Below are 138,087 nucleotides of genomic sequence, written 5' to 3'. Positions count from 1 at the left end.
GCATGCACTCCGCACTTGCGAACCACGGCCATTGGTGCAAGGTGGTTTTCGGCTTTTTCTCTGGCTTCGCTGACGAAGGCAGAACGAAAGTCAATTCTGCATTGATTTCAGTGTGAAGTTGTCGTATCGACAGTAATCGGTGAAAACGTTCACGTTTTACGGTTGAGCCTAGTTACAAGAGACAGGGATCTAACAGATAATTGGAAATGAGACACTTGTTACTTGATTGGTTGGCCGCCTTATCTCTCCCATTAAGTGGACCTCATTTAACAGACTTCGGTATGGAAGACATTCGGTTAAAGAACAATTTATGTTTGAATTTTGATCAAGAACCTTGCATATAAGAGACATTTAGCCCGTTTATTCATTCACGTAATGAACTCACTCTCATAATGAACCCCCCCCCCCCAATACCCACTTTTGTCTTTGAGAATTTGCAATTTAATGGGAAAGCACTTGGCTTGTTGTACGAGCCCCATCGTCATCAGAAAGCCATGGCAGGCACACGTGGCAGAAATGTGGCCCGCAAATGACGTCATCGCCTCTCCTGGAGCAGTAGGCCATCTGTCATCGCTGCTGTCCAGGCAAGACAGGCAAACAACAGTCTTCCTCTCACTGCGGTTTATGACCCTCTGCCTGTACGAAACACAACGCAACACCGTGAGAAAGGAAGCTTATAGCCACAGCTGGTGTTAGAGGAGAGCAGCAAGTTTAAGGGCCTGCTCAGACTTGTTAGTTGCAGAGGTTGTGCGACTGTTTTGGTTGAAAAGTGACAGTCGCAAACGATCTGAAAGCAAGTCACAGGCCAGTCACTCGCTGCTCAATTTTCCAGCATTGCAACTGCGAGTCGCAAGCCGCTGAACCAATCGGAGAGAGAGCCAAGCTTTCGGCAACGACGTCGACCGCGGGCGCGCCGTGCAATGAACTGAGCTGCTCCCTGGTTGCCGTAGTCGTCGCTAAGCCTAAGCGTTTCGCATGTCGATGCCGCAGCTGACGGCACCTCGGAACTGGCTAGCGCCGTAATAAAGGTGCTATTCTCGTCACTGCTTTACTGTGAACCTCGTCTCATAATAAAATAACCTGGTCGATTTCCGCAACTCCTTCAGCAGCGGATCTAGCAGACGTCAGGTGAGCTGCACTGGGCAGCAGCAAAGAAGCTATGGGAAGAAATTTGCTTGTATCGCAATTATCACTTCTACCAAGCAACTCTGTACTGGCCAACGATACTAAAAAATTGTTCATTTCTGACATTCCTCTACTCCAGGACTTGGTATGAATGAGAACAAACAATATCTGCGCATTTTTCTGACGCCCCAATGGAAAAAACTTGCATGGCCCTTCGATGGCCCATCCCTGGCAGCCAACCAGGCCATCCATGGCCCAAGCTCGACAAACCAGCTCGGGCCGTGGTTGGGGATTGACATTGGCCTTGCATGAGCTGATCACTGCTTGCCGACGCCGGGCCATGCTTAGCCCTACGACGGCCTAACAATACATTGCCTTTTATACTAGATAGTACGCTAGAATGCAGGTGTACAAAAGACATGTAAAATAATCGCAGCCTAATTTGCATTTTCTGTAATTTAGACGATGAAAAGACCACAGCTTATCACAATGGAGTTGTTTGACCCAGTGAAGACATATTTGCTGGTGAAATCTGAATAGTAATCGCACTGCAACGAATACCAATGCCTAATGTCAAGCAGATGCATCACGCAGATCAAGCAATAGAAGCACTATACAAACGAGAAAAGGTGATGTAGCACCAATATGCGGAGTACACACATCCACAGAATGAAAAATTTTCCCCAGCTTATATATTCCAAATCTAAGACTCTGCTGTTGGAGCCAGTGGCTCTTGTATTATTTCATTCAGGTGAAATTCTGTGATGACACAAACATGAAATGCAAATGAGCGGACTACGTTGCAAATACCTTCTATTTGAAAAAACTTAATAGTTCACTCTGCTATCTTTGTTGCCAATATTATGCAAACGTAATGACACGATTTTCTTAGGCAGCACTGCTGTGCGACATGCACGTGTGACGAAGGTCATACTTTCGTATACATGAAAAATGTTCTGCCGGCTCTTAGATGTACGATCAGCGCATCTAGCGTTTTGACCACCGACTGTGCCCTAATTACGCAAAATTGTTCCAGTTTACCTAATTTAGTGATTGGTGACCCGGTGTCGGCCTGTGTTTGCTAGCCTACGCGTCGGCGGCTAACTATTGCAAGTCGTTTGCCAGCGGTCAGTTCTTCGCCTTTTGCCAATCGATCACTCCCGCCGCGGTGGCTCAGTGGTTAGGGCGCTCGGCTACTGATCCGGAGTTCCCGAGTTCGAACCCGACCGCGGCGGCTGCGTTTTAATGGAGGAAAAACGCTAAGGCGCCCGTTTGCTGTGCGATGCCAGTGCACGTTAAAGATCCCCAGGTGGTCGAAATAATTTCGGAGCCCTCCACTACGGCACCTCTTTCTTCTTTCACTCCCTCCTTTATCCCTTCCCTTACGGTTCAGGTGTCCGAGGATATATGAGACAGATACTGCGCCATTTCCTTTCCCCCAAAACCAATTATTATTGCAATTGCAACACAGCAATTGGCCAGCCGTGGCCCGAGCTAAGTCGGCGAAGCACGCCGGCTACCAGCTCGACGCCAGCTAGTTAACAACCATCGGCCATTGGCCAATTTCTCTTGGGCGGCGCCCGGCATACAGGCTGGCTGGCCGGCCATGAGAAGCGTGCCCCTGCATGCCGTCATAAAGCTTGTACGGCCACGGTGCACATCAAAACCGTCACGACATCCCTCTGGTCGTCGTAGTACACTGCAAATAGCACTTTCGACGATCGAGCTCGAGTGCAGCTACGAGACGCGGCCAAAGCAGACGAAACTCTCGAAAGCACGCGAACAACGTCACTCCCGAGAGTTCTCGCTTCAAGCGAGACTCTAACGAGAATGCGACCCGCAAGTCGCGCTCGCATGTGTGAACCATGGCCGGTCTCGAGGGGAGCGCGCGCTTCCCTCGAGACCGACCGTGTGCGAACAACTTATAACCTCTCGATACCTTTTCTTCTCTCTCAAAATTATTTGCTTCCTTATAAATCCTCAAAATTAAGTAATTCTACTCGCACCGCTTTGTTTCCCTGATTTCCAATTCGATTTCCTCATGCTCAATCAAATTAAGGATTTTCTTTTCACCCACAATCTTCTTAATTGATAAGCCGTTTGAGATTCGCTTGGATTACAACTTCCCTGTTTGGATCTGCACCAAACCCTGGCCAATCCCCCACCGTGGGTATGTGCCATCATCTTTCAGGCAACAACAACAACTAAAGCCCTTCAAGCTTCATTGAGGGGCGTTATGAATAACGGTGTTGTTGTAACAGAGAAGCTGGAAAATTTCCTGAGACGACAACCTAAATGCAATCGCATTAAAAGCGACGACGAAATCGAATTCAAAGACGCAACGCAACGGGAACGGCAGCTGCCCTTCAGAAGCACTCGCCACCTCCTCACCCCACCTCACTATCTGGCTGCCCCCACTCATTTATTGCCTCCTTCGGGCCACCTCCCCGCCTTGTCTCCACCATTTAAAAACTCCACCCACCGATCATTTAGAAAAATTATTTCGCGTGTGTGAAGCCTCACTAAAGCATTCATTGGAGTAAAAACATCAAAGTAATCACCGAGGGTATATCCAACTGCTATCACAGAGTCACAGCTCTCTGGCATCAGGTTTCATGATCATCCCGTCATTTTTATACAGGTTTATTTCTCAGCTTCTTTTCGGTGTTTTTTATGCGAGGCCCTCAATTGTATTAATTGTTATTGACATGCATAATCTCAGTTGTAGCAGCAGCTCTGTTTTTTTAGCCCTTTGTTCGTATGTCATGTGTAGTGGCGATTTTGCAGTGAATGACACTGGGCGGAGATAGCCATGATTGGCTCTGTCAACTGGCGTTCCTCATTCTCATGATGCATCTTTGATATTCACGTTTGGCTTTATCTTCCAAATCAAACATTCCGACGAGATGTAGCCTTGAGCTGAAGACTCGTAGTAATGAAAAGCAAGTCACGATGCTCATGTACTTGGAAGTACTTGCAAGTTAAAAGGCGCACTGCAGCTGTATATTCAGGCTTGACTGAGCCATATATTTAGGAATCTGGTTTATCTGGACCAGCTGAGGCTGTCCAGAGCTGCAAACTTGCTTGGAAAAATTAAGCACTTAAGTTATGCAGTGCACATCTGTGAACTAATAACTTGGCAACTTTTCATGCATTTGCTACCCCTTGGGGTTGCACCTGCCGATTTCAGAGAGAACTTTGTCATGGCGTTTTCAGATTTCATTTTTCTGGGGGTGAAGTTAAACTAGTGTATACTTCTGCCTTTTTTTTTACAAATTTATTTTCACTAGCAATGACGTCCTGAACACAGAAAGAGTGCAACAGCATGTCCATATGTGCCGATTATTTCGTTTCTGCACTTTTTTATGCTACTGTTGGCATCTATTCATGTACCGTGGGTGAACTGCATTGGAAAAGCACTCCTACCTGAGACAGATTAGGAGTTGGCTGCTTTTTTTTCTCTTTCATCTAAATTGCTTGTTCTGTGATAGAGGGGGTTTTCATGCAGGCCCAATGTAGCTGAGACAGGCGCGGAGTGCAGTCGCAGCTGTTGTTAAACACTTTATTTGCACATAGTTTTAAGGGGAAGGATGATGGGATCAGGCAGAAGGGAGCCCCGGAGACCTCCGCAGCCCACTTGCATGCCGCGACTTGGACGGCTGGATCTAAGCAGCGCGTAAGTGCCGCCATGCACTGTTCCATATTTTCAATGCTGCTGTGTCTTTTCTTTTAACAGATTTGAGCAACCCCACATCTTTAGCGGGAGGTTGGTTAGCTGAGAGCAGAATTTGCATGTACCCGTAATCCGTGTACTTATCTGGGTAAGAGTGCGAATAAATTGTGGGCTGTGGTACGTATACCTGTCTGTTAAAGTCGAGGTGTGTTCAATTGGGCTTCAGTTAGGGTTTTGTGGCCGGAGGGATATTGTTTGCGTGCGAGTTGGCAGGCCTGCGCAAGATCCTGGTGTGGGGTCAGCACGTCCTTCTGAAAGTTACTGCCGCCTCCGTCTTCTCCCTTTACCCGCTACGCTATAGCTCTCGGGCGGGGTGGGCTGAATCGTACTTATCTGGGTAAGAGTGCGAATAAATTGTGGGCTGTGGTACGTACACCTGTCTGTTAAAGTCGAGGTGTGTTCAATTGGGCTTCAGTTAGGGTTTTGTGGCCGGAGGGATATTGTTTGCGTGCGAGTTGGCAGGCCTGCGCAAGATCCTGGTGGGGGGTCAGCACGTCCTTCTGAAAGTTACTGCCGCCTCCGTCTTCTCCCTTTACCCGCTACGCTATAGCTCTCGGGCGGGGTGGGCTGAATCGTTGCCTGAGAGGGAGGAATAAGCGGGTGCCCAGATTATCCTGTGTGTGAAAGGACGAGGTCTCGGAGGATTCTGGCCGCGTTGGGTGTCGCGCGAGCACGGCGTAATTTTGAACGGCTCGTTTGGAGTACGAGATGACGGTAGCGGTTCGACGTAGGGTGAGGGCTAGGGCTATGTGGCCGCCTATTCCGCAGTCTCAGTATTAATGGTACACTGATATCGTTCCTCCGCTGAGAAGGACCTCCTGTGCATTCGTGAATGCTACCGCCATGACCCGCTTTACGGCGTGGTCGGCTGCGTCCGTGTACATCGCCCCAGGGTCTTTGTGGCAGCGTTCGTGTATGTGTTTGCAGAGGTCTTGGCGACGCGCTTCGTGGTATTCAGGGTGGATGTTCTCCGGCAAGGGAGGAGCCAGGAGCTTTTTTTCTAATTTACCTGGAGAGGCTTGTTTTGGGATGGGCTGCGCTCTCGCGATATTCCTATGGCAGCGATAATGCCCCGTCCCGTCGAATGTGCTGTTTAGACGAGTATATTGCGACTAGAGGTGGCCCTTGATAAGTTCTTCCACCGCGTTGTGGATGCCCAGAGCCATTATAGTTTCTCATTAGAGGTGCTCATGGGTCCTATAGAGCTGTCTTATATGCTCTTCTGGTAATTGTTTAATTTGTCGTGATCCATGGTGTAAGCCAGGTTTCATGTACGAGGCCACGAACATCAGTGTCCTGACCTGACTGTTTGGTGTGCCAAGCACTTAATTCTTTAGCTTAGCATTTTTCATCATACTGTTCAATTCTCGGGTTTGTAAGTGGGCTGTGGCTCCCAACTGAAATCCTGAATCCTTAATCCCCATCATTGGCCCCTTCTGAACTTATTCCTTCCTCAGACATTCTCTCATTCGTTTATCTCATCTCTTCTAGGCCCTGGTGCAACGGTAACCACGTTATCCCAAGTCATTTGATATGGTGGTATCTGTAGTATGTCTTGGTGAAGAAAGCTGTTACGGAGAAATTATTGAACAAAAAAAACAGCTGGTGGATAAAATAATATAGGACCGTGTCGATTATATGTAAGTGATGGCATATCAGTTTAAAGATCCACTGAGAGAGAAGAGGAGGAAGAGAGGACCTGCTGCCTGTTAATGCTTTAGATTTGTGTAGCCATGTGAGAGAATATTCGCGCCGACTCTGTGTCAGCGAAGACGGTTGCCCTGCATCCCAATGGAAGTGGCGAAGGGCACCTCGCTCGCGCTGCTGTTCCTGCTGCTACTGCAGGCCCATGGCTGGGAGAATACGCGTAAGCATAATGCCGGGATCGGCGTTTCCAGTCGATTTGTAGCGTGGCTGAGTCTTCCATGAAGCAGCTCTTGCAAGTAAACTCAAACGGGATAGGGCCAAATAGGGCTACCATTCGTTCGCCAAGTCTGCATGCAAATACACGGAATCAAATACGGGTACGCTTATAAACACGGTCTTCTGTCCAAGTAGGACCGCTTGTGGTCCTAATCAAAGCTACAGAGCATGCAAAGGGTGCAACCATGCTCAGCATTTCAGTTTTAGTGGATTTGTGCTCACTCGAATTTTGCTAACAAAAACTGGCCTGCTGTGCTGCGCTACGCGCTGATCTTGGCGAAAGCTGTTGCGTATATTGGGCTGCTACCCGCCTTTTGCTAATGGCGAAGGCCTAGAGCCACGGAGGAAACTACAGCAAAGTCTAAGGTCTACAGACTGTGGCAACCTGGGCTATCGCAACGGACGCACGGTCGCATGTTTGGCGCTGATCACATGACCCGATATGTTCTACGCTCTTAATATGATGGGCCGGTTTATGGATGGCGCTTGTGCGAACTATGCCAGTAATATTAAAAAAAAAAGGTTTCTATGATATAAATGTCTTTTATGTCACGGTGATAACAGTGGGGCGCGGACGTCACAAAACAGGCAATGAATCATGTTAGCTATATACTCCATCTCGGAAGTCGTTTCCAACGCTGTGGATGCTACGGTGATCTGAACCTATAAGAACAGCGCGCTGGTAAACGCCGTCATCGCGCAACTGGTGGCTCCATCCCTGGGAAGGAAAGAACACCACTGTCCAGCTGCTGCTCGCGGGAGGCTCAGCTATATATATATATATAATTATAATTGGTTTTTTGGGGAAAGGAAATGGCGCAGTATCTGTCTCATATATAGTTGGACACCTGCGCAGTATCTGTCTCATATATAGTTGGACACCTGAACCGCGCCGTAAGGGAAGGGATAAAGGAGGGAGTGAAAGAAGAAAGGAAGAAAGAGGTGCCGTAGTGGAGTGCTCCGGAATAATTTCGACCACCTGGGGATCTTTAACGTGCACTGACATCGCACAGCACACGGGCGCCTTAGCGTTTTTCCTCCATAAAAACGCAGCCGCCGCAAAACTCAAAATCGGAAATGATTTGAAATCGGAATCCCTTCTCTCAATTTTCTCGGTTTTGTTGCCAACCGAGAAGGGAGATACTGCACCTTTCCTTCCCTCGAAATCAATTTTAATCTCTACAGTCTCTCTCTATTCCTGTGATTAAGTCAGACACGCAATGCGCATACGCACGCTGGTTCATCGGGTCCGTTTGTAGTGTGCTGATAGTGCGCGGGGCCACGCGCTCCCGTGTTCCCGCTAATTGTAAGTGAGCGAGGTTGTATAAAGACGCCTCAACGTACTACGCTGTGACGTGACCGTGACGTGGCCGTCTCGTTCAGACCTGTTCGGGGACGTGTGCTGGACAAACGCGTCGAGCGTGCTGCAGCTTCAGCGCGGGGACTCGTCGTCGGCGGTGGTGGGGCTGCGTTACCCGCTGGAGACGGCCCACAACTGCAGCTTCGCCGTCACCAGCGACAGCGGCGCTCTAATCGTGGTCGTCAGGCTGCTCAACTTGCGCCGCGATCCCAACGGCACCTGCCTGGACCACGTCACGGTGGGCGTAGTTATCAGCTCTGCACGTATTGTTAAAGGGTACTGTATGTGGAAACAAAATGCTATATGTAAGCAAAAGCGAAAAAAATAGAGCTAAGTGAAGCACACGTGACAGAAGGAGAACCAGCTAGAACTTTACAACATCGCTTATGTAATTTGTTTACAGCGGAGTGAATTATGAATTTTAAAAAAAGCAACAACGCATGTGCACGAAGACTATAAACACAGAAAAAGAGATGAATTTCGCGCGGCAAACAAATTTTCTGACAGCTCAGGATGAGTTCTTGCTCATTATTTTGTGAAAAATTTCAATGCTCTTAAACACCTCATGTTACTGGCCATTAAACATCTCATGTACAGTGTCGTCCACTGTTAGTACGAACACGGTTCAGCGTAGCCGGGCTCCACGGAGCGCGTGCGCATCCGGCGCGGCCGCGCATCGAAGCGAAGCGACGCAGGCGCACAGGGGCCTGGAGGCAGTGCTTCGTGTAGCCTGGTATACAGCGCTGGAGCTCCTTGCAACGTGATCCCGCCTTGTAGCAGACGGCGTGAGCACTCCAGCGTAGTAGCAGACGACACGAAGCGCCGCCTCCAGGCCCCTTGTGCTCCTGCTTCGCTTCACGGCCTCGCTGAGCCATGTTCAGTGGAAGACCCTGTACTTGGCGTCCGAAGGGCGTGAAGTGTTCTTGCTACGGGTTCCCCACAAGGCTGCTTGTTCACTTGACTACGCAAAGCTTCAGCGAAGGTTTCCCGAAAACGCAAAAGTTGTAGATCTACCTATTCCATGCACGGTTGCTGACTATGGTACGGCCCCTGGGAGACCGGAGGTGCTCATCGCACAAAGTCCACAAGCAGATTGAGATTGAGAGACGGGGCCGTAGCGTTCTGGCGCGAAAGACTTAGAGGGAAGCGTTGAACATTCGTTCTGCTATGACTAACATCTTTTCCACTACTCTGTTTTTTATTTGCACCGCAAGTAAGCGCATAGCTTGTCGCTCAGTCATGCCTCTGGCGCATCCTTTGAGTGTCCGCTCAACGAATGCGATTGACGCCCCATGTCGCCGTGGTTGTGAGCAGACTCTTCTGTGTCGCAGTTGGAACAGGGTCCCGGCCACCCGCTGCTCTTCGAGGGGCCCCGGTGCTCCACCGTTAAGGGCGACACGATGCACGCCCTGGCACGCGGCGTGGTCCGCGTTCGCCTCCAGGTGACACCCCCTGTGGAGCGCATCTACACGGGCCTCAACATCGCCTTCACCACCTTTCTACAGGGCGAGTGCTGCAACCGCGTATACGCACTGCGTACACTCTAATCCAAAATTAACAGAGTAAAATGAGACTAATTGCACCAATTAGTCCATGCGACGAACGTGGAGCGGTTGACGTCCCTTTGTATGTGCTCTAAGAGGGAGTACGTATACGGTTGGCCTTTTGAGGGACTAATAGTTGTGGCAATGCAGTTACACCCAAAGGACTTAACCATGTGCAACTTTACTTTGTAACAATCATGGCCATCACCGTCACCAACAGACGCATAGAGCTTCTATAGGAATTCAAGACGGGGAACTGCGCTGCAGGGCAGGACGTTGGCGAACTAAAAGCATGACTTGCTAAGTCTGCAACTTGCCCTGCCTTCAGTTTTCATTCTTGTTGTCTTATAGACAATTTTCACGACCTAGAGGGGGCGCTGCCGTTGATCCAATATGGCAGCGCTACGGATGACCGCTCCCGGGATCAGCCTATATGTGTGGAATCGCGCTTGTTTGAAAATTTCACACACAAAAAAACTCGCGCTTATTTGTCGATGGAAACAACTTCACGAGAGTTAGCCTCTTTTCTCGAGGGCGTAAATGAATAAACGAGAAACAACGAAGAGATCACTGTCTGGCGTTTGAAATCTGCCGTCGTAAAGGGGGAGCGGGAGCGCACTTCGGGGGGTATTTAAAATCAATTACATCAACGATGAATTTTTTGCTTTGTGTGAAGGGAAAAACCAGGAGATCCGGGCGAGGCCTATAAATTGTCACTTTAGCATGCTGTTTCCACAAAGCAACCTAAAAATGATTGCTTATCACTTTTTCTTAGACTGGAGCTGCAGCAAATAAGTACATAGATTTTTTATTGTGTGTACAGGTGGAAAGCGAGACCAATAACGTTGCCTTCTTCCACGAGCTGTCTTCTCGGGAAAGTTAACGGCACTTTGTGCCGTAAGCTTTTTTTTTTGTGCAGTGGATGGAAGACATGTAATTTACGTAAGGCAGCTATGATACCATTATTTTCGTTCAATTTTATTCAAATCTTCCCGTCCGTCTGTCTCTCTGATTCCAGCGACAGAACGAGTGCATTGGGCTATCGAAGTGTGCAAAAATAACCAGAGTGATATTGAAAAGATATTACAGTATTAGTACACCCCTTCGTGTATAAAAAAGCACCACGTAACCACAGAAATATGCCGGCCAGTGGCACGGAGAAAGTTAATTGGTTTTTTGGGGGTAAAGGAAATGGCCCAGTACCTGTCTCATATATCGTTGGACACCTGAACCGCGCCGTAAGGGAAGGGATAAAGGAGGGAGTGAAAGAAGAAAGGAAGAAGAGGTGCCGTAGTGGAGGCGTCCGGAATAATTTCGATTACATGGGGATCTTTAACGTGCACTGACATCGCACAGCACACGGGCGCCTTAGCGTTTTTCCTCCATAAAAACGCAGCCGCCGCGGTCGGGTTCGAACCCGGGAACTCCGGATCAGTAGCCGAGCGCCCTAACCTCTGAGCCACCGCGGCGGGTACGGAGAAAGTGTCCCACAAAACTCAGCGCTCTTGAAGTATGCCCGTTAGTCGCGTGTGTTCGGCGATTATTAACATATAACGCCTAGAATTTATATAAGCGTGTCTTGCCCGGGCAAATCATCTTTTTTCAGATTCACAGTCAGGGTGCCTGGTACGAACTGGGCTGTCATAGTCTTGCGAGTGTTTCACTGCTGCGGGGTAACCTCCGGTTCGCGTGCTCTCTCTTATCAGAAAAATCTCTGGTACCAGAAAAATCACGCAGTGACTCTCAGCGGCTGTTCTATCTCTTTAGCTTGCAGACGTCTATGTAACAGCGCTCCTAATGTCTGAGTGCGCCAGCCGCCGCGGTGGCTCAGTGGTTAGGGCGCTCGACTACTGATCCGGAGTTCCCGGGTTCGAACCCGACCGCGGCGGCCGCGTTTCGATGTAGGCGAAACGCTAAGGCGCCTGTGTGCTGTGCGATGTGGGTGCACGTTAAAGATCCCCAGGTGGTCTAAGTTATTCCGGAGCACTCTACTACGGCACCGTTCTTCCTTTCTTCTTTCACTCCCTCCTTTATCCCTTCCCTTAGTGCGCTTCAGGTGTCGGCCGAGATGTGAGACAGATACTGCTCCATTTCCTTTTCCCCAAAACCAATTTATTTTGCAGCGAAGCGCTCAGGCAACGGAGCAAACCGCTCGTCGATCCTTCTGAGACATAGTGCGCGGCGTCGCCGCAGCTTGGCGTCGATGTGAAAATCGCCAACAATACAGTTCCGCGTAGATATGGTGCACTAACTAGCCCCTGAACGTGCGTTCTTGAGCTTCTAGAAAGCTGTGTATACAGCCGCTCCATGTTCACGTGCGGCGTAACGAACAGGTATCTCAATCTGTTGTAACATTTGCCCCACGCAGCTTAATCTCTGCGACGTTGCTGCAGCGTTTGTTTAATTGCATTGGTTTACTATTTTGTAACGCATTCATAAGCTGCGCTCGGAAATATAACCGCGAATTCTGCGCGAACAGTGGACTTTGCGGACGGCCTGCTCCATAATGCGTATTATGACTTCGTCCGATTTATCCGATTATCGCTTCACTGAGACATTGATTGATATGAAGCTAGCTGGTCCGTGTTGAAATTAAGCAGTAGTGATGAAATTGTCGGCAACGCTCTAGAAAGGATCGACGAGTCAGAGTCGTGCCTCGTCTATTAATATCTGCCCCTTGTCCGTATTATGTGGCTCCAGATGAGAGAGGTGCGTACTGTATCGCACATTCATGATTACTGCTGCCACGACCTTTGCCTTTCTCTACGAAAAGGAATCAAAAGCGTGTTGGTTCGACCATTAAGGACACGTGCAGAACGTTCGCGCCACTACTTGCTTCGTGCTTGGGCCACGCGCAACTCGGTATAATGCAGAGAACGATAGGGCGGTGCACAGGGAGCTTGCGAGGAGCGCTTCATGGAACGGTAAATTTTTGACCCATTTCCAGACACAGCGGCCCGTAAACTGCATGGCCGCTCTTTCAGCGGTGTACAGAAGCAGTGCCACCGCGCTCATGCGCGCGTGAACACTGCATCTACCACACAGCCTGCTCTTCGCATCAGGCCATTCGTTCAGGGTCGTTAGGCAGCTTTACTAGCCGTGAAACTCACCTAAAGATATATGGAGGAGCAGAATCGGCGACTGCGAGAGGCGTTAACAGTGCCTAGACGGCTGCATAGCTCTTCCATGAAAAGATCCCTGCTAATGTATAAATTTTGCTGTGTTAGGAGCGTCGTGATGAAAACGTTAGTTAAACAAAGTTATGCATCGAGTGGACGGTTATTCCGCACGTCTGTTGAGCATGTTCTACAGGACGTTAGCAAGCCGGTGACCTCTGAGGCCATGTATGTACGATTATATGGGCCCACCCCAGCCCGCGCTTGACGCCCTTATTACAGAATCAGGATTTCGCGCCGCCCTATTGAAATTACGCAATACCGCTCCCGGAGGCGATCAAAATACCAATGCAGCTATCGAAAGCTTGACGATGCTTCCATTTCTGACATAGTCAACTACTTTAACGAAAGCTGGGAGGCAGGCACTCTCCCTGCCTCGTGGAAGCATGGAAGAATCATATTTGTTCCAAAACCCCACAAGATTATCGCCCTAGAAAACATCCGCTCCATTTCTCTTACATCCTGTCTAGGCAAGGCCTTCGAGCACACAATTCTTGCTCGGCTAACAACGTACATGGAAGACAACCACCTTTTTCCCCACAGTATGCTCGGCGTTCGTGCGCATCTATCTGCGCAGTATGCCCTACTACAAATTACGCATGACGTGCTTGATGATAGCATCCCCCACCACATTAAACATATCCTGGCAGTTCACCTTACCAAGACATCTGACAAAATTCGACACGATGCCATCTAATGGGAACTGCAGGCTCTACCAGTATAGGCTCTAAAACCTACAACTATGCTCGCGCCTTTCTCTCGGGCCACGCTGCCTCCCTGCACACAGATCAGATTACCACATTCCTTTATACACTTGGAGAGCTCATAATCCCTCAAGGGGCGGTCCTTTCTCCCCATTTCTTTAACATTGCTCTCATCCGCCTAGCTCACAAACTGGCTCTAATCCCACACCTGAAGCATACCCTGCGCGCTGATGATATTACCACATGGATCACTCATGGCTCTGACGGGAAATTCTAGAAACTCTTCAGTTAGCAGCAGATACCATCTCCTCTCACGCGTCATCCATCGGGCTCTAATGTTCCCCTCTAAGTCCGCGCTCTTCCTAATTAGACCAAAATCTGGCGCTAACTCGCCCATCCAAATCGCTTTAAAAGGATCCCCTATCCCCATCACACCCGCCCTCCGCATCCTTGGCCTCCACTTGCAGGAACCTGGAAGAAAAGAACATACACTTAAAAGACACAAGGCCCCCACGCAATCCGTGTTGCACCTTCTAGGCCGAGTATCCTCCCTTAACAAGGGTTTAGAAGCGGACAACATAAAAGTAGTGCATGCATTTGCACTTAGCCGCATTCTATACGCAACCCCACATCTCAAATTGAACCGCACGGAAACCGAACGCGTGAACACCATGATCCGCCTTGCGACTAAGGCAGCCCTAAACCTACCTCGTAGCACTAGCACAGCCAAACTCCTTGCACTACGCATTCATAACGCCATTCAGGAACTAGTTGACGCGCACCTTCAGACACAGTACCTTAGACTTGCCACGAGCGCCACTGGCCGCCATATACTCTCCTCCCTTCGCACCAATATACCCGCTAACCAGTCAATCCTTATAGCCATCTCTCGACTCGTCCATACACATATAGTTGTGAAACCCCTTCCTCGAAGCGTCCATCCCAAATATCATATCCCTCGCTGGGTAGCTCGCGCTAATGCCCTCCATAAGTATTACGGGCAAGCCCACGATGCCATCTGCGTGGACGCCGCATGTACAACGCATGAAGCGGTAGCAGTTGGCTACGATCCAACCCTACCCCCGAACTCACCGTCTTCCCTCGGGCTCTACGGCTGAGGAGGCAGAGGGGGCCGCTATCGCCCTAGCCCTTGCACATTCGGACGCTCAATACATCTTCAGCAACTCTAAAACTTTGCCGGAGGCAAGATTCACACCCCTGCCTGACAACTGTTGAACACCTCTAACCAAAATTTACAACGCAGGGTGGGGCTCCAGCATGGGTGCCGGCTCACCCTGGAAACGAGGCTGCCGATAAATTGGCCCGAGGTTTGATTTGCCGGGCTCAGGACAGTCTCGATCCAGGATTCTCGAGGGAGCGACGCACACCTTTGCAGAGCTCACGTAAATACCCCGTTTGGACCGTCGGACTTACCCCCCCCCCCCCCTCCTCGACCCTCTCTTACGAACTCCCAACGGATCCTCTTCAGACGCCTCTAGACCTGCTCTCTGTCATCCCTTCAGCTTTTATCCCACTATTGTGGCATGCCCCCTGCATGCTCCCTATGCGGTGACCCTCACGCCACATTCTCCCACATCCTTTCCGGCTGCCCTGCTGACCCTCCCTCGCCGGGACAGCCCGGCACGCCATCTAGAGCTGAAATGACTGGGAGGTCCTGCGCACGTCTGCAGACCCAACATCGCAGCTTGCTGCGGTGACTCGGACTGCCGACGTCATGTCCCGACATGACCAACCTGATGCAGTGCGGGACCGCGCAGTGGCCCAGGGACCCAGTAGGGACTAAAACTCACTTGCAGAAAACAACTTTTTATTTCTGTCTGTCAGCCCTGTATGGCGCGAATCTCTCTTCAAAATTTTGAATAGACGACTTCGCCCCCTAATCGCAAAACGCCGGGCGCTGTAACTTTATGAGCGACGTATACGAAGTTCTATAATATTACGCAGAAATTTTGTGTCCAGTAGGAAAGTGTGTTCGTCCAACGTGCGGATAATGTGCGTTGTATACCCGCCTGTGCAGGCAACCACTGCGACTCGAGGGACATGTTCCGTTGCGCCAGTGGCGACGATGTCTGCATCCCTCGTCGGTGGACCTGCAACGGCATCAACAACTGCGGCGACGAAAGCGACGAGCCGAGGCACCTGAGCAGCGAGCCCTGCCGTCAGTATATAATAGTGGTTTTCGAGGAACGGAAATGGCGCAGTAACTGTCTAGCGTCTCGGTGAACACCCGAACCGCGCCGTAAAGGAAGGGAGGAAGGGGGAGCGAAAGAAAGAAGAGGGAAATATCTGCCGTACTGGAGGGCTCCGGAATAATTTTGACCACCTGAGGATTTTTAGCTTGCACTGACATCGCACAGCACACGGGCGCCTTTTGCGTTTCTAGGCGCTCGTGTGCTGTGCGATGTCAGTGCACGTACTATGGTACGAGAAAGGCTTTAATTGGTACCAGAGTATTACAGAGCGTCGAAATAATCGGCAAACTGCTCAATTCCAGTCGTTTTTTTCTACGCTGTGTCCCAAGAGGTACTTGTCACGGTGACTCTGGGGAGGGGTTATGGCCGAGGTTAAGCGGTGGGGGAGAAGTTAGAATTCTATATGTTCGGTCCACACGTTCAACTGTGCGCTGGCCCTGCCTGGGTGCAACAGGAGTCGATCCGGGAAGCATCTGGGGTCCCGTCGTGTTCACCACACTCCTGGTGGCGTTCTTGAGCGTCCTGCTGTACGTCGCCGTGCTCGACATCTGCATGGCTCGGGTGTCCTTCAGCACCACTAGCAGCAGCACCACCAGCAGCACGGACACGAGTGCCAGCAGCGACGCCACCAGCGGCGGCAGCGGTCCGGATCGGGCACTGTCACCTGTCGAGGACAACGACTGCGTCATCCTTCTTGGGAATGCGGAATTGGTGGCACGGGTGTGACGTCACAAGGTGCTGCCGGGTCGATGGTGGGCTGCTTGAACTGATGGACTGGAAAGGCTGCTGTTCGCTCATAACCCCAGACATCCGAATCTAGGATTTTCGTACCATTCACATTTAGTTGTTTTAGCTGGTGTTAGAATGGACTCGTTTAGTCCATGAATACGTTGAAATTCACACACACGACGACGGAGAACGAGACACTTTCCTGTTATTTTAACTTTGATAGTAAATGATTCATGGTCAAACTGCATGCGCCAAGACTGTGCGTCGTTGCGTCGAAGTCAAAGCCGGGATATTGGAGGCTTTGTGCACGCTTGTTTGTCATTTGGGAAAGGCGCCTCTGTTATATCACGTACCAAGTGCACATTACAACGGAATTCGTATCTCTTCCATATTAGGTGTCCTATCACACTGCTCCGAAGTTCTGCTGCCACAGATAGTGGCATTCACAACGTGCACGTTGCAAACCAAGTGAGCGATGTCTTGTACATGGCCGATGACGCCAGTGACGAATGTTTCATCGCCATACGCTAAGCACGGGGGTAAAACGTGGCGATGAGGTCGTGCTAGCCCTCTACACGGCGCCGTAGTAGTAGTTTATTTTTTTAAAAAGAAAAAAAAGTGAAGGAAAAAAATGTTGCCGGCCGCGGCAATTGGTGCTTAAGCACCGGAGCTGCATCCGGCGGAGGTGATAGGGATAGTATAGCGAGGAGAATTGTAGAGGGGAGCGTTAGCAAGAAAGGACAGGAGAGAGCTTTGCACACTTAGAAAATACAAAAGGCAATAAAGTTCGCGCCGCTCGCGCGGTAATGTCCAGGCTCTGTTCGAAAATAAGTGCGTGCGAGCGGCCACTGTGCACAATCATTTACAGAAAAGAAATAAACTGTATATACATAGCCGCGCGCAAGTAGTCATAGTGCCAGATAGTGCTGCCAGTAACTGTTGCGCAAAAGAAAAATGCAGAAAATGAACAGCTCGCTGCTTCAGCAAGCATTGAGATCTGTCTATAGAAAATATTGGAGCGCAGTTGTGCACCCTCACCTGAGCTCTGAGGGACTACAAATAATTCCTAGAATTCGCGTTTAAGTTATGCACATTGGCTTTCTGTTGAACGTGTGTGCGGGCATAACGTATGGTCAACGCTGACGAAAGTGTGCGCTGTGTATTTCAACCTTCGGGAACAGAGCACGTAGTAACTGCGTCACGTGCGCACTCGTCTCACCTTGAAGTTTTCCCGGCCGTGGTAGGCACTCGAAAAAAGGCGAACTGAGCTATAATAATATATTAATAACAAAAAACGAAACATCCTGCCGTCTGGGCTCCCGAGACAGTCATGTGTCTCGTCGTCGGCTTATCGGTCCTCCTTTGCGGTTCGTTCGCGCGGTTAATCACGGTTCGCCGCACAGCAACCGTGCGCGAAACGAGCCTCAGTCGCAGAGGGGAGTCTCAGGTCGGACAGTGCTCCGTGGTATGCATGCCCGTTCCGGGTATGTGCGCACAGGGTGGTTGCGGAGTCAGAGGCCGAAGGTCACGGACGCCGCGAGGCTTGACCTTTGCCCGACCGCAACGGGTCGAGCTGCGTGGCAAATTCCCGCGCTCTTTCAGAAGTTCGTAAATGTGGCAGTGTTTCACCGCCAACCGCAATTATCATGGCGTCCAGTGCAATGCCTCTGTTGCCAGCTGCTCTGTTCAATCCTTTTTTTTTTTGCCATACTTTTCTTTTTCGCGTAACTGTGTGAGGAGGGCGGATGCGGAGTTACTTTAGCAGAAAAGTCGCTCACGACTTGTTTGCTTTTACGCCGTTGTCGCTATGATTCGTGCGTGGAGGAAAGTCAGGGGAGCCTGAGGGGTCGTTAATAAAACGTTGCTTTCGTTCTGGCGTCTCCACACTCAAGGCTGACAGAGTAGTGAGAAACGTATATTTATTTTTTTCAGAGAGCTCAAGTTCTCTATGCGAATGTTCGCGGAAAACGCGTAGGTCTATAGTGTTGGTAGCCAGCGGCGAACACGCGCCTGGCACGGAGCCTCGCGAGCAACGGTGAAAGAAGACTTTACTTGGGTTTAGACCCTCAGTAGAGCTAACGGCTTCTTTACCGGCTCATGCGCCCTATGGTCTTTTTTTCCCTACTGTACGTGGTTGGAGCTTTCTTCTCCGAACAGTGGGAGCCTGACAGCGGTAAAAGCTTCGTGCACATCTTACGCATGAGAGACGCGAAACAAGGTGACGCTTTTTCCGTGCTGAATATGTTCCAGATATTACTTCTCCCCTTATCCTCTCTTCCTGTCCCCTCACCTCTTTCATTTAATTTCTCCATTCTGCCTGCTATCCTTTATTTCCGCTGCCCCAGCTCAGGTGCTTCAGTATCGATGGCAGATGCCGGGGCTAGCAAAAATCTTTTCCTTCCTTTTTACTATTATTTTTAATAAAACCACTACCACCACCACAAGAGTTATTAGCGCCCAAAAAAGTCGATGTCGTTAAAAAAAAACAAAGAAGTCTTATTTTGTTCACCAGAGTTAATTTTTGTTATTTAAAGGAAAAAACCGGGTAAAGTAGCACAAAGCAATAGTCACGGAATCACTGCGGCGGGTCGCTGTGGGATGATGACGACCCAATGTAACGGACCTAACCGTCGTAGCTCCTGACACGGGCCGGACGTGTACAAACCATCTTTAGCCAGTCATCGCCTTACGCACTACTACAACAGCGCTCCACCCACCTCGGCGGCGAATCTGCTTACTCCACCGCCTCGCTAACCCTCAGAAACTCTGGCTGAGCTCGTCAATGAGACCCTGTGTACTCCTGCGCGCGCCAGGATTGTTGAATAAAGGATGGTTTAGCATGTAGTAAATGTAACTTAGTAGGCAACATGCAGGAGGCGACAGAGGAGGAAGTGGATTCTGGTGAGTGATGCAATGCAGAGATCAGATTACCGATGCTGTGTTGGAGTAACAGCGGATACCAGGAGAAAAAAAAAGAAACGTAATGAGTGGCAGTATAGACGATCAGTTGGATGCATGAAGGAAAGAAAAAACTATTGCTGAAATAGGACGTCCGCGGCTGTTGCGATACACTGCCAATAGTTAGTTAGATGGAGAGACCTTTGTCCTGCAGTAGACGTGACTTCACTGACGGCGGTGATGCTGGCAATGAAAGGCGTTTACTTCTTCTCTACGTAGAAGCCTGGCCGACGCTATATCTGTCTTTAACACCTACCACCGCGTTCCATCAGGCGTACACGGTTGGCAGTTATCTAGCGAACAAGCTGTTGTACAGAAAAAGAAACGATTTAACTAAAAGCGAAAACAAGCAATGAACGCTGAGGATCGAGCAGGAGACAGAAAACAACTGCTACAGAGCTGAGTCCAACGGTACTAGAAGAATGATCACGGACCAACTGACGCACGAGAAAATCCCGAGCGCTGCAACTCAGAAAGGCAAGAACGACGGCACTGAAAAATTGACTTCTTGGTGTAGGTGAAGCGGCCGGCTTCCTTTATACACGCGACGGAGTCAAAGAGAGACAGCTAGAGAGGAAAAATGATAAACGATGGGGCCCATACTCCCTCCGCTTGTGTGCCATTTTCTCTGTGCGTACTCCCAAACATTTCACAACTCTTGTACGTGTAAACGCTGCGGATTTTTTTTTTTGCGTGTGATTTATCGAACGGTAGGCCACGTGCGGCTAACGTTCTTGTGCGATGGTTTAAGTGCGACCTTGACCCCGGTGCGACCTTGACCAGTATTAGAAGGCACGCGGGGGCGCCCCCGAAGGCCTGCTATAGAGGCCCATGGAACTACGCGCATAGTTCGGAGAATCCCCACCGCACGCCCGAAGCACGCCGAGTGCAACGCTACATGTATGTCGATGGCCCAAGCCGGAAGACACGGGATGTCACAAGTGCGACGAGGAATATGTTCCGCGACACACGGTGACCAAAAAGAGAGGTATGCGTACACGGGCTAGGACACGGTCTGGTCCAGAGCAAGGCGTTCGCATGCTGTGGTTGGACCGGAAATGTTCGCCAACAAGAATGATAACAGGCTCGTCCTGCAGTCGTCTTACGTGCACGGTTGAAGCTGCCAATGGTTCCACAGCGTTGGAGCGGAGCTGAAAAACGATCAATATCTTGGACGTCTGCCCTCGCCAGTTGCCAACCGCTGTTGCTCATCGGCTATGGTGTTGCCGTTGATGAAAAGGTCGATGCTTCGATACGTGCCGCGTTTCGAAGGTGGCGCAACGTGACAATATTGTGCTGAGACTTCATTGCACGGTAAGGAGTCCTGGATGGTTGAAACTTCGCCTTCGCCTATGCGGTGCTGCCCATGGGTTTTGAGCAACTTCACCTAACCTTCTCCACCCAGAACGCACGGAAGTAAAGACGCGTGGATTGAACGTTGTAATGCACTGCGTCCTTCACATTCCACTTCCTTCCATTTGAAGCGAAACCTGCACAGGTTCACGCCTAGAGAGATTCGCTGTACAAGCTACGTAGGAGATTGACCAAAGAACTGAAACGAACAGTAGAAGGCCACGTGGTGAAGGCGACGTGATGATAGCGATCATGCAGGAGCAGAGCTATAGTTCGGTTCGAGCCTTTGTGGATGCTTGCAGGATTTCTCGCTCGGCCCTGAAAGCAGATTTAAACAAAGGATGCCATCCCGAGCCTCAGTTTACAGCGGAGGAGGAGTGCGCGACAGCTGCTCTGGCTCAAAGTGATTTGCACTGCCTTGGGACAGCGGTGAGGTAACTTTTTCCCAGAAACACGACGCTATAGACCCCCTCCCCCCCCCCGCCAACCTACCCACACACACACAAAGAAAGGAAACACTGAGAGACGAACATCTTATAGCCGATATCAGTGCAAGAGATAAAGGAACCACCGGTTTGAGAAAGACCTGCGGGCGCTTTTAGTTGGAGCTGTGAAGAGCTTTTTGAAAGATGCTTGTCGAGCCAAAAGCGGGAAGAACTCTAGAGTGCTTCTCTGCCTATATGTATATATAGGAATCCATGCGAGCATGGCGCGCCTCACTGACACGGCCCGAGACGAATTTTCCGCTGGCCTTGGTTTGCGCATGGGCTCATTTGACTTGAGACTCGCCGGCTCGCCGTTTACCGAACAATCGATATTCCTTAATTAGGATCCTTATCAAGTCGTGTCGAGAATTATGCATGGCAACGTCGCGGCTGAGTGTAGGAGTAAACAGATAACATCGGCATCCCGTTAAACACATGCGCGACTGCGCTTTTCCGACCTTGATTGTTTGTGGTGTCAAGAACCTGAAGCACCTAAGTTACACGCCGGGGAGGCTAAAGAAGAACGAAGAACGGGACTGGGATTCCGCACTCCGCTAGCACATTGGCTTCCAACACACACACACACACACACACACACACACACACACACACACACACACACACACACACACACACACACACACACACACACACACACACACACACACACACACACACACACACACACACACACACACACACACACACACACACACACACACACACACACACACACACACACACACACACACACACACACACACACACACACACACACACACACACACACACACACACACACACACACACACACACACACACACACACACACACACACACACACACACACACACACACACACACACACACACACACACACACACACACACACACACACACACACACACACACACACACACACACACACACACACACACACACACACACACACACACACACACACACACACACACACACACACACACACACACACACACACACACACACACACACACACACACACACACACACACACACACACACACACACACACACACACACACACACACACACACACACACACACACACACACACACACACACACACACACACACACACACACACACACACACACACACACACACACACACACACACACACACACACACACACACACACACACACACACACACACACACACACACACACACACACACACACACACACACACACACACACACACACACACACACACACACACACACACACACACACACACACACACACACACACACACACACACACACACACACACACACACACACACACACACACACACACACACACACACACACACACACACACACACACACACACACACACACACACACACACACACACACACACACACACACACACACACACACACACACACACACACACACACACACACACACACACACACACACACACACACACACACACACACACACACACACACACACACACACACACACACACACACACACACACACACACACACACACACACACACACACACACACACACACACACACACACACACACACACACACACACACACACACACACACACACACACACACACACACACACACACACACACACACACACACACACACACACACACACACACACACACACACACACACACACACACACACACACACACACACACACACACACACACACACACACACACACACACACACACACACACACACACACACACACACACACACACACACACACACACACACACACACACACACACACACACACACACACACACACACACACACACACACACACACACACACACACACACACACACACACACACACACACACACACACACACACACACACACACACACACACACACACACACACACACACACACACACACACAACGCGCGCGCACGTAGGCTTAGATTTCTTGAGATAAGAAAGTCCTTGGAATCCAAATAGCACGAATAGCAGCCACCGTCGTATTTTACTTTCCTTATTAAGTCAAGTTAGGACAATTACTCTAATAAGCCCCGCTCTCGAACATCTCCGTAGCAAATCTGCTTGAAAGCAAACGAGTTTAGGTTATGTTCTTTCACTTTTATCAGAGAAGGCATAGAGATAGCTTTGAGGAGTAAAGAGACAGAAAGACGTAAAGTGTTTTGGGTATTTTTTCTTTTAGAATTTATTACACTGCGAGTACAAGAACGTCATTTGTTTTGTTTTTTACAAAAAGCCTGGACTGGCACCATGCGTCAGGTCACAGTGCACGTGATTGGACAAAGCAGAACTGTTTGCATACATTTCTAAGTCGAAGGTATGCTTTCAACTATAACTTTAAAGTTATTTGAAACATACTGCAATTTATTTATGGCGCAAAAATAGAGAATCCTGGCTTGCCCTGCAGGGAGGTCAGTAACATGTCTTAACTGCGTCCTTCTGTTGCACACGAATATATTTTTAAGCCTTGGCTGAATTAATCAATATAGGACACTGTGTACAAAGGTATTCACGCACAGAGTACTTGCGCACCATGTAACGTGCAAACTCTACGTCGAAATCACGGAAATCATCTGGCTGTAGAAGTTAAAAGCCGCGTCACGTGGCACTTTCCGCACGTTTATCATTATTTTTCATTGCTTTTAGGTTTTCTGTACTTATTTGTTTGGTATGCTGGTTCGCGTTTTGTTCATTCTTTTTTGCCGATGCGAACGTCGATTTCTCGCATTCGATGAAACATGGATCGCGGTAGAGCGACAGCTTTCGCATTCTCCTATCGCTTCTTTTGTAGCTTTGCTTTAGTTTTACTGTGGGTAGCTCTTGACGCTAATAATAATAATAATAATAATAATAATAATAATAATAATAATAATAATAATAATAATAATAATAATAATAATAATAATAATTAGTATTATTATTATTATTATTATTATTATTATTATTATTATTATTATTATTATTATTATTATTATTATTATTATTATTATTATTATTATTATTATTATTATTAACGTGGAAGTATCAGGAACTGACTGAATTCACGCTACTATCTTCCAATTGGATAAATGAATTGGTGTTTGAGGTGCCTCACTTCTCGGTGGACACCTAAGCCGCGCCGTGACGGACGCGAGGAGGGTTGCAGTGAAATAAAAAAAGAGAAAGCGGCGCCGTAGTGGAGGTTTCCGGAATAATTTCGACCACCTGAGGATCTTTAACGTGCACTGTCATGTCAATGGTTAGCGCGCTCGGCTACTGAGCCGGAGTAACCGGGTTCGAACCCGACCACGGCGGCCGCGTTTCGATTAATGCAAAGCGCAAAAGGCGCCCGTGTGCTGCGCGATGTAGTGCACGTTAAAGATGCCCAGGTGGTCGAATATATTCCGACGCCATCCACTTCGGCACCCCTTTTTTTCTCTTTCTTCTTTCCCTTCCCTTATGGCGTCGTTGAGGTGTCCGCCGAGATGTGAGACAGTTACTGCGCCATTTTCTTCCTCCAAAAACCAACAACTAAACTAATTACCCTGGAGCACAGCGCGCGGACGCTTTCTGCGGTTCGTCTCCATTGAAACGGGGGGGGGGGGGGGGGCGCCATTGTGCGGAAAGCCTCTTAGAACTTCGAGTACAAATATTTTCAAAATGTTAGACATCGTGCATATAACGGGGCTCTAAACACCTTCAGAGAAATACATAAACTCGCTCAATCACTGCATTCTCTTCTCGTGAACATCATCATCATCATCATCAGCCTGAATAATACGCCCACTGCAGGCCAAAGGTCTCCCATGTCTCTCTAATTATCCCTGTCCTGTGCCAGGTGCGGCCACCCTATGCCCGCAAACTTCTTTACCTCATCGGCCCACCTAATTCCTTCTGCAGCCCCCTGCTACGCTTACCTTCTCTTGGAATCCACTCTGTTACCCTTAAGGACAAGCGGTTATCTTGCCTTTGCATTACATGCCCTGCCCAAGCCCATTTCTCCCTCTTGATTTCGACTACGATGTCATTAACCCGCGTTTGTTCCCTCACCCACTCTGCCCGCTTCCGGTCTCTTAACGTTACGCCTATCATTTTTCTTTCCATAGCTCGCTGCGTTGTCGTGAACATTCGTCGTGAACATTTGAGCCAAATCATAGATCACGCAGCAGAGAACCCATATTTGCGCAAAAGTTTGCGAGTCTTTTCCGGCGACTTCATGCTCGCGCACTCCTCCGTCGCATGCTCATGCGTAATTCTGCTCATAGATGGCTATTGGTGAGATTCTGTCAGGCGTCAAGCAGCTACCGTGGTCGCGGCCAATAAGCAGCATCGCTCTGGCGGGTCAGGAAGCTCCGCCTCCCGTTGAATTCACGCGCGCGTCGGTGATGGGGACGGCAGAGGAGCGCCGACCTTTGAGCGTCCAAGAAGTGACGAGAGAAGAGGAAAAGGAGCGACGACGCTGAAAATCATATGACTACAGTTAACTCGATCAGCTTCTACAAAATGACTAAAAAAATTCTTCCTGCCGGATAGCCTTTAAGCGGTGTTTTTTTAACATCCCAGGAATACCGAACTTTTATTAAGACCCCCTTTCAAGCTTCTTTAAGTAGGGTTGTTCCAGAAAAACGCAGAAATGCAGAAGTCTGGCTAGCATTTCTTCAGAAAAACAAGAAAGAAATAAAGAATGAGAACCTAAACCAAACAGCAAAATAAATTCAAGATAAATGAAAAGCTTCTGAAGGAAACAGGAAGATACAATTACTGTATTTTGATGGACGCTAAGCGTGGTTCTCTGTTGCCTTTGGAATTGATTTATAATTATCGAAGACAGCCTTGTTGCCTTCGCAACGAGGGTATTTATCGTCTTCGTGCTGTTTTGCATACAATTAAAAAATAAAATCATGCAGCAACCTTCAGTATATGCTCTGAAAAGGATGTCTACCTCAGCTACTCTGCCGGCCCCGCGTTCAAGACACCCGGTGCCGTGTCATGTGTGGCTGTTGCTGCGAATAATGTTGTTGCGAATACCGGCAAGCTACTCAGGTGAAAGCCCGTACACACGCGTCCATCAGTTACCCAACCCACACACCATTACGAGCACCCCAAAGTGATATATGATGGTCCCCCGCGCGATCACACTACCATTGCAGCTCTCGCCGAGCCTTCCATTCCTACTTGCTGACAGCTCGAGTGCGGCAACCAGCAAACGGCTCTGCAAAAAAAGCGGCTTCGTCCGCAAATGACCGCCCGTATCGGTCTCCCGTTCGACTGTACAGCAGCACACAGGCTGCAACCACCATCGAGACGGCCGCTGCTGCCGACCGATTCCATCCGCCGTGCGGGCATCGACAAAGATCTCCTTAATTGCCGGGAGTGGTGGTCAAGGCCGCCGCTTTGCCAGACGACATCGTTCCGTCGTTCCTGTGACGATGGTACGCACACGGCGTAAGTCGTCGCGGGACACCTTATGTCGTCTCCACGGCTCGTCTTGGAGCAAGACCCCCCGCCTCGCACGCTTTTAGATTTGCATCCCTATCTGGTCTCCGGCGTCTGTGCTTAGAAAGCAAAGTAGTGCGTTGTATCGATAAAAGAAAGATGGTATTCTTTCTCTGTTGTGTGTGGTTGCGTGTGAGTTAGATTCCTTTTGGCGCAGAACATTTCTCACGGTGCAGGCACGGCAGCAACTATATGCAAGAAATGCCGGCGCTTATTTACATAAGCCGAAAGCTGAGACGACCTGAGTGGATTTGAGTCTCAGATGTCTAAGCCAGAAGGCAAGCAAGGGCGTTGCAAATGAGGCAACTATAGAAAACGGGTGGTCGAAAATACTAGACGACTTCTGAAAGCAAACAAGAGAAAACGATTACACTTATGTTCGCGCTAACGCTGTACTAGACTACTGCAAGAATGCGTGTGTGCTACACACTGTTGTGTTGTCATGCATACACATCGACCATTGTAAGTAGAAGCAGGAGCGAGGAGAGGCGGAGGGTTTCGCGCTGCAGTAGCGTATAGCACGCCTTTCCAGCTCTCTTATGCATTGGAGCTCCCACAGAAACCCATGTTGTTGGGCTTGCTGGCCTCTGCTGTGACGGTGCATAAACACGGTGGCCGAAAGGAGTTTGGTGCAAACCCAAACAAGATTCAGAATAGCGGGGCTCATTTATGTCTAACGGCGCTGGATAGACTACTGCAGAACCTGGAAAGGACTGTAATAGTTTTTTAGAGATAATAAAGTATCATGAATGAGAACCGGAAAAAGAACAACACAATTTTGAAAGAAATTTGAACGTTGACAATAGAATCATCCGGCTGAAATAATAAACTACACAGAGACTCGCACACAACTTTCAGGGCATGTTATTATTTATTAATTGGTTTTTGGGGAAGGAAACGGCGCAGTATCTGTCTCATATATCGGCGGACACCTGAACCGCGCCGTAAGGGAAGGGATAAGGGAGGGAGTGAAAGAAGAAAGGAAGAAAGAGGTGCCGTAGTGGAGGGCTCCAGAATAATTTCGACCACCTTGGGATCTTTAACGTGCACTGACATCGCACAGCACACGGGCGCCTTTGCGTTTTTGCCTCCATAAAAACGCAGCCGCCGCGGTCGGGTTCGAACCCGGGAACTCCGGATCAGTAGCCGAGCGCCCTAACCACTGAGGGCATGTCTCCTAATGTTTTCTCCGAAGCAGCAAAGAACGCATCAAAAACGAGAGCCCTCATCGAAAGAGGAGAATCTTCAAATAATTCTTCTCTGGACGGGAAAAGTGCCGGCAGGTAAGAACATAGGAATCTTGGAATTCAACCTCACTGCATGGCTCGCAAATGATCGACGGTGTGCATCCTGAATGGAGCAAGAGGTTAGATTTTGATGCGATATTCTGAAGCGCAAGAGCATCACGGGTACTGCGCACGGCTCGTGTGCTACGTGAAAGAACACTGCATGGGATTGTGAATGGCCGGTCGGTGCACCGCTCTAACAAGGAGAGGTAACGAAAATTGGGAGCCAGTCAAGCTGCCTTCTTTTCAGTTTTTTCCCCTTGCTTTCCGCCACAACCTTGTACCTCCTTGTTTGTGGAAATAAATCGAATCAAATGAAATCAAATCAATTAGTGAAGTTGAAGGCACCGTTCTAAACGGTCCACTGTCAACAGTATATGGTTTGGTACGAACGGCGAAGCGGGTCCATGAAAAGCAGAGTTTGCTATGTAATTAGCCGCCGCGTTTGAAGAAATGCCACAGTGGTCTTGGTAGCCACCGAAGCCGCATTACAGCAGGGGCTACAGGTGTTAGATATGGGCGTAGCGAATCAGTTGAAACGATGAAAAAAAACACCATTTGATGATATATATACACTGTCAGATGGCTAATCGTTCCAGTCTCAGACAGTTCTAACAACAACAAAAAAAAAGATAAAAGAAACGTCACGCCTATAAGAAGATTTCCTGACCTTAAAGTCATGGTCTGGTCACTCCGGTATATAGTTTGGTGGACTGGATATACTTTTCATGGTCTATGCCTAGTCTCGAATAATAAATATTGTGAAAAATTTTTGATCTGACATTTATTCTGCGATCCCTTATCTCTTGCCACTTAAGTTTATATTCATGCTTTTTGTGATGCGAAGTTCCCGGTTATAATTTCCTAGAACAAATCTGATTGCTCTATTCTGAATATTTCCCAATTTTATCCCATCCCTTACGGCGCGGTTCAGGTGTCCAACGATATATGAGACAGATACTGCGCCATTTACTTTCCCCAAAAACCAATTATTATTATTATTATTACCAATTTACTTATAAGCTGAGATGTATGCCGATCCCACCAAACACATCCATATTCAAGTATTCATTGCACATCACTGAAATAAAGCTGTGTTTCAAATTACGTGGTAAGTGACCTGAAATTACGCCGCAAGGATCCCACGACTGATGCTGCCTTATTCCCAACGTAGTTAACATGCTTATTCGATTGTAAGTTAGAAGTGAAAAAGACGCCTATATATTTAAACTCTTTGCTTTTGCTTAAGTAATATCATTAATTCTATACCTACACGGATGGTTAGCGCGTCTTCTTGTAAATGTGACGTGAATAGTTTTATTTATATTTAATGACATGTCCCAACGAGCACACGAGTTTGCTATAGTGTCTAAATCAGCTTGCAAGATTTGCGAATCAGAAATGAAACTTACTATTCTATAAACAACACAATCACCGGCAAACAACCTGAATGCAGACTATACTAATCGAAATATCATTAATATATAAAAAATGAAAGTGGCCCTGGCACTGAGCATTGGGGTACTCCCGAGGTAGGTGGTGGTAGCGTTTTTTTATTAAAATAATAGTAAAAAGGAAGGAAAAGATTTTTGCTAGCCCCGGCATCTGCCATCGATACTGAAGCACCTGAGCTGGGGCAGCGGAAATAAAGGATAGCAGGCAGAGTGGAGAAATGAAATGAAAGAGGTGAGGGGACAGGAAGAGAGGATAGGGGGAGAAGTAATATGTGCAAACTATTTACACAATACTTATGCATATTGTGAAGAAGTTAACACAAGTATGGACGACTCGGACGATTCACCGACTGAAGGCCACTACCTCTCAGATCACGAGATCGTGACCTAATAGACCCGACGCAGCCTAATTCGACTTTCGACTCCTATATGTTAGGGGTCAAGAGCTCTCACACCTCCTCTCGTGTAAACGTGTCCATTGTACGGCTTCAGAGTTTTCAGCTTCCGGCGTGCCGGACTTTCATGCCGCGCAGTTTAGGGAAACAGTTGCATCACCGTTGGCAAGCTCTGTCGGTCGCCCATTCCACGCTCCCCGGTACCTCAAAGGAAATGGTCGCCGCGAGCTCGGGCGGGACTTAATTGGCGCGGAAACCGGAATTCCCCTGGCGGACGGCATAGCAGCACATACGCGCGAAAAAAAAAAAATACCCAGCTCCTCTTAGGTATAGGCGACGATCGAAACGCGCTGCGGCCAGACGCAAGAGGCCCGGCGAGCGACGTCCGGCAAAAACCAGACCCTTATTTACGCGTGCCCAGCGGGTCCGCGTCTCGAACGAGTTCACGGGTGGGGGGATCAGTGTGTTGTAGAGCCATCGGTAGTGCGGGGTCAGCGGAGATGTTGCACTCAGTCGGAAAGTGCTCGCATTGCCCCCCCCCCCCCCCTAATTTTTTTTGTTTACTTCGCTTCTTTCACTTCGCGGTGAAAGGTGCTCCCCAAGAGCGCGCCGCGCAGTAATCGCACTGACTTTCGTACAAGGATTTTTGTTAAAGCCAATGGACTTCGGCGCAGGGGAAAGTCCGGGAGACAGACCGGTGCAATTTCGTGGGCAGCCCGTCACCGCAAACTTCGAGCCGTATACACAATGGAGCTTCTTTCGCTGTCACGGCGCGTTGCCTCTCCCTCCCCCGGCGGTCACCACGAGGCGAACGAACCACGCAAATCGCGGCACGTGTGTCAGTTGTCTCGGCTGAGGTGTGACCAAGTGTGAAGGGGCTTGCGGAGCCGAGCGCTGAGGTGTGTCGGAGCGCGCCGACGGCGGCCGCTGTTATTCTTTCTCGTCGCCGGATGCTCGCGCGCTATCGCGGAGCGCAGCTCACGACCGGCGGTCGTGTAGACGCCCAGCTCAGCCCATCCCGATGCTCAGCTGGGCCTGGAAAGCCGAACCTCAAGTGTAGTTGCGAAAAGAGTTGCTTTTCTTTGGTGTATTTCATGTGCGTGTTTTTTTATTTTTACTTTAGCGGCCTACTTCGCCTCGTATTCATATCCAGCTCCCTTTTCTGTGCGCTTATCTAAGCGAGACTAGCTACGTCCCACGGGTATCCGTAATTTTGGTGGCGGCAACCAATCCTTTTTGCAGAAATATGAATAATAATAATTGCTTTTTTGGGGAAAGAAAATGGCGCAGTATCTGTCTCATATATCGTTGGTCACCTGAACCGCGCCGTAAGGGAAGGGATAAGAGAGGGAGTGAAAGAAGAAAGGAAGAGAGAGGTGCCGTAGTGGAGGGCTCCGGAATAATTTCGACCGCCTGGGGATCTTTAGCGTGCACTGACATCGCACAGCACACGGGCGCCTTAGCGTTTTTCCTCCATAAAAACGCAGCCGCCGCGGTCGGGTTCGAACCCGGGAACTCCGGATCAGTAGTCGAGCGCCCTAACCACTGAGCAACCGCGTCGGGTGCAGAAATATGATGGTGTGGGATTGAGGCGTTATCATGGAGGTTTGGTGGACAGGTCCCAGGTCGGCGAACATCGCCCTTTTGCTGACTGGTGAACTGACGTGAGGCGATGTCGAGAATAGGGATAGGAACGCTAAACACCTGAGGGATCGCTGAGTGTCTTAACTAAGTGGACCACCCTTGAAGGCGAGAATCCTTAATAAAGTTATATATCTCTCTCTCCCTCTCACAGTTATGGGTTCTCCTCGCGCAAGATGCTTAATATATCGCATCTCTTTAGTGTGCACCTTGCGATGGGCTCATTAAGTTCACGGCTGAGTGCGACAAACTTTGCAAGCCTCTTGTCAGCGGAATGCAAAAAGATGCGTCACGCATGGGTGTTCTTACGCATAATGGTATAGTATAGTGCCGGAAACGCTCCCGAAAGAGGTTACGAGACCCGAGAGTACGAATAGCCATAGACTGTGGTACAAAAAACTAAAAAAGAGCAAAAGAATAATTAAAAATGATAGAAAACACCAGTTTAAGAGAGAGAGAAAGATGGCGTGCATGTGTGTTGGAAGTCACTGAATCCTGAATCGCGTGACCGGACGATCACGCGACGGCATGGTCAAGCAACGGGCAGTGTAACAAAGGCTTCGGACTGGATGATGCTCGAGTCGAACATTTGTTTTTAGCATTTTATAGTCGTTTTATTTTCTCGTTGCCGTCCTGCCAAAGATTTGGCCTGTAGGTTATTTTCATTCAGTAGAGTGATTCCGACTTTTGAGATACATGTGGCCTTGGCACCAAGTGACGCAAACGCAAGAAGGTTGTATTCAGAAGGAAAAAAAAACAGCGCTGCGACAAGGGGCAAGGAAGAAAATAGGAATAGTGCTAGCTTAACTAGTTCAACTCTCCGTTTTACTGCACCTCGTATTAAGGCTACTTACAAGCGGGTCTTGATTGCAGCTAGCTACCTTAGTGGAGTCTTATCCCGCTGGAGGAGAAGGTTTCGACTGTTTTCATCGTATATGAGAGGTTTAGGTGGACTCAGTCCGGAACATAATACTAATACTAATTTCGTAATACTAATTTCTTTCAGATTGCTCAGTTCGGATTGAATTAAGTTTTCCGGTTGGTCGTTTTTAAATTTTGGTGAACATTTGCAGAAAACTGCTGACCTAAGATTACTGGTTTGCCCTCAGTGTTGCTTGCCGTTGCAGGCCGCCAGCGAATGAAAGTTTTGGCTGAAAACTGGGTGCAAATCGGTTACACGATATCGAATACCGGCAGGGGGGGGGGGGGGGAGGTTTTCGAAGCCCGGATATCTCAATCCCGGTAACAATTTGACTAACCAGTTACAAATAGCCCAGAGCGTATATATGTACATATACACAGGAAGGAAGCCAACAGTCACCGAAACCAAAGGAAGACACAAAGGGGAACGTTTATATTATTTATCTTTGGTGTTAAGCAATGGGGGAATTGCTGTGGTAATCATTTTATGAGTAAAAGATAACTGATTAGATAGCAGCTTTTCTCTCCTGCTTCCATATCAATCATCTTTCAGTCATAAAGTGATCATACTAATAATTCCTTATTGATTAACACTACAAATAAAAAGTAGAAACATTACCCTATGCCTTTCTTTGGTTTCAGTGACTTTTGGCTTCCTTCGTGGACGTCATAACCAGTGTGTGGGCGTACACACACACGCACACGCACGCAACGCAAGCGCGCACTTATGAAATCGAGACGCAGCCCAGAAATGAAACGACTGTTTAGCTGAATCTGAGGGAACATTATTCCGAAAATAGCGCGAAGTATCTTCGAGCCATTGCGAGCAAAAGACCTACGGACAACACAGGACATATAAATTATGTCGAGTTCCAAAGGCATATAAAATGTTTAGCACGGTTTAACGACCACTGAAAGTATAGTTAACGCGGCTCAGCAGAGAAGGCGCAAATCCACCTCTTTGGCACATTTGGGTTTCTGTAGGCATTGCTGAATAACACGTATGCACCTTCATCGAAGTGCTTTCCAGCGAAAGCCAGGGCCTGGTAGTGACGCAAATGGTACGCGCTTGTCCCTATAAGCTTCCCAGTTCTAACTGAAACTTCATTCTCCCTGATTACTGAGATTAGTTTCGCATTAACCCTGGTCGCAGCCAGTCACCTTGACTTGCCACTAATCAGTTATGCCGCTATGTAGGAAAAATTTCGTTCAAAAATTGACAGCATATTTATCATAGGGCCTAGAAAGTCTAAGGCATTTTTTTGTTTGTTTCTGGCGCGGCAAAAGCAGATTATTTGCACTTTATTTTCCGTCGGGACGGTTGCAAATGAGAACAAACATAAAAAGAAATATAGGATGCTTGCACGACCACATGCTTACTTGAAGCTGTGTAAAGAACGGCACGTGCTCTCGGAGTGAAAAATCACTGTGCCGACGAAATCAGTCATCCCGTTTTTTTTGTTTGTTATTAATCAGTGGTCGGGGAATCGTTCTGCGCGCATAATCTAGTGCTGACGCCACGAAGGGCACTGCAAACCGAGCGTCGCTGCAGCCGAAGTGGCCAGTACAATGCAAGTTCTCGCAAGTGGCTCACTATGACTCGCGTGAGGAATAAACAGAAACCGGACCTATAATAATAATTATGTGATGGCCTTGCAGCACTTTGACCTAAGACCCTCCCTATGAAATCACTGGTCCAGCATTCAGTTGTAGACTGTGGCCAACCTCGAATTTCATCTCTGCACTGCTAATTGCGCCGCTGAACACGTAAATTGTTTGCCTGCGGAGACTCGGTGTAGGAGAAAGCTTCGGCTTGGAGATAGAGAGATAGAGAAAAAGAAGAGACTGCATTACCCTTTTGTCCCCCTTTCCTTCCACACAATACTCCACTGCCCTCTCTTGTCTGAATGACTGTTCGGTCGCTTTGAATGCGAAAGCTCTTCTCTTTCTGTTCATCCGGTCCCTCCTTAGAGTCATTCCAGGCATCCGATAAACGATGGTTAGCGAAGCGTATATAGTGTTCGGCTACGGGGGGGGCAAGAAGTTGAAAGGATGCTAGCAGAAGGTGTGGCGGCTAGGGGAGGTTCTGGTGCAGTACTGAACAAGGCAGCGAGGCATTTGAGACGACGTTTGCGCTATATGATTGCGGTTGCTTGCGGGGTGGGTGGGGCGTAGCGGGCGTCATTTGAAAGAACGGAGGGCCGTCGCCCTCGACAGTGCGCCGTTCCTTTTCTGCAGTGTCAAGGCCGCACGCGGCGTCCTCTATGAAACGTTTCGCAATCGTCCTCGGCGGGATCCAGCGCGGACACACACGTGCGAGATAAGAGCACGATGGAAAAATATTCTTCCATCGTGGGCTAGAGTTGAGTAAAGGTTGTTTTCACCTCGCGATGGTTAAAAATGAGTTCGCGTATTATTTGTGAATCAGCATCGACACGGGTTGCATAGGACCTTTTACGTATGGTGCGTGAGCAATTGTCGTGTCTTATCTTCGGCTACCTAGAGAGAGGTGCCAGAAGGCAGCTAAGTTTATTAGGTGTCCACATGATGACCATTTCGCATGGTGCGCTTAAACACAGTGAATGACTGCAAAAATATACGTTTTTTTTAGGTGAGGAAATCCGCAGAAAGGAATTCACACATGGTGGACACCTGTAACGGGCTGCGAAGGAAGGGGTGGAGGAGGCTGCGGAGAGAGAGAGAGAGAAATAACTTTAATTTGCACCCGTCAAAAATGACGGGGGAGAAGGCTATAGCCTAAACCCTTATTCATTCCCCTAACCGTCGGCCGGAATCCGTTGGGACTCGGCGGCGGTCAGGGCGAGACCAATGACTTTGCGTTGTTCTTCTGCTTCGTGGTTGAGCAATAAGGTCTCCAAGGATTGTACATTTCTGTGGAAGGAGGCAGGTATAAAAGTGTGGCCTTAATGGAGGGCTTTGGATTAATCCAGACTTCCCGGGCCTCTTGTCGTGCAGTGACATCACTCAGCCCGCGGGCGTTTCTGCATTTAGCAACCATCTGAACAATGGCCGCTGTGGTCGGGATTCGATACCGCACAGTCGGCAGCCGAATTAACACCGTGACCGAGCGACGATGGCCGGATGGTTTTGAGGTGTTGCACAGTAGAGCTTCTCATTTTTCGCCGGAGTTGGTACAAATGACTGCTTCTACTAAAGTGGACGGCGACGCACCGCCAGAGAGACAGGAAAGAGGAAATTACTTTAGCACTCTATGAGGTGAGGAAGGGACAGCGAAGGCAGTATCGTATTCCCCGTCTTCTCCAAGATAGCCCACTGTCAGGCCCAGCAGGATCATTTGACGGCAGATATGGCGAATACTCTAGTTGGCCCACTATCCAGCTGGCATCGTCATCCCACATGGCCCGGAAATCACGAGCTTGTTGCGCTTACACCTATTGGTGTCGCTGATACGACCGCGCATCAGCTCATCGGCGCATCAGACCTTCCGATATCTTCTGCGTATAACGAATAAGAAAAGTTGAAAAACGCCGCACGATGCTGGTTCCGCATTGTTCTTTGCACATCCACAAAAACATACGACTCAACCTTTGCGAGCGCGTTGTTATGCTCATACATACTACAGCAATGAATGAGCGAGCTGTGACGAGACCGCCCATCCAACTCAATTCCTTTCCAAGTTTGTACGCAGCTCGGAAAGCGGCAACTATGCGTAGGTAGGTGGTTAGAGCCGCATAACAAGTAACTTCAAAGTGATATATCTTTATTTGATTAGAAAAGACAGAGTCTGTACTTCACAAAAAAAAAAAACTTCTGTATTGAAGTGAAAGCTATAAGTGAGAAGCAATAGCTTCCCGGACGGAGTGTGTGGTCAACTAACGAGCACGTGAAGACAGCAAACTTTTGTAAGCTATGATGCATCTTGAGTCTGGCGCAAAAAGGACACGGGCACAAAGAAGAGGGCAAGAGGCTCGATAGCTCTGTCCTCCCTTCGCTTGTGCCCTGGCCTCCAGCCTTGAGTCCGCTTCTCTCTGGGCTAATTAACATGCCTGAAATGGCGGCCGACCGAAGAGCCCAACTAAACGCTTTAGCAGCTGTAGACAGCTCTCTGACAACTTCCAGGCCGCTGCAAGAAGTTCCGCTTGTAAACTACCAGCGCGAAAGAAGCAGCAGAAATTTGTGAAGCTTATCGCACAAGAAATAAAAGAAAACTGTGTGAGCCAGTTCTTTGTATCGGCACATGGTAAAGAACTACTGTTTCCTTGTTTCACTTAGCGACACGTTCAGACGGCTGTTTGATTATTCTTTTTTTTTTCAATGCATTCGTCCGTGGGTAATCATATATTGTACGTTTTCCTTCTGAATAATAATAATAAAAAAAAGCTGTGAGTCAACGTTTGTTATGCGTAATTTCTCTTCGTCTGCATCATTCAAGCTGGTGGTTCATGAATTGTGTGTCGCCAACTCGCCTGTCTCGCTGTTGTATTGAAGAAGTTGAGAAATGTAGTGTGCAAGAATTTCGTGGATATAGCCGGAGAATGCCCTGTACGTTCTTATTGCCTCACATAACAGGGCATTACTACATTAAAAATACCCTTTCGGGCGGTTACATGCTGCCGTTGGCCTTGTCCCAGGTATTCATAATGGACGCATTACCTTGGTGTGGTATCACATATGAGCCACTAAAGAGGACTCGCCGTTCAAACTTGAGTTTATGCTGAAAGCTACAGTCGGATAACCTCATATCGGTAACGTATAATCATCTTTACTCAAAGTGTACCCGATTTTGTGTGACAGTATCGCCAGCATTTCCTTCCCGTGAGCCGCTTTGTGTTAAGCCACACCTTTTATTTGCATCGCCTTTGTACAAGTTTCTAACGGCCACCCCCCATAATAGAAGGTGGAGAAGTTGGCAGTTCGCGACGCCGCAAGAGGGAATACCTTCGGTAGTTTCTTTCGAGGCTAGAGAACGTCTGAGTCTACGTCATAAAAGCGCAATAGGCAAGGTACGATTAGGGGTCGAAAAGTTCGGCGTTCTTTCCGGCCTGAAGTTCTGGACACCTGCCAAGTCCAGAAGTTTCTCGCCAGCATACCTGCGACGTAACTGTGTAACGTGGCCAAAACAGACGTCCGAACCAGGCCGGGCATGGAAGAGCGCGATATAATGAAGGAGGAACGTCCGACAAATTTGGCGCGAGCGACGTTCAATCTCGGCGCGTGAAACGCTTTGAGCGCGCTCCACAAAAGGTGTGAGCCGACCCTATATGCGCGTCAGGAACGCCGTGATTAAAATCGGGTGGGCGGAGCAATTTCGCACCTTTCTCGCCGACGGCTTTCTTTTAGGCCGCATCGATCGCCCAGGTGAGCGCACCGTTAATCGCTTACGAGAATGCGGTGATAAATCACCGCGTGTTGTGGGATACGGCGTACGCGCGAAAGCTGTGAAGGTGATTCAAAAGTGGACCCTAAAGGCGAGCAAAGAATAAAGGTTTTGTTTGTTGACCGAGCTGCGTCACAAATAAGTTTGTTAATGCCGCCCGAGTGATGAGTAATTACCGCTCATCAAGATGTTCTGTAATGGAAATCATTTTCTGCTTTGACTTGAAGTAAAAAAAATACGTTCGTCGCCCTTCTTGTTTACGTTCATTTTTCCCGCATTTTTCAGAAAAAAAATGAATCTGCGCTGCGTAATCTCGCGGCCTTGCATGCCGTTCGTTTTTTTGTCTTTTTTTGCGAGGTATACAATTTCACTTCATTTTTCTTTATGACACTTTCCTGGAGGGCGGTGCGAAAACTTTATGCGCTTGATTCCAGCGGCCCAGTTGTTTGGCGGGGGTGCCTAATTATGGCTTGCGGTAAGCAAAGCGCTAATTAAGCCCGATAGCACCTGCTCAGTTCCAGCCCCGAAAACAGCTCCTCGATGCCACTCCCGTTCATTTGCCCAATTATAAAGGCCGTATACTTTCGGCTACTGTACGCTGTGCGTAGTGTACACCACTTGTGTGTACAGCGACCGTACCTAATCACGGTGTAACACGGGGAGCAGCATAGCTGTAGCGATCACCGACTTCGGGTACCACGAAGCAAAATACCTCGAATTTTTTGGCTGGACGACATGTACGGGTTACTGAACCGCTAAAAAGGTTGTTTGCCGCATGCCTTTACTTGAGGATTCACTCCCAACGCCATGTAATACCGCCCGTAATAAAGTACTGTTACCTTTTTCTCTATTAATAATTTCTTATGGTGCAAGTCTACGTATGACGTGCAGCGGTGACTCGCATGGTATGAGACATTTAAACCAAGTGGCATGTACGAACTGTTGTCATCTTTATGAGGCAAATTCGAGATTATCACCCACTGCAAGAAAGTCCAGCTGTTTCATGTCCGTTCTGGCTTTTTAGGAATTAAAATGAACATTGGAAAGAAAGGTATACAAATAAAAAGACTTGTTTTACACCCAAGTGCGTACTGCTCTTGTGATTTGTTCAGTGAAAGCGGAATAAAATAAAGTAAAAAGCGAGTAGCTGCTATCGAAGCTCTTCGTGTTTGATGTGATCGTGCCGTCCCTGAACTAAGTTGGCTAGGTTATTTTTTTCTCCAACTATTTGCTTCTCAGCGCCTCCTTCTGTAACGGCCGGAGAGTATATAGCTACGAACGCGTAGTCATTCGGGTGCATAATAAATTATAATTTGCCGATTCTTCCAACCGCTTTGAGCTGAAAGGCTTCTTCGTAGCCCGCAAAACGATTTATCTTCGAAGACGCCGCCTCTGGATTCAATGCTGCGCAGTTAATTTATTATTCCGTGCTTATAGCGCGTCAGTGGAGTCACTCAGAATAATAAAGCGCCGGGCGTTATGACACAGCCTTGGTTGTTCGCCTTATTTGCAATACTAGCCGTTATAAGATCCGTGGATTTTGCTTCTGATTACCAGTAGTGGATGAATTTTCCATCGCACATTTTACCGCGATAGCGTAAAAATCCGGCGTCGGCGTCGTCAACCATGAGCGAAAAATCCCCGTAAAATCCACTGAGAAACAACCTAGGAGGCAGGTTGGCAACCTAGGTCACGTGACCTTGTGGCGTCATCACAACCTGCTCAAAGGATTGTGAGCAAACTGCTCACCGTGGCAGGTGGCAGTTCAATTAATGATTGGTCGCGAGAGGTTGCTCGGGGAGAGCAACCTGGGTCTCACAAGCTCCACCAACGTCAGCATCTGCCGTCACTGGGCAGTCGTGCATCGCTTGACCGCTGCACAACTGCGCCAGGGGTGGTGTGAGGATTCACAGTGATCTATGAATGTGAACTAAAGAATTACCAACTCAGTTTACATGGGTGTAAACCCATTAAGCTATCGCGTCATTCACCTTCTGGCGTAGCTTAAGTGTCCCTTTCAATTTCTTCCTTTGTGAAATCTGCGCAGGGGACTAAATTTATATGACAGGGTGGAAACGAATTGAAATTCTCAATCGTCTGCAAGCAGCAATGTTGAAAGCCCGGTCAATGCTAACACCTTGTGCATCATGTGTGACAAGGCCGACCATCTTAGACAATGAATTACAGGAGAACACTTAGACATGTTTCCGTTAGAAATTCACGGTTTATGGTTGTAGCCTCTCAGCTTGGTCTCCGTAACACTGGCAAGGAGTTCATTTGTTTATGCACTAGAAATGTCTCCATTTGAGATCTCATTAATTGTAGCACGCAATAAATAATAAATAAACTAATATCACGTAAAAGAAGTCGTAAAAATCTTTTCCTTCCTTTTTTGTTACTATTTTAATAAAACCACTTGATCATCATGATCATGTGGATTGCGGCGTGGAACAGTCCGTTTATGGTACAGTTTTAGTTTCCGCCTATATTTCTCAATCGCACTATAATATTTTAGCCTAATTTCTTTTTATGCGCTGAAAAATTGACCCTTAGATATGATTTCTAATAGTCTCAAACTGCTGGTTCAGTCGAATTTACTGCTTGTAGTTCAAGACGACTTCCTGCTTTAACTAACGACCTTAACCGGTAGTTCTTGCCCCATGCACTCCGTGAGGGCAGAATTAACTACCCGAGCTAATAGTGAGCGGGAGCCAACATGCTGCATTTAAATGGCTACTTTTCACTTACTTAGAAATTAATAACATTACTGACGCTTACGTTCAGGGAGCAACGAGTGATCAGCGCTAGTTGGTTTGCGAAATAGGTTACATGCGTAATGAATAAATGATGACGTCAGTCATGACTGTCACTTCCACTGAACTGGCACTGATCAAACACAAGCCGCCGCAGTAGTCTATAAACGATTAGGCTGATTAGTGGCCTAGCGTGCATTCCCATAGTGAGGGTATTGGAGTGTAACTTAGAAGGGTGAGGGTTCGGGCTGATTGGAGTGATTGGATTAGAGTGATAGGATTGGAGTGATTGCAGCGCGACGACACGAAAACGGCGGAACTAGGCTAATACGTACAAACTAGCACCGTAAAGAATTTTTGTTTCTCTATCGACTTTGCCTCTCTCCTTGTTCTCTTTTGCTTTATTTTTGCGTTATCGTTTACGCGTAGGAAGTGCGGAAATTTATGGCCAAGATTTTTGGAACATATGACCGCTGTCTATTCTATCTTTTCTAACTGCCCTTACCTAACTCCGACTGCGCGTGGGGTCATCAAGGAAATTAGTTGACAAGGTTGACCTTATGGAAGAAAAAGAAGAACAACAAGAAGAAATTTTTGAAGTAATGCCCCAAGTTCACGGCTTGTCGTGGAAGAACCGTGAACATCTGACCTATCCCGGATTGTGGTTCGTGTGACCAGCTATGGTTCATACTGTACATTTAATTGGCCGCACTGTATTGCAGATGAATGTTCAGAGAAAAGACATAGCACTCACATTGCATGATTGGGCGCGGTTGTCAGCTCAGTGACATACTCGTTGCTGATAGTCATTTTCGTTCAACGCCCCTAGCCGTAGTCAGAGTCTTGTGAACACTGAGCTAGCCATCTGATATTTCTCTCCTCCTTTCTCCTCTTTCCCCTCACCTCTCCCGCCTCGAGTGCACTTGCATCAGACAAGCGCAAACTAATTCCTTTCCTTGTGATATCTACTCATCCGCCTGGCCACCCCAGCTGCCAATGCTTGCACGGACAACACACATACCTGCTGGTCCTGAGCCCGCGTTACTCATGAACTCATTGAAATACTTTCCACGTAAACTCCTACCCCTCATATCCCCCCCCCCCCCCCGCCCTTCTTTTAACCTTGTCCTCTATTCTGGGGAGAGCCCTGCTAGCTGGGCCGTTCCACCTACTGCACAATATTCACCGCGCCACCTCACCTGTGATGTGAACCGTTTCGTCTTAGCATGGCCGCGTTTTTGTGCGGAGCGTGGCATATTCCTGGAAAACCTGAGGAGACTGAACGTTCACTTGGGCGACGTCTCTGGCATTGTGTACCCGGAGGGATTCCGAACTGACCGACGATTAGTGTCACGATCAATCTTGAAGTTTTTAGAGGACACTGGCCTTATGGAACAGCGGTACAGACGCAGTCACTTAAATCAGTGACTCAGGCGGAGCAATTGCCCACAGGCCACTGTAAGGCTAATCCCGCCTATACATTTACACCGCCACCACCACCACCACCACCACCACCACCACCACCACCACCACAACAACCGCACACAACCCACCAATTTTGCGGCTTCTTGTGACCCAACTCACCCACCTGGGCACAAATCACAAACCGTCGAACTCCACTCTCAACTTTACACACCTGTACCAGCGGTTCGGCCATAGCATGTGTATTAAAGCTTTACCTCCTTGTCTCATACAGTTGCACTTAGTTGCATTATGTTCGCCATGGTCACTTGGTTGCGCCATAACCTGACTAGTCTACAGGCCACTGTTGCTGCATCTAATTCTGGCACTAGACCTTAACGGAGCTTTTGACAATGTCTCACACCAAGCTATCCTCCTCGAATAGGACATCTTGGGATGGGGAGAGAAGACCTTCGACTAAAGTAAAGCTTTCCTCATGCACCGGACGCGGTGCATGAGGAAAGCAACAAAACCATATTGACGGGGAGACAAAATGAAAAACTTGTTTATGAAGGAATTCATCGATTCTTTGAGAAAATTTTCCATGATTTGAGATATTATCGGCAGAATTGAAATTGGCCTATAGTTTCGCATTCTATTCTTTTGTCCTCCTTTATGCAAAAGTTTCACTAGTACAGTTTTCAATTTTTTCCTGGAATACAAGCGCTATAAAAAAGCCGTTTATTATGAACAAAAGAAAGCCTGACAGTGCAGCAAAGTTTCTTTGTAAGAGACAGACTGATGAGCCATCTATACCAGGTGGTTTGTTCCGACGGAAGCTAAAGATAATTCTGCTCAAATCGACCATTGATAACTTAGGCAGATAGGCGGAGGCAGGTACAGTTTCTGTCAACGAACAAACTGAGGTTCCTTCTGAAGAAGTGTTTTCTGAGGTGGGGCGTGCAAAAAAAACGATTGAAGCGATCTGCCAAAGCTGCAGGGATTTCCGGTAAGAAGTCTGTTATTGGCGGGTTGCCTACGCTTCTACCCCGGAGCTGGTTGACTAGCGACCATGTTTTCGCTGGGATTTTCGTACATTGACTGAAACACTGCTGGAAATGCTGTCGCTTTGCTAGTCTAATTAGAGCGACAGCCTTGTTCCTTGACGCTCTATATTGCGCACGTAATGCGATATTTTTTGGCGAGCGTAATAATAATAATCTTTATTCATGCCGACAGGTGGGAAAAAGCCGTGAAGCTTGACAGACCCTCGATCCCTGGTGCAAAGATATGGGCATCAGGGTTTTTCTTTCCACAGACAGAGCCAGTTGCTGGCACGAAACAAGCGAAGTTCACGAAGACAATAATACATGTTTATACAAAAACAACATTATGAGAAAAGAAAACGGAAATAGATTCAGAATTAATGAAACCAAGAAAAAAAGGAGTAAAAAAGGAAATTACAAACAAGCTTTGATATAATATACAAAAAGGGCCTTAAAAGATATGGCACTAAAATCATCGTTGTGGTTTCGCAGTATGGTGCACGTGTTTTGGAAGTTGATAGAATAGCATTTATTGTCCATAATTTGTTTTCATAGTTTCTATATGTCCCGCCGCGGTGGCTCAGTGGTTAGGGCGCTCGACTACTGATCCGGAGTTCCCAGGTTCGAACCCGACCGCGGCGGCTGCGTTTTTATGGAGGAAAAACGCTAAGGCGCCCGTGTGCTGTGCGATGTCAGTGCACGTTAAAGATCCCCAGGTGGTCGAAATTATTCCGGAGCCCTCCACTACGGCACCTCTCTCTTCCTTTCTTCTTTCACTCCCTCCTTTATCCCTTCCCTTACGGCGCGGTTCAGGTGTCCAACGATATATGAGACAGATACTGCGCCATTTCCTTTCCCCAAAAACCAATTATTATTATTATTATTATTATTATTAGTTTCTATATGCAATGGAAAATATTGCTTGTGTTATACGTGCCGATCAGGGTGGCTCAGCTGCCCAATCATATTCATCCAAAATACACAAAGGCAGACGCACGACTAGGGCTGCTCGTCGATGCCGGCCCCTAGAGTTAGATTACGAAGTAGTCTGCATAGATGGGGAGTCATACCCTGAACCCAGCATCTTCATCACGGTCGCGCTCGACCACAACTACAAACTACTGACGACTTCTTCACTCAAAGCTGAGGACCCTGCCGTGGCAAAACCCTCCGCCATCGCCCTCGCCGTAAGTCATTATGATCTGGCGGATTAATCAGCTCACATAATAACTAATTCGAAGCGAGCCTCTAAATATTATACTACAGGACCAGTTCCTGAAACGACGGCGGTCCTGCTCATGCCATCCAGCCTTTCATCCACTTTACACTACTCTCATAGCATTACGTGAACGCCGGGTAACGGAGGGCTTGAGGGCGATGAGACGGCTAACGATCTAGCTCGCAAGCTAAAAAATCGAGCGGATCCTTACCCGCATACCTCAACCCTCTACGGCGGAAATATGATGAACAGCTAGAACTCCTTAGACTGAACCGCAGGAAATACCCCCCTCCCCATATTAAACCCACAATGCAAGAAGCCTCAATCTGGAGGCGAATACAGACCAACACCTTTGTTAACCCGTTCTTGTAAAACCTCATCCAGCCTTTGAAGGCTGGATGGTGCGGCAGTAAGCCCACGTTGTTCCACGTTTCGTGGAGTTGCGAGCGAAAACCATCCCACCTGAAAACATCGCAGACATCATACGAGCAGTGGGAGGCAGCCCTGACCATGCAGTGGCCCGCAGGACCAACGTCAGACCATCCGACGGGTCCAGACATCAGCGTGAGCCACAGGAGCCTTGAACAAAAGCGGCCGTCCACCTGACTCGTCCAACGTTTAAAATACCAACCAATTTTGATCTCACTGTCTCTCTTGCAACATTTTTTTTTCCACGTTTCCCGTAAAAGTGTTCTTTGAGATGGGAATCGAAATGGCTCGAAACTGAAATGACCGAAAAAAACGAGAGGACAGCGCGGGTTGTGGCGACCTCGTATCCGGACTCGTTGCTTTTTGCACTCTTTGCCGATCTCCTCGCAGGGGGAAATTCCGCGCCTGCAGTCAAACGTCTGGCTCGATTGGGTCTTCCCGTGTTTCGCGCGTCCGGCCTCGTACTACAGCAGTGGCAGCAGCAAGAACACACGTGTTTTCTGCGGCCGCATGCGAAATTCTTCTTCTTGCAGGCAGGCGGAAACTGGACACCAGCCAAGGCGGCAGCGGCATCCGCACGCGCAGTGCGTGCGCGCGGAAACGAGAGGCGCTTTCGGCTCGAATCACGTCGTTCGAATCGATCACGCCCCTCGCTTTTCGCCGCTCCGCACACGTCGATCGTGAGTCGCTCGCCTTCGTGATAATTGCTCGGGATCGTGCATGAAGCTGAGTGCCGGACGGCGAAAGCGTCACCGACGGTTCGGGCAGTGCGTGTGGGAAATTGATATCGCATTCGAGAGAAATGAGAAAATTACGTTACTATTGAAATATCAAAGCAGTAAAGAGGTTTCCGTTAATCATTATCCAAGTAGAATGTTAATCAATTTTCAGGAGTAGGAAAAGGAGCAGAAAGCATTGTTGATTGAGTTCATGCATTTCGATTTGAACGAGAGCGTTTGCGCTATTCAGACAGTCACAGGGCGGAGAGGGCGTGAGTGGCGCAACTTCAGACGCTCTCGTTCGGAGAGGAAGATGAGCTGTGAAAAAAAAGAGGAGGCGCAGTAACGGCCTCACTTGTGGCGCACACTTGGACAACGCTGTGATGGATAGGATGAACGCAGTGAAAAAGAGGAAAGAAAGAAAGGAAAAAGAAAGAAAGCAAGAAAGAAGGAAAGAAAGAAGGAAAGAAAGAGAAAAGGAAAGAACGAAAGAAAGAATGCAAGAAAGAAAGAAAGGAAGAAAAACAAAAGAACAAAAGAAAGAAAAGAAAAAGAAAGGAAGAAAGAAGGAAATAAAGATAAAACAAAAGAACGAAAGAAAGAAATAAAGGAAGAAAGAAAGGAATAAAAGGAAAAGAAAGAAAGAAAGGAAGAAAAACGAAAGAAAGAAAGCAAGAAAGAACGAAAGAAAGAATGCAAGAAAGAAAGAAAGGAAGAAAAAACGAAAGGAAGAAAGAATAAAAGGAAAAGGAAGAAAGAAGGAAATAAAGAGAAAACGAAAGAACGAAAGAAGGAATGCAAGAAAGAAAAAAACGAAAGAACGAAAGAAAGAAAGCAAGAAAGAAAGAAAGAAAGGAAGAAGAAAGAAAGGAAGAAAGAAGGAAAGAAAGCGAAAACGAAGGAACGAAAGAAAGAATGCAAGAAAGAAAGAAAGGAAGGAAGGAAGGCAGAAAAACGAAAGAACGACAGAAAGAAAGGAAGAAAGAAAGAAAGGAAGAAGAAGGAAAGAAAGAGAAAACGAAAGAACGAAAGAAAGAAAGAAAGAAAGAAAAAACGGAAGAACGAAATAAAGAAAGCAAGAAAGAAAGAAAGAAGTACAGGTACACATGGCGCATTATCTGCGGAGTGGATGAGGCTCGTGCTTCATAGGCAGGAGGCATGCGGTTCTTATATATAATTATAATTGGTTTTTTGGGGGGGAAAGGAAATGGCGCAGTATCTGTCTCAATTATCGTTGGACACCTGAACCGCGCCGTAAGGGAAGGGATAAGGGAGGGAGTGAAAGACGAAAGAAAGAAAGGGGTGCCGTAGTGGAGGGCTCCGGAATAATTTCGACCACCTGGGGATCTCTAGCGTGCACTGACATCGCACAGCACACGGGCGCCTTAGCGTTTTTCCTCCATAAAAACGCAGCCACCGCGGTCGGGTTCGAACCCGGGAACTCCGGATCAGTAGTCGAGCGCCCTTGTGCACCTGCTGTTTTCGCTTGTGAAGCACTCTCCTTTTTGAAGCTACTACCGCTTATGGCAAAGTATTGGCTTCCTGTACAACCAAATAGAGAGTAAAGAGCGACGAACACGCTCTCTAGTGCAACGTTGACGCAGGAAACAGTGCGGAACAACAGGAAAGAAAGAAGGCGCGGGCAGCCTCTTTGGCCGTTCTATCTGTATCGCATATTTTGCGTACTTTCGCTCTTTCTACAACTCGCACGCAATAGCCAAGGAAACATTTTTGCCGCACTTTCTATAAACAGCGTTCAAGGCGGAAGGGAATGCTCATGAGATGGGAACAATGAGCCCAGTGAGTGCCTGACCATGAGCGCAGCTCATAATACTGTGACGAAGAAGACAAAGCTGGCAGTGGCGCGGGATGGAGCGCTCGCGTTAGGCCAGCGGCCATTAAATCATCTCATTGCAGTCGATCATCTCGTTTCATTGTTCAGCTGGCCGCCACGTAACAATACAACGCGTGACACAATGCTGAACGCCTCCACAGATGCGATATTACCTGAGATAAAATTTCCCGCTTTGCCATTTATAGCTACTCTTGAACATAAGCACCAGAACGTTTCCCTAAATGTCTGAAAACCTTTGAACACTGCTTCCGCAGTGCAAATACTATCCCGGTACGTTTTATCTCTGCGGGGTAAAAAAAAAAATTTCACCCTGGTATTAGCAACAACTCTAAAAGAGATTAAAGTTCGGGCTCGATATGTTGTTGGAAACCCTCCGTCTTCATCAAGCTAGTTCACGTTTAAACTTTCTCTGCTCTTATGGCGCGTAAAACTCGAGTCTCAAGTTTAGCGCGCGCGCGACAGTGGACGACACGAATTTAAACGCGCGTGCAGTGCCCCCGCTTCGAGAGGATCATGAAGCGAGGAGAGGGATAATGAGCTAACTCGGACGCCCAGTAGCGCGCGCAGTCTGACCCTCCGGGGCTGGGGCACGCCCGCTCAGCCCAGCGATGGCTCGCAGACCCCGGGAATGACCCGACCGCGCTTCACTCCGCTTAACTAGTACTGGGTCATAAAAGCGAAGGAGGCTGGCAGCGGAGTCTCAGAGGAGGGTTTGGGCACGGTGTCCAGCGAGCCACGGCTGCCGAATGTGATGAGACGGCACGGTTGGGACCGTCTACAAATTTCTCGCGTTAGCTTCGTCTTGACGACGCTGCAGTAGCTTGCACTGTAGCGACGCTCGTCCCTCTCAGGTATTAGTCTTTTATATTCTTCGCTGGTTTGGCGTCTAGTTCAGATTTGTATTTGTGATGGACATCTCCCACCACGGTACTTCTGTTGTTTCGAGCCTACAGTAACTCTATTTCGATGAAGTTTCGTATAACTGTTCGAGCCGCAATGGAAGTTGGTGAAATTATTTCTCTAGAACTCCTCAGGAGGTTGTTTTGGAAGGCACTGTGGAAAAGACGGATGCTGGCAAAAGAAAAAAAAGGAACAATAGGAATTTATGCTTCCTTTGAAGTGCATGAAGCAGAGCGGAATACAACGCCCCCACGAACAAAACAGAAATGTAAACAAAGACAAACACGTACGCTTTACTGAACGCACATACAGCAAACAAATGGGCCAAAAAGACACCGGTAAAACTGGTTGAAAAATATAAGATGGAATTCTACTGGAAGCCTCTGCGACTGGCAACCGTTGTGAACGACTGACCACAGCCTGAAGGCGAGTATGTGCGTCCGACGATTTCGAGAAACTCAGGTCCTATACTCGGGTAGTTTTTACTTGGCGTTCGGCTGGCCGCTTACTGATTTTGCCCAACCGTTTAAATACCTTCTGGGAAGGAACGATACTCACGGCAATAAGACAAGCCAGTGAAACCGCGGCTTGTGGCCGATATTGCACTCGTATTGATCCTCGGAGCTCGTGACGCATGGGAAATCCCGCTCGAGATCAATATAAAGCGAGAACAACTCTCTCGCGCGAGAGTCAATGACTGCACCTAGGGAAGACGCGATCGAACGCATTGTGCGTGGCCAGGAACCGGAAAATGTTAATGCGGGCCTTTACACTCCTAGTCAGGCCCACGATACAGTGACACCGCATAGGGCGGCACTGTTCCTGATCAATGTCTGGGTCAATGGGTGCTATATGTGATTCATCTTAAAGTGTTTACGGATGGTGGCGTTTGAATTGCGCCCCGGAATAGAAACACGACCACGAAGCGTTCCGAAGTCGGACACAAATCAAGAGCGAAGCGGCAAATGACCCTCGAAGAGGGCTCTCCAGCCAATGGCGCCATGATATCGCTATGACGTCGCGGTCAACCGCCTTGTAGGCGCTCGCGTGCATATGCTAGCAGCCGTATCAGGTGCAAGGCGGTCGACCGCCACGTCATAGCAATACGGGTGATGCCACTGGTAGGAGGGACGCTTCTGAAGAGAATATTTCTCTTCGTTCTTGAGTTGTACCCGACTACCGCTTCCCCTAGAAAGTTTGCACGCAATGTCCACGAAACACACATCTGTGCGTTGCGTTAGGTGAAGAAAGTATGTCCGGCCGCCAGGCGCGAGGAGTTCAGGGTGGAGGCGGTAGCCTAACGGGGTATGCTTTCTTCCGGCGAAAGGAGTACGCGAATTAATTGCTCAAAATGAAGTCGATTCTTTTTCTCTTAACTTTGTGCGTTAACTTTTTGCATCCGCTGAGGTCCGTGCCTTCTTGTCGGGTCTTGCCGTGGAATTTCGCCCGCATACCACGGTTTTGCAGCTAAGACGGACAGTGCAAAGCCGCCGCAGCCCCATCGCACAAACGCATGACTAACTTGCTTTAGGCGCACGGGCTTAGAAAACGGAACAAAAGCCGCCGGAGCCCCATCGCCCACAAAGGGCGTTCCGAACCATTATCGCCCCGTTCCTTTCTGGCCTACGCTGCCGTGACGGTACGCGGTCGAAATGAAGTGCCCTTTAGGCACATCATTTCCACTTAGCGTCGCTAGTCGACAAAGATCGGCCGACGGCGCGCTCTCAAGGGACACCTTATAAGCTGGCACTGGGCAGCGGCTAGTGATGAAGCAAAATTCGAAAAAAGAGAGCTAGCTTCCTGCGAGCGGCCGTTGTCTTCTTGTCGCCCGTTACTTCTGGGGAAAGGGAGAGTCCGACCGTTGCCGCCTAATAAGTAACCCTAAAGCCAGGCCAGCTATTTGCGTGTCGTGCGTGCGTGCCTTTTTATAGTGCGTTTTTTTATGTGCCTTTGTTCTTTTGTATCCGGAGAGACTTTAACCCCTCATCGCCCGAGCGGGACCGCGACGCCACTGCTACTTCTGCTTCTGATGTTGCTATTTTTTTTTTTTGCCTTTAGACATTGCTATCTAGGTGGGGCGTAATTATACGGGACTGCGGCCGAGAGCTCCTCATGAGGTGCCGTGCACGATAACAGCGAGTCGTTCACCGGAGCTTTGTCTCTTCGTGTATACTTCGAATCCTTTGGTGTTGCTCTTTTAGCATTCTTTTTGCTGTCCGCCATTCTTCCCCCCCCCCCCCCCCCCCCCCGGCACTTTGGCAATGTCTGCGTACACTATAAGCGGGGTGGAGAGACGCCAGTCCGTGAGAGCCTTAGCCGTTTACAGACGCTCGTGTTTTGAAGCCTCTCCGGTGCAGTCACATGCTCAACCGTAGGAAGGCTGGATCGAAGGAGCCGGCCGCGGCCGTCTCTACCCAAGGTCGTCGCCAGTAAATTGCGGCGCTCACTGGCAAAGCTGTGACAGTATGTGGCGGCGTTGTATTCGTTTATTGTGAACAGTGGTTTAGTGAACTGCGTAAAAAATTAAAGAAGACAGCGAGGAAAAAAAAAAGAATGAAGAAAAGCTGGCTTAAACTTTGTTACTAAGGTGTGTCCGATTTTTCTGCTCAGTGTAGTGACGTCGTGGAGATTTCTAAGCATTGTCTACGTCAAAGACTCACTGGTTAGTCCGACTAGCGGAACCACAGTGATGCGGCAGTAACGGGGGAAAATGGAAGAAAATCTTGACTACGCCGTAAGACAGTGACGTAGTATTCGTGCTGAGCTGTTCAAATTCATTTTTCACACCTTGCTTTCTAGGACCTGAAGCTCCAAATTGACGCGATGCAACATACATACTGCCCTACACGCAGCAGTTGTGCTTCCATCGCAATACGCCATTGCGAAAGCAACATCTATGTTGTTTAGATCAATATGCTCACGGGGTCAAGTACTTTGAGACGTGATGTCCTCCAAAGCTTACAGCTGGATCATGAAGTTTGAGCTTTCACGGTAAGCTCAAGATTCCTGATTGCAGGTGTGTTGAATGTGTCCCAACTGCTGTCGACAAGAGTGTTTTTGTTTCCCGCTGACAGATTTGTTTTTTTGAACTGAATCATATTGTCGAGTGTAACGTTTATGACGTTCCCTAAAGCTCTGGATCAACTTGTTCACAATACGACGTGTAACAACAGCAGCGCACAAAGTAGTACAAATTGATACGGTGCATTGGGGCTCCTTGGGCAGAGTTCGTGGGGATCCATGATGGTGTTAATAAGCGGAATAAATTTTGCGATATGTCTGCGTGTCCCGACGTAAACACCTTTTTCGCATTCGCATGCCGGCGTTATCTGTGTGAAGACGGGAAATTCTCTCTTCTGTGTGAAGCCCTGGTAATTAAAGCCTCGATCCTCCAGAAGCCCCACCTACCAGCCACTTCCCAAACGCAGGACCCTATAGGATAATGGCCTCCCACCCATCCACCCATTCATCCACTCTCCATACATGGCGTCCGTCGAAATGCAGCGCTATATTCAACTGCGAATGGAAAAGAGTCGCAGGTGAACTGGCAGCATGCCATTGAAGGAAGCCAGAGTGCATTCGATAAGCCCTGCAAGTATATGGTTACGGAACGCTGGCACTTGGCGCAGCCTCATGTCACCACCATGTCACATGTCACATGTCACCATGTCACCATGTCTCATGTCACCACCAACGAACACGCGGTTTAGAAACAACGCAGCCGCTGGTGCATTTAGACGAGGAGACTGCAATGGTAGTGGAAGTTACGCTGCATCATCACGAAATAAACTCGAAATTCATGGTTTCAAAATTTTAAGCTCTGCAGTTCTTCCCACGTTTCTGGGTTCTCATACTGCTCAACAAATAGAGTGTTTGGAGCCACACCTTTGACTAGCTTACCTCGTGCACAATTAATAATGGGACGCAAATTTTGCTGTAAAAGCTTGAGCGACATTCTTATGTTTTTAATGGTTGCGAAGAATCTGGTAAAAGACGATAAGTTCCGTTTATTCGCTGAAGCAACCAACTTCTATTTACACGTATGTCGCTGGCGCAACAAATCTTATCGGCATGTTGCTATGCTGGAAGAGCTCAGCCGAAAAACAACTATGCCTGCCTTCTGAAATGAAAAAAAGGGGAAGCTTTCTTTTTCTTTTAAAGTGCGAAAAATTGGGGTGCATTGTGCGATATTCAGTAAACAGATCATTCAACAGTTCACTGCACAGTGAACAGCTCACTGAAGGTCACTGAATACACGCAATCTGTGTTAACATTTTCGGCACCCCACTCAACAGCCAGCCTTATTTGGCACGAATATCCGGCGGTGGTAGACAGCGCCACCACCCAAAAACTCAAGAGCCGAAAGTAATTCTCTTCTCTAATCCTCATGCTACAACGGGAAAATAACAGCCAGTGTAAAAACAAAAATTATTTCAGACAAGCACACGAAAATTGGGTACAACTGAGGCACAAATGCTTCTCACCAACTTCCCACAGAAATCAGTCTTCTATCGAGGCTAACTCCATCTCCGTCAACTAATCCTTCCTTTTCTTCATCTTCCGAGCTATCCTGGATAACATGGATAACTCGTCCTCCCACTTATGTGCCCTCCGTGTACATAGAGTACGCTTTCAAACACAGCTGCTGTTGTCGTGGTGAGCTTGGGCCAGGTATGTTATTAAGGTGAACCCTGCAGTGTGGGTTGAAAAACGGGTGCAAATCTGTGCTCAGCTTAAACTTACGCCTTAAAAGATAAGGTGGAAGCACGCGATGAAGTCCAAACATGCTATTTTAAAGGTACCCGCCGTGGTGGCTCAGTAGTTAAGGCGCTCGACTACTGATCCGGAGTTCCCGGGTTCGAACCCGACCACGGCGGCTGCGTTTTTATGGAGGAAAAACGCTAAGGCGCCCGTGTGCTGTGCGATGTCAGTGCACGTTAAAGATCCCCAGGTGGTCCAAATTATTCCGGAGCCCTCCACTACGGAACCTCCTTCTTCCTTTCTTCTTTCACTCCCTCTCTTATTCCTTCCCTTACGGCGCGGTTCCGGTGTCCAACGATATATGAGACAGATACTGCGCCATTTCCTTTCCCCAAAAAGAAACAATTATTATTATTATTAATATTTTAAAGGAATGGTCTCACATGGCAGTCAAACAACTGTCCTCACTTGAACAGAATTTCTGCAGTGGACAAAAAAGAGAAAACTTGAGCGTGTTTTCTGCCCATGTACGTTACTACTGCATCACTTGAAGGCAACTCACAACAAAAAAAAAATGAAAGGCAAACAAAAACGCCGAGGAGAGCTGCAGCGTGAGACTCAGGCACGTGCCCAAAATAATAGATGGAGAGGCGGGGACGCCGTCTGGTTCGTGTGGTTAAGAGACGTCAGTTTGATTGATACACGCACTTCTGACGCTCCTCCGAAAGCCGAGCTCACGGCTTTGCGCTTAAACCGACTGGCTGTCACTAAACGCAGTACGGAGCGCCACGCCTCACTGAACGTCCCACCTGTTGCTCCCAAGGCGAGGGTGGTTGAGAAACCCTTTCGTGAGCAAAAGGAGCGATGGCATAGGAGAGTGGCGCTGTGTCCGCTTAATCGACACAGGAGCGGTGACCACAGGCTGACCAGCACCGCCGAACCGGATTACCTGGGTGCGAGCGGGAAAGGGGGGGGGGGGGGGGGGACACACATGTGGTGAGTGTGGGGCAAATTGACGGGATGCGGTGTGTCGGGGCAAAGATGGGAGAGGCAGGAAGGGGCTCGAGTTTCTGTGCGGGCTTTCCCTCGCAAGGTGCTTGTGGAAAGGAGGCGAGAGGAAGAGAACCTTTATTAGTCAGCGCCCTTCGGCCGGGCTTCCCGAAAGCGTTTACTCGAGCACCTGGAGCGGAGCGCCCCGACCGAACACCACCTCGGGGCCACTGGAACGCCGCTTGCTCGCGCCGCCAGCAGTGCGAACGACGACGCCGAACAACGGGGCTCCGTTCTCGATAGCAAGAAGGAGGCGAGAGTGACGCCGCCGTCGACAAAACTGTGAGTGCGCGCGAGAAGGCTGCTTTTTTACCCTCGCTTGCAAATCAATAACCGGCGCTAAGCCCGTCTTGGCACGTGTTCGCGCTGCTGTTAACGAGCTTATTGACGAAAGCAAAACCGTGACCAGCGAGCAAAATATTGCGTTTTCTTTTTGATTGCTCGGCTTTCATTTACTTCTTATTATTTTTTAAATAAATCGCAAGGCACTGAGACGTGCCAAAGTATTTGCGTTTTCTTGAGAGTATTTACCTTATTCTTAGTTTATCGTTTCGCCGCTGTAATACTGTTACAGACATCAATTGACAACATATAGGTTTTGAAAGGCAAAGCTCTTCGCCCACCAAAAAAAAAGTTTTTCCTTTCAAAAATGCTGCACAGCGAAGGCAATGTTTTATTTTCATAGTAATCTTCGCGTTTCGCGGACACACACACACACACACACACATAAGCACACGTACACTCGCACACATACATACATACATACACACACGTGCGCGCGCACACATACACACACAGAAGGAAAGGAGAGACTAATCTGGCTCTAAACATCGTTAGTCGTCGTCAAATGGCACGCCTTATAATACTGCAAACAATTCCTTTCCCGCTAGTCATTCGCCTTATGAATTTCTCAAACTCGAGCCACGTGCCATGGGGGTATCCGGCGTGACATTTCCGCGCAAATGTCGCTCCCGGCTACCGCACCAGTTTTGTTTGCGCAGGAAAAGTCATTTAATTAGAGTTTGACCAGGCTTCCGGGATTATCGTTATAAATTTGAGACTTACCCGCCCCCCGAACGAACCACCGGTATCGCAAAGAACGGCATCGAACTCGAGCCCACTCGTGGACAATGCTCGCGGAGGCCGCGCCAAGACGTTTGCTTTGGGCGGACCTGTAGCTCGCCAAGACGGCAGTTGCTCCACACCCGAAGGTCTCCTCGGACAGCATGCCCACAGCGGAGAGTTGGCGAGTTGTGAGAGTTCCGGAATCACGCAGGAAGTCGAGGCGTGGGCACAGGAAGCCGTTCGTTTGGACGACCCGCGAAGCTTGTGCAAACACTTCCCGGGGCACCGCACGGGTCTGCATGGACGCCCGAAGTGTCTTCTGCGAAAAGACTGCCTATACTGGTGTCTCTTGCCTCATCTTATAACACTGGCGCTGCCAGCAGACGCATGCCTTTTCACTCCACCCTGCGTTGTGCGCTGAGAAGCAAGGATAGTAACGAACGAGGCCCTTATACCAAGAACCCGTGGTGTACACTGGAGTGCCTGCGTTGCTGGTGCCGTGTGCAAATGTAGCTGGGTGGCTTCCGTCTAGTCGATATCTTTCTGGGCGAAGCAGACACTGTGTAGTTGTGGCCGTCAGTGCATTGTGCGACTACAGTTGGCCGCTTTACCACGTGTTGTTCCTTTAACGATTTCGTGGTTGTGTCGCTTGAGTGTTGAATTTGCTGAAACGTCAGCGCATTCGTTAAATGATGTACTGACTCCAAATGGGTTGTCTTGAAACGGATATCGGCAAACCAAGCATTCCCAGACGCGTGAATACCGAAAAAAAAAAAAACAGCCAACCTCAGTGGAGCATATCGCACCAACAAAATGGTGCATTCTTCAAAAGTAGTTCGCTTAGAGGAGCATATCTGCGCAGAAATAAGATGAGAAAATTCTGACGAAGTGAACTTGACGGAGCTTGCTTTTGATTTCGAAAAAATCGCCTTCTTTAAAAAAAATATATAAGCTACGTTTTATTGCATTTAAACTTACAACTTAGCATGCTATTAAACGAACGATATTGTTTCTCCGAAACGCTGCGACACAGCGGCTAGGTTGTTTTGTTCAATTCTCAGCTGCGGGCTGTCGAAAAGAGCGATCTCTGCCGTTGTTTCCCTGAAGCAGCCAGCCTCGAAGCCGTTCCGTGTGTCCTCATTCCGCTGTCCAGCTTTCGCAACTTCTGGAGAGCCGTAACGACGTATCGGCGCCTTGAAAAAGCTCGCTCGACCAGAGAGCCGTTACAAAAGCAACGCGTGTGCTCGCTGAGTACGAGGAATGCGTGAAAGAACTAGCGCGGTGCTCGTTAATGGTTTCCCTGTGTTATCCGGGCTGGCAAAAGAGAACATTTGGCAGCTTCCGACCAGTCGCAATGGCAAGAGATTCGTTTTTTTTTTTTCGCCTGCGCCAAGGAAGTTATTGGGACTTTTGTTGCTATCAATCAGGAGAAACTTAATGTAGCGTAGCGATTCTGTCGTTTAGTGATTATCACGGAAATGCGCCGCCTGCAGAGGTGTTGTTTTGCTGACGAGGAGCGAGACAAATGCATGCGCAGCTCTGTGAGAAGCTTACGCGGTCTCTGGGGATGCGCAAACTCGGAAAGTGTTTTTGTTTTGCGCACAAGGCTGGTGTATTTATTTATTTCTCGTTGTTTTTATCTCACGGCTAAAAAGAAGCATGCTGTTTTAGTAGTCGCGGGATCATCTATTGGCACCGCTTTGGTACTTAAACTGATATAAAAGGGTTGACCTTGGGAAAACGTACCCCAGCTGCGTGTTGGGGATAACCAACAGTTTGTATTCTGGATCCGAGCCGGCGATTGGTCGTTTCGCATGGGTTTCTTACTTGTTTTATCACGAGATATTTGTCACATTAAAAAAATATGTGCTAGTTGAGTTTAGATATTTAATGAACACTCAGGTTCGGGAATAGGACTTTAGAAAGATGGAAATTTATGCGCAGGCACGCCATGAGAGAGCCTAACCGCGACCACTAGTAGATACCCGTGGTGCGCAAGAAACGTAGAATCTCCCGTACTGTCTGGCGAACTTTCCGTCTTTCCGGCTTGGTGCCCAGTACAAGGTTTTTATTTAGCCCGCAGTGTTCGGGAACACAATGAAACACAATACGATGGCCTTTATCGTGAGCAGATGAAAGAAACTAAGCGATGTCTATTGCCGAATATTGCTAGGTGATTTTCCGCAAAAAACTTACCAGAGTATGCAGCGCAGGCTTAGAATAAAAAATAAAAAATCTTCACCGTGCTTGAGGTTACTCTCCACAGATGAGTCGAATCGCTTTCCTTCAGTGCCACAGGCTCAGCAGCGGTTGACGTCTTTTGATCTGAAATATGTCGGCGAATCGACTGCCGAGAGGGTACTGCAACAGCCACTGCTGACGCGTTTGGCGACGGAGATCCGTCAGTGTAAACGTGGACATGGTTCCTATATTCTAACCACATGTACGCTAAAGTAAGCTTTCGTATTCCAGAGACTAGTGCCATATTGATGTTCTTAGAATACCGGGAATACGCGAGCTTACCAAAGGTTTAGCCATCACCCACGGTGGCTTGATGGGATGACGCGGGGGAGCGAAACATGATGGTAAATGGGATTGGTGGCATCGGAGGGCTCTGGAAAGCCGGCTGTTCGGCCGATCGTTGGGAGCAACGTTAATACCCAAGTGGCGGCACCTTCGGGTCGGCAGACGCGAAAACACTCGGAGTGGTTCGTGCAATGAGGCGACCTAAAATTGGTAGGGCGTTAACGTAGTCAAACCGAGTAGACATGCGGAAGCAAGTATTCATTCTTCAATTGGAGGAGACACTTAAGCTCCGCCTTAAGGGTATGACGATATAGCTTTAGTGGGTCGATGCCCATCTTTCTATGTTTGAGAATGCTCACATACAAGTAGCATAGGGCTGTAATCTTTTTTTGCTGATGTGTTTATGCTTTCCGCTGCCACTGTATTTGGGGGCCAGGGACTTCTCAAGCCGTCGTAGAACGGCTTTTACCTTGGCCTCCTGTACACTCCGGTGTATGAATAAAATATGAATGGATGAATGAATGAGTATATGCAGAATTGGTCATTCTCTACTTGACATTCATAGATGGTGGTGAGTCCTCTACCAGCGCAGTGGCGCAGCGGTTAAGCGACGCGCCACTGAATTGGCAGGTGGCTCTTCCTGTCACAACCACCCGTAGGGACATTGTGCGACCCAAGTTGCTCCTCCCGAGCAACTTCTCGCGCAGGTGGTGTAAAGCTTCTCCGAACATACCCGAGTCACAACCCGAGTTACTACCCGAGCTTGGGTAGCAACTCGGGTTGCTAGGCAACGGCACAAGATCGTGCGTACGTACGTACGTACGTACGTACGTACGGTGACAATATTCTTGGTGGGTGTTGTTGAGCAGATGAGAGTTTTCGCACTGATATCGGGCAGGCACGGGCTTCGTCTGTTGTGCCTTGGGACTTGGGTAAAGGTACACCTTGGAAATCCGAAGCACCTGTGCTTGAATGCTCTCCAATGTGGGCAGACGAAATTACCATATTATAGAGCAGTCGGAGGCTGTGGCGAATGTAGCGTAGGAGAGATATGGTGTAGCCGAAGTAAGGAGAGCTCGGATGGACCCAATTTGATGCCTGCTGCGTAGCGAAGAACTTGGCCAAAATTTATCTGTCTGCTGAAGCGTTTTGAAGAGCGCTGACAACAAGACGTTGTCGTACAACTATCCTTTCGAACAGCAAACGAAAGTAGCTTCCGTGTAACTTATTAACGACTTGAGTACGTCTATAGTATTATTGTCATTCCGCAACAACTGGAACTAGGTCAATTTTATTTTGCCTGCTATTGCAAGAATTTGGAAATACGTTCATTGGACTCCGCATTGATTTTTCAAAACAATTAACAGGTGACAGATTCAGCACCGATTTATGCTCATCTCGACACGTAAGGAATACAGATGCATCAGTGTCAAATTCAGCCTACAAATACCCGCAGTTTTGCAGTAACTTTGTTCAAAAGTTCTTGCTGTGGGTATGCTGCTCGAGTACATTTTGTGACTGTGGACGATTTGGATTTCTGTCGATGTCTCTAGTCTACAGTATGCTTACCGCGGTTAAAAATTCCCAGTTTTAATTTTTTCTCATTTTATTCAGATACAGGCAAAAAGGACATGAACAAGATGTGGCTACAAACGCTGCTGGTTCTATGCGTCATCCAGCTAATCAGTGGGGCATCAAGTGAGTCTTCGCATCTCTTCGGGAAATATTTTTTTCTTTGAGTGTGGTTTATCGTTGCCATTGTCTCCAAGGTGTGCATATTCAATGCAGCTTCGGTGCTGTCAACTCTGCTCGCTGCGAATGGGTGCCAGATGTTTTCTAGATGTGTCCTCGATGTGTCGCGGACGTTTTCTCTGCAGATGATGATGAGAAGAAGCCCGTGGTGTGCTACTACTACGGCGAGGCCATGTCGCGGCCAAGCCCGATGGACTACCGCGTCTCGGACATCCCGGGACACATGTGCAGCCATGTAACACTCGCCTTCGTCACCATAAACTCTGAGACGTTCGAGATGGAGTCCAGCATGTCCACATACGTCAACAATACAGGTACAGGATCAAGGCCACACCTCAATCTTTATCTTCCGCACCTGTCTCTGTGCCTCCCCCTGTATTTACAATGACGCGCAATCGCGGACATTTCTAGACATAAATTGTAAGAACTAGAAATAAAAAGAAAAAAAGGGGAACCTACCATTCAAATTATTAGGCACGTCGTTCCGTGTATTGAACGTAGTCCACTATATTGTGTACTTAGTATAGCTAGTGTTCACACATACGAAGTCGAAATAAACAACTAAGCTTGGTGCTTCACTTGAGCTGACATCAAGTGGCGTCAGTGCAATGCACCGCGTACCTTAAAAGCCTGATAAGACGCCAGGATTCATCGTGCGTTTTGTCCACAAATCCGTCAGAGATAGTTGGCTCCAGTGCAGAAGTAAGCTGAAGGATGAGCGATCGTATGTGAGACAATTACTGCGCCATTTCGTTTCCTCAAAAACCAATTTTCTTTCAATTTTTTTCAGTCGAAAGTGTACATTCAAGAAAACCTAATAAAGCAAGCGCGATCACTGCCCTTGGTGGCGAAGCACTGGGATCGTGAACATAACGCCCGCCTTGTTTGGCACAGGGGTGGGAAAGTGCTTATGAGGCGCAAGGAGGGTCGGACGGCGACTAATATAGGCCTAAGAATGATTGGGCGGAAATTGCTTAGTATTGCTACCAATTACAAGCCTGGGGTTTCTATTCCCTCCTTTTTTCTGTTCCTTCGATGTACGTCCCGCCAGACGACTGAAATCAGCACCCGGGGGGGGGGGGGGGGGGGGGCGAAATGAATTAATTTAAATGTGCAGTCGGCCAGGCACAAATGTGCACAGTTCAAAACAATATTTAATCAGACTGGTTTTGATTTCGACGTCATTGTGCTCTCTGAAACCCGGTATCCTAATGATAGAGACATACTTCGAACACCCGGATACAGTATCTACAGTACCGAACACCTGGATACAGTAAAAGGGAAAATAAGAACGTACCTATGAAGGTCTGAACAGACAAAGGTGAGGAAATGAGAGAATCGTTACGACACATATATCTAGGAAGCTTACAGTCCCTGAAATCAAGGAGAGCCATAGGGGAATGTTTTTATATTTTAAAAAACTCGTGCTGTCAATCAATGGGAAATTAGTAGTGAAATCATTTTATGGCCCGAAGGAAATTTATTGAAAAGCAGAAGAAAGAACAACCACATGCCGTTGGTGGGATCCGAACCCGCAACCTCCGAGTTTCGCGTACGTGGCTCTGCCAACTCAGCTACGCGGGTACGAATCCCATCGGGAGCATTTGGTTCTTTCGTTTTTACTTTGTGATCAATTATGTTTCAGCCATAAAATAATTAAACTATTAATTCCCCTCTGATCAACAACACAAATAAAAAAGGAACATTCCCTTATGATTTCCTTGGTTTCAGTGAGTGTTGGCTTTTTTCACATTTAGAATAGCAGCTTTAGAATATAGCTTGACATAAATAAGGAACAGCATAACACACCTACACACTTGGGCTAATTTAACCAACATATACACGCTTACGACCCAAGGCCAACTTAATAAGAAGCTATATCTTTTAGCAGGACAGATTACGGACAACAAAGGTTATGCTATATAATTACAGAACTGTTGAATATGTTTCATGAAAGCGATACCAGTATAGAACGTCTTACGTTTACGGAACTAAAGGCAGTGCATAGTAGAGAACTATGTACTGTTTTGTGTTTGTGTTATGTTTATCTAGTGTTGTAGTTAGTGTTTTCTTGTAAACTGTGGACCCCTTTCAGTTTGTGCGTTACTTCTTGCTGACGTTACACATGTAATTTGGCCCTTAATTTTTGCCATTAGGTTTTTAATCTCAACCACATTTCTTCTGATTGATAATTTCTTTGCCACTGTTGCCGCGCTTTCATACAGTACGCAGATTACTGCTGCTTCTCCACAGATTTATGTGTAATTTATTTATTCGTCTTGCAGTTTTGTTTGCAGGTTTGTTACGATCACTTTGCTGCAAAATCTGTTATGTTCTGAGAGTATCACACGCCTTAAATGATCTGTTGAAAATTTTTTATTTGTCCTGTTTTTATGCTATCGCGATCTCCACAAGTAATTTCGCTTGTATGCCACTGTTTGTATCGTTCGAAGGAGGAAGGAGCCTTGTCAAGCTGCTGAAACCAGCTTTTTATGTTACCCCTGATGTTCTGAGTACACGAAATCATTAGTTGGGTTAAAAAAGGAGAAAGGGATCGTTGGGGCTTGTCTAATCTGGCACCTTTATTCCGACGAAGACACACGCCCTTCAGACAAGTTCCCTGCCGAAGCATTGGCTTTGGGTCCCCCCATTATCTGGAGTCGCGGCCATCACCTTCGTTGGCTTCCATTTCTCAGCTCTCGCCGACATAACTCAGAGTCACGTGACATAGCTATAAAGATAACATGGGCTCCAATTTCAGCTTCCAGGTCCCGGTACTTAGCTCTAGAACTGCTTTCCCAGGAAGTGATTTCCTGTTTCCGTTCTCCCTCGCAGGCTTGTACCAAGAGTTCACGTCTATCAAGAAGCGGTACTCGCACATCAAGACGCTCATTTCAGTCGGCGGCTGGGAGTACGGGCACAGCGTCTTTTCGACGATGGTCAGGCGTTCCTCCAGCAGGTGAGTGACGTGCAGCTCGCACACTGTATAGAGCTTCAGACTGGCTCCTTACATTGTACGGTTCGTGGATGGACACTTTTCGTTATGAAAAGCGTAGGACAACAAACACTGATTCCTTTTCAGTTATGTAGCGCGTAGTGTTCGTCGATAGAGTTGAGGACGTTTAGCGCATTGTTTGGGCGGTAGGGTGCTGGTTATAACATGACTAATTTGCGCGCTGAAAAGAATGCGCTGACGCAGATTTCTTTTATTTATACTGTGAATACTGATTACCAAATATAATCATTATGTAACTTTTTGAAGCTAGAATCAACAATAGCGGCCAGGTGTGCATAGCTTATCTTATCATTGAAGAAAAAATGCGGATGACTGAGGGCGAAACTATGTGTTGCCTTGCTTCATGACCGTTTTTATTCCAATTCATTCTCAAGCCATATTCAAAACTATCTAACACTCATTCGTTCGATAAAACAAAAGTCGACGCTACGCGCGGAGTTGTTGGAGTTCCAAATTGCAAATAAATATTTCCAGCAACCGATGACATCACATTTATTTGGAGCTTAAGATAAGATGAAATGAAAAAAAAAACATTTGTACTTACAAATGAGAATAAAGCTGTGCTTCATATTGCTCAGTGAAGCGAAAGACAACACTTGCCGACGCTATTTCTGAGTGCCTGCCCTGTACTGCAATATACCCGTTACAAACAAGCAAACAAACAAAAAGCGAGAAAGCTAACGCGCGAAGAAGTAAACAAATTAGAAAGAAACAACGAAGTAAGTACAGAAATAAACAAGCAAGAAAGCAAGCAAAAACTAGCAAAGAAACGAACAGACAAGTAAATAAAGAAATAGACAAGCAAACAAACAGAGAAGTTAACATGCAAACAACCAAACATTTTTTTTCTGCTCGGGTCGTCAATACAGGCGAAAGTTCGTGAAAAGTGCTGTTCGCTGGATGCGCCAGTACGGTTTCGATGGCTTGGACATATCGTGGCAGTATCCAGGCACAATGGTGCGGGGAGGAAGCCAGGGCGACAAGGAGAACTTCGTCCTCGTCATGAAGGTAAACAACGAACAAATTCCGTATTACGAACTGCAGCGGCTTGGTATTCTTCCGTTTTGCAAACTGTTTTCAACCTCATTGTTGGTTGGCACTGTTGTTATCCTTATTAAAAAAAAGGAAACAAAAGAAACAAACTTCGAAGTTTGAAAGCCGTATGAGCACGGTTCGTGCATTGCATGCTTTTAGGAGATTCCGGCGCCAAGACTTAGATCACGTGACTTAAGGTAACTCATTCTGATCGTTGGCAAGCTGATTGAGCACGGAAATATTTCATCTGTAGCAGTCAGGAGATAATCCCGGGATTCTGACGTGGCGACGTCAACGAGTTGTCTGTTGGAACAAACATTCCACTACGATGACGTCGACGCCTTTAAGATCTGGTCACCGTGTGTGGTGCAACTACCACTGAGGAAAAAAATGCACGCAGATGACTGGCCAAATTGGATTATGCTTTAAAGCGGTGAAACTAGTGAACGATTAAGAATAAAGTGTGCAAGATTTGGCGAGAATTGTAGTTGTCAGAAATAAACGAAAAACATGCTTGCAATCTCTGGCATTTTAGGAACTCCGGGCAGAGTTTGAAAAGTACGACTTCATGTTGACAACGACCATTCCCATTGATCCGATGCTTCTCAAGACTGGTTTCAACGTGGCTGCCTTGTCACGGTGAGTGTTTGATGGGCGGCTACTCTTAGGTAGTGATACCAAATAACTCCCAGAGGTGACACGGATCCGATCCGATCCATAGAACATGCATTTAGGATAGTACTGCATATAGGCGCTGGCGGCCGTTTATTGCTCATGACAATAATAAATATCAGTGACAGAATTTATGAAAGACGGAAGAGAGCTTTCCGTGTTTGGGACATAACTCGTCCCTAGCGGAATAAAGCTACAAAAGTCAGTAGAAATGATTGGCGTGAGATTACATGAAATTTAAATTGGGGCAAATAGTGCCAGGTCTAAGGCAGAAATGAAGTGCAGAAACGGTGCAAAAATACCAACGTTTCCCTAAAAATAGTTGGCATGACCGAAGGTCTGTCGTGAGTAAATACCAAGTCACACACTGCTGCAGGCCACTCCCCCCTTACGAATGGTGCTAAACGTAGCCTGATTTGAAAGCTGTAAGATGGACAAAGAAAGATTACTTGTTGCAATGTTCCAACAGCTGCGCCCTGCTTACATAAGTCATAGTTTGCTAAGTGAATCAAGCTCTGCATGTATGTAAACGCACGGTATGCCATAACTCAGTCGGACGGGTTATTTTGACGTTCGCCTCCAATTTCTGCCGCAGATACGTGGACTGGTTCAACGTGTTCACGCACGACCTGCGCGGCACGTGGACGGGCTACACGGACGTGCACAGCCCGCTCAGGAGACGATGCTTCGACAGAGGACAGTATGCGGCGCTGAACGCGGTACGTCGTGACTGCTTACTCTTCACTCAGTGCACGCTGACAGTTCGCCCTAAAGTATCTGCGTTGATGCCACAGTGGTTCAGGGCCAATTTATTAACCACTTTTATAAGTTTTAAGAAGTTTAATATCACCTTCGCAATTCCTGAACCTGGTTATTTCCCCTGCACCTATAACTGGTGCACTTGTAACTTGAAACTTGTAACTTGTAACTGGTAACTTGTAACTTGTAACTTGAAGCTTGTGCACTTGTATATAGTATATTCGAATGCTTCGAGGATGTGCTAATCATTTCCTCTTTCACAGGAGGATGGCCTGAACAGGCTGGTGAAGCTGGGCGCGCCCAAGAAGAAGCTGATGCTGGGCATCCCCTTCTACGGGCGCAGCTACACGCTGCAGGACCCCCGGCGCCACTCGCTGGCCGCGCCCACCCGCCGAGACGTGCACGCCGTGCCCGGGCCCTTCGTCATGTCCGACGAGATACTCGCCTACTACGAGGTACGCGCGTGAATTGAGGCGAACTTCCATGCGTGCACTCGCCTTCGACGACGTGTATGCCGTACGCTATACGAAGGGGCTGCTTGCTAACTTCCTTTCTTGTGCAGATCTGCATGGACATCACCATGCTCTCGTGGAGGCGGGAGTTCGACGAGGTTGGCCAATGCCCCTTCGCCTACCGCGGTGACCAATGGGTCGGCTACGAGGACGAAGAAAGCGTCTCAGCTAAGGCATGTTTGCAGCAGCCTTTGTTGTTGAATGTGTGGGAAAATTACCTAGTAACGTTTTTAAATGCAATTAGTTCTAAATACAAAGGTTTTCGGGTAAAGTGCACTCGCCCACTTGGCTTCTAGGTTTGTGCGTCTGTACTTCCGCGCTAGCCTAGCTTGTAGAATCCAGCAGGTATGCCATGGCGTTAGTTTGTTTGCAGGACAACGTGCAGGTCGATCGCTCTACACAAGGGTGACGCAGACTGCACACGCTTGACGCGATGCATGATTGCCATGATTGGAATCGATGAATGATTAGCTTGATACGTGCTTGACGTAATACGTGCGTTGGTCAAGCCGAAATGGCATTCAAGTGCGATAGGAATGACTTCATGGAGAGCGACTGAGTGAGTGGAAAACTTTGAGTAGAAACAGCGTCAGTTGAGGCTGGGATGAAGGAACATGCACAATGACGAGCGCTGTGTCCTCCTTCGTCTCAGTCGCAATACGAGCTGTTTTTCTCAATGGTTTATCAATTCGCCCAAGCCTCTGTGAAAAACTCATTTGACCTCGAGAGTAATCGACGTAGAGTCCAGCGGGCGGGTCCCCTAGTCCAGGGCTCCGTCGGCCACGGCTGCAGCACATGCCAAGTCGACCAACCGGCCCTGGTCGTCCAGGTCTTTGCTGGGCAGCGCTGCTTCCCACTGCTCCGGTTTGGTCTAACGGCAGCATTAGACTAAAAGGCTCATACATGTTTATTGTTTGCATTGCAGTGTGGTCGCCCGGCGTCTAAAACGCAGCAAAGGGCCGTTTATAAGGCAATTTCTGCAAATCAATGTGCCACTCATCATTTGCCGTTCACGACTTTTATAGGTGGACTTTGTGCTGGAAAAAGACTATGGCGGCGTGATGGTTTTCAACGTGGACATGGACGACTTCAAGGGTGCATGTGGTGTGAAGAATCCGCTGCTGAACGCCATCTGCCGGAAGTTCAACGAAGGACGCCTGATTGACCCGCGTATTGGGTAGGATGCAGGAATACATAGGTGCAAGCTCTGTCCGAACTTTATGGCCAAACTTGGCAGCGTAGCGTACGCAAGTCAACAACTGCGCATTCTCCGTGCCACATTTCACAGCCCGCCGCATCCTCTAAGGCACGCTGTAACTCATCCGTGATATTGTAAAAGGGCTGCTGTTAGCGGCAACTGCGTCCAGTATGAACGAATGTAAATAGCAGTCGTGGCAAAGATTTGTGTTTTTGTGTTGTGATCACCGAGCGGCAACACTGTTTCTCATTCATAGCTGGCAATAAAAAGCCTGCAACCAGTATTCACTATTAGGACTGTGTGATTTTACTGTCTGGCACAACCAAAGAGCCTTTAATGTTTGACTCCGCCCAGACCGCATTCACGTCGGCCATGGATTCACAGCGTTCAGCTAATAGAATAACTGAATGTTGAAAACACTACGCCTAATTTTTCTCTACCACATGACACCTTCTCTGCTACGATGGTTCTGAACGCTGATTATGGTATGCATAAAAATATCTGCGTTAACTTTTCGCCTATGAACTCGCCACAGTGCCTCAGCGGTTGTGGCGTCCGGCTTCTGAACACGAGTTCGCCAACTCGATTCCGGCAGTAGCTCCTGTACCGGAGCGCACCCGTATGGCATCTCTCAAAACATAGCCTATACGGAGTCGCTCTGTCAGATAAAATCCACTAACCACTGCCCGTTGACCTTCGCTTACGTGTATGTATCTAAATGCGAGTGTGCTAAGCAGGCGTGTCCTAGCCTTTTAAACGCACTGGAACGACAGTATGGTTGAGATTAATAATCACAGTAACAATGAAAACATGAGCTGCTTGGCGGTTAGGGTTAAAACTTTGCAATTCGCACCCTTTTCCCTCCCAGCTGACTCCTTCCCACATCCCAGAGCAACCCGCGTGGGGTCAGAAGATGCGGTTGTGTTCAGTGAGAGCTGTATATTCATAAGCGAAGCACCTAAATAACACCATCTGTCGGGCTAATTGCTTGCGATCCACATGTATCAGCAGTTCGAACACAAAACAGAAAGAAGAAGGAGAAGATAGTTGGAAAAAGTTAGAAGTTCAGTACTCTGTACTATCTTCTTCTTGTTCTTCCTATTTTGTGTTCGCACTGCTTATACATATCGAAGGACCTAAAACTGTGTTTTCATTTTGAGGGTGTGCAGTTGTGCGGTAATTTGCGGGCAGGATTGATCCGGAAAACTGTTTAGTTGCACCGTGCCACCAGTAGAGGGAGTGGTACTCGAATGCAACATGCCACTGTGCAGTCTCGACGAACGGGCAAGTGAAAACTATCGCCCGCAGCAGGCTCAGCCTATGCCTGCATTCAATTTTGTGCAACTAGCCAGAATCGCCTTAGCTTTAATTGCTCTTCGATCCTTGCAAAGCACATGCTATGTAACGCATAAGCTGGAGGTCAAATATTTTATCCCGTTTATGTGGCTTGTAGAGGCTTCAGACATTTCCTGCAGAACATTACTTGCCCGTTGCAAGCCTGCTGTTTAACGCACCTTGATGATAAAACAACAAGTGCATCGGTGACTCCGATGTCTCAAACTTACGGACAGAAGGTGAACAAGGTGAATGAATAACAGAATCAGGATCTCGTGTAGCATAGCCGTTGGAAACAAATGCAAATGCATTTCTGCCTAAATCTTTTAAGTTTCGTTCTAATGTGACCTTTAGTTTTTAGTTTTTGGTTGAAACCAAGCTTTGTGACAAGGGCCTATTTTTTTTTCATCTACAATAATAAAATGCGTCGTTGTCACCAGATAGGAGACTTGAAAATCGCAGCATTTTAGTTTTGCAAGCTGATCATGATTTTGCAAACTCCATAAAAAATAACAACAAAACTTGTACTTCCAGGAGAGCGTGCTTAGTTACTGAACATCATCGGTGACAAGCATTTCGACTACGGAGTAAGTTATCAAGGTATATGGCCATAAAGCGAAGCGAAAGATACCCCCCCCCCCCCCTCCTTTCTGTTTACTCTCCATTTGGTTTTCGAGCTAACAGTTAAGCACAATGCTATTTAACTTGTAGTTGTACACAACATAATCCGTGCTGAAGACCGATATCATCTACGCCATATACAACGTCACTCAGAATTAAACAACTGGGTTGAGGTTTCACGAACAAGAGTGCGTGCTAAAACATTGCCATTACTCTCATGTCCAGTACAGTGTAGCAGTAATAGATTGACAACAGTGTTCCGAACACTGTACTAGCTCGTTTTGTTAATTAGCCTCTTGTGCGCTAATGCACCCACGCTCGAAACCAGATGCGCTTTAATTCAGAAAGTTTTGTGCGGGCAAGCAGACGTATTCACATGGGAGGAGGTTCCCTCTCCCCTACAAAAATTTTGATATTGGAAAACTGTTAGGTACTGTTACAGAAATATTGAAGGTAATCGTCCATTCTTCAAATGGGTTCTTTTAAAGTTTTTCTATAGCTCGCATCGAGCAGTTAGTACTTCCATAGAATTCCAATGGGAACGCTTTTGACGATAGCAAAAACGTTAGTAGCAGAAAAAAGGCAGGCCTGCCGACGGGAGATCTTTAGTTATATTGATCATTATAGTGAAATCTAACAATTTATAAGAAATGGCGTTCATAAACAGTTTCCCTTTCAAAAATGCTTTTGTCCGGAAATATTGCGTATGAGCAGCCACTGTTCGACGTTAACGAAATTAAGGCTGAATTTAGTTTTTACAGTCAGGACTGGTAGTGATTATTGGGTTACTTTAATTTATTTCGGAAAACCTTTGATTTTTTTCTTCTCATCACCACAAGCATCTCCATACGATGCGCTTGATCCTGCTTCAGCGCCGCAGGGTTTTTTGCGCCGACTTCGGTACCCCAAGCGTTCGTTGCCCGCATAAAACGTGTTTTTATAAAAGAAACAAATGAGTTCTCTAGTTCTTTTTTGTTTCTGGGCGATCATTGCCGCCTCGCAAGTTGGCGCCACTGGCGAGTTGTCCCAGTTTAGTGCAAAGGTATCTGCTTCTTTTTCGGCTATCCCTTCCTTGTATCTTCCTTCTGGAGCTCCTGCTCTTTGGCGTTATTCTCGTACCACATGCTGACCCGTCCTAGGTCGCCCTGTCGAACTCGATATCGACATGATGTATGGACCGGTCGACAACCTTACTATCATCCTTCGACTACAGTCCCTAGCGAAGAACATCTTTTGCGAAGCATTATGCATCTGCCTGTTGCTCTTGTTTTCAGTTCAGATGACCCCCTGGCGCCAACCTATACATCACTCCTTTTTCACTGACGCGTTTTGTATCAGGAGACTCTGAGGCGCTGCATCCTTTTTGGTGTTTCAGTTCTTTTTTTTTCTCACTTCGTGAAAGACGGCTTCCGCCCAGTGCCTGTTGCGTTTGCCTAGCTTAGTTTGTGCGTATAGCCTCTGATAAACATACTAGCTCCCCGAAGCAGCGTTATTGATGACCAATAGTTTACAACAAATCACAAGCTTTACCGCACGGATGGCAGCTTAGTGGTCCACATGACCAACAACGTGCTGACCTAAAAGACGCTTGAGTCACGTGTAGTAGTGGGTCGAACTTGGTCGGTCTGCGGCCGAGGGCTCTTGCACATTAACCTTTTTGATTTTACAGCACACTGACTTGATCTTTCTCTTTTCTTTACTGAGCGCTGCAACTAGCCAACTTCCTGGCATTTCAGGCGCTCCTTCGGGCTGATAACCAGGTCGTGACCTTCTAGATCGAGGCTTCGTAATGCCGATCTGACTGGTTTTATAAAACGCTATCGCGTTTGATGCCACCGATCTATAGCATGGACTGGAATATTGGTCTAAAGCATCAAATGCCGTCCCGTCAAGACATACGTGACCAGACTGGCCATCGCATCTGGCTGTTAGGGTTTACAACGTCCGTACCGGCTGGTCAGGTTCGCCGAAATCTATCCCTGAAATCGCCCGTCACGTTTGTTGAAAGTGAATGGCATGCATACAGAGCATTACGCGAGGTTGCATTATGCTTTGATATAAAAAAAGAGGCCTCTTTTGCATGGCCGAACATTTAAAGGCGTCGCTTGTGGCATTTTTGGCGTTCACTGCAATCCGTCTGCGCGGCGTCTCCTCGGCACAAGGTCGACGTCACCTCTTGTTTTTCAAAGAAAGTATATGGAGGCACGTATACACAAAAATAGAACGAATAAAGTAGCTACATGAAGATTAAAACGTGCTGGACAGAGACCCTGGAAACAGTGTCTCTCAGAACGCGGCCATCTCTCTCTTTTCTAGCATTCTTCTTACGTTAGGGATGCAATTCGAATTAAATTTAACGTGAAAGGAAGCATGCGTTTTCAAGACTTGTCAAAACGTACTATAGGAGTAAACACTAGAATGACTAGAAATAATTAAATCCCTATCTCGCTGGTTCTCTAACCAGTCAGAATGAACGATCCCCAAAGGAAATGAAAGCACAGACGAAGAGTCGACAAAGTGTCTGTCCCAAGTTAACTAAGGAAACCTTTGCTTTTTATCAAATCTGCCAAACGGGTCTTTTGCAAACTTGTACTTACATTTGCTGCATTTATTTTCACATCAAAGAAAGTGTCAGACAGATAATGAACTAAACTGCAGTTGAAATCGTTTAATTTTCGTATACCTCAGTCACCTTGAATAAAAAGGTAGCACAACAAAGACGACCGTAGGAGGAAGACACCACAAACACGAACGCGGGTCTTCCTCCTGTGGTCGCCTTTTTTGCACTACCTTTTTATTCAATTATGTGTCACCAACTAGCCCAGCAACAAGCTTTATTGAACTTCAGTCACCTTACACACGTTTAGTCGAACCTCTTTGTTACATCTGACGAGCTCACTATGTGCATTGAAATGACATCCACGCAGCTGGAGGCTTTTTTTTTTTTCTGGCTACGTGGACCCATGTGAGCACTGTGGGGATAACGCAATCTACCTTTTACACTGCTCTTAAAGTAAAGAAAAAAAAATTGAAGCATCGCGTTAGGTTGAGGCCTGACTAGTCACTGCAGGATGAATTATTCGCTTCATTTGTCCCACGCGTTTGTCTGGATCCTATTAACTCGTTTTGGTTTGAATAACGCGCTACATACTAACAAAACAACACCGGAACGAAGGACACAGGCACTTGTCCTGTGTCCTTCGTTCCGGTGTCGTTTTGTTAGTGTGTAGCGCGTTATTCAAACCAAAATGTACAACCAACTAGCCCACATTGCTGCCTTGCTATTAATTCGTAGTCATTAGAGCTTTGTTGTGTGCATTTCCTATGCGGTTCAATTGCACAGCATTCGAACAGCTCTAAACACGAGAAATGGACATAGAACTAGAAACTAGACAGACAGCGTTCTAGTGTGCTTTTAAACAGGAGTGGAGCAGGCAAGGGAAGGGAAAAGAGGGGCTCGTTATGGCATACTTGAAGGAAGCCAACAATCACCGAAATCAGGAAGCATAGGGGATTTTTCATTTTTTAAGTTTGTGGTGATCAATGAAGATTAAGATATCAATATTTTATCGCTTGAAGATAATTGGTTGCAAAGCAGAAGAAAAAGCAGCCATATGCAGCCAGTAGGATACGAATTCACGACGTCCGAATTACCCCTCCGGTGCTCTACTAACTGAGCCATGGCGACTTTTTTTTCTTTATTGAACTGAGGTATAGCGACAGCTGTCCGGGGGTATCTATGTGGAGTGTAACTTTACTTTGAGAGTGTTAAGAAGCGCCATCCTCGTCCATAGCGGCGGACGTAGTGCGTCTTGTATTGCCGCGAGTGTCACGTGAAACGTGATCGAACGGTGAGGGCGGAAGCTGTGCGAGAACCCTCTTATGCTTCCTATGGAGATGATTTTTTGAACTAGAAGAGACGTCTTGATTATGTTCAACCTTCAAACGGAAACCACGAAAAGTCAATTCTGCCCGGTAAAAGAGGCGATTGATGCATTAGTTCAAACCGGTCATGCGCTTGTGCAAATAATGCCGCTTCGATCAATCCGCTCCTACCACATCGACTAAGTTGCATAAAAAATTGATTCAAGTAACATTTTCTCGTTTTTAATACAATATATATTCAGCAGAAAATTTCCGAGAACATGACGTGAAAAAAAAAAACGAGAAACGTCGTTGCATCGTACTCGTATAGGACTTTGAACTATCGCTATGCACGACAGGGACGAACGCACTGGAGTCGTAGGAACTGAGATGGTCTGCAGAGCAGGAGATGGTCACTGGCGTACGACACTGTTCTCCCTGGCGCCAGCCTATAGCGCCCAGTCAGTACTTCGGGTCGGTCTCTGTCGTCGCTTGTTTTCTCTTCTTCTCATACTGCCGAGTCCTGCAGTTTTTCTGTGGCTTCATCGTCCGCGACAATCACTTCGCTGAGCTCGGAACCACTCTTCCGGAAGCAGATGTGGTCGACCAACGCGCTGGTGAAGCAGTCACCCATGCAGTTGTTCACCGTCCTCGCACGGTCTCTGCATACAAAAATAAAAGCGAGCCCGTTGTGATCAGGTCCGAGTGTAACTAGAATTATGCATCTAGCTCCTCAAGTTTGAAGCGGTGGCTTCGGAGTAAATTAAGTCGCCGTTGGCGTAGAATGTCGTATGTGAAAACGACAGTGTTCAAGGGCAGGCCTGTAAGAATGTCACATGTGCTGGCCCGAAACAAGCACTGTCGAAATAGACCACGCATGCTGGTGTCGTGAAGGCGGGCGTTGTCCATTCGCGGGTCTTGTAGTGCGCGCACTAAAGGTGACCAGGGGAGGGACTATCACTGCCACTCTTTGACACTTTAATATTTTTCTAACTATTCTTTACGCAGCGAAATATTGATTTTTTTTTTCATCATAGACCTCACTCATTTATTGCGACCTCAGCTGTAATGGTGTTGTGTAACGGCTTATTCCAATTCGCCGTTTAGCCTCGTTCATACTTTACCTGCTATTCGCAGAAGTTGCGGAAATTGCTATGGTTAATCCTGTTCCTTCTTTTATATCCTTATGTTCGCACTCTACCTGGCATTACGCAATAAAAAAGGGCTCTGCTTTCAGTTTTTTCATTTTTAAGAGGGGGATTTTAGTAGAGGGTGTAAACTCAGGATCCACGCGTGCAGGAGAGATATGGCTGGTACCGCGAAACCAGCTCACAAATTATCAGTCGACAGGCCTAGTATCTTCAATGAAAAGAATATAGACTGTAAAATTTGCCTTAGCCCAGGCATGCAAAAGTTGGGGTAATTCGTCTGACATGGTTCGACAGACGAAGAAATTCGACAAATCCGAGGAAGACACCTGAACTTATGCACACAGAGCACTAACTTCCAACTTTTTCAAATACTAGATAGCCAACTACCCGTATGCGGGGCGATTTAAAAGTCACAGAAAAGTAAAAATTCAATAATTCAAAAAGGAAGCGACAGTAGTACGATGAGGTTTTCAAGTAAGTCCGCAGAATAATAAAAACACAGGGTCACTGACCAAGTCAAAATTTTAAAGAAACGTATTGACGTCGAAAAGCACAGGTGCATTTGACAGTGGTGCTACAGCGCCACCTTTCAGTGACAAATGGGGTAAAAAACGTTTTCGTAAAAAAAAAAAAAATCCTTGTTTCTCTATTCATTTCTGCGAAGGACCGCATCGCTCTATTGTTTCTATTTTATAATTACTGAATTCTTACTTTTTTAAATTTTTGATCATTCTGTATATAAAGTTTGACCCGAGAGCGAGGATTGAGTGAGACGTGATAAAATCACGGTGCGATGCACCGGAAAACGGAAGCAGACGGTCAATACAAATCACAAAATACAAAATACAAAACAATAAAATATTAGCAGTGGTTTAGCTCGGATATGCCAGGATATACGTAGCGTGAGCTTCGCTGAGCATCAGGTGGCAGCTGTGCGCCGTGTGACGTCTCTGCTCCTCGCGCATGCGCAGCACGGCTCTCCAGGAGCCACGCGAAACTGTTCAACCTCGGCCAGTGTAGCTCACGCTACAAAACACGCAGCCAACACGAGAATCTCACATATGTAAATCGAAAAAGCACATGAACTTTCTTATTTTTTCTAAGGCGGCTTTACATCGAAGCATCTGATACATCTCTAGGTTTTTGCTTGTTTCGATGTGTTCTTATCTTTAGTGCCTGACCACCCTTCGAGCCTGCTTCAGGTTTTGGGCATGGGGCCTATCTTAACAGATCGCAAATTTCTTTGTTATCCTCGACTATTATGTTAGCGTGAGCGACGTATCCCTTTGCCATCGTTTGCCATGTTTCTTGTTAGCTTGCTATAAGATATGGTTCTTGTTACGGTGTTTAGGATGCTTTATTTCCCTGTTAGGTTTCATCTCTAGGCTATGTTCACGTGCTATGTGCTCTTCATCTGAGATCCTCCTTTGTGCTTCGCGGTTGGTTTTTCTCTTTTCTTCGCACTCTGTGCCGTGCATTTTTTCGTTCGCTCCTGCATATCCCACCTTGCTTTTACTGCGTATTACGCCTTCTTCATCAATCCTCACTCTCGCGTTGGGCTATATAGCGTGCGTACCTCTCAGCGAACCTTTTCAAAAAATCTTAAATACAGGGAGATCAAAACAGAGAGAAAATCGTTTGTGGAACACTGGAAAAGACTGTCAGCCGCCGCTGATGCCAGTTACTATAAAAATTATATTTACATGATTGATAATTGGCTCAAATTCACAATTAGGCTGGCTCTTTATTTACCACAGTGTGGTGGCACGTTTCAATGGGGTGTTCGAAAGCATGATCAGGGCGGTCCAATATCGATTTTTGAATCGAAAAAAAAGTCAGTCTATAAAGCTCTGTAGCCCTAGATCACTGCGCGCTTTTTTCCTCACAATATTGGAACTGAGTGTATGAGGTGCGCCTGGAGCTCCTGCGTGAACGCAGGTTGTGGCCAAGCCTGTCTAGTATCGGGCTTTGCAGTAGGGGGACCAAAGAGTCCCGAAGCTCCAGCTTAGTTTTTTGTCCATGTAAGACGCTGTAAAAAACAAAATGGCGCACCCTTCAAGTGAGCTTGGGAAAAAAAATGCAGAGAGGAGGAGGGCGGAGGGTGCAGGACCTCTGATACGCCTCTACCCCCTTCCTCTTGTACAACGTGACGTCACACGACTTATCTTTGCCAAGAGCGTCGCTAACAACAGCAGCTCCACTTGTCCGATGTCTTACAGGCTGCTAACCTCTTCCTAACGCGGAACTCCGGCGGGAGTGTGTGCCTAGCTCTGCGACAGATAGGCGTTGTGTACTTACAAGAGCCACTCGACCGTGAAGAGGAGACTGATGTCGCTGGCCGGCGCCCCGATCACCGACAGGGCCATCACCATGAGGAAAAGTGCCGAGCTGGGCACAGATGAGGTCGCCACACTGACTGCTGTCGCCGTGATGCTGCGCCAGAGAAATGGGGGGGAGAGGGGGGGGGGGGGTTCTGCGGTAAAGCTCGTGCCCTCACTTCATCTCGGGAAGGGCAGAAAGGTTGTTTGTTTGTTTTTAATGAAACGTTACTATTGCCTCATCGCCGTCTTACTGTCCAATAGCACCCCTTCAATGTGTTTATTGCTACTCATTGCTGAATAGTTTAAACCGGCTCAGTATCAGGCAGGACGATCATGAGGCTATCAAAAAGCTATCAAGACTCGCTGTGCGAAAAGCTGTAGCCTACTCACACAGAGATAGACGAAACATGCCTCATGGGCGAAGCTGCGACATCGAGTGGGAGTACTCACATGACGGCGAAGTACTCTCCCGACGTCAGGACGATGTCGTTGAGCTGAGCGATGAAGATGCTGCACACCGTGATGAAGAGTGCTGTGCCATTCATGTTGACCGTGACGCCGACGGGCACCACGAACCGCGTGACCCGCTTGTCCAGGCCGCAGTTCTCCTCGAGGCACTTGAACGTTAAGGGCATCACGGGAGCACTGCACGTGCAAGGGCGGGTGGTGATGTGAGAACAAACACGGACTTCCGTAGAAGAACCGCAGATTGGGCTAGTTGGTGTTGATGCATGGTGGTGGTTCAACAGCGAAAACACACAGGGACCAAGTAAGAGACGAGACCCAAAAACCAGCGCTGATCTTACAACTGATTTTTTATTAGGAAGAAGCACGTCATATATACACACATGAAAAAACAGCGCACATGCGCAATGTCAACAAGACTCCTAGTGCTAGTACAAGGTAGAAACTCCTTTAAAAGCACGTGTGTATCTGCAGAACCGCTACCCACTATGTAGCATATTGATTTCTCGAAGCGATAATGTAACAGATGGCGTACTCAGGCACCCTTTACTTTTTCTGATAATATGAAACACCTCAGCTACTTCCCAGAGAACGTTGTAAGGAGTGACTATAGACGAAAGAGTTGAGGTTCACGTTGTGCAAGTATAGACCGACACCGATCTGTGACGTTAACAAGGTGCGATGACGGTGCCGACGGCCGGACTAAGGGGATAGGGGTGTAACCGTAGACAAATTACCTGAAGGTGCTATTATAGAAATATTAGAGGCGCTAGAGACAATACAAGAAAAGTGGCGCTTCGATAGCTCATCCACCACGGAGAGACGAAGGAATGTCAGGAAAATGAAGTTTCGTGTTTGGTTCGGTTATGGTTGGGCATAAAACGTCGACTCATCCGTAAGGATGCGATTTCTCTCGAGGCAGGTTTCGAAGAAATGATGTGAAAGTTTTCATACCGGCCTAACACCGAACATTCACTTGTGTTAACTTTACTGAAGAAGTGAAAAAACGCTCTATTAAATAGTTATTTTAATCTGCGCACGGAGGACAGCATTCCGGCACAGCTGCTGATTTCGAGGCACAATCCACGTTTTCGAACTCAACGTTAGCGAAGCCAAATAGAGGTCTTATTTTCGTGGAATTCCCGCGATGGCTGAAGGACTTACTAAGAAATGCGCATAGACGGTTGCGACTCTTTTGCTTCGAAATAATTCCGAGAAGCTCTAGGAGGGTAAAAGTTCAGGGTATGCGGCCTTTAGGAATGCATGCAAACAAATCTCATTGTAGCTTTCTCGTTTCACAATGTACCTGTGAGGTCGTCCTTTCGTCGCCAAAAGTAGAGCTAGTCAGAGACCAGAATTTTAAAGTATGAACGTCATTTGAAAGCCGATGCATTTTTAAATCTCCACTATGCCTGCGTGCAACATGAAACCGAAAAACAAAATACAGCTGTCGTCATCATAGGTCGATCTCGCAAGTATAATGAGTTCGTCGACACGGATTTCCGTGCTGATCTCTGAGGATACGCGGCCGCCACGCCGTTCACTTGAAAACGGTGGCAACCCGTCCTTTTCGGTAAGGGTGTCATTAGTTTCTATAAACCGCCGGGAAAATTTTAAAATCCAATTTTCTTGGCGACAAACGCGTCTTTTGTAGCCGGGCAAGCTCCAATATAGCCAGAAACAGCGAGATAATCAATATTTACTCAGCACAGTATTCGGATGGAACTATCTTAAATGTCCTTTTAAGGAGCGCCGAAGTGTCCTCGACTCTGCCACGCATTCTCCGTAGGCTAGATTTAGTGCAACGAACGTCGCACCTGGCCGCTGTGACGAAAGCGCAGAGTCCCACGTAGGCCAGCTCTCCGAGGAAGCGGAAAGGGTTCTTCCGCGTCACCGCAAAGTAAAGCAGGCACTCGACCACGAACAGCTCGACGGCCAGACCGGAAAGGATGGTGACGACGAGTAGCGCCATCTGCTGGAACAGCGTCAAGATGCTCCCGACGGACAGGATGCGCTCACAGAGAAGGCTCATCACTCCCACGGGCGTCATCCTGCGTAAAAAGATGTGCGCAGATTTTAACGCTGCAGCGTCAGAGCCGACGTTCCGAGGGAAAGCCGTGCGCGTTGACACACTAATTACTCACGATTGGTCGAGCGTATTGTGACGTCTCACCTTGAGCTGTAGAATGAAAATGATTTGAACCCGAGATAAATTGGGACTCCGAGGTCGTAGTATGACTGGAATCTCATTATGACGTCTAAGGATATAAATTAATTTAATTACGTTGAAAAGAGATTTTGGGTAATTAGCCAGAAAATCGAATTTTTGAACGTTGGGCGGCGAGTCAGACACGGTACCTCTAGGCCGCTGAAGCACGTTTGTTCGACTTGGTTAAGGGGAGATCTTGTGCGTCTTGTGGCGTATCTCGTGGTCTAGTTTGCCTACCGATGTGTATTAATCAGTTGCGTAACTAGAAATAAGTATGAATTAAGAAATAAAATCGCAGATAGCCGTTACCGCTGTCGCATCGTACCTTTAAGGCGGAGCTTAAGTGTCCGCCTAATTTTTCCGTGAATAAGTGAAGAAATAACCATCTAGTTCATTCGCATGAGTATCTTGCATGCAAGAACGTTTTATGATTGACTGGCACCTCGGCGGCCTTTTCTTCTTTAACAGGGTTGGACCAATCGCGCACCGGGTTCAGGCAAGTCAAGAGCAGTTCATAACAGCGAAATCCAAGCTACATAAAAAAGAAGGTGAGGAGACGCAGGCTGATAAGAACTAGCGATGACTAAGCATGACGGGAACTGAGTTCGGTGCAGAAGTTTCGACAAGAATTTTGTCATATATATGTGTTTCGCCTTAGGCGAAGTCATGTCCGTAAGAATGGATCTCAGAGTCCTCTGAATCGGCTTCACTGCTTAAAGTTTGTACAAGAAAGTGGCGTTGCGAACTTAAGTTGCATACGAAGTAGAATAGCGTGAAAGCTCAAATCAATTGAAGCGATTTCAGAACAACAAAAAAAACAACAACAAGCAAATGCAGCCTTTGTTTTCGCACGTCTCATTCATGAGATCTCATTTTATTTTTGCATTCGTAAGATTGTCACATGAAGTGCCAGGTTGATTTTTAAACTTTTATGCTGCTTTTTTAAGCTACAGTGCCCAGCTTCGCAGACGAAAGAAAGCTGGTGGCAAAGAAAACTGTCTTCTATCCGTGCACCATAATTAGTACGGCAACCGCGTCTGTGAGCCTTTGGCCGGGGCTTCTGGAGCCGCAGGGCCACAAGGGATGCATAAACTGCGCTGTTTTCTATTTTAAGGACTTTGTGCTTGCTTACTAGGCTACGGAAAGGAAAATTATAGGTGTAAGGTTCATACATAGGAAGAGGGCAGAGTGGGTCAGTGAATCAATGCGGTTTAATAACATCCTAGTCGAAATCAAGAGGAAGAAATGGCCTTGGGCAGGGCATGTAATGCGAAGGCAGGATAACGGAGTAGAGTTCAAGAGAAGGCAAGCGTAGCAGGGAGCAGCAGAAGGTTAGGTGGCCGGATGAGATTGAGATGCTTGCGGGGGTCAGTGGCTGCAGCTGGCTCAGGACAAAGCTAATTGGAGAGGTATGCGAGTGGGCTTTGTACTGCAGTGGGCGTAGTCAGGCTGATGATGATCATGATAAAGAAAGGAATACAGAATAGCGTGCAGCAACTCGCCTGTCCCTTCTGCTTGTCGGCAGACAGTCTTGCTTTTGGAGCCTGTTTAATTCTTCCCTAGGATCTCATTATTCCCTTTTTCAGAGGCATTAAATTTGCTCATTATAAATGCACTAAAATTTATTCACATATGCGACTGAAATAACGCGAAAGGGTTCTCACTCACTTCTACTTGGTCCAAATAAGCAAGGCATGCCACGTACCACATGACTAGGAAGACAATTTTCATAACGGCGACGTCCAGCCCCGCGAAAAACTGCTTCAGGACTTCGACAGGCTTGCCGAGTGTTCCCAGCGCTCCACCGAATACGATGCAGAATACGATCAAGCCTGGGAAAGTACAAAAAGAAAGAAAAGCCATCAACTGTGGTTATGACATAAGCACGACTACATGCGCTGCTGTATGTTCTGGATAATTAATTGACCTCATGGTAAATAATACGCATTAAGCTCGGTCAGGAAATCTTGCTCAATTTAACGCAGCACAGATGCTTTAACTGACACCCACTTGTTTAAACACTCGAAAAATGTAAGCATAATGAGCAAATGACAAAAATTTAAAACTTGATTTAGTGTATTTCACTGGGGCATTAAAATGTACTCGAAGAAAAGACTCAAGAGACATGATTCTTTGACGTAGCTTGTTATAATAGAACGAACAAAACATGCAGGATCAGTTAGATTGATGCGGAGGAAATACGATGCCAGTGTTATTCCACTCTCCGATCTATTTCAATTCTGATTAAATTCCAATTTTGACTCTATTCCATTTCAGAGCCTATTGTTTTTCCCTCACCGATTTATTCCGATTCTGATTCTATCCCAATTCTGACTACGCAACTACGCAAAGCGTGTCACATTTTTAGATCACAGCTATAGTTATCATACCATCAAAGACACAGTGCGCAGGTGCTAAGCGATGCGACACTGCACTGCCGGGTGGTTGTTTCTAACACAGTCACCGACGGGGCTTGTGAGACATAGGTTGCTCTTCCCGAGCAATGATAGGAGGAATACCTCCCGCAAGCCTCATATTTGCATAGATAGTTATTCGGGAGGCTGTCTATTTCGCACGTAGACCTGCTGTTGTCTGAGTCTTCTTCTTAGTCATTTTCATTTTTGCTGAGTCAGTCTTCGTCCGACGTCTCCCTCCGCTCCCCTATAGGTGGCGGGGGTGAGAAGGATCGGTTGACAGGTGGATGATGGAGAGAGAGAAATCCCTATATACACCACCTACTATTGGTTGGCAGGTGGAGGCGTCACGCCGACGCGTGACCGTTATCGCTTTCATAGCGTTCCTAGTGCTATCGCATTAAAACATTGCGAGGACAGTTAATTATTATTATGCGTTGGCAATGCGCAAGCATTAGGTCTTATTCTTGACTTGAATTGCTTCTCTTAAACTTCCTATCTTCTCTACATATTTTCTCCACTTTTACACCTGCCAACCGTAGTAGGTGGCTCTTCCGTGTAGCTACTATGGCAGGTGGCATGTGTACACAACACTACGCCGGGCGCCACCTTTGCTTCACGATGAGCCCAGCCACACTGCGTACACTTACTCCTCTCCCCTACAAGCGCACAGAGGGATTTTCTCTCCCCACTTTTTATCTGCTCACTGTGGCAGGCGTTAGGTGGAAAGTGCACTAACGCTACACCTCCGGGCATTTTGTTCACGGTGTGGCTTCTAATGCGAACACATTTAAAAATGGTAGCCAGTAACTATGTAGGCTCGATCCTCGTTATAACGAAACGGTTTATAGCGAAAAGATTGGCCGAGGCTCAACCCGGTGGAACCTAGTAAGACGAGCGATGAGCTCGGCTACGCCTGGTTAAGCAAGGTTAGGCACGGTTTTGCTTCGGGTTTGCCTCGGCTTCTCCGCAAGCGAAGCTAAGGCAGTGACCTCGGCTAAGCGCTTTCTCTCCTTACATTCACACACATTTTGACTACGTTTCTCCAGTCTTTGCTCTCGTTCTTCATCCGTCTCTGCATCGTACGCCCCACGTTTTCGCTGCAACGCAGCTTGTCTCCGAGCTGCATCAGTCGGATGATCCGACTCTGCTTGCCTTCGATTGCAAATCGTCTGCCCCGAGGACCCGGCATGCTGTTCAGCCATGATGTCGTCTAGCGAGGCTGTGCCAGGAAGCCGCTCTTTATTTTGTCCCTCTCCACTCTGAGCACGTGATTCGGCGAGCGGTGGCATGACGCAAGTGTTACTCAAGGCGAGGGAGGCAGCGGCGAGGAGTGAGCGCAACTGCGGCACGGCAGCGAGCGAGGCACGTGATCTGACGTCGCAGCCACACTTCCGCCTCTCCTCCTGGTTGAAGGTCATTGACAAGCGGTTTTGACCTTGAGCTTTGCATGCGGAGAGCAGAGCTTTTCGCTCTGATAATAGTTGTAACGAAGGAATGACGGTTCCCATCGGAAGCTCGGTCATCACAGGCTATAACGAAGCTACGGCTATAACGAAGTAATCACCGGGCCCCTCCAACTTCGTTGTAGCGAGGTTCAAGTGAAGTGTGATAGCTGTCACGTTTCAAGAGAGGTGCTGAACTTATAGGAAAAAATATATATATATCAGGGAATTTTCGTAATTGTGATTGGTGATCAGTGGGGATATACACACTGAGACATGCAATATTGCCCATTACTTCAATATACTCATTTTTACTCAACTTAGCCAAAGTAGGAGCAGGTTTATTGAGCTCTAAGCAGCGCGTGCGCACTTACCTAATGAGTTTGTGCCTGTCCTCCGTGACCAGTTTCTCTTCAAGATTTCTTTCGGAGGCTCCCCACTGATGGAGAGGTTTTTCTTCTCATACGATGTGTATCCCTATAGAGGAAGAAAATAATTATAAATTAAGAATTAAAGTAAATAAAAAGAAATAAATATGATAACTAGAAGAGAATAAAGAAAAAAGATGTGTTAAATGACTTCCCTCTTTTTTTTTTGAAAAGGACATGAAAAGTTCGGGAGGTTCACATGCCTACGCGAATGCCAGATATACTGTGACTGATGAAGACAGAAAATAACTGTCGACTAATAACAATTGCCTTTAATTTTTGGCTTTTTAATTATTGAGAGCTTATCACCTTCCACAACAGAGCCGAAAAAATTCCAGTTACTAGCTCATTTTTGTGAGAAATTCAACTAGCGCCACACAGAGCCTTCCTTTCACGTTGGTTATTATTATGAGAGAGAGGGAGAGAGATATATAAAATGCAAACAATTATTTTATAAACCTTGGTTGCACGTGCGACGATAAAAATACATGGTAAAATCAATTTCATTTAGAACATGAGAGGTTACAGATATGGAAAACAAATATTTTGGCACGGTAGAGTTACCATCTTACGACTAAAACAAGGTGTTATTGTCGGTCAATGTGTGTACGCCCTGGGCGACCTGTTTGATTTACAGGAAGCAAAAAGTTACGACGTCTAAGGTATTGACGAAGTAGTCAGGTGAAAGTGCTCTCTGCGCTGGAGTTCTTGCTTAGTGTTATGTTTCTTAGCGTTAGTTTTTCAACGAATATCTATTTTAGTATGCATCCAGCGTCTTTGGCCGCCGACACGTTCACCTTCCTTTGATAAATACTTTGAAAAATACCGTTTTTGAAGCTATGCTCATAATTAATAGCTAATATCACACCATATAACACTTAATTATTCTAGCAGAAACAAAAATTATTCACATTTTTGCACTCTGTGTCGCAGGTGATACCAAAGGCACTACACCGTAACGGCGCAATGGCAGTTGGCCAAAAAGAGCCTTAGACAATGTTCTTGGTCAGCACGAGGTGTAAACAAAGACCCATTTTATCCTGTGGTCTATGTTTCTTTAAAGTCTTCCCCTTTCTTTTGCGTCGCCATTTTACACGATGAGTGACCAACTAGCCCAGACGACGATGTTAACCGGCCCATTTTATCAAACATCTCACCTCAGAGAAGCCGACCAAAATGGAAGATAAAAGCGTGTATCTCTGGAAAATCAGTGGGCACACGCAGACACCCGAGATTCAAAGGTTGATGCTGGGAGAAAAGCGTAGTATGGAGAGTATTTCTGAGAAAGACAATCAGAATTACCGCAAAATATCTCTGCTATACCATTTTTTCTGTTGTTAACCACGTTATCGGCACCTCATCTGTCTCACATAAAATTGTTTGTGGAACTCGTTATTGAAATCAGAATTAAAAATATAATTCACAGCGGTCCCTGCGAATTCGCTTTTTTTCCCATCTGCTTAAGCATTGGAAACACCTTAAATGCTGCCTTCGTCTGGTATTTTTATACCGGCCCCAGTACATTATTTTAATGAAGTTGTTGCATCCAAAAACAGGAAGAACTGTAACCGAACAATTCTTATTGCCAAATTCTAAAAAAAAAATTAATGCTCAGGAAAAAAGGAAGATTTCTTCCCCCTTTTAATATGAACAATTTTTATTCCGCTCTTGTTATTTTTCATCTCATTGCTATTTTTTTAAGTATTCATGAATATTTAGCGAAGAGAAGAAACAAGATCGCCTCCCTGACTCCCGATTCGGTGACACGTAGTTTCAACGTTCTTCAGTTAAAACGCAACATCACATCATTGCTGATACTGATGTGTCTTGAAGAAAACCTTGTGGGAATGTGTTACTGCATGTCCTTTTTGTTACAGTGGATAATGATCCTAACATATCTACTGTTGAGAAGACAAATGATCACCTGTTCAACGCAGGCTTCCACCAGATTCTCCGGAAATGCATTTCTGAAAAAGGAAAAAAAAAAGAACAGAAACGTGCAGTCAGTGTCGGCTGGCGAATATTTAGCTACGCAGCGAGAAATTAAGACGAAAGTCACTCCGGCATTCGTATGCAGGCCTAGCTGTGTCAATAACAAAACGCTGCCCCTATCATAAAATGATGAGCAGACGAAGTTCCTGCCACCAACTTCATGTTGTGGCCGGGCAGCGAGGCAGCTTTCAGGGAGCATGGCTGCAGAGACATTAACGCTTGTCAGCCGCTCCCGCCCTGCTTGTGAATAATTTCGCAAGGTGCCATTACTCCTGCTAGTTCCGAAGCACTGCTGGACTTAGAACGGAAAGGGCGAGGGTGATGGTCTGGTAAACAGACTCAAGTGAGAATGAGAGCTCACAATGTAATGATACACGTGGAATTTAGTAGGCCCCTTAACAGACGTAAACAGGCCAATGCGTCGCAGCGACGGAGTGTTTACACCCCTGCCTTACACGGTGCATGAACCGGTCATTGGTTATGAGGGGCTTTAACCAGGCAGCGAATCTCCCGAGGACTTGCGGTGGCCGCGTTGTGGGAAGCAGCAGTAAAAAATGCGTTCCCCGAGAGTGACTACAACTGAGGTGTCCTGATATTTATAAGGCCTGATGGCGTCTGCTAGAGAGTGCCTTGAGTTCGTTATAATGATAAGGCTTTTCCGGTCGGCTAGACGTCTCTTCTCTAAGCCTTATACAATTGTTGAGTCACTACAGCAGGATACAACGACGCCCAGTTTTATTAGTTTTATATTGCCCTGTAGAGCATCTGTATCACGGTGCAGTACCTGTTGCCGTAGCGATATTAGTTTCATAATCTTGAATAGAGCTAGAACATTGAAATCTTTAATTAAATTTGTGAAAAAGATTTCGCTCATCATGGCCACTGGTTCCTGCCTCAAAGAATCTGCTGTTAAAACTCCTTTGAGTATTTATCTAAAAGTGATGAAATAGGTAAAATGCACGAAACCTTTCCATAATGTATTTTTAAAATTAAATAGGCGGCATTGACACATAGCTGGCCGCGAGCACTGTAAGTTTGAAAGGCCTAGCAGTAAGCTCCGTGTAGTGCGAGCTTTTCGAATGTTCTCAAATACGTCAATTCTGTTCGTCATGAGCCTAAGCTTAGTTTGAAAAAATTGAAGATAAGATAAAATAAGATAGAAGATTGAATTCCTTTCTATTTTATCTCTTTGCACCTTTTACACAGTGATCGTTGTCGATTAGTTTAGGTAAAGTCGTTGATATCAGCGTATATATCGAAACGCAGAGTTAAGAATAAAGTTTTTATGGTAAACTTAGGAAGTATGATCATTTTGTTCCAACACATCACTTTGCATGGCAAGCAAGAACCACTTTGTTTTACTTATAGTTCTAACGGCTTCAGCGACATTATGTAAGGGGCTTCACTGTCTGTGTCCAAGGCAAGGAACATGTTACATGACCATTAACCCCAACTTAACACTGAAGCTATAAATTCTCTGGAAACAAATGGCATGCTTCCAGAGTCACCTGATAAGGTCCAAGAAAGTGTCCATAAGCTGCGGGTTGGCCTTGACTTCGTTCTGAAAGTCGAGCCCTGACTTGAGCTCGGGGCTTCCCGGATGGATGGTGGTCACGAAGCACAGGCCAATCAACGCGGACACAAAGCTGGTGCTAATGAAGATGGAAAATGTCAGCAGAGCCATCTTGCCCTTCGCCTTGCCGCTCAGGTTTGCGCTTCCTGAGTGATGACAGAGGAGACAATATGAGGTTACCTTGCACAGTAGCCATAGCTAATATGACGGCTGCCATATATGCGGCAGCAAAGGGGAAAAAACATCTTTTTTTTTGCTGAAGGGATCTTATTTGGCCTTTAAATCTCGGACTAATACATCCAGTGCTATCGCAAAGCGAGTGGGAACAGCGCGCATTTGATGAAACAACAAAATAACGTATTTTTGCTGGCCAGGAAGATACATGTCGTATCTGGAGTTGATTTTCGGTTCTCATGCAGACAGTAATCTCATTCCCCCACTCGAAATGTCACAAAATGTAATGTCACTACAGAGACCCCCATAGGTATGACCGTCGTCTGTCGACTATTATGCCATCCCTCAAGCCCACACTTCCCGCCATATCATGTTTTCATTATTATCGTGATGGTCACCTCCATAAAACATGAGCAAAATAATGTCTTGTCTCTAGTCTAGACACGTCTCACGATTAGAAAAATTGGGGCTTTCAGCACTCTGAAGAGGACCAAGGTGACCAGAACTTTCCCTGCAACGATACGAATCTAACTTTATTTTTAACCGAAGTAAACTTCATTCACATTGTCGCTGCCAGCAATGAGAGCTCAGAGTGCAGAGTGAAAATAATGTCAATTCATGCTGAAAATCTTGCACACTGCTTCCTCTCGTTGAGATTTATGTGGCCACTAGTTCCAAGCGACATCGCCACTTCATTTTCAGCTTCGCATCTGCTTTACCTGTAACGATGCTGGCGATCATCATGGGCAGAACGAGCATGCGCAGGCATCGCATGAACACGTCGCCGGGCATGCCGAGTAGCACGATGGTTTCTTGGCTCGGGTTCGCCTGGCGCAGGCCCAGACCCAGCACCACGCCGGCGACGACACCGCCTAGCGTCAAGAGTAGGAAGAACTGTTTTCTGGCGAAATTTCGCAGCTTGGTAGCGAACGGCACTTTCTTGAGGTCTTCGCAGCACTCTTCCAGTTGCCTGATTGCTTCTTTCTGCACGTGCGAAGCAAAGGTAGACAAAATGACGTCATAGAGTGAATAAAACCACCAGATCACAAAAAGACACTATTCTTAACTACGATTATTGTAATCCACACAATCTAGATTAACTATGACTATTGTAATCCACACAATCTAGATTAACAGAAATAGAAAGTGCACAGCTACACGAAGGCATCTTTCCACACGAGCAAAAACGTAGAAGAGGGAGACGCAATTATGGTTTGCAGTGTTAAGGGATTCTTATCTTCCGTCGATGAAATTAACATCTACGCTGAAAAAAAGACAACTGAGACCTCGTGACATTACTGTTTCATCTGGGGCCGAAAAAAAATAGCGATGATCACTCTACAGACTATGCTCCCTCCTTCCCGAGAACTCTAACACGCAGTGGCGAATGGGTAAGGCCCACCTGGACAGAGTACGACTACATAATATGAAAAAAAAACAACGAAAAGCAACGCTCCCCGCGCATCGCCGGCGATGTACTTTTAGTTTTTGTCATAGATGGCACCAGAGTATTTCTTGCATGGAGAGGCCACCACGTTCCACTAAAGCTTTCGTCAACGAGGCGTACATGTGGTACATCATCATCATCATCATCATCATCATCATCATCATCATCATCATCATCATCATCATCATCATCATCATCAGCCTGACTACGCCCACTTGCAGGTGCGAATGCCTCTCCCAAGTCTCTCCAATTAACCCTGTCCTTAACAGCCGTAACAGTTTTGAGGATGCAAACTATAATGGAGGCTACGCTATGCTCAAAATGTCTGCCTCCATGTTTTGAGGGTGCTTAGGGTTCAGACTATATCGACGCTACGCTATACTAAAGATGTCTGCACCATGTGCCAAAACAAGTTAATGGCACCTTTTCGACAGTGTGAGCCTTCCAGCTCAGTTGATAGAATCGTTCATCTTCCAGGGCTTTTCATAACGAGATTAGAAAAAATGCCTAGCAGTACAGACTTTGTGATGGTCTCTTCTCCTGCGGCCTCTTTCAGCTGCCCCTCCCCCCCCCCCCCCCCCCTTTCGACATGGAGTAGATAATATATCACTAGAAATCAACTGAATCCTCTTGCCCCTCTCGGGCTCAATTAATTGTATATTAAAAATTGTTACATCTTATTTTTGTCGCTGCTCATTGAGAGGCGCATACTCATTCGCGCTGAAGCCTTACACAAAGACCACATCTGATCGCGCAGCGCTTAGCCATACTGAGCTATGCTCTACCTCTTAAGAACCAGAGCCAAAGAGCGACTCCCTGGCTGTCTTTGCGCAGATTATCAAGTACACACGTGCCCAGCCGGAACCGGCGACACGTGCTACTCCGTAGACAGAGGAGGTGAACAACACTTGAGATTTTTATCATCTCACTGTTTCTTGCTCGAATGTTGTGCTCCCTTGCCAAAAGCTCCCACTGCGTTTTTCGACTACCTCGCAAACATGTTATGCTACGCTGCTGTTTTTACGCAGGCATCTAAAGCTGCATTGTTGAGCCGTATTGTACGCTGCCCGTACAGTTGGCAACATGACGAGAAAAGACTCTGCCCGACATAAAAGAGCATAGGGCAGGTTGTGGGACTAGTTGGTGTTGCATCGTTTTCAGCAACGCGTAGCAACACGAGGACAAGGCTCAGAAAGACGTGAAGACCAAGAAGCCCTTGTTTGTGTTCGAGTTTTTCTGTGCCCTGTCGCCATGCTGCTGCGCGTTAATGAAAATGGTATATGAACAGTGTATCAGTATTTTCTCCGCCCCCTCCCCCCACTCTCTCTCACCCCCCCCCCCCCCACACGCGCGCGCACGCACGCACACATCCACAAATATAAAACCTGTTTCCAGCTTGCTGAATGCTATCCCCAGCGTGATTACAGAGTTGAGGTGGACATGAGGCATTCTGAATATAGTTCTGCAAGCTTTGGTAGTGAAATGTTTCTGCCGCCTTTTATTAGATCTTTTTCTTCTAGATCTTCTCCCGCAGCCAGCCTTTTCCTGAGTTGTTTAAAGTGCTTACCCTAATTCTGTTTTCGTTACAACATAATAATATTAATAATTGGTTTTTGGGGAAAGGAAATGGCGCAGTATCTGTCTCATATAACGTTGGACACCTGAACCGCGCCGTAAGGGAAGGAATAAAGGAGGGAGTGAAAGAAGAAAGGAAGAAATAGGTGCCGTAGTGGAGGGCTCCGGAATAGTTTCGACCGCCTGGGGATCTTTAACGTGCACTGACATCGCACAGCACACGGGCGCCTTAGCGTTTTGCCTCCATAAAAACGCAGCCGCCGTGGTCGGGTTCGAACCCGGAAACTCCGGATCAGTAGTCGAGCGCCCTAACCACTGAGCCACCACGGCGGGCCATCGTTACAACAGAAATTTCTATTCCCTTTGGAGCCTTCATATAGTACAAATAAGCGTTTGATTCAGTTGATTCAAACATGAACAGTCATTAAAACAGTGCATTACTAGGGTGTTCAGGAAGCATGTTTACACATGGCAGAAAGTGTCTAGAAAGACATGCACACTGACCATAGTCTTGCGCACAAGCAGAGAGGGAATACGAATGAGAAAGGATGTCTGGCAGCTAGACACTATCTCAACGCCGTTATTCACCAAAGGTATGACTTAGACTGGGGAGAATTTGACATCAGAGTAAAGGGAAATTCTCTAGCAACCTCTAATCTGCTGATGATATTGTCATGCTGAGTTGCAGCTCATGGCGCACGCCCTCAACTCGAAAAAAACAATGGTCGAAAAGCGCAGTGGTAAGCTTAAAAATGTGACGAAAACTGAAGCCTGTCAAAGGATGTAATAAAATTGTGCAAAAAGTATTTTTTCTTAGATTTGTTTGTGAAAAATACACGCGCACTGTCAAATGAAGTCAGTGCCAAACATTTGAGGCACCGTTCTGATTTGGATATCTTATACTTTTCAATTAAGTGTCGGTTGAGGCTAGTTGGCGCATGGCATTCTTAAGTTAAAGGGTGAGCGCAAACACAAGACAACCCACAATGAAGAGAAAAACGCAAGTAGTGCTCACTTTCCCCCCCGCGTACGTGCATGATTTACTTGTGTGAGAGTGAGAGCGAAACAAACTAATCCATTTTGGGAGACAGAGACACGTGCAAAAGTAACTATTAGCGCTGACTCATCTGCAAATCTCTTGTACAGAAAATTACGCGCATAAAACGAAGACGGACACTTTACATCAGCAAAAAAAAAATAATAAAGAAAGATCTTGTCGAGACGCGTACTGCGTAAGCGCCGTCTTCTTATCTCGAGTCAATAAACTCCGTCGAACAGCAGTATAGCAGACGCTGTAGGTGTGAAGCCTGTTTTGGCGCATGGCCTTTTCGGAAGAGGAGAGACACACGCGCGCGCCCTTCTATCAATGGGACCGAGGAACAGGTTTATTGTCTCTAGTGAACGGTGTCACTGTGCTGTCAACAGTGTCACTTCAGTAACAGAACACGGCCTCCTAGCCGGATGGTCTTAGCACTTCTCCTGGGCTGAGGAATGGAACAATGTTTCTCACTTGCATGATTGATTTGGATGTTGGAAGAGATAACTTCGTAAAAAAGAAGAAATAAAAAACAACATGCCTAAAAAGAACAAAAACTACGGGGCGCTTAATTATCAGAATGCAATGAGAATGCGTTAGCATTAAGTCTTGTCCTTGGTTTTAATTGCTTCTGTTCTATTTCTTATTTTCCTTTCATACTTTCTTATATACAGTGCTATGTATTTCTTTGCTCACTAACGTTCTTTGCTCAACTTTTCTGTGCTCTTTGCTTAATCATTAGAAGTCTTTTTCATCTTTGTTGAGTTATTCTGAGTTATTCGTGGTCATTATTAGACGTGATCAATTTTACAAACTGGTTTCCTTTTGTTCTTCCCGTGGCAGTCACTTTCAGGGCTGCCACGGGGCTGACGGGGGCTGTACACATGCAGACAGAAGTAAGCGGAGCACGCTATTTTGTTCTAAGTGCAATCACGCCTTCATATCTTAAATAAAGAAGCACTGTTTGCCCATGAGAGAGAGCATTGGCTTCCATTGCCAGCATGCATGCGTCATAGCTGGCAATTTCAATTGTCCAACGATATATGAGACAGATACTGCGCCATTTCTTTTTCCCAAAACCAATTATTATTATTAACGTGTGAAAAAATGTGTGAAGACAATAGCGTGCTCTGTTTACTTTTGTCCGCGCCTGTACCTACTACGCACTTGAGTCCGCCTCATACATAGTCCTCGAAGCAAGTTCGATTACTTTTTTTTCTGCCTTGACATACGGTATTTAGCGAGAGGTTTTCGATTACGGAGTGAAATTAAACCACAAAAATATCTCGGCAAAGAAACCTTGTGTCTCTCCCGAATTTCGTTGCAGTGCAGACGAGTGTTTGAGAGAGTGAGAATGGTTTCATCTTAGCACTGCTTTCACCTTAAAGAGAGAAAATCGTTTTTTTTTTTAAAGGAGTACAGGTGAAGCACTCAGCGAATTTTGAACCTGGGTGACTAAGGGGTGCTTGTCATCAAACTGTGCCGAAGGCACCCAGGCACATTAGGAGCAGCATAAAGGAACCACTGCCTAGAATATTGTCTTTTCTTCCGTGCAGTGCCTTCACTGCTCTTTCTTTCCCTTACGAGACCAACGCCGTCTTTCTATACCCGGGAATCATTTTTTTTAAATCTCCTACTTTATTGATTGCCTTAAATTGGGCCACAACTGAAAAAAGAAAGCAAAACAAGGACTCATTGTCTATAACGGACAGAGATAAACGAAGTGTAGTTTACTGTGGCATACTATCTCTACACATCAAGTGCAGTAGAGGATATGTCATGTCTATGTACATATTTAACAGCGGAAATAACGGGTTTTCACAAGTGTTCTGCATTTATTAGCAGACAACCCACTGCGACAAAAGGACCAAGTTTAAACGCAAGATTTTGCTATGTATCGGAAGGTTCTACCATTCCAATCAATATGTTCCCAACAGTGCAAGCAGTGTTCCAGACCTGCCTCACAATAAAAAGTGACGTCCGAGAAAGCTGGACTTGATTGTGCAGGAACTGGCCATAACATGCGAGCTCAACACGGCGACCGAAAATCCTGTATTCCTGACCGTCCCGAAATGAGACGACAGTTTCCTTGGTCCTGCTGCTGGTTGTCGCGCAGACAATTTTCCACTGCTGCAAGAGCCGTTTCTATCTTTGCGCCAACAGGAGCTAGTACAGCGCTACCGCAAACGTGATACTGCGAAAATTCCTTGTGACCTCCTGTGTGTGTTAAAGAATAACGGGTTTTCACAGGTGTTCCGCATTTATTAGCAAACAGAAATATAAAAATATGTTTAAATCAATCAGTGAAAACTATACGCCAACAAAATTTTTTCTCGGCTTTTTAAACTGCTGTAAGAATTGAATTTGCTCGTTAGAAGGTACTTCCACGCGTGAGTTTTCCACCGGTTGCAAAAGAACCCTTCGTCCTGCCAACTGGCAGAGACATCAGGGCTGCCATCCTAAAAAGCCGCCAAGAAAAGTGCTTGTGCTTGCAGCTACTTGGCGACCAATACCGTTTGCTGTAACACACTATATCTACACATTAACAAGTGTAGTAGAAAACATGTCATGTCTATGGACATATTTAACAGCGGAAGTCATTGAATAAAATACAACCGATATCTTGAACAGTCACTGAAATTTTCAAATTATCTTTCAACCCAGAAGGGCAATAAAAGGAAGTAAAAAGTAAGAGAGGCGAAATTAAAAAAGTTAAATGAAGCATGTACGGGAACGACAAAAAGTTTTCTCTGTGTCGATGTCAGAGGAATATCTATAATATCTTTCTTCCTGGGTTTATACGGTAAAAATCGGTAGACATTTGAATTTTGCGTTATGTTTATATACGTGCGTCACAAGCTGATTGCGCTTTACGGGTTCGGTCAAACATAATGAGCCTCCAATAAATGTTACCTCAGCCGCACTATCGCAGAGCACGGAGGTTAATAACATGAATGTATTTGTAGTTGCTTTTTTAAATCAGAGAATACACTATTAAGCGTTGACAGTGCACCGCGAGAATCTCCACTTTCGCATCGTGTCAGTACGACCAGTGCTGAATATACTCGAGCGTTTGGCATCTTTCAAGCGTCACGGAGTGTGTATCACATAAAAGACGACCGTTAGTTCAGATGAAATAATCGTACTCAACGCATACAGACAAGAGAATTCAATAAAGGAGGAGCATGGGGAGAGAGCGAAAATAGACGTTCTAAACTTACGCTGTCAGGATGTCTGGATGAACCGCCTGCTGACTCGGCACTTGTAGCCACTGCGGGCACCATGTCTAAGGTGATCGAAGGGACGTCTTCTCTGGAAAAGCAGATCGAAATTCCGCTGTCGGTCTTCCAAAGTGTGGACGCAAAACTGGGACACACGCGGCAAAACCCAACGAAATCTAAGTGTCACACTATGTGTCACACTATGTGTCACAAAAACCTAAGTGTAATACTATATAATCGAGCCGATGACGTCCACGACACCCACCAAGACGGCGCCAGTCCTCGCCTCTTCGTGCTGCTCCTTGCCGAACGTATCGACGGTTAATGCTGCAGTGGTTGTCGAAGGCGCCCGACTTCACAGTCCTTTCCCCCTCTACCGTCTCTTCTCCGTTTCTTCTTTTTTTTTTAGTTCCTTCCAGACAATTCCACGCGTGGAGGTCGCCAGAAACAAGACGACGTAAACACAACAAGCTTATGCGCTGTCGAGTGATTGTCCAACCCGCTTCCTACAGAGATACCGCCGCTGCTTGTAGCTTTGGCCAGCTAAAACCAGGTGTCCAGATAAGGGGTCGGCAGTGTAAAGGTCTTCCTCGCGTTTATAGTCTAAACGCTTCGCTGCTGTCTGGAAGGCAAGACGGGGACGACGCCCGCATTAGACGATGGTCCACCGTGTTGCTTCTGCCGTGACAAGAGAGCACGGCTCGCGAAGAACGAAAGACGCGTACCTTTTCGATGCTCTCTTAAGCAGCTCGGTGAACGGCGCTGCTGTGGGATGAGGAGCACCGGGTCGCTTTGCACTTCCCGGAAAAGCGGACCGTCTTTGCGGGCCACGAAGCAACGTACAAAAGAAAAAAAAAAGAAAGGAGAGACGAACTCCGCTCCAAGCTTCTCGACAGAAGACACGTTGATTTCGCAACCACCATTCAGTCCGGGGGAGGACGAGCTGAGAATCCTGAGAAACTTTCGGTCGAAGCCCTTGCTCACGCGTTTAGGAGACAGCCGTACGAGCGACGACGCTTGCGAAGCAGCTGGAACGGAGATGTTCCACAAAACGTCCGAGACGTTGCGGGTAGACCGCGCGGCCCCACGAGACAATTAGCGCAGGTCGGCTAGAAGAGCTGCGGCGCCGCCCAAGGTGATTGATCGGCGAACGCCCATTGTGAGGCGCACCCTAGCTGAGGAAGAGCCTCCAGGTCGACCGCTTGGCCCGAGCGCGAATATTGCGTCTCTGAGTCTATCTACTAGTGTGTCTTTATTATTTTTTTTGCCAAGACAGTACTTGTTCATTCACTCAAATGTCTGGCTGTCCCATGCAGCGGTGATAGATGAGCGGACTCGCGAAGGAGGTGTGGGTACACTCACACACTGCTCGCAATATGAAGAAAATTGTGGCACAAACGTTACATATCACCGAGAAGGCGAGGGCAGGGGCGGACAGCATTACTGTGAATGCCATTTAGGTACGTGAGCACTGTGGGCGCAAAAGAGCCGTTACCTTCACCTCAGTAGGGACCCGCGTACAGCGACCACATGCCACAGGGTTAACTGGGGACCAGTGGGGGAGGGTTTTAGTCTGCAGTGCACGTAGTTGCAGTTGGGCTGATTATAGAATGATGATGATGATGATGACGACGACGATGATGATGATGATGTATTACGGCCGACGAGAGGACATTCTCCTCGTTTTTCTGACTTGTGCCTCGCATACCTGGACGCCATGCCGTTGTTTGTCGAAACTTTGCCCGATTCTGGGAACAATTAGGAATGGGCGGCTGTACGACGACTGTCTTTCTTTTTGCCGCTGCTTTCCAGGGGTTGTTAATTAGTCGTGAGCAGCCGCGTGGTGCCGTTTCCCGATGCGGGAGATGGACTGGCATAGAATGCAGAGTAACCTGACAGGTTGGCAGTACAAGGCAGAAGCCATTTCTTTTTGTTCGTGCATGCTTCAGGTTCTTGCGCCTCCCGTGTACTCTTTCCGAGCTTTTTTTGCAAGAGTAAGAAAAACTGTGGCCTTGTCAGTAATAGCGAGTTCCTGAGCAATCGAACGCTGCATAGTCGCGTTTAAGCACTTAAAATGGTGAATTTGTTTGATTAGTTATCTATTGACCAGTTAGTAAAGGGCAGTTGGACAGTCAATAAAGGGCATTGTAATCTCGATCATTACAACTTTTTACGCGCGCACGAAAAAAAAACGCTGAACATAGCTCACTATCGTCACCGCTCACTTTCGACCGGTTTGAATATCGCGCCCCATGTCCTGAAATTTCCGCTAACAATACCCAAGTTCGTATGGTTGAGTTGGAGACAGCATTATGAGTTTGCGATAACAGGCATCGCTTTAAGGATGTCACTGGGGCATATATAGAAGTTTTGCCTCTTAGAAACTGCGGGCTGCAGATAGTGACTGCATAAAAATGCCTAACATAAGAGTGCCTCAAATCAAATGGAGCTCTGCGCAAAAGCGCCATTGTCTCTTCGAGTCCATGGCCTGGAATCAGGGGGTCCCGCGGCGATAAATTGGACAGTGTATTTATCCATGAATGGCCTCAGATAAGGGGTCGGCCAACGACCTCCTTTGTTGTTTCCCTTCCTCGTACTCAATACTACGTCCATATCGCCTTGCCTAGTTCTCATTTTCCCTAACCGTGCTTATATTAGCGCGAGAGCGCTATTCCGATGGGTAAACCTTGAAAAGACCTTACGGTGTTTGTGCTTTTGTGCCAAGTGGAATAACTCAAGCAAATATCTGCGACTGGGATTCGAACCCGGGTTGGCGCGAGCAGACCAGCTTCGCTGGCCGCTGCACGAGAGCACTAGGCTATCGCCGCAGCCGAACACCCTTGTTGTTGTTGTTGTTGTTGTTGTTGTTGTTGTTGTTGTTGTTGTTCTTTAACTGCAACACACTCTCGCGCTGTGCATTGCACATCGTCTCCTTCATCAACTAATACTACTATCGGACTAATACTCGTGCTTTGAATTACGTGGTGGTGTGCCAGACAGGTGTGCGCGCATGTTCCTGCGTGGACAACGTTGTGGCAGAAATAATACTCGTTGGTGTGGACAACAGTGCTGCAGAAACGCGGCACTGGAGCATTGGCCGCCGGCGTACATTTGGTAAATTGGCATTTACGATGAAAAAGTTGAAGACGTGCTTAACTGGCTTTCTTGGTCACTGGACGCCTCAATCACGCTTTCAGGTGCGTGGAGGTGGTGTCCACTGTCAAGAAATTGTGATTTCGCACAATATTACACGCTTAGCAATGCTAAACCACGAGTAATTTTTTTGTAGCTATTCATACCCCAAATTTTCTGCCATTTCGTTATTGGCAGCTGCTGCATGGGACGTGATGGCTGACACCTAAGATGGCAATCTCGTTAGTCGACATTGGTGTCAAAGACGGGGATGACAAATGCCACAGAGGGAAAAGAAAGGGGGGGGGGGGGGTTGAAAGAAGCACTTCAAGAATTCAGCCTCAGCTTTTCCTTCGTCTAAAGACAGTCTGTCTACACCAAGCTCGCGCTGCATCATGATCGGCTTATTTGTCAATACGTGGATGAAATAGTGAACTTATTTTTATGCATGAACAGAATGAAATTATGCTACTATGTGCATGTGAAGAGGTGTTGCGATTGATGTTTTATTGCTTTTATTTATTTATTTCTAAGTACTGCCGTCTCTCATCCCTGTAATAACTTTGATGCTGTGGATTTTTGAACCACCAAACAAACACGCAAACAAACGAACAAACAGAGGCATTATTTGTGCAAACACCTTACGCACCTCTCGGCGAAGGGGCATTTCGACCATTGCACACACCGATTAACACACCAGCATTGTATTTGAAAGTAAGGACAACACAAGCTAAGATTTATGTCACACTTACAAGGGGCCAGAACCATAGCGCCGCGACCCATAACCTTCTCGTTTGGGGCATGTGCCTCGATTTTTCCAGTAATCTTTTTCTGAAATTGAGTGCTTTCATTGAATGTTGTACGCACAGCACCCTGCATGCCAGAACAATGCGCTGTTCATGAGCCGAATATCAGAAACTAGGCTACATTAAATGCGTCAGAGTAATAAGAGTTACGATGAGAAAATAAATAGGCAAAAACTTAATTTGTAGTACTATATGAAAGTGAACATAAAGAAAACCAACGAGGACACAGGCACTGAGTATAGGCATGTAAAATTATTCGGGCATCAACTTTTGCGCGAAAAATAAAAAACGAGGATTTAGATAATGTCTTGCAGCCGAAACCTTCCCATGTAATACCACAGAAAAGGTCATGGTGCGTGAGCAGATTTCTCGTTCATGTCCCAAGATTCACCTAACAAAGCCTGAGAGTACTCCATGTAATTAGCGTCTCAGTAACCGCCTTCTAGTGTGATTTCTTGTTGCATTCTCTTATTTATGACACAGTCTGAAAGACTTCAGGAGAGAATAAGTTTGGAAATGTCGGTGGTTCATAATTAGAAAGAAATATTAGCTTACAAAAGAAGACGGGACCAACGAGAAGGCACAGAGACTGGGTGATAAAATTTCAACTGGAAATTTATTGCATTATCAGGAGCATATGTATATATATATTCGGAGGTCGTGGGCTCGAACCCCGCCGGCGGCATGGTAGTTTTTTCTGCTGCTTTATAAGTCATTTTGTTTAAACCAATTGATTGGCATTACAATAATAAAGAAAATTAGAAACATTCCCCTATGCACCTGGGTTTCGGTGACTGTTAGCTTCCTATATATATATATATATATATATATATATATATATATATATATATATATATATATATATATATATATACATATATATATATATATATATATATATATATATATATATATATATATATATATATATATATATATATATATATATATATATATATATATATGGGCATGTTCAGATAAGATAACGGTAATCGAGGTCCCATGACCATTTTTTGTTCGCAATGAAAATTTTATATGTGATAGGTAAATGTGTCCACACAAATGAATGAACCTTAGTTTTGCAAGAAACTGCGTAGATTTCTCGGAAAAAAATCGTATGTCACAAGAGGTGGAGAATGTCGTTTTTGCCACTTCGCAAAGTTGCAAGTTTGGAGCATCACTGCATGCACAACAAGTTTTTTCCGCACATAAGTATTTTTTCAGCACCTTTTTGCAACTTTTTCTACGCGAAAAAATAAAAATACGTTTTCTTGCTATTATAATCTTTTGAGTAAAAAATCGCAAACTTCGCTTCCGGAGCTATGCGGTGCAAGAAAGGCACTTTTCAGGGCAGCCTTAGGGCAAGATGCGTTAAGATCTCCCCACTGAATCTTTTTCTCAGTATTTTTCAGCTACTTTTGCTCACTTCAGATAAGTTTTGTAGCTCTACAATTGACAGATATTTTTCAATATGGCCTCAAATTTGGCCGAAGTTCAAAAACGTCAAAAAAAGTGGCAAATTTTATTTTGATTTAAAAAAAAACATCATCACCGAATTTCATTAAAATTTGCCTGACTAATCCTCGATACCTTATAATTTGAAGGCATCAAGAAAGTGTTGCATTATATTGTTTTAAAGTATGAAAATAAATACAAAACAGACTTCATTATTTCAATCCCTACGACTGCTCACTATTCCCTCTTATGATGCGCAATCGTCAGAAGCTGGATTTAGTATTGGTTTTTTGTGGGTAAATTTTAAACGCTACAGTTGCTGAGTTTATAAGTGCAATTTTTAAGTGTTTTTTTTTCTCTTACAATCAAAGGCGTAAGGCTCCTATTCGCTTTCGTACTGTTCTAACAGTGGGACCTAAATTACTGTAGGCATATTTTAGCACGTTTTTTTGGAGTGACGCGGGTGTAGGGGTAGTTTATGCAAACAATTAATCCACCCGTCGCTACTCTCAAGATGCCTTTAACCACTGCCTTTAACTGCTACCGCCGCTCCAGGGATGAACCGCGCTTGGCAGCCGCTCCTATAGCTAGGTATGTAGGAAAATTTCCCTGCAAAGACGCTACCCCATACCGTTGCACGAATGTGCAGGAAAACTTTCTTGAAAGTAAAGGTTTCTAATTTTTGAATTTTTCTTCTATCCTCTCCTCAAGAGTACCACTGAGTACCACTCTGTGGTTATGGTCAATGCGACAGTTACTCTTAAACAACAGACTTGCGAAGTGATTCGTCCTAAATTACTTTTTCTCTTACATTGTGTTTATAGGAAACTAACCAAAAGCTACCGATCTCCTGGCAGTTATGCCTCAGCCTTCGCCCGAGATAGCCCTGGTGAGCGGATGTTGTTCGCATCTCGAGTTTCGCGAGTCGTTTTCCAGGCCTGGTAGACCCGGTGGGGTCGTTTTCTGTACTCATATGTTTTCTCTGCGCTGAGGGGCTCCCTCTACAAGCGTACTTAGTATCTCAGTCTCAGCTCGTACACCAGACCAAAACGGCACCAGTGTCGACGGTGGGCAGCCTGTGTTAAAAATCCATCCATCTGTCCCTCGCCTTTTTTGGAAAAGCAGCCCTGGGCCCTGCATCCGTCACCTGCTCCTCTGTCCCGCGATAATCTTCGGAAGCGTTGAGCTTTTGCATTCATGAAGAGATTTCCGCGGCGAACGTTTTGTGCCGGCTACTCAGAAAGGCACAAACAGAGAATCGAAAAAGGACGTAATTTTCGCAGTGTAAGAGACTCAATGTCGCTGCTCTCAAAAAGGTCCTACTTCCCGAAGAAGCTCTCCGAGTACGAGAAAGTGACTTCATCTGTCAACTGTTACCGTCGGTTCAAAGAAGACATAGATAATATGCCGACAGAGTCAACCGAAACATTCCAAGAATTCCGCCCTGGGGAAGAAATCGTAGAAAATTTAAACTCAAGTGTCAGCCTTACCTCCGAAATCTCGCCCCTAAAGCCACCGAGCGCTCTAAAAAAAATGCCCCAGACTTTCCTGTGCAAAGCGAAAGCAGGAAGAGGTGGCAAGAGCTACGGTGACGAAAATCCGATCGGGGATACAGGCTGCATATATCATCCCAGAGACTTCGCGGGCGTCAGAAGAAAATTGTGTACAATGCAGCAGCTGGGAGGACAACCTACATGCTGCCTACAATAGGTGTACGTCCTTTCAAGAGTGTTGCCAGCTGCTGAGACTGCTACCACGCAATGTAACCGTGAAATATGTGCAGGAAGTTATTCCAGAGGCAACGAGGTACGTTATCCGAAAATCGAAGAAGATGGTGGATGAAGAAGGCGTATGGTCAACACAGCAGAGATATACGAGATGTAAACTTTAACAAGAAGACATTACCACCGTTTTAGAATATTACACCATGGATGAACTCGATTGCTCTAGACCGACTACGAACAAGAAGGACGTTGTGAGAATCGAAAAGGAGGGTGAGAAAGAATGGATGCCTAAATGCTCCATGGCGCGGTCCTTGCGAGAAGCATTCAGGCTCTACAAGCAAGCTCACCCTGCCTCCCAGGTTGGCCTCGCAAAATTCATATCCTTGCCTCCTGAGTTGGTGAAAGGCTCGCCACAGCGGCAAGTGTGTGTTTCCGTATGCTGTGCAAACTTTCAGTTGTGCATCATGGGACTGCAGAACGCGTCCGGAAGGTCGCTTTCTCCCGAGGATATGCAGAGTCTCTAAGTATACCAAGAACCTACTGCGTCATGTTTCCTCAGGAATTGTGAGCCCTGTCCACAAGATGGCATTTTCACTTCGGAAAATTTTGAAATGAGCAGCGAGGACGAGGTGTTGATTGCTACATGGGAATACGGTGAGCTAGCTAAAAAACTCTGACCGGTTCATCATTTATGAGAGAATTTCTAAGAAAGGCCATGAAGTGGATTCCCGCAACTATATTAGATCTGTGCAAGCAAGAGCAATACATGAAGAAAAACACAGCTGAAAGAGAGGTGTAATTGTTTTGCATTTTGATTTCGCCGAAAACTGGACATTTGTGCTACCAGACGCAGCACAAGCGTATCACTGGCAGAAAAAGCAGGTCACCGTGTTTACCTGCGTTGTCACGTCAAGAAAATCAACTCGGAACTACGCCGTTATTTCCGACGATATGTCTCATGATTCAGCTCATGCATGCTTGGCTCTGTCGAAAATCTAAGCACACCTCGAAGACAACGCGCCAATCTACGCCAAGATAACATATGTGAGCGACGCGGCTCCCACTCACTTCAAGAATAAATATCAGTTTCATGAGCTACAAAGCAGTGAATGTCAAGAGACGAAATGGATGTTTTCGGTCACTGGACACGGAAAAAATGCTTGCGACGGCATTGGTGGGCTTGTGAAACATCAAGCATCACACCACAACTTGCGGAAGCCTGCAAGGAGGCCATACAAACAGCCAGCGGCTTCGTAGACGCAATTCAAGGAACGCTAAAGAACATCACCATTCTGGAGCTCCCACAGAGGGAGCTTGCAGACTTTCGCGAAATGAAGAAGGAAGAATGGAAAATGGCAAAGAAAGTGCCTAGGGTTCAGACGCTCTATATGTGGAAGTATGTTCAAACAAATGAAGGCAGTGCATCCTACGTGGCCTCCACCGTTGCTTCGGAATGGAAAAGACTGATCTGGTTTGTGCTTCGTGCTCGACAATATACTGTGCACATACCGAAATCAACTGCTGCCGTTTATTCCGTTACGGCTTTCTGAATTGTAATCTGCACATAAAGCGGCATACCATTTGTAAATTGCGTCCTGATTAAAACTCCTCCTGATTAAAAACCTTGCAGATAAATTGTTCCTCTAAGAAGACGACGTTCTGTCTCCTGACAGTGCCCTGTAGAACCATTGAACACAGAGGTAAACAGATGCTGGTACGGAAACGTCGGCTTCAGAAACACATTAATATTAATTTTTATATATAAAATTTTTTCTAAGAACCGAGAAATGATCTAATAGTTTTAAAAAATCGATTACATACCAATGTACCTTACGATGATAAATTAGAGAATACAAAAGAAAGTTTGACCGCCACCAGCCAGTTCTTGAGACATAAGGGAAATAGCGACTTTATTCCCATATTGACTGATTAAGAACGCCGCTAACAAGCGAGTAGAAGCTGTACAAACATTCAGGATTATTCGCATATTGTGGCAAATCAAATTTAACCACGTTCAGAGAGTGCTAAATCAAATTTCTGACAGTTACTATTTTTAAGAGGCAGTAATAAGCAATTATAGATAACAAAAACATGAACTCAGTTTTGTATCTATTTTCATACTTCAAAACAATATAATGCAACACTTCTTTGGTGCCTTCAAATTATCAAGTATTGAGGATTATTCAAGCAAATTTTAATAAAATTCGATGAAGATGATTTTTTTAAAATCCAAGTCAAAGTTGTCACTTTTTTGACGTTTTTGAACTTCTACCAATTTTGAGGCCATATTTAAAAATATCTGTCAATTGTAGAGCTGCAAAACTTGTCTGAAGTGAGCAAAAGTAGCTGAAAAATACTGAGAAAAAGATTCAGTGGGGAGATCTTAACGCATCTTGCCCTAAGGCTGCCCTGAAAAGTGCCTTTTTTGCACCGCATAGCTCCGGAAGCGAAGTTTGCGATTTTTTACTCAAAAGATTATAAGAGCAAGAAAACGTAATTTTATTTTTTCGCGTTGAAAAAGTTGCAAAAAGGTACTGAAAAAATACTTATGTGCGGAAAAAATTTATTGTGCATGCAGTGATGCTCCAAACTTGCAACTTTGCGAAGTGGCAAAAACGACATTCTCCACCTCTTGTGACATACGATTTTTTCCCGAGAAAACTACGCAGTTTCTTGCAAAACTAAGGTTCATTCATTTGTGTGGACACATTTAGCTATCACATATAAAATTTTAATTGAAAACAAAAAATGGTCATGGGACCTCGATTACCGTTCTTATCTGAACATGCCCATATATATATATATATATATATATATATATATATATATATATATATATATATATTAAAAGATATCCTCAGTCAACTGAAAGTTCCCTATTTCTCCTGCACCAGGATGAAACCACCGTTCATTAGAAGGAATTGAGGCAATTTTGGCTCTTAATATCCCCAGGAACTCCATAAACATTTACTTTTCGCCAAATCTCACACCTCAAGTTTCCTGAAAAAGGGAAAGTTCCCGAAATGGAACATTACGGGATGTATACGACAGTACTTATTCGTCTTAACACATTCTCAAAATTTCTAATGCACGAGCTTATTTATTGCTCTCAGTGGTAAGCGGAGCTCGTACACTCAGCACGAGTCCGAAAAAAAAAGGCCTAGACTTGGCCATAAAATTAATCTTTGATACCTGGTGGAAACAGTTTTCAGGGCATTCCTGTTTACCACGCAAACGTTACCTCCATGCTACGAATTTATTTTTAAAAATTTCTAAAACAACCTCTCAACAGTGTGCACAACGCGTTATTTCGGGCTTATAATCCCCCCTTTAAAAAACAGGTGCCGAGAAACATTCTTAGTGAAATGTGGTCCTTAATAAATGCGATTAGACAGCCGTGCACTTTGCACACGGTGGCAGCGCACGATTTAAAATTCTGAAAGGGTTCATAGCCTCGAATATGTTATATAAGTCAGACAGGCTTGAATTGAACTGTCATGTGCTTAATGTTCGCGTTACCGTGGTTTTAACCCCTAAAGTAAACTTAGAAGTGTGCCTGATTTCAAAATACATTTGATGTAGGTATCTCGCAGCAGCTGCTTACTGCTTGTTTTCTAGAAAACAGTGAACTATACGTGTTTCTATAATCGTTAGGCGGACTTCACGGTTATGTAAGCTAGAAAGAGTCTCATAATGCATATTGCCAATCTAATTTGTGGGGTTTTAATAAGAAAGATAGATACGTTCTCCCTGCTTAACCGCGGCTGACACAGTTCAATACCGCAGGACCCCACTACGTGATTGCGTACGCTACCAAGCGTACGCCGGCAGCGGCGGGCCTTGCTCTGAGAGAAACAAAGGATCGACACTCTGGCTGACACAAACAAGGTATTTATTGTTACAACAACAATAACGCCGACTAGCAACAAAACACGCTAAGGAATTGAGGTCGCCCGACTCACCGGCAAGGTTACGAGCGATTGTTCGCCCACGCTAGGGCAAGGGAGAATTAACTCCGAGGTCGGACGGGATGAACTGATGAGACCTCGCCCCGCTGGCGGAGAGCGGAGCGCCGCGCCGAAAAGTCGGTGCTCGAAGAGTTCTCCACCCGAAGAGAGAGCTCTTCCACCGCACGCAGCAACCATGCCGTCCGTGGCGTGCGTGTCTATGCGACGCCTGCGCCCTCACTTTTCAGGTAAAGTAACCAGAAACTAGGGAGAAACTATCACGGGGAACCAAACAATAAAGGGGACGAAGCGGGGCGAGGTTCCCAGAAATCACGGTCGCTAAACTATATGCCGTGCTTCAACCTCTGCCTTTGAAAATGTCACGTTTGCGAGCATAAAAGCCGCGCAATGGCCAATATTTCGAAGACAGAGAGAAAGAAAAAGGTGCTGCCTGCATGATGAAACAATTGGAAAACCGCTCCACTTCGATAGCTAAAGACAATGGAGCTCACTGTTGGGGAGGCTGGAAGGATTTTAAGAGCAGTGGTATAGGGTTAAGTGCTGCCGTGGTCCTGAAGGCTTCTGTAGGCACTGAAAAGGACGAAGCAAAAAAACACAACAAGGCTGTTTTTTGGACTTGTAGGCTCATTGGGCTAGTCGAGGGCTCATATGGTCGAAAAAATAAACGCACAAAAAGACGGTAACCTACGGAAATCTATGACACGTCTCCGTCTTTTTGTGCGGCTATGTTTTCACCAATAAAAAAAAAAAACGCAAGTGCATGCATTAGCCGACCCGTTCGGATTGTTGCGACCTATTGAACACAAAAACGCGCAGAGGGATGTGAGTGTTGGTGACCCTTTATACCAACAGTGCTTAGTGCGATCTATAGGCATTCAGGGGCCGCGCTGCGTCGATGGTAACCGTGCAGTACGGGGATAGGTGAGGGCGAATAGGCCTGTCGACGGAAAGCAGCCTCCGCAGTTAAGGCGTGTTCCGCCCGTTGGTTGAAAAGAATGAAAAATTAAAACAAAATAAAAAGTGAATTCGTAACTTAATGTAAAAGAAAAAGAAATAGGACTGAAAGGTTAGCGACATCGAAAACTTCTGTTTCGGTTCTGAAGCTCCTGAGGCACGGGACAGATCAAAGGCAAGGGGAAAATGGACGGAGGACTCGCGTGATGCTAAATTTTTCGTGTCTTGCTCAACCTCTTCTGTTAGTGTCTGCTTTGCGAACTATTTTCAACGACGCCTACAACCTCACGGGCGAAAACGAAATGAAACACAAATGCGCAATCCCGAACACAATCTTACTAAGCCCAACCGAGCACAATTTTTCGAATCCAGAAACCGTTTCAATGCATCGTAAAGAGGAGTTCTGTGCCGAAACCGGTTGATGCAATACCGAAAAAAGTTCAGGTATCTTCTCCCTCGTTACAAGAAATGGTATTCATGCAACGATTTATAAGACACTGAATATTCCTGTCCTTGAGTGCACGAGAGGCACTCTGGTTGCGACGTTTCGCAAAACAAGGTACTTTCAGTCGGCAACAACTATAGATGAAGCCAGTGTAATGATTTTATACACAGCGTATTCAGCTAAAACTACTTTGATATCTTGGCTTATTTCAGTTAGAATTATATGCCTCTTGCACTCTAGTCAGACCAAATAACCTTAATTGAAACTCAATGTTTTAGCCACCAAAGTTAGTTACATCAAGAAGTCAAGCGCCTGTTTATTACACCACTTCTTTGCTCACCCCGTCTTACTATACTGTATATATTCTAAGTCTTGCACGGACAGAGTGTTTCGAAGGTTTATGTGAAATTCCGAGCTCTGAACGATGAGCTTGCTCACCGTTGATTTAGGTTTATGCTTTAGGGTGGTTTAGCGTTCCAAAGCGACTCAGGTTATGACGGACGCCGTAGTGAAGGGATCCGGAAATTTCGACCGTTTGGGGTTCTTTAACGTGCACTGACATAGCACAGTACACGGGCATCTAGCACTTCGCCTCCATCGAAATTCGACCGCCGAGACCGGGGTCGAACCCGCGTCTTTCGGATCAGCAGCCGAGTGCCATAACCACTCAGCCACTGAGGCGGCCCAAGGTGGCGCCGCCTGGTAGTACATGACCTTAAATATGTCAGAATTTCACCACGTGTATTTTTCCAGAAAAAAAAATCTAATGCTTACAGTCTCAAAAACACGACCCTTACACCGTAACAGAGCTCAAGTTTTTAGGCGTTTATCCTACGAGCAATTTTATTTGGAAGGTTCACCAAGCATGTTGTAAAGGAAAACAGTGCATCAACGTCCCCAGCTCGAAACTTTTTCCTATGTCGTCCTAGCCACTAAGTAACTAGTGTATGTTATTTAAGTAAGACCAATATTTGAGAGCGCGTGCTTGACAGAACTCCAAGTCAGTTCTTTTTGTGTTTACTTGAAATTTAGCCGAGCTGGCCAAGTGGAAGGCGGCCGTGGACTCCGTGACAGGGCTGGCGCACAAGGTGGCCTCCGAGCCCCGCGGTAGCAACTCTGGCCGCGCCCCTTCAAGATGACCCCGCCAGGCTCATGTTTCGAAAGTTCTGCGAGTTGCTGAACGTTCGTGATGTAAAATAAAACATAAATATAAAATAATTCTAAATATATGTATAACATCGAAATTCGCTCAAACGACAGGCATCGCAATCTTTCTGAGCAGTGCCGCGCATGTAAAAGTAAAGAGCAAGAAAAGAATAGAAAAAATAAAAAGGGCACACCTGTATCAGCTAGAACAACTATGCTTTTTAGGCACCGCGACCAGCTAGTCCGTGAAATTACAGAAGCTTATCATATACGGATCTGTCCAGATCAGCCCATCAGCCAGCCCTCTGTTGCCACGACCGATTGTGTATAAAAATTTTTAGTCTCCGCCCCGGGAGGTTACTGATAAAGTGTCTTCACGCTAATTTTCCTTCCCCAAGCGATGAGTGACACGTGTTTTATGCGTTTCTTCGTTACTTTTGACTCGGCTTCCGGGGGACCTGTTTGTTTCATGTTTTTCATTGTGTCATGTATAATAGAGTACATTCAGCAATAACCCTTTGTTGCGAGTTCGCGCTTGCCTGCGAGTTGCTGTCCGTTTTTCGTGTTTCTTTTGCGCTAAATTTTAAATCATGAGCTTGAAGAATACCCATCCCCGACTGAGTACAAGAGCAGGAGCGATGTATACCATAGGTGTCAAATGAAATGCGAACATCGGAGCGCGCGGCCAAACGTCCACAGATGACTGTCTACACGTCGCTATCAAAGATAGGCGCCTTCACCCGGTTTGCGATGATTCTGGTTCTGTTTTCTTTGGCACTTATTTTCTCGCTTTGCCACTGGAGCGCCACATTCACACTTTCCACCGATCTCAACTTGCTCAGGGCGGTTCCGCTGGCGGCACCGGCTGAGGACCGCTTGGGTGAAGCGAGCGCTCTTAGCTCCCTCGTCCCGCTGCGCTTTCATATCGCTTCCATCATCGTCGTGTTATCAGCGTCTGGTTGTGATGCGAGCGGTGAAAAAGACCGATCGGGTTGCGGCCGGTGCCCAACGCGACATTTTCGGAATCACTCATTTCTGGTAGTGAGCACAACTTTATCGCCGTCAGAGAAGCTCGAATACCCCAGAATCGAACATTCATGCGTCAGCATGGGGCTCGAAGAGTGCAAATCATTGGGCCTTTACCGTCACGGCGCGCAGCAACGCGTCATTGAAAACGAGACGGGTTGTCCGCTGTCCACAATTACCAGAATTTTCCGGGCATTCTGTGGTGAGGGACGGCTTGGAAACTTGCCCCGTGAGCACAGACAGAGGGTTATCGGCAAGGATTAAGACCTGTTTTTTGTGGCCGCTGCTGCAATCCCCCCTCCCGCACCAATTTTATGGCTCGTGAGGTAAAGGACACTTTTCAATTGTGTGCCAGCATGTCAACCATTAGACGTCGTCTACACGAGGCTTTAGCGTCAGGAAGCTGTTCTGCAAAGCCATGTACCGTCGCAGGAGCCAGTGGTCTCAGAAGCAAATAGAAAAACAAGGCTTGTGTTTGCACAAGATCATGCATGGTGGACTACGGAGAACTGGCGCTGCGTGATGTAGTACTCCAACGAGTGAACGTTTTCAACTGATTGGGACCAGCGTCAACGAATTTGGAGAGCCGACAACACCAGGTGTGCCTTCCATGCCATACGCGCTCGTCGACCTGCCATACTTGAGGTAGGATTGCTTTAATTGAGTGGCCATCATATGGGGAACTTGCGCTGAAGTTTGCGGTGCCGATTGCAGCACCATAACACACTGCCTAGCGAGAAGAGCAAGCAGTTTTGGGTAGTACTCTTAGTACTTTTCCGCGCCACCTTCAGGCGCTTATTGGCGTGAGCCTCCGCGCTCTGTCGAAGACGCACGTGCCGTGCGTCAGCTATATGGGCTACGCCGAGAGAAGCTAGGCAATGAATGCTGTCAGCCAAACGCGGGTATATAATCGCGCAGAATGTGTTCTCGCGTTTGCAGCGGCCCAAGCGGCTGAGAAAAGCAGTTTTGAGTCACCGAATGGAACAATTGCAGTGCCACCTTGGCAGCGCAGGTTCCCCACTGAGCCCTGCGACGCGAAAATAACCCCCCGTTATTGTCTTAATCCACGCAACCGGTCGACCTTTATTTGTTCACAGTGCTGCTAGGCGCTGTTAACGCGCCCAGGATGGAATGAAAATCAACGCGCTGCAGGCCAGGCAGCTAAAAGCGCTCGCTTTAAGTTGCGTTCGGGGGAAAGAGTACACGGGGAACTCTAGCGGCAAAGCGAGAAAACGAGCATCAAAGAAAACAGAAGCAAAACAATGCAAATCGGATGAGCGCGCCTATTTCTGATGAAGTGACAGGCAGACTGCGTAAAATGGACCTTTGGCCACGCGATCCGCTGTTCGCATTTCATTTGACTCTAATAGTACAGATCGAAAAATAGTATGCACAATGCACACAACTAATGTCCGAAACATGCGGTAAATTTTCATGCTTCCACGTGCGCGTACAACATGATCTTCACAGAAAGCTACAGAGCACTGGTAAATGATTTTATTCAATTGAGGAACATAATTATTTGTTAGAAAGCGCTGTTGTTTGTCGGCTCCTCCGCATTACTTTCCGCCTTTAGATCTTGATATGATTTTCAGGCTCATCAGGCCCTGACCTGGCCACTCTGAGTACTTAGCCGCGCACATTGTGTCCCTGCCTGTACAGCCTTCGATGGCGCGCCTACTTTTTTGTTCTCAGGCGGCACAGTTTGTAGGGCGATGCCACGCTTCCGTTACTAGCGTCGCGCCGGCGTGATTTCGCCCAGGATGGGCTGTTGATAACGCCTTAGATCGCAGCCTGTGACTCGACTGTTGACGCGCGCGTGGGCTGCACAAATGAAGAGCGGATGTCTGGCAGGCATACCGATCGCCCGCGCTCTCAGCGCGGAGTGATTGCTTTGTGGAGGCGTTCCGTATTGCTGGTATCCCTTATAAAAATGATCTATAGACTGTCTATAGACTTCCTATAGACTTTATTGTCTTCCTATAGATATTTCCTTTTGTCTATTCAAAGCCTGTATCATGTCTATAGAAAAACTATTAAAAGTGTATGGACATAAATATATAGATTATCTATAGACTGTCCATAAGATGTGTATTGCCTATAGAATGTCTATATAGGGTGTGTATTGCCTATAGACCAGTCTACTGAATTCGTCTTAACTATAGGCGTTCCATAGGACGTGAACTGCCTATAGAATGTCTATAGGATGTGTGCTGCCTACAGGCCAGTCTACAGAATTCGTCTGTAGAAAGTCTATGAAGTTTATAGACCAAAGTCTATGGACAGTCTACAGACGGTCTACAGAACCTTTTGCAAGGGTTGAGCGGAATTGCCGGTGATGGCATCCTCAATTCCAACACTTCCTTTGCGTGATAACCGTGAATGAGATGGCGGTGAGGCGTGTAGGAGGTTCAAGCCGGAATGGAGAAGAACAAGCAGTCATCGCTGGACCGGGTGAAACCCTGTTCGTCCCAGTGGTTTCGCGTAAACACAGTACCATGGAGTCCATTTGTCCGACTGATTGCAATGTATATATTGCCTGTCCGGATCTCCTGGCGAAATATCTCATTTGAAACAAACGGACAAACAAGCAAAGTAAAATGTTATTGGTGGCTTTAGTACTGTTTCAGCCAAGCGCATCTCTGGTACAGACACATTTCTGTGAGAATTCTTGTATTATTGGGTCACAATACTTCTTGAAGCCATAATATATTGCATACTATACCGAAGTGAACATAGGCTCAAAATAAAATGATTGAAGATGAGAGCTAGCCTGTTTAAATATTATTTCTTTCTAAGACAATGAGTGAATGGAAGGCACCTCTTAGGGCGCAATGCCTGTAAAATATCAAGCACAATGTTCTACAGTAAACCACTAGGCGTGTCAAATGCTGGCGTAGTCACCTGTAATATTGAATATTCTGTTTATTTTTTCTCCTTTTCCACTTGTTTGGTAAATTTTTTCTGGCTTGGTAGCAAAGAAAACGTTGTTCTTCCTGCACGGCAGTCTGCCGCCGTGTTTCGTGTGCGTAATTTTTTGGATTGTATTATTACTTACACCGGCCCCCGCAGAAAAATAATAATGCTTCGAGGAGTGATTATTGTTTAGCACGATAATAAATAAATAAATAAATAAATAAATAAATAAATAAATAAATAAATGCGAACTGCAAGTCTTTGCAGGCTAATGTACTTGGAAGGCTGCACTATTGCAAATGAGCATGATGGGAAGAAATGCTCACACGCACACCCGTACGTACGCCCACACACACAAACGCCCCCCCCCCCCCCCCCCCCCCACACACACACACGCGCGCGCGCACACACTGTAATTTTTTGTTGTCTGTACGTGAGGAAGGTTCCGTGGCGGTCAAGCAAGGGTCAGTGCGATATGACCAAGACAGACGAGAGGGACGAACGCCCTGGTTCACACAAAGCCACACACGAACACGTCGCCTAAGAAACACGCTCCAAGGACACATAGGAAACTGCTTTTACGTGGGCGTCAGGGTACGCTCAGAGAACAAAAAACACTTGAATAGGAGGGCGGGCAGCGAACGTGAGCAAAGCTTCCAGACAATAATATGAGGGAACAAATTTTTTTATATAAGAAAACCATTCGAGACCCAAATATTTCGACGCATAAAGTCACTGAAATGCATTGCACAGATAGAACAGCCACCCCTTTCCCCGCTTCTCGAAGAGTCACCCATAAATTCGCCCCTGCCAGACTGTCGCGTTTTACCTTGTACTGGAGGAATCCTGTGAGGGCTTTGAAACTCGGGGATTTTAAAAATGCGGCAAACGCCGCGCGGCTTGGTCTAGGGTGGACAAAACATTTTCATAGTTATAATTAGGGAAATTAAAAATTTTCATAAGTAAAATTTTTAATTGAAAGATAATGCTTACATACAGTGGCTGATAAAATTTAGATGCTTTAAGTAAGAACTCCGATTATATTTCACACTCCTCCTACCACCCAAGATCAAAAGTGGTAGTAATTAGTTTTATGCCCGGGGTTTAACGGCCCTTCTCCCAAAAAAACCCTAAAAAGAGGCTGCTCATACAGTCAATGGGCCAGTCTTTGACGTGAGAAAGATGACATGACAACACATGGCCATGCCATCTGCGGTAACAGTTCTAGGCGGACGGCATGACCACAAATGGTCACGCCATCTGCGGTCAGACATGCGGTGAGATGGCATGACCACAGGTGGTCATGGCCCAAATGGCATCTTCAAAAGCGTCAACTATCCACATGGCTCAGGAGCCCCTGCATCACATTCTCGTAGGCCACCTTGCGAACGCGGGAGTTTATGTTTACTGCACACTGCGCTGACAACGGGCACCATAAACCTTCAGCAGAAGCCCCTCATGAAACTCGCTTTGCTTTGCACGCGTCGCTATAAAAGCTGCTGTTTGATCTGGTCGACCGCCAACGATATGTACTGCCCTTGTTTTGGCACTTGCACCGTAATACACACTGGGTAGTTGTTTTTTTAAATACCATTCATATTTTCGTAATGGCTGAGCTTTGACGACAAGCACACTACATTGACGACGCATGAAAACGGCGAGTTCATAGTGGTTCCGTTTCGTGTGGTGTTTTGTGGTAGAACTTTGTGCGTTACGAAAATTGGAATGAGTATGCAACACCAACTACCACCTATCGTTGCTTAACTGAAGTCACTGAAATATTTTCTCGCGTTACGTGGCATATATTGAATACGACTCCAGCAACGCGCTCTTTCGTCGAATTCAATAAAATTGTTGCAAAGACATGAGTTCTGCGAATGAAGTGAGACGACAAGGGGACACCTCAGCTTTAATCTTTTTTGGAGTGATGTTCATTGCCTAAGCGTATAAACGGCGTAAATAAAAATGGATGAAAAAAAGGCATGGCTGAATAAATGAGAAAAGGTTGGCTGATCTAACGGCTTGGAGGATTGAGTGGTGACGCTGTCCCTGCGTTCAAGCAGTTTATGGTGAAAGATGACTGCTCAGCGAGAGACTCGCTGCGACCAGGTGCCGGATTCTTGTCGGCTTCAGTGCGGGGAAAACCCAAAGCAGGCGGCGGATATCGCCCTCAGTACTCAGTAGCTTGCAGACTGGACGCAGGCTGGGATACGTCTTGAAATTGAGGCCACTTTCGAGTTGTGGCAGGAGCGACCGAGGGTGTCCCCGATTAACCAGATTTTTCTTTTTGAGCACGAAATGCTTTTAGTTCCCTTTGTCGGCGCATCGCGGGTTACCTGGCGTCAGGACCTAGGGAGAACACGGCGTCGAACCCAGGGGAGGACACGGAGGCGAGCCTGAAGAAACTCTGGCGAAACTTTCAGTCTTCCCTCTGGTTCCTACGTCCTGCGCTGCCCTGGATCAGCGCATGCGTCAACAATAGCGAGTTCCTAGTCCCAGGGTGGGCGAAGCCAGCGCGCAATGCGAAGGAGCCTGCGCTCTGTCTGGCATCACGAGCGGCGCATGCGCAGTCGTGATGCGTGCGTGGAGCGAGTGCACCACGAGTGTTGCGTAATCCGTTCGTCTGTGGGGAAGTGGTCTCGTGTGGAGCCTAGGCGCCATTTTTCGACGCGGTGCCGAGCCCGCTGTAAACATTGTACTCGGAAAGAGGTTGTGGTCCTGGATGCTGCTCTCTGCAGCCCGAGCGACACCGCGTCTTTAAGATACGCTACGCCGGCACTGCAATGAACTTTAGGCTTTCGCCTACTCTCGACCAAAAGCGCCTCACTAATGTTAGGCTTTGAATTATTCCCTGTGTAGCAAATCCCTCCATGAGCATGTGCCATTTTGTGAGTGCTGAACAGCAACAAAAGCCCTTCAAGGGCAACGGTCTCGAGCGCAGTATGCTTTGCCGTCTGCCTTGCCCATTTTAGATTGGAACGGGCCCCGCATATTTTGCAAAAGTAATCAGCTAAAACTGTTCACACTGGTAATTTTAGAGCTACCCCAACGTTTAAACAAGGAAGCAGATGTTTTAATTTTAAATAATAATAATTATGCACATTTCCAACCGAACGCTGTTGGTTGCTTGTTCTTATGTTCTGATTAGTACATTTATTGCACTGCACACTTGATACAAAAAATATTCTTTGCTGCATTGTGTACTTTCTAAAATATTCATTGTCCAGAAGTCGCGGACGGTAGTTTTGCATTCCTGCGTTTCATATTGCTTCTTAAGGTTTTGTACTTTGCTAGATATCTGCATTGTTACTACATGGATGTTACAACCTATGCCTTTTCAGGTGAATGCATGCGCTGTGAGGGTTCCGTGAGAGCCTTTCCATACTTTTTAGCTGAACCCCAATTTTCCTTAAGCAAAGAAGTTGAGATATGTGGCTTTGATGAGGTGACAGTTACGAGGAACGGAAGGATGCGGTGTCTCGCTCAAAGTGGACACGTAAACCTCGCCACGAGGAAAGAGATGAATTGGGGGGGGGGGGGGGGGTGAAAGGAAATAGGGAGAGAAAGAGGAGCCGTAGTGAAAGGCTTGGGCACTAATATCGCAGTGCATACGGGCGCTCTCTTGCATTTCACCTCCTTAGAGAAGCGGCTACCGCAGGCGATATTTCATTTCGCGACCGCGTGCTCAGGAGCCACAGTTACTGAGTCACCGCTGTGGGTTGATATATAAGTAGATATATAAGTAGGTAGGTATATAAGCCCCCTCTTTAATGCGAAAGCCCTGAGGGTAAAATAAATGAAATAAAATGAAAACTTATTTGTGAACCATGCAAGTCAAGTAGCGGTGCTGGAAAAAGTTTTTTCTTACGTCCAAGATGCTTATCCGAGCAAGACAATGTATTTGGTGGAGCAGACTGCCAGTCGGAAACAGCCCTTTTTCGGCAATCGGCTAGGCCTCGAACAAGCACTATTAGCACACTGTTGCGCAACTGCGCATGCACACTATCAGGAGTGTATGTGCTGTGTATAAACAACGAATGTGTGCGTGGAATGCTAACACAGTGCAACGCTGTTCGCTCGTGTGAAATAGGGACACGAACCCATGTGAATGCTTTTTTCTTTACTGGAGGCGCATGGCTTTGCTTGGTGCATTATATGGTCTGAAAGACCATGCTATGCACCATATTACTAGTGACCATATTTCAGACCATAATATTTATGCGACAAAATTATATGTCCCATTAGCGCAAAAGTCGGCGTCTTTCGCCGTCCAGGGCTCGAGATTCCTGTGTGACCTCACCGTGCTCCTGCATGGCGTCTGTAGTAGACCATATACGTTAACTGAGAAGTTGGGCTAGTTGGTACATATTCTTGGTTAACGAGCGCAAAAAAGACGAAGCCGCAGAGAAGAAGACGACAACACGACACAAGTGTTCTGACTCCATAAGATATACTGTGGTCCACAGCAAGAAATAAATAAATATTCTTTTTTCGAAGGTGAGCTCAATTGATTCAAGGGCCTTCAGATCGCAAGGCGAGCACGCTACACAACAATAAAGCCACAAAACCGCGTTACTTCATGCCGAATAAAGGTGAACCTAGTGCACAGATTTGCTCACGATTGTATACTACTGAGTGACTGTGCCATTAGAAGGGAAGGAATCTTTAAGGGCACAGGATAAGGTAAAATTAGAAAAAAATCGTTTTTTTTTCTTTTGGAATTTTAGAAGTTCAATTCTTTCTACACATGTTCCATGATCGCACTTTCCTCAGAAAGCCATATTTACGGCTGAAAAACGCTTTTTCCGAAACCAAGTAGTGAGCGGCCATGCCCCCTTTGAGGATTAACGTCCATTATTTACACTAAAAAGTCCACCACCTGATTTCAAAACTTGTCTAAAATCAGCTACTTATAAAAAATTGTCTGGCAACTATTGTACAGCTCCTCTTTTTTAGCCAAGACAATCCTGAGACGCTTTGCACGTTTTTTCCACGTTTCTGCAACCTTCATGCAGCTGCGTCCGAGTGCTATTCCTTTCAATCAGTATTGTTAATTGGGCCGGTGTTGGTTGCTGCTGATAGGTTGAGATGCCCAGGGCAAAGAAGGCCTTCGTCAGGCGTGAATTTCACGGCAACCGCTACGCTCATCGTGAAAAAGCAAAAGGATGTTCACGACCGAATGAGATCCCGAACGCCGAACGCGCCAGCTCCTCGACATCGAAGCTTTCAAGATTTTCTCTGTGCTTCCAGGAAGAGGATGTGCTACAGAGCAGCAGCCAATATGCCTTAATGGACATGGACGGCATTTGTGCCGCAATTACACAGATTTGTGTGTGCAGAGAGTGCGGTGGAAGTGTTGAGCTCATCGAAATTGTGACAAAACGGGTAGGTGTTGCAAGCGTTTACAGTTTGAACTGTGAAGTGTGTAGTGCCGCACAACGATTTGAGACTTCGAAGAAAACTACTTCTGGCCTCTATGAAGCCAACCTCAGGTTAGTGTATGCCTTGAGGTCCATTGGTAAGGGAATGGCTGCAGGAAATATACTCTGTGCTATGCTAAACCTTCCTAAGCCGCCGACAAAGTTTGCGAAATACAATCAAGAGCTTCTAGGTCACATCGAAGCTGCTGCTCAGGAGTCGATGAAAAGGGCAGCTGACGAAGCTGTGCAGCTGAATGAGGGGGATAAAGACATCGCAGTTGCTCTTGATGGAAGCTGGGAGAAGCGAGGCCATACTTCCAATAACGGCATAGTCTCTGCGACCAGTGTGGACTCTGGGAAAGTGCTGGATGTGGAGGTTTTGTCTAAACGTTGTCCAAAGTGCAGCATCAAGAGTACAAACAGTGACCCCCTTCATAGAGAGGTGTGCCAAAGCAACTACCAAGGCACCAGCGGTGGAATGGAAGTCGCAGGAGCACTGAAAATTTTCGGCAGGAGTGAGGAGCTTCACGGCGTTCGATACGTCAAATACCTTGGGGATGGTGACAGCAAGGCTTTTATGGCTGTGAAGGCACAAATGCCATATGGTGATTCCGTTGAAACATCCAAGGTTGAGTGCATAGGGCACGTGCAAAAAAGGATGGGCACAAGGTTACGAAGGCTAAAAAAAGGAAACAAAGCAGGAAAACTCTCTGATGGAAAGAGCCTCTCGGGCTGAGGCCGACTGACTGATGCAGTAATAGACAAGCTCCAGACGTACTATGGTTTGGCCATCAGAAGAAATGTAGGAAACCTGGATGAAATGCGAAAGGCCGTTTAGGCAACCTTCTTCCACTTATCGGCCACAGACGATGACCCATGCCATGGACTTTGCCCAAAGGGACCTGATACGTGGTGTGCCTTCAACAGAAGTCAGTCGGAGGGCAAGCCATTTTTCCACAAGGAGAGTTTGCCTGCATCTGTCTTGGAGGCTATCAAACCCATTTATAGGGAGCTATCGAAGGCTGAGCTCCTAGAGAAGTGCCTGCATGGGCGAACTCAAAATGCAAATGAGTCGTTCAACCATGTTGTTTGGGAACGCGCGCCAAAGAATGTGTTTGTTAGGCTCCGGACCCTACGGATGGCAACACTGGATGCTGTTCTTTCATTTAATGATGGTAGCATCGCACGGGCCAACGTTTTGAAGGCGTGTGGATTGAACCCAGGGAGCAACACCATCAAGTGGCTGAGGGAAGCTGACCATAAGCGCATGTACTTTGCGGACCGAGCAACACGACAGCTTACAAAAGAGGCCCGACAGTCAAAACGACTTGCCGAAAAGCGAAAAAATGACGGCGACAGTGACTACGAAGCAGGGGGCTATTAAACCAATTACTATGGAGGCGTTTCTGCGAATAAAAAATGGTTTTTCACATCTTTTTTCTCGTTACGCTCTATTATCTCAAAACAGTGTTTTTTCTTACAAAGGTACCATTATTTCCAATGCCTTTCAAGACAGACGGCTGATTTTTTTTTGCAATCATCTACATAGGTGTTGCCAACTACTGAACTAGAATTAAGCAATTTCACTGAGCAGTTATTCTGTTATGAATTTTGAAATGCGCAAAGAAAGGCCAAATTTGTGTACTACCGGAAAAATTTTTATTAAAAATTGAATTTTCAACACATTTCAAATATTCTAGTTCAGTAAAAAGAGCACAAAATTTGGCAAACAATGATATATGTATTATTAGGCTACTGTTATTAGTTAGTGAGAAACATGTACCTCAACATGGCCTAAAATGCGTGGGAAGTATAGGGCTTACCCTGTGCCCTTAATGAAACTCGCAACAGAGCTCACGATCAGACAGTGCTTTGGCATTCAAAGCACGTAAGCAGTATTAAGTGACCTCCGTAATTTTAATATGGTCTTTCAGACCATACTATGCGTCATCTGTTAAAGTAAGACAGTGTCACAAAATGTTCGAGTCCTTTGCTTTATCATCTGCATGCGGTGCTCTGGGTATTTGAAATGCGATTTCATCCCATAAGAAAGCTCAGAGTGTAGTCCCAAATCTGTCGTTTTGAAAAGGACAACTATAGAGTCTCCTAGGCTGCAAAGTGTTGTGTAATAGCGATATGCATCGTAGGAGAAAGTTGTCTTCTCTTGCAAATCTTAGGTTCACAAAATTAGTAATGCGACACACAGTAGTCACAAGATCGTTTCGTCAAAGTTCGAGCGCTTCGTAGTCATTTTTTACCATCTATTCCCGTTCCCGTAAAAAAATTTCTCTACGCGCTGCTTGCGCCAATCAGAACTTCCCAGCGTGATATATGACACAGCTCGTGCACGTCTTCTAGTAACTAATTTTTATATGACCGCCAACAGCCAAAGGCCCAGAGCACTGGTGCAGCGTGGATGAATACATAGGGAAGCAAATGAAGGGAAGAAAACAAAAGGAAAATAATAAATTATTTGAAAACTGTCAACTAGCGATGAATTCAGCCTAACGAGGTATGCAATCCTGGTTTGCCCTCTTATCATCGATTTAAGCTTTTCTTGGGCTCCCTGCACACTCTAAGCACGAAAGGAGTAAAAAGGAATTAAGCTGTCCTATAGCGCACTCCCTTAACGGGGCAGGGTATGCTGTCCAAGCCCCGGGGTGCAATTGCAACACGAAAATTACGGAGGGCACTTAAAACTGCTTACGTGCGTTGATTGCGAAAGCATCGTCTCATCGTGAGCTCAGTTGCGAGGTCAATTGAAGTTTACTTCCTTCCTAATGGCACATCTACTCATTAGCATACAGTCAAAAGGAAACGCATATAATCTGTTCGCCTTTATTTGCGGCTTTATTGTTGCGTTGCGTGCTCGCCTCGCGACGTTTAAGTCCTTGGTTCAATTCCCCGCACCTTCGGAAGAAATTTTATCTATTTTTCTTTGTTTTCGACGTCACTGTCTTGGTGTCTATTGCTAACGTGATGGGAGAGCATGGTGACGTCGCTGAGGAATTAAGCGCCATGGACGGAGAAGGACGGCGGCTTTTGTGCTAATTGGACATACTAATGCTTTTGCGTTAAAAAAAAAAACGGAATACTTACGGTTGGAAACGGAAGAAAACTCCTTCTTCAAGCCATGTAAAGTTGTAGCTGGTGCGAAGACTTCAACCGAGGTTTAATGTCCTCTATTGGCTAACCTATACATCTCTGGCACCGCGTTTAAAAAGCCTCCTCCCATTGTTAATTGCATCAAGTTACTATGCTTTGAAGTGGGAATATACCTCCGTTGACAAGAGTAAGCATTCCATGCATTCAGTAACGACATCTACTCTTGAAGTTGGACAGCATACCCTGCACCTAAAATGGAGTGCGCTAGAGAACATTTCATTCTCTTTCTAGTGCCATATGGTCTTACTGTGCTTAAAGTGCAGCGCCGTGTTCAACAGTATGTTTTCGTCTTTCACGGTTTTATTCCTTCCAGTCTTTTTACATAGCTCGGGCTCTTTGTGTTACTAGTGCAAAACGTTGCACGTTTACATGAGTAATCACGTGCGAGGCCAAACGGTGCGGCTATGGAGAAAAAAACCAATATGTGCCAAAGAATATCGCTGCTAGCGCAGGAAGGGTATCGGTGGAGTCAGCATTAAGAGGTCGAAATAAAGCAGCGTGGATGAGCAAACATGTGGGAGCATGTGATGGCCTATCTGAAACCAAGAATAGGAAACTGTCTTTGAAAGGCGCGTAAGTCAGAGAGCAGATAACCGCTGGCCTTTAGGGTAACTGAGGGTTGCCCTAGAAGGGAATGTAGCTAGAAGGGAATGGAGCCAAGGACGTGAGAAAGTTAGGCGAAGAGATGAGGCTACTAATTGGCAGAGCATAGGGCGGCTGCCATAGGACAATGGAAATTATACGTTAATAAATGATTTTTTTGTTAGCGGGCTCAGATTTGCACTTTACGATCTTCGCTACCTCGTGTTACTGCCTAGTGGCGATGTTTCTGTACGAATATGACAACAATGAACACGTGTGCGTGTGCCAGTGGGTGTACAGTAGCATGACAGCTTTTATGCATTGTTCTATTTATTTTTAATCTTGCGCCTTAACATTGAACAGCATCAAGATTAATTTCCTTTTGAAAACAGCCGTGCGTCTTCATGAACATCTGACGAAGCAAATTGAATGAAAGAAACACCACATATATGCTTTCCTGGCTTCCACGCGTGGGGCCAGTTGGTTGTTTATTGTGCGGGACACTTCTTAAACTGTATACCAGCGCTCACATATTTTATCTTTGTGTAGGACAGACAGAAGAGATGCATAAAGACGAGGCATCCTGTGGGTCGATGTAAACAGGTTCTTGAAAACCCAGAGATTTGGCACATTTCTAGAATAGTTTGATACCACAAATAAATGCAGGGATGACATCACGTTACAAACCAATGCCTTGCGCGAAATTTCTGGTTGATGTTCTGTGCTGTGCATGTTGTGACCCTTTTGGCATTATTCTGTGCGTGAGCAGCATTTCCGAAACTTAGCGCAAATCAGCGATGTACGGGCCACTGCGTTTAACTGGAAAAAAAAAAGGAGAATAGCTGGCGTTAGACGGAGTACAGAAAACGCAACCCTTAAAAAAAATTGTCACACACTTTAGTAGCACATCTCCGCACCATTAGCCTTTTCGGTAACTTGATTAACAAGCGATTATATTCTTGATTTAGTTTTACTCTGAAGGCAATAAGAACTTGGTTGTGACGCTGTTTTTTTGTCATATATAGGGTGTAAAGAAAGCCGACAGGCTTTCTGAAGAGAAACAGCTATCTATGCGTGACATGAAAGTTGACGTCTCTTCTTTACCACCTAATGATCAAGCAATGTAAACGTTAGTTAAAAGTTCGGAGCTTAACTTCTTACTGCCCTGTGAAAAAAAAAAGATGTATACATTAACTGAGAAAAGAAATAACACTGCGAAGTTAAACTTGCAGATGAGTGTAATTTAGGGGCATCTACAAACGATAAAAATGTCCACACATAACCAACTGCATACAATAATCAATAACCAAATTCAGAACTATACCATCAGTTGCTGCTGATGGCTTCGTACAATCGTTGAAATGTTAGGTTGTCTTGCCGGAATAATTAATCTTCGAAGTATGCAGCATCTCATTATGACTTCCGCATTTACCGCATGACTATGCTTTAAGTAATATGTCGGCAAATTAGATATGCATAATAATGTGAGGAATTAATTTTTTTAGAGCAGAAACGACACGTATGGACATTTATACTATCCGTATACTGTATGCTATGCCGGGGATATTAGAGGGCCATATGCAAGATCATACAGTCACACAGAAATCTGCTTTTCTTTTTCTTTTCTCAAGCTAAAGTTCCACCTAGTGCAGTGGTTTACACCGCTCTATGAACATTTTGTGAGGAAATTGTTTTGCGTTGATTTACATATGAACTTTTTCAAAGAGTGCATAGAGGCAGCGGTCATGTTCGACAGTGCGGAGCAATAGACGCATGCGTGTCTAGAACTCAAGTGGTGCGATGCACGAATCTCGAAACAGGCATCTTCACTGGACGCAAACCATGAGAACTTCATCCGGGGAACTGTGCAAGGGTGTACAGAAAAACTTCATGACCGAAAACTACGTGTAAGCTTAAGGTTTCTAGGAATGTGATCAATAAAATGGACTTGTTCAAATGGGAACAAATGATTCCTCTAATACATTCTAAATGACAACGGGGTCTCTCTAGGAATGTGTTTTTCCGCAAAAGGATAGGACTTCCTACACAATGCTGGTGTACTGCGATGTTGACCGGAACCTTCTTTTTGTAACGTGCCAGGTCTTTATCGTCAGTGACCGGCTTTTGCTCTCAGATTGGAATTTTCAGCATCGGCTTAAGCCGAGATGCACGAAAATAAATTTTCTCTTCTTTCTTATGGCAGCTGTAAAACCACTGACAAATGAAAAGCACTAGTGTGCGTGGCGAAGCTAGCATTTGTATAGCAAGAGATTGGTGGATGCCTCCTCTTAAGGCGCACTGATTTAAAAACGTACCGTACACTGTAACTCGTGTGAGATATAAATGGAAAGACTAGTACGCTCCGTCCCGGTGCATGCTTCAAAATAAGCTGAAGCTTTCATGCACAACGACGGCGCGGTTCGGTTGTGGTGGGAGCGTAAATGCCGTTCAGTAAGCGCTCTAGAGATCGTAGTCTCAGGTGCGCCCTTTTTTTTCTCATTCGCTCCGGCTTGAGACAACTGTTGGCCTTCGCTTGCAGCTGGTCAACAGTGCAGCCTTGTCGCTGCATTCGGGCTGCTGATCACAATGTCGTGTCTCGTAGTTTCTCGGCCGCGCCATCTTCGGTGACGACGATGACGACTTCGTTGAGTTCGGAGGGTTTCCTCCGGAAGCAGATGTGGTCCACTAGTGCGCTCGTGAAGCAGTCGCCCAGGCAGTTGTTGGTCGTCCTAGCCCGGTCACTGCGCGGAAGCAAGTGCAACACGTGTCCGTGAATCTTTCAAAGCCGAGCGGAATGGTTACACGAAACATCGCCACTCATTGTTAACTCTTATTCAGAGACTTTTCAGACTTCAGGGTTGTGTCCCACGCAATATTCGGCCACCTTTCCAGCTGCTGAAACGGTGCTCTACCTCTGAACAAAATAGCGGATAATGACTGCAGTAGGCTGCAAACATTTGTGGTCATCATATTTACAGACCTTGTTGGCGATAAACACCCTTTATCTCAGTTTTTCTTCATGTAATATGTATTAAAACAATGAATATGATGTGCGATGAGAACTGCAGTAACGTTACCGTGATAGAGCACTTTGTGAAAACATGACATGCTTTACTGTTTTTTTTTTTCGCGTGGCGCAAAGTTTTCTCATCTGTCCCGCCTCTTGCATTGTTGCATCATCTACAAGACACTTATTAACCAGCGTAGTGCAGTGCGCTTCATATCTTCCGCCATCACAACTCTATATGGTCCAAGGGTTACAGAAACGAAACAGACCACCCGGATGCGTCGCCACCATCAGCAGCCTTTCGCTTAAAGGCTATTTGTCTTTGACGAAGAAAGGCGAAATACTCACAGGAGCCACTCGACCGTGAAGAGGAGGCTGACGTCACTAACTGGCGCACCAATCACCGAGAGGGTCATCACCATCAAGAAGAGGGCTGCGCTGGGAACCGAAGTTGCTGCCACGCTCACTGCTGTTGCTGTTATTCTGCGTTGAGGAATAGGACGGTAATGCGGCATTAGAGCGACGATCGATAAATGTGCGGTGCTGGAAACATATAAAAACATCATCAGTGATGGACTGCAATAGGCAAAATAGATCGATTATCCTCTCTCTTTGCGGGCACGAAAGGTATAGCTGCTGTGTTCTAGACGGTGAAGTCTTGGTTAGTGCCATTAATCACTTTGGTAGCAATATGACGTGTTGAGGTGCCCTGCTTTTATGTTTACAAGAAAGTCGTCGCTCAAAGAACTAGTCTTCACAAGCATTTTACTAGTTACTGCAATTTTAAGGGGCATCGTTGCAGCTTCTAGCTATACAAGTCTTCATGTACCGATCGTTTTCAAGGCCACTCTTAGTTTAGCGCAGAACAACCTGTTGACGCGTTGCGGATGCCGTAATAATTTATTCTTTGTAGATGTTTATAAACCGTCACCTGTTTGTATATACTGCTGTATGCCGTCGCAGACTGCCGCTCTCTCCTACGGGTTTTCCAGAAACAAACAATGAACAGCCTCCCCGCCCCCGCCCCCATTTCGCCCATCTGAGCGCTGTCTAATATCGTACTGCAGCGATCCCTTTACGGTGCCTTTTGTTCATACAATAATGAGTCTCATGGGGCCGATGTGAATCGTAGGTCATAAAATTCACCCACTGGCTGGAGACCGAATAAACCCCATTAGCTGAATGTAAGCGACGTCACCAGACCGGAAATGACGTAACTTCCGCTAAAGGCATCAGCAGCTGCTAATGCTATCACGTTGCCAACACATAATGTAATCAGGTTTCCCTGTGAATTTCTGGTTTATTATCCGGTCTTACCCCAGCTTATTACTGTTGCTCATAGATAAGCTCCCCCCCCCCCCCCCCCCCCCCTTCGTGCTTATTGGCGAAAGGTTAAGAGTGTGGCGGGTGCTTGGCGCGTGTGGCTTACAAGACGGCGAAGTAGTCCCCCGACGTGATGGCGATGTCGTTGAGCTGCGCGATGAAGACGCTGCACACCGTGATGAAGAGCGCCGTGCCGTTCATGTTGATCGTGACGCCGACGGGCACCACGAACCGCGTGACCCGCTTGTCCAGGCCGCAGTTCTCCTCGAGGCACTTCAGCGTCAGGGGCATCACGGGGGCACTGGGGAGGAAAAACGCACTTCAGTGCCCGCGCATCTCCTCTGTCTTCTTCAGTCGGTGCCCTAACGTACAGCGCTAAAAATAAGCATGTGGGTGTCGTTATGTTCCCCTATTAGGACACAAAATCACCTCCACCATGGACATCATATCGGGTCGGAAATAACGTCCGCGTGCGTTCTACCAAGAAAGCCCTTCTTGGGAACGCCTCCCTTTGGAGCACAAACGGCTTGGGCAAGCACTCTGGTGTATGTAGTGAACGTATCAAATGAACACGGCAGCTTCCTCCGTGTAAGTGTTAGTAAATTCTTGATGCGGGTAGTATAATAAAACCGAAAACGACCCAGCGAGGTTCTGAGCTCAGCAGCATTATTTTTCTGTTGTCCTTTTACTGATGTGTTGTTCTTCAGTGCAGGAAACTGCGTTCGTTTTCTGATGTCCAGTCAGGCGGGAATGAAACGCGAACACACATATAGCGTTCATTTCTACTTTGCAGCGAGACATTAATTTAGAAAGGGTTTATAAATGTGTACTTCGGTAGATCCTTTACCCTGAAAGATGAATCAAGCTAGCTGCATGCTGCAGCTGAAAGCACGCAGGTAAAATATTTTGTTTTGTTCAAAGGCGGTGTTCGCGTTTCATCGCGGCCTGTCTGCACATTAAAGTGAGAGTACTCCGGGCAGCTCACAATCAATTTTGGCTCACTGAGACGGTCTACTAGTCTCTCATAACCTAATGGGCTGTCCTTCAAGGCACTGCTGGTTTCCAAAATAAACTTCGCCGCGGCCAATACGAACTAGCGAGAAATATTCAGGGCAAATGTTCATAAATCCAGTTTTGAGGACTCGCGACAACCAGAGCCCTTAAGTACACTGAGTGTTCCGGTCCGCTTCGGTCCTCAAATGACGAGGTGAGGAGGTGACGTCTGCGTGATGACATCTGATCAGTTTTTGTTTTTGCCTCATCTCGTCTGAGACTGCACTTGCCGTTGCATCAATGAACTCAGTGTAAAATTGGAAACGACGAAACTTGGGCTAATAATACTAGATATTTGTTAAAAGTGTTCCAAAGCAGAACCAGACTGACGACCTGTGGGGCGATTTGGTGCATGACTAAAATCGCTGCGGCGCAACCACGACAACGCAAGAAAGCAAAGGACATCACATGCGCATGTGATGTCCTTTTCTTTCTTGTGTTGTCGTCGTTGCGCCACAGTTTCTCCAGTCACAGCCAGACGGCTGTGTAATAGGGTAGGAGCTCCTACGAAATTAACGAGACATGAGACGGCGGTTGCCTATTTCCTGTTTTTGGTGGAAGAGGACGTGTCCAGTTCAAGTCGTGTTTACTCGAACGTGTCCACTTAGCGAAAACTCCTGGAACACGGGCGCAGGTTGCCACTACCATCGCACTGCCCGTTCACAGTGCTTAGCGCTCATATACCTGGCTGCTGTGACGAAAGCACAGAGTCCCACGTAGGCCAGCTCTCCGAGGAAGCGGAAAGGGTTCTTCCGCGTGACGAGAAAGTACAGCAGGCACTCGACCACGAACAGTTCGACGGCCAGACCGGAAAGCACTGTGGCGACGAGTAGCGCCATCTGGTGGAACAGCGCCACAATGCTGCCCACGGACAGTATGCGAGCACAGAGAAGGCTCATCACACCCACGGGCGTCATCCTGCGAGGAGAGATAGGTGTAGCTGTGCTTAAGTGAACAAGGCATATAGTAGGGACATGATATTCCATGGCTGCTGAAAGTTAGTCTAGTCGCTCTAAGAAGCTACAAGCCGATATGCTGTCTGCCGTCGAGAATGTTCACTAAAAACATTCTACGATGAAAAAAAAGGTCAGACTTGTAGAAAGATCATTAATCACTTTCATGGCTACTCTCCCTTCTTTTTCCTGGATCATTAATCTCTTTCGCGGAACCTCTAATCGCCTGTCGCAATCTTCAGGTCAGTGAAGGTCGCAGAAGGCTAAAATGTCTTCAAACTACGCATATTTAAAGCCTGTCATACCTTCACTACAGTATTTTTTTATGTCGGAGTATTTATTCTCACAGCTTTGTTCCACTGATGTTGAAAAGTTTGACGCAATAATTTTTTTGACTTAGCATTTTGTTTTTCATAAATCGTTTTACGGCGGAGTTACGTTCAGTTTTCGTTATCTTCGTGAATAAAGACAGAAGTGTTGGCGCATGACCGTACCACATGACCAGGAAGACAATCTTCATTATGACAATGTCCAGTGCAGCGAAGAACTGCTTCAGGATTTCGACGGGTTGGCCAAGTGTGCCCAATGCGCCGCCAAAGACTACGCAGAACACGATCAAACCTGGAAAGTTGAAAAAAACGAAACCTACTTTGAGCCTTCACACTGTTGAAGAACACCAGACACGACGTGCCCGCTAGATGCAAGCGTGTAACTACGCAAAAGCACAAGCTGCCACTGCGCTTTGTTTTTCAGCATTGTTAGCGGATTATTTCGGTGAAGGGCACATCAAAAGACGGAAACACGTGTTTGGTGAAGCTGTGCAGTCGATAAAGGGTCTTTTTCACAACTTTCGTTACATAGACTACTTTTAAGAGTGTTAGCTCTTACTCATCACGTTTCGGGATTTCGTGGGGTCTGCTACCGATGGATGGATGGATGGATGGATGGATGGATGGATGGATGGATGGATGGACGGACGGACGGACGGACGGACGGACGGACGGACGGACGGACGGACGGACGGACGGACGGACGGACGGACGGATGGATGGATGGATGGATGGATGCATGGATGCATGGATGCATGGATGGATGGATGCATGGATGGATGGATGGATGGATGGATGGATGGATGGATGGATGGATGGATGGATGGATGGATGGATGGATGGATGGATGGATGGATGGATGGATGGATGGATGGATGGATGGATGGATGGATGGATGGATGGATGGATGGATGGATGGATGGATGGATGGATGGATGGATGGATGGATGGATGGATGGATGGATGGATGGATGGATGGATGGATGGATGGATGGATGGATGGATGGATGGATGGATGGATGGATGGATGGATGGATGGATGGATGGATGGATGGATGGATGGATGGATGGATGGATGGATGGATGGATGGATGGATGGATGGATGGATGGATGGATGGATGGATGGATGGATGGATGGATGGATGGATGGATGGATGGATGGATGGATGGATGGATGGATGGATGGATGGATGGATGGATGGATGGATGGATGGATGGATGGATGGATGGATGGATGGATGGATGGATGGATGGATGGATGGATGGATGGATGGATGGATGGATGGATGGATGGATGGATGGATGGATGGATGGATGGATGGATGGATGGATGGATGGATGGATGGATGGATGGATGGATGGATGGATGGATGGATGGATGGATGGATGGATGGATGGATGGATGGATGGATGGATGGATGGATACGGCTGAACCCTTTAAATCGGGCGGTGGTTCAAGCCACCTAGCCATGTCTTGTGAAATTTTACTCTTGTCTTGATTTTAGCCACCAATCAGAAAACGTTCGCTTGGTTACTTCTACCCGCTTAAAATCTACTTTCCTTAACTGTCGTTAAACCCAATGCCTTGGACAAATCAGCCCCGCTGCTTTCCACTTCAGGGTGAAGCCCTTTACAGAAAAGTATCAAGTGTTCAGCCGTTTCCCCCTCCTCTCCGCACGCAGCGCACAGCGTGTCTATCTCGTGGTACCTGACTCTATACGTCTTAATCCGCAAAACTCCATTCCTGGCCTCAAACAACAAAGAGCTTCCCCTACAATTATCAAAGATATTTTCTTTGACAATTTCCTGTTTAAAGGTCCGGTATGTTCCCAGTGCCGATTTCGTCAGCATCCCTTTTTTCCACAGAGCTCTCTCTGTTTCTTTAACCTTTTTCTTAACCGATAATTGCTGATTTGCCCCCTTACTGCTGTCCAGATATTTGCTTATCAATTTTCTAGTTCGCTTTCTCCATTTCGTGTCAACATTTTTTATATACAGGTATCTGAAAACTTTTCTAGCCCACTGCTTTTCCACCATCTTTCTCAATCGTTCCTCAAATGCTGTCTTACTGCTAGCCTCTCTGCTCTCGAAAGACGCCCATCCCATATCACCCTGTACTCCCTGATTTGGTGTATTGCCATGTGCTCCCAAAGCTAACCTCCCTACTCCCCATTGTTTAATTTCTAGCCTTGCTTGAACATCTGGCCTCGTACACAGGACCGCATTACCGAAGGTCAGGCTAGGGACCATCACCTCTTTCCAGATCCCTCTTACCACCTCATACCTATTGTAATTCCACAGTGCCCTATTTTTCATGACAGCTGCATTCCTACTAGCTTTATTCATTACATATTTTTCATGCTCTGTCAGATACTCAGCACTGTTATTTATCCACACCAAGATACTTGTACTCATTCACTACTTTTAGCGCGAACTCCTGTATTCTATGCTCGCCACCCTCTTCATTAAATATCATGACTGCAGATTTTTCCTTACTATACTTGAAGCCTAATCTATCTCTTTCTGTACTGCATATGTCTAACAACTTCTGCAGGTCTTCATTGTTGTCAGCCATTATCACTATATCGTCCGCGTATATTAGTCCCGGTAATGTCTGTTTAATAAATTCCCCTTGCTTGAAAAAAGATAGGTTGAAGCCTAGTCAGCTCCCCTCTAGCTTGGCCTCCAACCCTTGCAGGTACAACATGAACAACAAAGGGGACAGAGGACATCCTTGTCTAAGCCCCCGCTGTATCTCTACAGGCCCTGATACATTTTTTCCCATTTTATGAGCACTCTGTTACCTCTATATATATCTTTTAAAAGATTAATTACTCCATTTTCCACATCTAATGCGCCCAGTATGACCCACAAATGCTCCTGAGTAACGTTGTCATAGGCTCCCCTAATATCCAGAAATGCTAGCCATAAGGGCCTATGTTCCTTTTCCGCAATTTCTATACACTGTGTCAATGAAAATAGATTGTCCTCCAACCTCCTTTGTTTTCGGGAAACATTTTGTAGCTGAGATCACAGCGCCATCTGTGGCAGCAAATAGAAAACAGCGCATCTCGCATTGAGACTTGTAGCGCCATCTACAATAGCATTGTAGGAACAACCACCTGCCGCGTGCTAATGATGATGTCATGGTCAAATATGGTGGACAGAGGTGGAACTATGAGAGTATGACGACAGGGGACGAAATGATGGCATAGTTTCGGTTTATTAAATACCAGGTGGTAATGACGTCACGGTCAAATATGGTGGATAGAGGTGGAACTATGTGAGTATGACGTCAGGAGACGTAATGGCGGCAAAGTTTCGGTTTCTCGAATTCAAGATAGCGGCCATTAAAAATGGTTGTGCCCTCCCATCCCTTCCCGCCAGCGTCATTCAGCGGATCTTTTTTTTTTAAATAAAAAATATTTTTTACACAATTGTTGATCGCGTACTCTTCCGTCGTACTGAAAAACCGACCAATTGGTTAACGTTTAGTGATGTAGCGAAAGCTGCTGTGGTGCTCCCGAAACCATGAAGGATGACAAGGGGTTTGATTTAGAATCGTGAAAGTGTTGACTGTAGAATTGATCAGAGCACCGTTTCACGAATGAAACACAAAATATCGAACGCTTCCTCACCCAACGAGTTGGTGCCGGCTCTTCGTGACCAGCCTCTTTTCGAGATTTCCTTGGCGGCTTCCCCTCTGATCGAGACGTTCTTTTTCTCGTACGATGTGTAACCCTGGGATGATGAAAGAGGCATGAATGGCACAGGTCAAAAGCTTGCTCAATGTCCGCGCAAAAATATATAAAACGAATTGAACTTGGCTACGCGTTTTGTCGTTAAACTACTCCTGTTTGCGTTTTAGGAGAGAAACCAGCCAAATGAAAGAAAGTGGCGACCTTTATCGCCCTACGTTTTTAAGAAAGCTTTGATTTCATTCAGTAGCGGTTTGTTTGTGAAACAACCTCTCATATTAAATCTCACCATAAACTATTTGAAGCATTTTCGCTTCAAGAAAAAGCGACATTAGTATTCAATGTACCTCTCGTACACTAATGATTCATTTTCACACCGGGGCAAGTCGTAGGCGCAGAGGTGGAGTTGACACTGTAAAGTCAATATTTTGACTTAAAGCATATATCTTCCAAGAACGCTTTCTATGAACTTTAAGGAACACTTTCGAAGATGCTTTGTTACTAACTTAAGAACACAAGTTCTGGTGAACTGCATTATGGTTACGGATCCCCGTGAAGAGGGCATTCATTATACCAGTGTTTATTCTCAGACGTTTGTATTACGGCCTTCGTAGAGCCGGTACAACGTACTGACATTCTGTTTTTATTATCAGCGATAAGTTATAAGTTGGATAACTAAACGCAAAATGCAATGGAACGGTGACTGGCAGTTACACGCCTTCCATGCCTTTGTACGTCCACATTTTTATTTACGTACTATCAGCAATGAATGAAACGCGAACGTGAAAACTGAGGTGGACACACAAATATACCAAGATATTAGTTCCTGAAGAGGAAATACAAGCGAGGTTGATTAACAGTTCTGAATAAGAGTAATAGCGCCTTCGAAGGTTACGTAACCTGAACTGGTATTGAGCTTTCCCTAGCTAAGAGCATATTGTTTTGCTGTTGTTGGATCAATTGTCTTGCTCGCGCGTTTCAGTCCTTGCTGATACTACATATTTTCGTTAAAGGCTAAGTATTTCGAGCTTTAAAAGAACGTTTATCAATTCACAGAAATAAAAAGAAGCAGAAAAGATGAAACGCCTTTCAAAGTATTTGTTTTTTTCTGGAGTGTTTTAAGTCGCCGCGAACGATTAGATGCAGTGGACAAAACGTCACTTTCAAAATCTGGCTCAGCAAAACAGAAGCCACTGCAGTTGATATTTGTCTTAATTGTGTTCTCTGCAGTTTCAGTACAGAGGTAAAAAACAAAACAAAAGCAAATATTATGTCTCGAAATGACATTTGTGCGAAGACATTTAGCTAGACACTGCTTTGAACACATATCGTACCACGGGCACCGATTCATTTCAATCAAGGAGTACACACAGTAATAGCAATCGTTTTTCCTAGGGACACTTGCCAGCAATAATTTAAGCTGCTGGCAAAAGGGCGCATGTACTCGCGCAATTAAACAGATCAATGAAGCATCAAATATTCACCTGCTCAACGCAGGCTTCTACGAGGTTTTCGGGAAACGCATTTCTGGAAAAAGGCAGCGGCAAGGGGCCAATGTTAGTTAGCACGCTCAAGCCATTCCGTAAAGAAGAATCAACCACGAGATAAGTGGTAGTCAGGCAGTGTTGCATCAGCGTTAAGAAAAGGCTACACTGCGTTTTGAACAAATGCAAGTATTCTCATCGAACAGCTATAACGACAGTTTTCCCCAGCCAAGATTGTGGAGTCAGTAACAGCTGTTGCAACATTTGTAAGAAGAAAAGGGAAACTCTACCGCGCAGCCTCTTCGCGTTCGAAAGCATAATCTAATTTGTAACAAATTCGGAGGAGTAGATGGGCACTAAAGTGGTGATTTCAAAAAAGTGCAGTAAAAACTATCGAACTGAAACTGGAGGATACACTTCAGCTCCGCCTAAAGGGCATGATGCGACAGCGTTAATGGGCCTCTTCAGCGGCCTGGTGTCCTCTTTGCGTAACACATCACAGACACGGACACTGTTCTTTCTTTCTTTCGTTCCTTCTTCCACCATCACACAACGCTTAAGCTACCCTTAAGATTACAATGCGACAGAATTAGAGATCCCTCCAGCGCAAGTACTCCTATGTGGCCTATGCTCGGCCCAGATGCGCATGCATGGTCATTCACTACTTTACATTCATAGATCGCAGGGAGTACTCATACCCCTCCTGGCGCAGTGGCGCAGCGGTTAACCGATGCTCCACTGCCCCTGCAGGTGGCTGTTTAAAACGAAGCCACCGGTGTGGTCTGTGAGATTCAGGCTGTTCTGGAAGAGCAAACTCTCGCGACCAATTACTAATTCAACTGCCACCTGCCACGGTGGGAAGTTTGCTCACACTCCGATGGGAAGGTTACCACCTGCTACGATGAGCAGGTTGTGATGGCGTCACCAGGTCACGTGACTTAGGTGGCGGTGGGCCGCCTGCTTTTCTCGACACGCCGACGACGCCGGGCTTACTCCTGAACGGGACCCTTAACCCTGTCGCGTTAAAATCAGCGCTAAAGATACTAGACACGGCTGCACAGCCTCAGTAATGCGTATGCGGATATGTTAACATAGCGGCAACTTCTTATCCTTTATTGTGAAGATAATTACGTGCGCAAGTTTCCCCACAAATTTAAAAAGGAACTTGTTCCGCACAGAAGGCATGCCAGAACTACTTTAAGGCGCTGAAAATTTATTTGCGTTACTTCTTAGCCGTCTTCATTGCATTTTGACCTCGGAATAAATGTACTAAGCATCGAGAGATATGTTGAACGTGGGAGTTAAACGCATCTTGCACAACTCAAGGCGCATATCGAGCACTGAAATATAGGCTCTCGCCCAAAGTTCTGCTCTCCCTGCTCCGTCTCAGGCGGCGGAGAAGGAACCAGTGAATTTTCATATTTTTTTTTTGTAAAGATGTACCGGTAGTGACTGCTTTAAAAACGCAAGCAGTTCCTAATCGAAACGCCTGTTTTAATCAGAAAACCGAGATGTGACATCTTCGCCTGGCTTTTGTTCATAATAGCAACGTGCCGGCTATTCAACAGTGATGCGCAATCTATTAAGACTGAAAGAGCTAGCAGTCTAGGGCTCTAATATTAGGCACGAAGTGAATCGGCGCTTTTCCTCCCGTATACACTAAACATGAAAGCAGCTGTATGGGGGTAAAAAGTAGGCTGTTTTCTAACACACTCCATTATATAAAAGGGAGCACACTCTATTATAAGAAAAGGAAGTGCTTTAGAGGAGATTTTACTCCATTTTTACTCCTTCTGTTTAGAGTGTAGGAACGTTATCAGAAGACGAGGCAATGCCTCCTGTATTGTGAATGCCTGTTACATTATCTGTGTGGATGCCTTTTTCACCGGTCACCATGGAGGTGATGAGCGGAAAGGGCAGAAGGAAGGAGGCAAGAAATAGTTTGATTTGCCATTTTTAGGTGATATGACAGGCATTGATAAAAGGGAAGGCTAGAGCTAAGGAGTAAGCCTTATCACCTCAGTGGGGTGTTAGTACTGGGGGGTTGTTTCGAAACAGCTCCAGAAGCTGAAATGCAGGGCGCCTCGTGATTATTCTTTTCGTTTCCTTTCCCTGCGTTCTTCCTACGCCAAAGCAGTGTGCTACCGAAGACTGTTCTGGGGCCTGTTCTCATCGATACTTTTCTGGCAGTTGTGATTCACCCTTCTAAGTTCTTATTAGGATTATATGACCAGTGTTTCTTTATTACTCGTCTATTGCAAGAAAGTATATCATTCTCCGACTTACCCGCTACAGAAAAAAAAGATCTTATATCCCTTGTATACAAGAACGAAATCTACTCCTGCAAATACTTGGAGTCGCAAAAAGTGAGGTCCGGCGTAAGAATTTGTGAACGTTAATGAAAATCTTGGCTGTTGCGCAAAATTTTCTCGTCTTTTTAGACTACTCCGTTCTGGAAGCGACAAGAGATAATAAAATGGAGAGCAAAGAAATCTTCAGTCTAAGCTAAGTGGCACATGCATTGACAGGGTAGGACAGGATTTGCACTCGCCTGACAAGGTCCAGAAAAGTGTCCAGCAGCTGGGCACTGCCCTTGACTTCGTCTTGAGCGTCCAATTCTGACTTGAGTTCGGGGCTTCCGGGATGAATTATGGTGACGAACGAGAGGCCGATGAGCGCCGACACGAAGCTGGTGCCGATGAAGATGGCAAATGTCAGCAGGGCCATCTTGCCCTTTGCCTTCCCGCTCAGGTTGGCGCTGCCTGCCAGGTATAAGCCAGGTCGAGAGCTTACGGACATAACTTTATCGAGAGACTTAAACAAACGAGGCCAATGTTCACCAAAATATGGATTTGTCTGGTGAGCAAGTCACTAACAAAGACATTCTCTTGTGCGATACAAGGTTGGAAGGTCGGTTGTAGTGCTCAGTTGAAGTAAAAGATAAACATGAGGCATTCAAGCACAAACTTCTCGCAACAAGTAGGATTGTAGGAAATAATACACAAGAGAAAAATTTTGCGACAAACAAAGATGAATGCTTTGTGGTGATCGAGTAGGAAGAAATAAAAATAGGCCGTTAGGGGGGGCGTGAGACTGGGAGTTGCAAGCATACTTGTTTTCCCCAGAAGTCTTAGGACACTAAGTTTACTTCTGGGCTTTGCAATGGGACTCGTATAGTACCATCGACGTTCAAAAGCCTAGGCTTAGCTTTCCTCCTCACCCCTTATGAGCATTTGAGCGCCAGGGTGCCACCGGAGCACTGCTTCACGGGCCAGGTTTCAAACCCGGTGGTTCAGAAACTTTTAAAATGGAGGGTACCTGAACAGTGTCTTCGTTCATCATTTCTAGTTCTAATGCGCGGTGAAATTAGGTGCCTCGATGGCCTATGCTCTGCAGTAAATAAACATATAAAGCAAACACACTAATAAACAAATAATTAACACATATTTAATAAATAAATAAACAGTAAGGAGGTGTCGATTCTTTTCTCACCTGTAATGATGCTGGCGATCATCATGGGCAGTACGAGCATGCGCAGGCAGCGCATGAACACTTCGCCGGGCATGCCGAGCAGCATGATGGTGGACTCGCTGGGGCTTGCCTGCCGGAGGCCCAGGCCGAGCACCACGCCGGCCACGACGCCGCCAAGCGTGAAGAGCAGGAAGAAGTGCTCCTTGGCGAACTTGCGCAGCTTGGCCCTCAGGGACTGGGCCCGCACTTCCATGGCGGCCACCTTGGACTCCTCCAGCTTCATCTTTCCGTTCTGCAACCACAGCGAAAAGTGCGAGGAGTAAATTTTAGCGCTGACGCAGTGCGATGGAGAGGTTGGGCTGTGCTTTTCGAACCACGTATGCATGCGCCCGTAATCCCTCTACAAGCCTGACCATGGCTAAATGAACTTAGAGGGGCGGGGGAGACAGTGTGTATACAGCCACTCCGTACCTGAGAGGTTTACTGCGTGGGTCCATCTAGTGAGTGAAAAGGTCACTAAATTTCTATATAAAAGGGAAATTCCACCTCCTGCGAGAGTGTTGCACTGCCTCCGTCTTCCCACGAAGGATTCACCAATCTCGACGCCGGTGCTGGGTGTCGGCGCAGCCCAGCGGAGTTGCGCCCTTGGCTATCTGGCCGCCCGTATATGCGCGCTAAACAGGGAAGCAAGGAACGCACTGGAGACTCGGAGCGGAAACTTCCATGGCGTAGAGCGGAAGCGAGACCGCGACAGGAGTAACGTGAAACCAGGCAAGAAACTCGACCGGCAGGAGCTGGAGGAGGAGACCAGGCGGTGGCGTAGCGAGAAGCGCGGGAAGCCATACGAGAGGCTGCATAAAGCCAGTGTTGATCGAAGGAAGGCGAAAGGCTACAAGTGTGAAGCTCGTAAAGGAAACGATGCTCGAAATGTTGGCCGCGAAGTGAACAAGGCCAAGAACGGAAGGGAAAGCGGTAGTAACGATAAAAAAATTCACTAAATGGGCGCGCACCAGTTAGTTACTGAGAGAGGTGTGTAGGAGGCTTGCTCACTAGCTACGATAGATGCTCGAAAAAGATGGACAGCAGCAAGGAAGCTACAGAACTGTCCAGGTTTTGATTCAGTTAAGTGCTGTCGCTTTGCATATCATTAAAGAGAAAACTTCGAAGAAAGAAAATGTGCACCTAAACGCCGCTGCGAGTGGACACCTAAACGCCGCTGCAAGAAACGACATCAAGAGAACAAAAAAAGGCAGAGAAAAAGAAAGGAAATATTGGCGGACAGCATTTATGCAAATGTCAGTGCCAGCACAATATCTAAATATGCTGTATCTTACTCAAAAGATGCAAGAACATGGTGAAGAGAGCGACTGGGATAGCACACAACTCTGTACGTTAAGGAAACATTCGTGTATTTTAATAAGTATGCTCCTAACATTGCGTTACGTGGATGGTAAGGCGCGTGTAAACTTACGCTCGCAAGTATAGCGCTTACACATGTGTAAGTTCTAAGCACACTTGTATAGTGCCTACAGACAGTCTTCTCATTATACGGGGGCCAATGTGCTTTGCACATTTGAGCGTCCCCGTCGGAATCGTGCCATTTTTTTTAAGTTCTGCGCTATTGTGTGAAGTTTTCAACTTTCAACGCTATTTCTATCTGCTCCCTATATCTCCTCTCCTCTGTTGCACCCTCTTCCCTCTTTACTTGGCCGCCCCCGCACCGGAACCGGATGTTTTGTCTCCGTAAGCCTTTTCTCATATATTATTATGCGGCTCTTGTTGGAGCGACCTCGACCGACGAGACATTTGACCTGTATTAGCATGCACAGAAACAAAACGGTGGGGTGTGAAGGACGCATAGTGCACCTCCAAGCGGCACCCGAACAATAAAATGGATCAAAGGACGCGGGAGTTAAGAAACAGCACGAAACTTGCGGTGGTGTTAGCTGGGACATTATAGCAAAAGCGGGACCTTCCGCAGCATAAATGATTTCGAAACGTGAGCATCTGTTATTTAGTAAACGGCATAAATTGCAGCAACAGCTACCGTCTGCAAGAAGCGACAGCAAGAAGCTAGGTGCGAACATGAAACTAACATGCCACAATTTTGTACAGTTGTGAGCACAGTAATAAGGAACAAAGTCTGCGTACTCATTTATTTATTTATTAGTACATAATTGTACGTGACAAGCTCGTGCTATTTGTTTTTAACTAGTTGTTCTCTTGGCGTATAATATTCAAAATGTTTTTCAAATGCTGTGAGGAAAT

General features: G+C 46.5%; 4 protein-coding genes across 9 annotated transcripts in view; 2 read left to right on the top strand and 2 right to left on the bottom strand.

Moving 5' to 3' along the window:
* Positions 1–6,565: 6,565 nt before the first annotated feature.
* LOC144123385 (low-density lipoprotein receptor-related protein 3-like) lies at positions 6,566–16,695 on the top strand. The gene is made up of 5 exons (XM_077656227.1): positions 6,566–6,725; positions 8,165–8,379; positions 9,473–9,647; positions 15,604–15,744; positions 16,233–16,695. Exons 1-5 carry the CDS (start codon positions 6,650–6,652, stop codon positions 16,502–16,504), a joined length of 879 nt encoding a protein of 292 aa, XP_077512353.1. The 5' UTR covers positions 6,566–6,649; the 3' UTR covers positions 16,505–16,695.
* Positions 16,696–54,057: 37,362 nt separating this feature from the next.
* On the top strand, positions 54,058–66,804 carry LOC144123384 (endochitinase-like). Its single transcript, XM_077656226.1, has 10 exons — positions 54,058–54,237; positions 59,161–59,244; positions 59,424–59,612; positions 62,134–62,257; positions 63,184–63,322; positions 63,885–63,988; positions 64,617–64,740; positions 65,044–65,235; positions 65,343–65,465; positions 66,318–66,804. The coding sequence occupies exons 2-10, from the start codon at positions 59,178–59,180 to the stop codon at positions 66,471–66,473; spliced, it is 1,218 nt and encodes a 405-aa protein (XP_077512352.1). The 5' UTR covers positions 54,058–54,237; positions 59,161–59,177; the 3' UTR covers positions 66,474–66,804.
* A 5,733-nt stretch (positions 66,805–72,537) lies between these two features.
* On the bottom strand, positions 72,538–94,557 carry LOC144125152 (excitatory amino acid transporter 2-like). 2 transcript variants are annotated; one of them, XM_077658280.1, is made up of 11 exons: positions 94,487–94,557; positions 93,762–93,852; positions 87,202–87,466; positions 86,244–86,454; positions 84,668–84,710; positions 82,690–82,792; positions 80,162–80,288; positions 78,065–78,298; positions 76,233–76,427; positions 75,760–75,894; positions 72,538–72,972 (listed from the first exon to the last, which is right to left on the bottom strand). In XM_077658280.1, exons 2-11 carry the CDS (start codon positions 93,822–93,824, stop codon positions 72,819–72,821), a joined length of 1,530 nt encoding a protein of 509 aa, XP_077514406.1. In that variant the 5' UTR covers positions 93,825–93,852; positions 94,487–94,557; the 3' UTR covers positions 72,538–72,818. The 2 variants fall into 2 exon arrangements, with proteins under 2 accessions (XP_077514406.1, XP_077514405.1); XM_077658279.1 differs by lacking the exon at positions 94,487–94,557 and adding an exon at positions 94,027–94,164.
* Positions 94,558–120,948: 26,391 nt separating this feature from the next.
* Positions 120,949–138,087, bottom strand: part of LOC144125151 (excitatory amino acid transporter 2-like) — an 86,718-nt gene continuing 69,579 nt past the window's right edge. For 4 of the 5 annotated variants that reach the window (XM_077658277.1, XM_077658276.1, XM_077658278.1 and 1 more), the window contains exons 2-10: positions 135,841–136,111; positions 134,900–135,110; positions 132,349–132,391; positions 130,805–130,907; positions 127,331–127,457; positions 126,568–126,801; positions 124,937–125,131; positions 123,856–123,990; positions 120,949–123,241 (exon numbers count right to left, since the gene is read on the bottom strand). In XM_077658277.1, the coding sequence (XP_077514403.1) occupies positions 123,082–123,241; positions 123,856–123,990; positions 124,937–125,131; positions 126,568–126,801; positions 127,331–127,457; positions 130,805–130,907; positions 132,349–132,391; positions 134,900–135,110; positions 135,841–136,102 (1,470 nt within the window). In that variant the 5' untranslated portion in view covers positions 136,103–136,111 and the 3' untranslated portion in view covers positions 120,949–123,081. Of the gene's footprint in view, positions 123,242–123,855; positions 123,991–124,936; positions 125,132–126,567; positions 126,802–127,330; positions 127,458–130,804; positions 130,908–132,348; positions 132,392–134,899; positions 135,111–135,840; positions 136,112–136,365; positions 136,678–138,087 lie in introns of those variants that run through there. The other variant, XM_077658274.1, reaches the window with a different exon arrangement.

Source organism: Amblyomma americanum, chromosome 3 (assembly GCF_052857255.1).
Source record: "Amblyomma americanum isolate KBUSLIRL-KWMA chromosome 3, ASM5285725v1, whole genome shotgun sequence".
NCBI classification, from domain to species: domain Eukaryota; kingdom Metazoa; phylum Arthropoda; class Arachnida; order Ixodida; family Ixodidae; genus Amblyomma; species Amblyomma americanum.
The sequence above is the reverse complement of the archived record's forward strand: the minus strand, read 5'-3'. Positions and strand labels throughout refer to the sequence as shown.

Bases quoted from the DNA above. Each gene is read 5' to 3' on its own strand.
- LOC144123385 (XM_077656227.1), top strand. From the start codon at position 6,650: ATGGAAGTGGCGAAGGGCACCTCGCTCGCGCTGCTGTTCCTGCTGCTA. The intron at 9,648-15,603 runs GCGAGTGCTGCA...CCGCCTGTGCAG, and splicing joins CTTCACCACCTTTCTACAGG to GCAACCACTGCGACTCGAGG. The intron at 15,745-16,232 runs GTCAGTATATAA...TGGGTGCAACAG, and splicing joins CCTGAGCAGCGAGCCCTGCC to GAGTCGATCCGGGAAGCATC.
- LOC144123384 (XM_077656226.1), top strand. From the start codon at position 59,178: ATGAACAAGATGTGGCTACAAACGCTGCTGGTTCTATGCGTCATCCAG. The intron at 64,741-65,043 runs GTACGTCGTGAC...CCTCTTTCACAG, and splicing joins AGTATGCGGCGCTGAACGCG to GAGGATGGCCTGAACAGGCT. The intron at 65,466-66,317 runs GCATGTTTGCAG...CGACTTTTATAG, and splicing joins AAGAAAGCGTCTCAGCTAAG to GTGGACTTTGTGCTGGAAAA.
- LOC144125152 (XM_077658280.1), bottom strand. From the start codon at position 93,824: ATGGTGCCCGCAGTGGCTACAAGTGCCGAGTCAGCAGGCGGTTCATCC. The intron at 86,455-87,201 runs GTAAAGCAGATG...GTCATCACTCAG, and splicing joins GATCGCCAGCATCGTTACAG to GAAGCGCAAACCTGAGCGGC. The intron at 76,428-78,064 runs GTGCGACGTTCG...TTGCACGTGCAG, and splicing joins GCTTTCGTCACAGCGGCCAG to TGCTCCCGTGATGCCCTTAA.